The sequence below is a fragment of the Heterodontus francisci genome, chromosome 2 (assembly GCF_036365525.1).
Source record: "Heterodontus francisci isolate sHetFra1 chromosome 2, sHetFra1.hap1, whole genome shotgun sequence".
NCBI lineage: Eukaryota > Metazoa > Chordata > Chondrichthyes > Heterodontiformes > Heterodontidae > Heterodontus > Heterodontus francisci.
This window is the reverse complement of record NC_090372.1, coordinates 60,939,322-61,083,500: the sequence shown is the minus strand read 5'-3', so window position 1 is coordinate 61,083,500 and position 144,179 is coordinate 60,939,322. Positions and strand designations below refer to the sequence as shown.

The window sequence follows — 144,179 nt, the reverse complement described above, 5'->3', positions numbered from 1 at the left end:
TGTCCTCATAAATTATCTCTTTACGCTTGATATTATATTGTTGCCCAAAACTGGATGCAATACTTGAAATGGGATATGATCAAGGACCTATACATTTGAGACATCACTAACTCACTTTTGAATTCCAACCATCTTGAGATAATAAGTGACATTGCAATAGCCTCTCTGATTACTTTTTGTACCTGTGCACTAGCATTTAGTGAATTGTGTATGTTGAATCCTAGAATAGTACAACACAGAAGGAAGCCATCAGGCCCAAGTCTGTGCCAGCTCTTTAGAAGAGCAGTCCAGTTAGTCCCCTCTCTTTCCCTATGTCCTGGCAACTTTTTTTCTCCTTAAAGGATTTATCCAATTCTTTTTTGAAAGCCACTATTGAATCTGAATCCAAGTCTCCATCAAACAGTGCATTCTAAACCCTCACCATTCATTGCATAAAAAAAACCTTTTCCTCAGATGGTGATGGCAAACACGAGGGGACATAGCTTTAAGTTGAGGGGTGATAGATATAGGACAGATGTCAGAGGTAGTTTCTTTACTCAGAGAGTAGTAGGGGCGTGGAACGCCCTGCCTGCAACAGTAGTAGACTCGCCAACTTTAAGGGCATTTAAGTGGTCATTGGATAGACATATGGATGAAAATGGAATAGTTTAGGTCAGATGGTTTCACAGGTCGGCGCAACATCGAGGACCGAAGGGCCTGTACTGTGCTGTAGTGTTCTATGTATCTATCTATGTTGTCTCTGCTTTTTTAGTTTTAGTTTTAGTTTTAGAGATACAGCACTGAAACAGGCCCTTCGGCCCACCGAGTCTGTGCCGACCATCAACCACCCATTTATACTAATCCTACACTAATCCCATATTCCTACCACATCCCCACCTGTCCCTATATTTCCCTACCACCTACCTATACTAGGGGCAATTGCTAATGGCCAATTTACCTATCAACCTGCAAGTCTTTGGCATGTGGGAGGAAACCGGAGCACCCGGAGGAAACCCACGCAGACACAGGGAGAACTTGCAAACTCCACACAGGCAGTACCCAGAATTGAACCTGGGTCGCTGGAGCTGTGAGGCTGCGATGCTAACCACTGCGCCACTGTGCAACCATGTGCTTCTTCTGCCAATGACCTTAAATCTGTGTCTTCTCACTATCGATCCTTCAGACGTTGGAAACAGTTTTTCCTTATTTACTCTACCTAAGCCCTTCATGATTTTAAACAACTCTATCAAATCTCCTCTTATCCTTCTCTGCTCTAAGGAAAACAACCCCAGCTTCTCCCATCTATCCACGTAACTGATGTCCCTCATTGGTGGAAACATTTTAGTAAATCTTTTTTGAACCCTCTCCAAAACCTTCACATCCTTTCTAAAGTGTGGTGCCCAGAATTGAGCACAATTCTCCGTCTAGGATGGAACTAACATTTTATACAGATTTAGCATAACTTCCTGGCATTTGTACACTATGCCTCTCCGTATAAAACGAAGGTTCCCATATGCTTTGTTACCTGCTTTGTTAACCTGTCCTGTCATCTTCAAAGATTTATGCACAAACACACCAAGGTCTCTCTCTTCTTGCAGCACCTTTAGTATTGTCCCATTTAGCATGTATTGTCTCTCCTTATTCTTCCGACCAAAATGTATCACCACACACTTTTCTGTGTCAAATTTCATCTGGCATGTGTTCATCCATTTCAACAGCCTATGTCCTCTTGAAGTCTATTATCTTCCTCACTGTTTACTGCACTTCCAAGTTTCGTGGCATCTGCAAATTTCAAAATTGTTCCCTGTACCCCCAAGCCCAAGTCATTAAAGTATATCAAAAACAGCAGTATTCCTAGTACTGAACCTTTGGGAAACACAATTGTTATCCTCCTTCCAGTCCAAAATACAGCCATTCATCAGAACTCTGTTTTCTGTCCTTTTGCCAATGTTGTATCTATACTGCTATTTCCCCTTTTATCCTAACTGGCCTAATATATGCTACTTTAGCATTGCTGAAAAAACAGATATGCTGTCAAAGCTTTTCGTCTTGTACTCATCAGGCCAGACGCGAGAATGCCAAATTTCAAAAGGAGCAACAATTTATACTACATGAAAAAACATGTGTCCAAGCAGGCAGCAAGGCAGACAAACCTGTGACCCTAACCACAGTAATGGATCTCAAAAAGAATACTGCCCTAATTGTGGCAGAAATAGAAAAGATCCCTCAAGGTGTTATATATGTATATATTGTTATACTGTCTGTAAAGTGTTCGGAACTAATTAGCTAGGAACTAGTTGCAATGTGTAAGTGTTCCAGTAGGGGGCCACATTCACGGCTGCACTGGGGAGTCTTGTTATATGTAACACAAGAATCGGGTTCTACAGTACAAAGTATGGTGCTGTAATAAACCAGACTGACTCCAGCTTTTTCCAAGGTTAAAGTATGATTCTTTCCAACATCTGGGAAGCAGAAACAACATAAAGATGAAACAGAAGGTTATCAGGATTTTGTTTCAAAGGGAAATGTGTCCCTATACCCCTCTAATGAGACAGGCAAATCCATTGTCCTACTCTGAGATACAGGGGCCACTCAATCCTTAATGCTGGGTAAAGGCATAGCTTTTTCACCAGAGAGCTCGTTCAAGGCAAAGGTTCAGGTAAGAGGCATTGAAGGAGGATACATGTCAGTGTCCTTGTATCGGGTCCACCTGCAGTGTGACCTTGTATCTGGACCAGTTACAGTAGGGATTGTTCACCAAATTATAGTTTCCCCGCAATATCATAGGAAAATTTTAAGAATTGCCCATGAAGTCCCTAGGCGGGGCACATGGGTATCAGAAAGTTCCAGGCCCAGATAAGTTGACACTTTTATTGGGCACAAATCCACAAAGATGTGGTTAACTTTTGCAAGCCCTGCCATACCTGCCAAGTTGTTGGGAAGGCACATCCTACAATCAAACCTGATCCACTGATCCTCATGCCTGCATTCGAGGAACCTTTCAGTAGAGTTCTAATTGATTGCGTGGGACCCCTACCTGAAGCCAGGACAGGTTATCAATACTTTTTAACCATTATGAATATAGCCACCCAATTCCCAGAGGCATACCTTTAGGAAAATTACTGCCAAAGCTGTAGTTGAGGGGTTGACCCAATTTTGGACATGGTACGGCTTGCCCAAAGAAATTCAGTCCAATCAAGGAACTAATTTCATGTCCTGAACATTCCAAGAATTAGTACACAGCCTTAGTATTGACCAGCTAAAATCTTCAGCATACAACTCACAGTCTCAAGGGACTCTGGAACGATATCATCAAACCCTGAAAACCATAATCAGGGCATATTGCTGTGACTACCCCATGACTGGGATAAAGAATAGCTTCCTTGCTGTTTGCTACTGAAAATTCACCAAGCAAATCCACAGGTTTCACCCCATTTGAACTAATTTTTGGATATAAGGTGAGAGGCCGCCTGAAACTGATCAAAGAACAATTCCAGGATCAAAGGGAGGAAACCTCATTACTAAATTACACGTCCGCCCTTCATGGGAGACTTTTTAGTCTGTATTGTAACAAAAGAACACCTAAAAACAGCTCAACAAAACATGAAAATGCAAGCAGACAAAAAGATTGCAGCCTGAGAATTCAAACCAGAGGACCAGGTTCCAGTACTGTCACCATTGCAAGGTGAACCTCTAACAGCAGAATCAGCGGCCCATATAGTATAGGGAAAAAGGTGAATGACATGAATTACTTGATTAATACCCCAAACTGGAGAATAAAGCAAAGTCTGTGGGCTGGATTTTACAGATCCCTCCGAAGTTGAGGTTCGTGGCCGGGGGGGACCAGAAAATGCATCCGGGAGAGGACCACCACACAGTCCGACGCCGGGAGAGAAGGACCCGACATTGCTGGTGGTGGCAAGACCTCGTGGCGGCCCCCTCGCTGCTTGGCAATGGGACTCCCATTTGCATATTTAAATAAATTATAATGAGTGCATTAATCATACTCACGCTGGCGCTTTCCGTCTCACTGCGATCTTCCTGCCGCTGGCTGGCATTCCCACGTCTTCGGATCCCCGTCTGGGGAAATGAGGTGGAATACTTGTGGGGATGGGGGAGCAGGTAAGTTTCTCAGTGCGGGGGGTGGGGGGGTGCGAAGGGGGTCAAAGTAACATCTTTGGTGTAGGAGATGGTGGGAAGGGTTTGAGGTTAAGGTTTATGCACTTGGCGGCAGGGGGAGTAGGTCAGGTGGTCAAGATAAGTGTTTTGGGGGGCAGGACAAATAATTAATTCTATGGTTATTGGGGGGTGGGAGAGGGGCAAAATATTAGTATTTAAATTTTTTTATTCACTGTATCTTTACATTTTTAATTTAATGGTAGGGCTCAAAGCCCTTTAAAAATGGCATCAGCGCCTGCGCACAGGCAGCTGACGCCATTGCTGGGGATGGACAGCCCGCCCCCTGCATATGACAGGGGAGGACGCCCGCCCCAGCAATTTAAATGTGCCACCGCATTTAGGATTGTGGTGGCTCCACAACGGCAGCGGGATTATAAAATTCAGCCCAATGTGTCTGCGACAATCGCGCTTTAAGTGTCTTTTAACTGTCTGACAGTTGGAAATTTGGAGAAATAATTGGTGACCGAGATAAAGTCGTCTCCATTCATGGTAAATAGATCTGTGGCGATTTTGGACCAAGAGACTGATGGAATCTCGTGAGGGTGTAGAAGTTCTTTACATTGTTGTGGCTGATGGCTCTGGCATGCCTCACACATCCTCACTAACCTTTCAATGTCACTGTTGATCCCTGGCCAATAAACTGTGTCTTGTGCCAGTCGTGTCATTCACTCTATACCCATTTGGCCTTGGTGAAGTTGTGTCAAGGTGTCCTGTCAGAGAGCTTTGGGTACAATCACTTGTTTTCCTTTGAAGGTTACGCCTCTCGAGATACCGAGTTCATCTCTGTAAGGCCAAAAGCATCAGAGGGTTTCTGGCACCTCTTTTATCGTTTCAGGTCATCCTTCTATGATGACTCTCCACAGTGCCTTCAGTTGTGGGTCACTGGCTGATTCTGATTGTAGTTGGTCACATTTGTGCTGACCGAAATGCAATAAATCAATTTTGAGCACATCTTCTACCTCGATGTCCATGCTGTCTACTTGTAGACAGTGGGATCTCTTCATTCTTGTCCGGATTTGGCAATCTGCTCAGCATATCTGAGGTGACCATTTTGGTACCCGGTTTTTAGCAGACATCGAAGTCGTACCCCAGTACTTTCACTAAAAGTTGCTGTGGTCGAGGTGGTGCGCTTGTCAATGGTTTGCACCAGATCATCTCCAGTGGTTTGTGGTCGGTTTCCACAGTGATTTGCTTACCGAACAGGTAGGTGTAGAACCTTGTGATCCCAAACACCAGAGCAAGTGTTTCATGCTCTATGTTTAAATAATTGGATTGTGCTGAGGATAATCTTTTGGATCAGAATGCAATTGGTTTGCCATCCTGCAGGATGCACGCTCCTAGCCCTTTCTGTGAGGCATTGACTTCCAGAATTGCCTTCTTCCTTGGTTCATAATACTGCAGTGTACAGGTTTCTGCGGACAATGCTTGTTTGAGAGATTCACAAATATGCTGATGGTCCTCCAGCCATATATATGGTACATCTTTCTTTAAGAGTTCTCTCAGTGATCATGCATTGTCAGAAAAATTTGAAATGTATGGTGCCAAGAAGTTGAAAAATCCAAGACACCTCTGTAGATCTTCTTTGTCTTGTGCAGTAGGCAGATGCTTTACATCTTGGACTTTGCCTGGGTCAGGACAGATTCCGCAACATGAATAGAGGGAGCCAAAGAAATTGATCGGACTTTAATTCATCTGGCACTTCTTGCTGTTAGAAACGAGTCCTTCACAACGAGCTACTGCCATCAGTCAATGAAAAATTTGATCATGCACATCTTTGGTTTTGCCCATTACCGCAATATCATCAGCAATGTATTTACATCCAGGCACGTTTTCTATAATTCTGTCCATATGCTGCTGAAACAGATCTTGACTGACAGATAAGCCGAAGGGTAGTATCTGGAAGCAATATCTTCCAAGTGGTGTTCTGAAGGTGGTGACTTCCTGAGATTCCTTAGCTAGGTGTACCGACCAATATACATGTTTAGCATCCAATTTGGAGAAGAATTTGGTTCCTGTGATCTTGGGATTCAATTCCTCCAGTGTTGGAATCTTGTGGGGGCATCTCTTTAGGGAGATGTTTAGACGCCTTGGATCTAGACATACCCTGATTGCTCCATCCTTCTTTTGCATGCACGTAATTGAGCTGCACCAGTCTATGTGATGATGCACACAATGGATGATGTCATCTATCTCGCACTTTTCTTGTATGTGCACGCTGCAATTTCTGGGAGGGTCGATTGACTGAATTGCATCCTCTCTAAGGTGCAGTATGGCGTTGCATTTGAAATCTCCTATGGCATCAAACCTGTCCGGGTACATTTGATGTAAGTCCTGGACTGACTCAATGTAGGTACCCTTGGTCTCCTCTGCTGTAATGAGTACCTTGGTGATCTAATGGATTGTCATGATGTTGAGGTCCTTACACACTGGTAGTCCTGCCACTGCTGGTCTGCTTGTGTCTACGAGGTAAAATATTTGTGGTTTTCATGCCGCTTGCCCTAGCTGCATTGCATTGTCAGTGTGCCACTGCAAGGGGTTGGTGACCCATTGTATGCAGTTCATTTTGCAGTTTTTGGATGTATCAACAATTTCCAATGACCCTTGTACACATCCTTCAGGATTTGGACTGGTAAGATATTGGCACTCGCTCCCATGTAATTCTTAGTCCTGAGCATGTGCTTGCCAACTTTCTTCGGGCACATGATATTAATAGTAACAAAAGCTTCCAGTTGTTTGACTTCATCAACACAATGTGTCAGGTTCACACTATGAAATGCCTGCTCATCTTCTGGCTAAGAATTGCTCCACTCTGAGTCTTGTCTTAGGTCTATTTCACTGTGCACTTCGTGTAACAGCTTGCGTTTATGGAGGTCTCTGGCACTTTCCTTGCTGGTGTTGCCATGCTGCTACACCTGTCTTAGAGTCATAGAGTCATAGAGTTATACAACACAGAAACAGGCCCTTCGGTCCATTGTGTCCGTGCCGGCCATCAAGCACCTAACTATTCTAATCCCATTTTCCAGCACTTGGCCTGTAGCCTTGTATGCTATGGCGTTTCAAGTGCTCATCTATTTGTTTGTCTTCTGTTTGTTTGTGCCCTACTGGAACTTCTGGATGTGTCTTTGGAGCCAGACTTCCTGCATAGGTAGGCCCGGTGTCCTTTAGCCCTGCATGCCTTGCACAGATCTAAATGCAGGAGAACTTCGCGGTGAGGGGGACAAACCACACCTACCACATGGCTTGCTTGCTTTTTGTGACCTGGTGTTATGACCAGGTGAGAAAGGTGTTTATGGGTCCATTTCAGCCTTCACCTGGTCTTACTGGAACAGGGTTTAATTTTAAACACGTCGTGTTTTGAGCTCCCCCTTGGTGAATCCTTGTTCACCGCTTTCCAATTATAAGGCAAAGAAATGAACACAAACAGGTTTTATTAGGTTTAAAGAAGAAAGGTGAATTTTATTAATACTTAAACTTAAATTCTAATTTGGTTAACACCTACGGATACATGACACGCCCACATCAGCATGCATACGTGATACACACATGCAGATAGGGAAAGAAAAGAGCAGAAGAAAGATAAAGTGGAAAGATTTGAAGCAATATCTGAATAGTTTCTTGTAACTGTGTTTCGATCTTACTGTAGAGTCCTTTTGTAGGTAGTTCTTGCTTTTCGTTGGGGCCCAGTATTCTTCTTATGTCTTGTTCACTGTAGGAGACTTTCCTCTCTTGGGGTTCATGTGGCTTCAATGGATTCCAAAGCTGGTGAGAAAGAGATGAGAGCAGGCAGGAGAGAAATGTTATCAATCCAGGAACCAAAAGCTTTCTGTCTTCAAACACTGTTTTCTCCAATTTAAAACTCTCAGTTGAAAACTCTGCAACAGCCAGTTAAAATGTGACTAACCTGGTCTGACCATGTCCGTTCTGTGTATTGGGAGCAGGGACTGGTTCCTTTGTTCCAACACTGTCTGCTAGCATGCAAAAATGTCTTTACAGCCAGGGGCTTGGCAACCCTTTGTAATAGGCTTTCTTTTCTTCCCAGCAACAATTTGAAGTTTAATGTCCATGGCAAAATTAATGTGCCGCATTCTTGGCAGGTGGGGGCCTGCATGACACATGATTACCATGCCAATACTGTCAGCTGCACCTAGTGCTTGCAGATGCTGTTATCTGGCTACAATGGCTTCCTACTTCCTGTCATCTTCTAGCAGTGAATCAATGCTGTGACCTTTCTTTTTTCCCAAGAGGTCTTTTTGAAATGCTTCAATAAATGTTGAGATAATCACAAGCTCCATTATTTGCTCTGACAGCTCAGTTTCTGGAAAATCACATTTGTTGACCTTACTACAGCATCTACTGATGAATTAATGTATTGATTCCTGTGGCAGTTGCCTGTAGGACATCAGCGGGAAATTGAGGAGCAAATATGTGTGCAATTTGCAGAGGTGTGTAAAAATAATAGGGTAATTATTTTAGGTGATTTCAACTTTCCCAACATTAATTGGAATAGTCATCGTGTTAAGGGCTTAGATGGAGTAGAGTTCTTAAAATGTATACAGTAGAACTTTTTAGCTCAATATGTAGAAGATCCAACAAGGGAGGGTGCAGTGCTGGACCTAATTCTGGGGAATGAAGCCGGACAGGTGGTTGATGTGTTGGTGGGGGAGAATTTTGGTGATAGCGACCATATCATAGTACAGTTTAAGCTTGTTATGGAGAATGAAATAGACAAGTAGCAAAGAAAGGTTTTGGATTGGGGGAGAGCAAATTTTAGTGAAATAAGGCAGGATCTGGCCAAGGTAGACTGGAAAGAGTTACTTGTTGGGAAAGAGCAGTGGGGGGCATTCAAAAAGGAAATGGGGAGGGTACAGGCCCAACATGTTCCCTCTAGGGTAATAGGTAGGAGCAACAAGCCCAGAGAACCATGGATGACCAGAAACATTCAGGGTATGATGAGAAGGAAAAGAGAGGCTTTTAGCAAATACAAGGAGAGCAAATCAACGGAAGCATTAGTGGAGTACAGAAAGTGTAGGATGGAGCTTAAGAAAGCAATTAGGAGAGCAAAGAGGGGATATGAGAAAGCTCTGGCTGGTAAAAGTAGGGAAAATCCCAAGATATTCTATAAGTATATCAATGGGAAGAGGATAACCAGGGAAAGAGTAGGACCCATTAGGGACCAAGGGGGAAATTTGTGGGTGGAGCCAGAGGACATTGGTAGGGTGTTGAATGAATACTTCACATCTGTCTTCACCCAAGATAATGAGGATGTAGATATGGAACTTAGAGAGAGAGACTGTGAGGTTCTTGAGCAAATTGTCATAGGGAGTGACAAGGTATTGGAGGTTTTGGAAGGCTTAAAAGTGGACAAATCTCCAAGTCCGGATGATTTGTGTCCCAGGATGCTGTGGGAGGCAAGGGTGGAGATTGCAGGGGCTCTGACCCTAATTTTTAATTCCTCTCTGGCCACAGGGGAGGTACCAGAGGACTGGAGAACAGCTAATGTGGTCCCACTATTTAAGAAAGGTTGCAGAGATAAGTCAGGGAACTACAGACCAGTGAGTCTCACGTCAGTGGTAGGGAAACTATTGGAGAAAATTCTGAAGGAGAGAATCTATCTCCACTTGGAGAGGCAAAATTTGATTAGGAAAAGTCAGCATAGCTTTGTCAGAGGGAGGTCATGCCTAACAAATTTGATTGAAAAGTTTGAGCATGTGACCAGGTGTGTAGATGAGGGTAGTGCAGTTGATGTAGTTTACATGGATTTCAGCAAAGCCTTTGACAAGGTCTCACATGGGAGACTTATCAAGAAAGCAAATGCACATGGGATACAAGGTGACTTGATAAGGTGGATTCAAAATTGGCTTAGCTGTAGGAGACAGAGAGTGATGACAGATGGCTGTTTTAGTGACTGGAAGCCAGTGTCCAGTGGCGTACCACAGGGAGCTGTGCTGGGTCCCCTATTGTTTGTCATTTATATAAATGACATAGATGACTATGTGGGGGTTAGGATCAGTAAGTTTGCGGATGACACAAAGATTGGCCGAGTGGTTAACAGTGAAGTGGAGTGTCTTAGGTTACAGGAAGATGGTCAAATGGGCAGAAAAGTGGCAGATGGAATTTAACGCTGAAAAGTGTGAGATGATACACTTTGGAAGGAGTAATGTGACATGGAAGTATTCAATGAATGGCCTGACACTGGGAAGTTCCGAGGAACAAAGGGACTTTGGCGTGTTTGTCCATAGATCTCTGAAGGTAGAAGGGCAGGTTAATAGGGTGGTATAAAAGGCATATGGGACACTTGCCTTCATCAATCGAAGCATAGATTATAAAAGCAGGGAGGTCATGTTGGAGTTGTACAGAACTTTGGTAAGGCCACAGCTGGAGTACTGTGTGCAATTCTGGTCGCCACATTATAGGAAGGATGTGATTGCATTGGAGGGGGTGCAGAGGCGATTCACCAGGATGTTGCCAGGGATGGAACATTTAAGCTATGAAGAGAGGTTGGATAGGCTTGAGTTGTTTTCACTGGAGCGGAGAAGACTGAGGGGTGACCTGATCGAGGTGGACAAGATTATGAGGGGCATGGACAGGGTGGATAGGGAGCAGCTGTTACCCTTAGTTGAAGGGTCAGTTACGAGGGGTCACAAGTTTAAAGTGAGGGGCGGGAGGTTTAAGGGGGACTTGAGGAAGAACCTTTTTACCCAGAGGGTGGTGACGGTCTGGAATGCCCTGCCTGGGAGGGTGGTAGGTTGGTAGGTTGCCTCACATCCTTTAAAAAGTACCTGGATGAGCACTTGGCACGTCATAACATTCAAGGCTCTGGGCCAAGTGCTGGCAAATGGGATTAGGTAGACAGGTCAGGTGTTTTAATGCATCGGTGCAGACTCGATGGGCCGAAGGGCCTCTTCTGCACTGTATTATTCTGTGATTCTGTGATTCTATGAATACCAGATGATGAATTCTAAAATTCATTCTTACCAGAAGCTGATCTTCCAGCACTTTCCATATCTTTAAGGGATCTTTATGCTCCTCTTCAGATAAGCCAGTCACTGATTCTACATAACCCCTAATTCACAACTGCTATCAGTATTTTCACAGTCTGCTTCTCTGGTTCTGCAACCGCTTGGTCTATGAAGCATAATTGCATTCTTTGTTTCAAAAGTTTGAACTCGGCTAAGCTATCAATGGCCTTCCAGTTCATGCTGGGAAATTTGATATCCATCCTTCTGCTGTTGTTTTGCTTTCTGCTCTATATTTAACTTTGTTCAGCTCTGTGTGTGCCTTCAGCACTGTGTTTTCTATTTGTGGCTTAAAGCCTGTTTTAAAACTTTTTCTATTAACTCTGCACTGTTTTTACCGGGATTTTTTGATCGTCGGCACAATGACTCGTCCAATCACTTGATTTTCAGCCACGTTTTTGTTCTGTGGAGTTGTTCTCAGCCTTCACAGATATGTAGCTTCCTTTCACTCTTTCCAGAAGCTTGTTTTAATGTTTCGTCACTTATTGCTTCAAATTTTCTCTTCTGTTTTCTGTATTGCTTTTAAATTTTGTTTGCTGTTTTACCCATGGTCTTCAAGCTTATGTCTTGTCTTTTCACCACCGCTGCCACCATGTCATGAGTCTTTTTGTGTGATCTTATGCAACACAATGAGGTACATGGATTCCAGTCCCTAGAAGATCTCTAGAAGGTTTATTAACAGCTAAACTAATACACACAACACAGAGCAAACTACATACAGAACCTTTGTCCAGGGTGTTACAGTGCAGAGAGAGACCATGGCTTCTAGTCACATAACTACATCCTGGTATTTAGCTCATTCGCATACTGGGTTCTTAAAGGGACATCGCTCTTAAAGCGATCATACAACAACCCCCATCCCGGGAGAGCCCTTTCACCCTGACCTACCTGTGGCCTGGATCCAGTGCTGCTCCTGGACCTCGGATAGCTGCTCCACCGGCAGCAGCCACCGCTTCCCCTGTGGCTCTGCTCAGTGGAAGAGCTACCGGCCTCTGATTGGCTGGCTGACCGCCGAGGGTGGGACTTCCAGTGCCAGGGTCCTTGATCCCGTGGAAGGCCCACTGTTGTCCACTTAAGTGCCTGATTGGCACTAGATTCGGCAGGCCTTCTGGAGAAGAGGTGATGCAGGATTCTCGGCGTCGCTTTTTCGGCATGTCATGACCCCTGTTGGCAGCGTAAATTCGCAGCCCATATTCAACTATCTCTCTGACCAACAGAGACAGGACCTAGCAACACTGCTAAGGGCGTTCAAGGAAGTTGCAGGGATAAACCGAGTTGTACATCCTTTTCAACACACGATGTAGATGTAGGAGAGATCCCAACAATAAAACAAACCTATACAATCTGAGCCATGACAGACTGGCTCAAGTCCGCACAGAACTCAAAGATATGCTGGACAATGATTTAATTGAACCCGGCCAAAGCAGCTGGAGCTTCCCTATTGTATTGGTACCCAAACTTGATGGATCAAGCAGACTTTGCATTGATTATCGCAAAATTAATGCAGTAACCGGAGCAGATTCATATCCAATTGAGGATAGAATTGACCGAGTAGGGATCTCCACCTACATTAGTAAAACTGACTTATTGAAAGAATATTGACAAGTCCCCATGACCATCGAAGCAGAAGAATTTTAAGCCTTTGTTACCCCTGATGGCTTATAGCAATGTATAGTAATGCCATTTGATTTAAAGAACGCCCCAGCAACTTTCTAAAGACTCATGAACGAGATAGTAGCTGGTTTAAACAACTTTGCTGTCTACCTGGATGACCTGTTTTTTACAGTGATACCTGGGAAGAACACCTGAACCATCAAAGGGAACTCTTCATGGGTTTACAGAAAGCTCACCCAGAAGCCTATCTAGCAAACAGCGAGTTCACTAAAGCTAAAGTCACCTATTTAGGTCACATCGTAGACCAAGGTTGCGTGTTGTCAAGCTCAGCAAACATGCAGGCCCTGATAGATTTCCTCATTCCCAAAATAAAGAAGGAAAGAATGGGGCAAATTTTACAGACCATCGTGGTTGGTGGTGGGGGGCCAAAAAATGCCTCTGGGAGAGGCTCAACATGGACCTCAATGCCAGGAAGGCCCAGCCCCATATTTCCGGTGGTAGCGAGGCATCGTGGTGCACCACCCCCCCACCCCCCCCACAACTTTCAGCGGCGGCATCAAAATTTAAATATGTAGATGTATTTAAAGTGATGAATGAAATACACATCCACTCCTGCCGTCGGTCCCAGTGCCTTATTGGTGGTGGCAGCTGGCACTTTTGTGCCTTCAGATCGCCGTTCGGAGATCCGAGGTGGAACACTGCTGGGGAGGGGGGAGCAGGTAAGTTTTCAGTGGGTTGGGGGACGGGGAGCAAGGTCAAATGCTTTTGATTGGTCTAGGTGGGAAAGGTTTGGAGTTTATGAACTTTGGAGGGGGAAAGGTTGGGAGCACAAGGTAAGTTTTATGGGGGTGGGGGAGAGGGCATGTAATAAATCTGATGGTTATGGTGGGAGGATGTGGTGGGAGAGGGTTGGGATAACTTTATTTAATTTTTTACACTCATGTCTCTTTAGCAATGTAAATTGTAATGGAGGGCTGGCAGCCCTTTAAAAATGGCACCGATGCCTGCGCAGTGGCACCTGACGCCGTTGCCAGGGATGGAACGCCCGCCCCCTCCATGTCATCGGGGGCGGGGGGGCGGGGGGGCGGTGGTGAGGTTCGCCCTGGCCATGTAAATGAGCTACTGTGTTCAATATCATGGTGGCTCCGTGGAGTAAAGTCCGCGTGTGCAGGCTGCCATTTTTTATGGCCGCCGCCAATTATGGCAGTGGCAACATAAAATTCAGCCCAATGTGTTGCTTGGGAATGTGTGGGTTTTCCCAAATATTTGTTCCAAATTTCAGGATCATATCTGCACCCTTAACTGACTTGTTGCAGAAACGTGTAAAAGTGGTGTGGTCAGAGCAGTGCCATCTAGCTTTTGAAAAGTTGAAGGCAATTTTAACAAATGACACAGTATTGACAGCCCCAAATTTCAACAAGCCCTTTAAAATGACTATTGTTGCCAGTGATGTTGGAGTGGGAGCAGTCATACTCCAAGATGATGATTCAGGCCTAGAAAGGCCAATTGGCTATTCTTCCAAAAAATTAAACAAACATCAAAAAAAAGTTCCACCATCGAAAAAGTGGCATTATGGCTTCTACTCGCCCTTCAACATTTCGAAGTCTATGCCAATAACAGACATCGAGAAATCCCAAATTTACACCGACCACAACCCCCTAACATTCCTGGAAAAATTCAAAGTTAAAAATACTGGACTGTTTTGATGGAGCATGCTTCTCCACCCATTCAACCTGAAAATTGTACATGTAGCTGGAAAGAATGACATTATAGCTGATGCCTTGTCCAGAATGTAAAAACACTGTACAATCAAAAGGCCTGTACAGAAGTCATGACTGGAAGCCTGTGGAATTCATGGGATGAATGTGTACATGTGTCCTATCCTATATCTCACTTTCTTTCTTTCTGAGAGAAAACAAAAAGCAACAAAAAAATGAAATACCAAGGAATTTCATTTTTTCCCTTTTGTGGGGAGGTGTCATGTACAGAAGGAGCCATGATGAATTAAACAATGAAATGGAAGCATTATGAATTTAAAAAGATCAACTGTTAAACAAAACCACAAGAACATGGCCACTTGTACCACAGTCAAAATGGAGTAGTAATCACGTAATCCCTCCTGTACTGGAAATCAACAAACTTGTCTACCAGCATAGAACTCGTCTACATCATCCAAAATAGATCTGGGGAGAATGCCTTTGAAATTGAAAAGAGCGCTATTGCATTCATGACTCTTATCAACATGAATGAACTAACAAAGGATTCTGGAGACCGAAGGACTCACAACATAAACCAAAATTGAATAGGTGTGAAATAGCATCGCGTTAACACAAGGGTCCCCATTCAGACATCAATCGATAGCCATGGTCACCACATCCTGGTCCATTTTATGGTCACATCAGGGGAACGAGCCAAGTGTCTCCTAACGGAAACTCTAAAGTGATGATTGTTCACCTTAAAAAGGTAACCCTCTGGAGAGAGGGGGGAGATCAAGCCAACAACTTCAGAAAGCAGTCCAGCCAGGGGCTTTGAAAGAGATACATTCAAGCAAGGAAGAAGACCTGTGGCTAATTCTATGCTTCAGTTTGCTGTACCACCTCTAGTCTGAAGTTTTAACCACCAAAAAAATCTACAACACCTTAACAAGTTCAAGACTACAAACACCCAGGCCTGCCCATTTAAAAAAAGACTGTCCTCCTGAGAAAATTCAACAGCTTTACCACAAACCACGAACATCTACCTCACTTTGAACTTCACTCTCTATCTATCTATTCTTGTGTATGCATCTGTGAGTGAATGTGTGCATAGGTGAGGTTGCGACTATTTTGGGAATTGTGTAAAAATAGTTTTTTTCTTTTAGCTTACGAGAAAACCGGTCATTTGTATGTTTATTTTGATCATAAAAACATACATGGGCTAACTCGTCATTTTTAATGTGGTCAGTTGGGAGGTGAATGATGGGAACCACCCACACCCCTTTCTACCTGTCCGTAACACTTGGTACACACCAAGCAAAAGTAATAATTTAGTACCACAGCCATGTCTTCTGCCTCACCAATAAAATCACAGAATAGTTGCAGTGCAGAAGGAGGCCACTCAGCCCATTGTGGCTGCACCAGCTCTCTGAATGAGCAATGCACCTAGTGGCATTCCCCCGCCTTCTCCCCATAACCCTGCACATTCTTCCTTCTCATTTAACAATCTAATTCCCTTTTGAATGCTTCAATTGAACCTGTCTCCACCACACTCTCAGGCAGTGCATTCCAAACCTTAACCACTTTGGCCTCACATCGGTCTCACTGCTCCTCTGACAACACTTTTATTGTTAGTATGCCTAAAGAAGACCTTTGGATTTCCCTTTTATATTAGCTGCTATTTCCAACTATTTCTTTATCTCACCACCACCACCCCTACACCTCCCCCCCCACCACCACCCCTGGCTTTCCTTCATCATTTGTCCTCTGTACCTTTTACATCTAGTCTCATTCTTCTTTGCATAATAAAACTGACATTATACACGCCTTTTTCTGCTTTATCCTACTGTTTCTGCTGTCTAATTCTTTCATCAACTAGAGAGCTCTGGCTTTGGTTGTCCTCCTTTTTCCCCTTGTAGAAATGTACCTAGACCATGCCTGAACCATCTACTCTTTAAAGGTCACCCATTGCTTCATTGTATTTCTACACGTCAGTTTTTCATTCTAATTTACCCGGGCCAGCTCCCTACTCAATTTTCTTCCCCAGCAAAGTAGTTCTATTCTAGATTTCGATTTGTCCTTCTCCATAACTATTCCAAACCTTATGATACTATAATCACTATTCCCAGGATGCTCACCAACCATGACATTCTCCACTTGACCTACTTCATTCCCCAGGACTAGATCCCGCAATGACTCCTTCCTCATTGGGCAGGAAACATACTGATCAAGAAAATTCTTCACTTCAGAAATTCCTCCCTTCTCTGCTGTTAACACAATCATGGCCCCAATCAATATTGGGATATTTAAAATCTTCCATTATCTCTCGTTCTTATTAGTTCTTGCACCTGTCAGTAATTTCTTTGCAAATCTGCTTCTCTAGCTCCGTCCCATTATTTAATGGACTAGAAAATACATCAAGTAGTGTAATAGCTCCTTTATTCTTTCTCAAGTTTTTTTGTATTCATTCATGGGATGTGGGCGTCACTGGCTAGGCCAGCATTTATTGCCCATCCCTAATTGCCCTTGAGAAGGTGGTGGTGAGCTGCCTTCTTGAATCGCTGCAGTCCATATGGGGTAGGTATACCAACACTACTGTTACGAAGGGAGTTCTAGGATTTTGACCCAGCGACAGTGAAGGAACGGCGATATAGTTCCAAGTCAGCATGGTGTGTGACTTGGGCAGGAACTTGCACGTGGTGTATGTTCCCATGCATCTGTTGCTCTTGTCCTTCGAGATGGTAGAGGTCGCAGGTTTGGAAGGTGCTGTCTAAGGAGCCTTGGTGTGTTGCTGCAGTGCATCTTGTAGATGGTACACACTGCTGCCACTGTGCGTCGGTGGTGGCGGGAGTGAACGTTTATGGATGGTATGCCAATCAAGCGGGCTGCTTTGTTCTGGATGGTGTCAAGCTTCTTGAGTGTTGTTGGAGCTGCACCCATCCAGGCAAGTGGAGAGTATTCCATCACACACCTGACTTGTGCCTTGTAGATGGTGGACAGGCTTTGGGGAGTCAGGAGGTGAGTTACTCGCTGCAGAATTCCTATCCTCTGACCTGCTTTTGCAGCCACGGTATTTATATAACTACTCCAGTTCAGTTTTGGGTCAATGGTAGCCCCTAGAATGTTGATAGTGGGGGATTCAGCGATGGTACTGCCATTGTTTGTCAAGGGGAGATGGTTAGATTCTCTCTTGTTGGAGATGGCCATTACCTGGCACTTGTGTGGCGCAAATGTTACTTTCCACTTATAAGCCCAAGCCTGGATATTGTCCAGGTCTTGCTGCATTTCTACATGGACTGCTTCAGTATTTGAGGAGTCGCGAATGGTGCTGAACATTGTGCAATCATCAGCGAACATCCCCACTTCTGACCTTATGATTGAAGCAAGGTCACAAGCAGCTGAAGATGGTAGGACCTTGGACACCACCCTGAGGGACTCCTGCAGTGATGTCCTGGAGCTCAGATGATTGACCTCCAACAACAATTCTAATTCTAATTAAATGGAATAGTGTAGGTCAGATGGTTTCACAGGTCGGCGCAACATCGAGGGCCGAAGGGCCTGTACTGCGCTGTAATGTTCTAAAACAAAAAAACCACAGCCTTCTTCCTTTGCACTAGGTAGGACTCCAACCAGCAGAGTTTTCCCCCTGATTCCCATTGACTCCAGTTTTGCTAGGGCTCCTTGATGCCATACTCGGTCAAATGCTGCCTTGATGTCAAGGGCAGTCACTCTCACCTCACCTCTTGAGTTCAGCTCTTTTGTCCATGTTTGAACCAAGGCTGTAATGAGGTCCGAAGCTGAGTGGCCCTGTCGGACCCCAAACTAAGTGTCACTGAGCATGTTATTGCTAAGCAAGTGCTGCTTGATGGCACTGTTGATGACACCTTCCATCACTTTACTGATGATTGAGAGTAGACTGATGGGGCGGTAATTAACCAGGTTGGAATCGTCCTGCTTTTTGTGTACAGGACATACCTGGGCAATTTTCCACATTGCAGGGTAGATGCCAGTGTTGTAGCTATACTGGAAGAGCTTGGCTAGGGTTGTGGCAAGTTCTGGAGCACAGGTCTTCAGTACTATTGCCGGAATATTGTCAGAGCCCGTAGCCTTTGCAGTATCCAGTGCCTTCAATTATTTCTTGATATCATGTGAAGTGAATCGAATTGGCTGAAGTCTGGTATCTGTATTGCTGGGGACTTCAGGAGGAGGGCCGAGATGGATCATCAACTCGGCACTTGTGGCTGAAGATTGTTGCAAACGCTTCTGCCTTATCTTTCGCTGCTTATGCAGTTTGGCATGCAAGTAGTCCTGTGTTGTAGCTTCACCAGGTTGAATCTCATTTTGAGGTATGCCTGGTGCTGCTCCTGGCATGCCATCCTGCACTCTTCATTGAACCAGGGTTGGTCTCCTGGCTTGTTGGTAATGGTAGAGTGGGGGATATGCCGGGCCATGAGGTTACAGATTGTGGTTGAGTATAATTCTGCTGCTACTGATGGCCCAGAGCACCTCATGGATGCCCAGTTTTGCATTGCTAGATCTGTTCAAAATCTATCCCATTTAGCACGGTGATAGTGCCACACAACACGATGGACAGTATCCTCAATGTGAAGGTGGGACTTGTCTCCACAAGGACTGTGCAGTGGTCACTCCTACCAATACAGTCATAGACAGAGCATCTACGACAGGCAGATCGGTGAGGACAAGGTCAAGTATGTTTTTCCCTCGTGTTGGTTCCTCCATCACCTGCCGCAGACCCAGTCTAGCAGCTATGTCCTTTAGTACTCGGCCTGCTCGATCAGTAGTGGTGCTACCGAGCCATTCTTGGTGATGAACATTGAAGTCCCCCACCCAGAGTACATTTTGTGCCCTTGCCACCCTCAGTGCTTCCTCCAAGTGGTGTTCAACATGAAGGAGTACTGACTCATCAGCTGAGGGAGGGCAGTAGGTGGTCATCAGTAGGAGGTTATATTGTCCATGTTTGACCTGATGCCATGAGACTTCATGGGGTCCGGAGTCGATTTTTGAGGACTCCCAGGGCAACTCCCTCCCTACTGTAGACCACTGCCCCGCCATCTCTGCTGGGTCAGTCCTGCCGGTGGGACAGGACATACCCAGGGATAGTGTTTGCAGTGTCTGGGACATTGTCTGTAAGGTATGATTCTGTAAGAATGACTATGTCAGGTTGTTGCTTGACTAGTCTGTGGGACAGCTCTCCCAACTTTGGCACAAACCCCCAGATGTTAGCAAGGAGGACTTTGCAGGCTCAACAGGGCTAGGTTTGCCATTGTCATTTCTGGTGCCTAGGTCGATGCCGGGTGGTCCTTCCGGTTTCATTCCTTTTTATTGACTTCTTAGCAGTTAGGTACAACTGAGTGGCTTGCTCGGCCATTTCAGAGGGCATGTAAGAGTTAACCACATTGCTGTGGGTCTGCAGTCACATGTAGGCCAGACCAGGTAAGGACAGCAGATTTCCTTCCCTAAAGGACATTGTGAACCAGATGGGTTTTTACAACAATCGACAATGGTTTCATGGCCATCATTAGACTAACTTTTAATTGCAGATTTATTAATCCAGCCAACTAATTAGATTCTGTCTTTGATCCCTCAAGGATATTTCCCCTTTCTAGCACTGTGATGTTTTCCTTAATCAAAATTGTTTCCTTTCCTCAACTATTCACCGTATTTATCAACAACTTAGATGATGGGATAGAAAGACACATATCCAAATTTGCCAATGATACAAAGATAGGTGGCGTTGTTAGCAGTGTAGATGGAAGTGTAACATTACAGAGAGTTATGAATTGATTAAGTGAATGGGCAATTATTGGATTTCAGCATAGGCATCTGTGAGGTCATCCACTATGGACCCAAAAAAGGATATATCAAGGTACTTTATAAATGGTGAAAAGCTAGAAACAGTGGAGGTCCAAAGGGACTTGGGTGGCCAGGTACATAGCTCATTGTTACGACTAGGTGAGAAAGGGGTCCAGGGATTCCCTCTCAGCCTTTGCCTGGTTTAACCAGAACAGGGTTTAATTTTTAAAAACACCGTGTTTATGCTCCCACTCAATGAATCCTTGTTCACGAATTTCCAATTGTAAGGAAAAGAAATCAATAAGACAGGCTTTCTTAGATTTAAACAAGAAAGATGGAAGTTTATTAATCTTAAACTCTAATTCGGGTAACGGCTACGAAAATGCGACGCAACAACGCTAGCATACATACGCGATAAACACACGCAGATAAAGACAGAAAAGTTTGAAGGAATAAAGGGGAAAAGCTTGAAGCAATATCTGGATTGTAGTTACAGTCCTTTGAGTTTGATGTCGACTCTTCGGTTGCTGGTAAGTCTTGCTTTTCATTGGGGCTCAGTGCACGCTTTAACTTGTTTCAATGTCGGAGTTTTTTCTCTTTTGAGGTTTACGTGTCTTCAGTGGGTCCAAAGGCTTGTGAGAAAGTGAGAGAGAGCTAGCCAGGAGAGAGGCGCTCTTGTTCCAGGTTCAGTTGCACTCTGCAGTCTGACCAAACTGTCCTATGAGCACAATTCAAAACTTCAAGTTGGCCAGCAGGTTAGCCTTACACTGACAAGATGTGGATCACCATTGCCCAGATCAATCTCTATTAATTGAATCAGTGAGCAATTCTTTTGTCTTTCCAAGCACTGTCTCTTAGTATGCAAATATTCTTCCAGCCAAGTGTCTGGTGATCTCTTGCAAAACACTCTTCACTCCAGCAACAGTTTAAAATTAATGTTTTCAGGAGTCTCACTCTGCATACTGGAAGGGAGGAGGGAGTGGGGATTACAGGGGTCTCACTCTGCATACTGGAAGGGAGGTACTGTGTACCCTCCATCCGTAAATTGTGTACCCTTTGCATTTGTTTGTGTTTGTGCAGGGGAAATGGCACTCTAGTCACCCAGTGTTTGGGGAGGGTCGAGGAGCGTTAAGGTTATATGGGTGGTGGGGGCAATCGATGTAGCTGGGAAGATCTTCATGTGGTCATGCTGTGCCATTCTGAGTGTTAGTCAAGATGGACAATGCCATGCCACACCATGCAGTTGATCCATGTTAGCACCTGATGTACCTGTCAACACCAATCCCTGCCCTGTTAGGAACCTTCAAATAAATGAAGGAAACAACTTCATTTATCACATGGAAATGGGTATGGCTCATCCTACAGGGTGCAATCCGCTTCTCCTGAGGATCCGTATGCACCGGAGGCAAGATCAACAGGCAGGAGCGGTCAACGTAGAGGCCCCCGGTTGTGAGCAGCAGTCCTTAAGGGGAGCTCGCCATTACAGTTGTCATACAGCTACAGGCCCCACATGAGATGCCATCAGATGTCAGAGCGCCAGTGTCAGAAGCGATTGCGCATGTAGAGAGAGTGTGACACGCCTCTGTGCCCTGCTCGACAATGACCTGCAGCCCATGGGCTTCGGTGGGCATCCTATGCTTGCGATCCTCATAGTAGCAGCGGCTCTTAAGCTTGATGCTTCAGCATTTCAGGGGCCCATCGGAGACCTTTGTGGAGTCACACAGTCAGCAGTGCACCACTGCATCAAGGAGGACACTGTTGCCCTGCACCGGAGGGCCAGCGAGTAAGTCCGCTTCAGGATGGAACCTCACAGCCAGGCCCAGAGGGCTATCAGTTTCAGCACTATTGTTGGAGAACCATAGGTTGTAATGTTCATCGACTGCATTCATCAGGCCTCCCGCCAGGCTACCACCTGCAGGCGTTGCAATTAAAGGAATCCACTAAATTTAGGTGAAGCTGGTATTTCATCACTGGAGATGCTTCACGCAACTCTGTGACCACTTCTCAGGCAGCTGCGATGACACCTGGGTCCTGCGCCAGTCATAGCTGCCACCGCTGTTCACTGAACTGGCTCAGATGGAGGGAAGGCTTCATGGAAACAAAGGTTATTCCTTGCAGACATGGCTCCGGACACCGGGTGGCATAGTGGCGCAATAAAAACAAGAAATGCTGGAACCACTCAGCAGGTCTGGCAGGTCAGACAGTGGCGCAGTGGTTCGCATCAGGTTCGGTTCTGGGTACTGCCTGTGTGGAGTTTGCAAGTTCTCCCTGTGGCCGTGTGGGTTTCCTCCGGGTGCTCCGGTTCCTCCCACATGCCAAAGACTTGCAGGTTGATAGGTAAATTGGCCATTGTTAAAAAATTGCCCCTAGTGTAGGTAGGTGGTAGGAGAATTGAGGGAAGGTGGGGATGTGAGAGGAAAAATGGGATTAATGTAGGATTAGTAGAAATGGGTGGTTGATAGTCGGCATGGTCTCGGTGGGGCTGAAGGGCCTGTTTCAGTGCTGTATCTCTCTATGACCAGTGAGAGACCCCACCACTGCTGCAGAGGAGAGATACAATGCCAGCCGCTTATCTACAAGAGCAGGCGAACAGCATGCTGAAAGAGCGCTTGCAACACCTGAATGAATAGGGTAATGCCCCGTACTACAGGATGAAAAGGCCAGCTCCTTTCCTTGTATCTCACTGTGCTCTGCACAACTACACACCCAATATGACCTTCCTTCACTCATAAGGTCAGAAGTGGGGACGTGCACTGATGATTACACAATGTTCAGCACCATTCGCAATTCCTCAGTTACTGAAACAGTCAGTGTAGAAATGCAGCAAGACTTGGACAATATCCAGGCTTGGGCTGATAAGTGGCAAGTAACATTCATGCCACACAATTGACAGGCAATGACCACCTCCAACAAGAAAGAATCTAACCATCTCCCCTTGACATTTAATGGCAATACCATCACTGAATCTCCCACTAACAACATTCCAAGGACTACCATTGACCAGAAACTGAACTGGAGTAGCCATATAAATACCGTGGCGACAACAACAGGTCAAAGGCTAGGAATCCTGCGGTTCATGTGCTCCACCTCACACACTTCAAATGATGCCAACCTCACACCCGCCTCTCACTGCCTCCATAAATTTCTAGCTATTCAACTATGGCAGGCACATCACCCAACAAAGTTCCAGAAAATCATTGGCATTCTGCCCGCTCTATGGCAGGACCAGTATGGCCATAACAGTAGGGAGAAGTAGAGAAGCAGTTGGGAGATGGTGGCGGGGGGTGGTGGCGAGATGATGGGAAGCATTGACTCCATCTACTCATCCCGAGGAAGGAGATGGTGGTCTGAATTATGAGGCTGGTGGCAATAGAGCCCATGAAGTCCAATGTCACTGATACTATCAAGGATGATGGTAAGTTACTGCCATATGCCCCTTCTCAACTCCCTAATCAACCTCATCCTGAGATTTGACCATGAAGTGAAAGCTCCAGATGGTGTGACCATGGACCTCCTGCTTTCTTCTCACCCACTCCCTCATTCCAACTCTCCCCTTCTGCTCTTCTGTTTTCAGATATCCAAGAACTCCTGCCTGGCAAGCCACAGCACACCCAGAAAGAGGAGAGCCTGCAAACCCACACCAGTGATGAAGAAACACTGTCACTTGATCTGCACTCGCAGTCACCAGCTTAGATACTGGCACTTTGCAAACTTTAGAGGCTCGTATAGAGACAGGGCCTGCACATGCTGAGAAACTGGGCACAAGTGGGCTGCAGCCAGGCCAAGGGGAAAGAATAGTTTGTGTGCCAGGTCACCGGAGGGCGAGGCCACAGACGGGTTCTGCTTCTGGGACTCAAATGAAGACTTTGGTGGGGCAGTATAATGTAGAAGGATGATGAGCATGCACTCTGAGATGCTTGGTGTATTGGCAGGCCTGCCACAGAGCCTTCTGTCACTGTTAAGGAACATGGAGGCTGCAGATTCCAACATGGCACTGGGCATCGTCCAGACCTTGGAGCCCATTCTTTCTACTGCGGAAGTGTTGGCCAACTCCATGAGTGCATTAGCAGACCCAACCGTGATGGAGCATCTGATGGCTGCTGTCTTAGCTTCCACTGCAACACAGGCAAAAGCCTCCCATCTCAGTGCTGGAGTGGAGGCTTAGAAAAAGGTCATGCGATCCATGCTTGTTGCCATACAAGCCCAGCTTACTGCCAATCAGATGAGACTAATGGCATCATGGCTTGCATCTCAGTGATCAAAGTACTCCAACAGTACTAGGATTGCTGAGGTGCCGCCCCATGTATGTGGCAGTGGCACTGTGGGGAAAAAACCTGCTCTCCTCTCTTACAACAGTACTAGGACCTGAAGTCCTCATGATTGTGAAGTTTGGGTAGCTGCTAATAAACTTGAGGCTAAACTAATAAGAGAGGCAAAACAAAAGGAGTTTGATAGTTAGAGAGAGTTTGAAGTTTATTCTGAGGTACTAGAACTGGGGCAAACCGATGTGTCACATTGCAGATGGGACTTAGAAGGCTAAAGTAAGGCTAGTTGCTTGAGATTTTGAACGGCGACTGGGTGATACAGATGTTCGAGTGGATTCTCCCACACTGGAAAAGTAATCTTAAAAATCTTTTTAACCCGTGTAGCCACGTATTCATGGGAGTGTAAATCAATCAATATAAAAGCCAGATTTCTGCAGGGCAATAATAACCAAAGAGAAGTGTTTCTGAATCCACCCAAAGAAGCAGCAGATGTGGAAGGAAAACTGTGGGAACTAAACAAATGCAGCTATGGCCTGAACGATGCCTCCATGGTGTGGTATTTTTCAGTGAGATCTGTTTTGCTGTTCAAATAAAAGAACATCCCACAATGTTTTATTGGTATCATTAAGGGAACTTTTCAGACATGTTCATGATTTCTTATGGGGTGGCACTATGAAATTTGAGAAATAAGTCATTGAAAGGATTAGAGTAGAAGTTAAAATTGGGAGTCAGGTTTCTGGGGCTTTTAAATATATTGGTTTAGATATTAAGCAAAGTAGGGCTGGAATGACTTAAAATTAACAATCCTATTTAGAAAGTGGTACTGCCATCCTCATCAATTGTACTAGGTCATCATAGAGTGATGATGCTATATCTAAAGAAGAGACAGAGCAATTGCAAAGTTTGATTGGTCAGTTGAACTGGTTGTGCACTCAGACTCGGCCAAATGCAAGTTTTGAAGTGTTGGAATTAAATACTATGATGAAACATCCTCAAGTAGAAAATATTGTAAGGACAAATAAAAGATTAATTTCCCATCCTTATGTGACCCAAAGAACATGAAACTAATCACTTTTAGCAATGCTTCACATGCTAATCTTCCTGATGGATATTCTAGTGGTTCATAATATTTCTGATGAGTGAGAATGGGAAATGTTGTCCTTTAGCTTGTTTTTTTTTTAGTTTAGAGATACAGCACTGAAACAGGCCCTTCGGCCCACCGAGTCTGTGCCGACCATCAATCACCCATTTATACTAATCCTACACTAATTCCATATTCCTACCACATCCCCACCTGTCCCTATATTTCCCTACCACCTACCTATACTAGGGGCAATTGCTAATGGCCAATTTACCTATCAACCTGCAAGTCTTTGGCATGTGGGAGGAAACCAGAGCACCTGGAGGAAACCCACGCAGACACAGGGAGAACTTGCAAACTCCACACAGGCAGTACCCAGAATTGAACCCGGGTCGCTGGAGCTGTGAGGCTGCAGTGCTAACCACTGCGCCACTGTGCCGGAAGGCACAGAAAGGCAAAGAAAACAAAAAGGGTTGTTAAAAGTACTTTAGCTACTGACTGATTTTTGTGGAGACAGTGAATGTGGGATTCTATTTGTCAAATATTTTAAGTGAGATTCTGTACAATGGACGTACCAAAGATAGTGGGCCTGATTTTCTCGGTGGCGGGAGTCCCAGCAGTGAGCCCAAAGACAGGGATAGAACCCGCCTCAGCCCTCCGTTGAACCCCCATTGCAATGAAACGGCGGGAAGCAAATTAACTGCCTGCTGTCGGGAACATCGTTTCTTTGAGGGACGAGCTCCTGCCTCCAGAGCTGCTGGCCAATCAGAGGGCCAGCAGCTCTGCAGTACCGCCAACACCACTGGGAGCGGTGGCCAGTGCCAGTATCAAAGATGTCGGAGACCCCGGGAAAGGTGAGTGGGGTCGGGGTTGCTGGGGCCAGTCAGGCAGGCTCCAGTGACGGGGTGGGGGGCTGTTGGTGAGGGTTTGTGGGAGGTCTTGTTGGGGGGTCACGGCCATTGCCAATGCGGGGGCCCTCCAGGGGTCATGGATTGCCCCCCCAAGGAGGGGTCTCCTGACCCCACTAGGAAGATGTCATGTCTCAACTGTTGGCATCTCCACACAGTGGTGGGCCCCTCCATCCGCCACAAAATTGGAGTGAAGGTGGGAAGAGCGTCTTAAGTGGTCTTTATTTGGCCACTTATGGTTCTCAATTGGCCTTGAGTGAGAAGGCTTTTCTGCGCCTTCCCCCCCCCAGACAAAATGGCAGTGGGTCCGGACAATGTTGGGAACAGCACCCCTTGCCATTTTATTTGTCCCCTGCCTCCATTCCCGTCTCCTGCCCACTATACCCATTGAATGTTATGTAAATAATCATTTCTTGAGGGCTAATGTACACTCTATGAAAAGTATTAGTGAGAAAACATTACGGATTGGCCTCACAGGCATGAAACATCTGCTGGAGAAAGGAAATCTCTACAATTAAATGGGGGGATTTAAGTCATCAGTTGTCTGATTGTTGACAAAAAGAACTGCATATAAGAAGAAATTGTTAGGTGTCCTAGCAATGTAATGTTTTATATAGAATATGGAAGTCTTTGATTTAATTTGTTTTGAGATTTTGGTTGGACATATAAAATTTATTTTTTATTTAAAGAGAGAGAAGGGAATCTGTTAATTGTACATTAATTGTGTTTAATTGTTAGCAGGTGATGGGGATTAACTGCAGATTCACTCATAGCCCTACAAATGGACACAGACTGAAACTGTGGTTGTTGGGTGAGGAGGTACATATTTGTAATGCGTAGCTCTGTAAATAATTTCCTCTAAAATGTGTAAAGATTGGCTCTAGTTCTATCCTTCACCACCTGGCTTTCTGGAATAAAATACTGGGAAGCCCTTATGCCTGAACAGTCTGCCTCTGGTTCCTCCAAGAGGGCCAAAGATGGCACAGAATGAATGCATTGTAGCTGCTGCTCGGATAGCAGGCATTCACCAAAATGATGGTCTTGGTAGGGCCACACACCAACTGCACATTTATGGAATGGAAGCCTTTGCGATTGCGATATCTTTCTCCATTGACATGGAAGCCCACAGAGCCATGTGCGTGCAGTTGATTGTGCCCTGAACCATCGAGATTCCTGTTATCCTGGCAAAGCCATGTGTCCTTTCAATCTGCTTCTTCATCCTTAGTGAAAAGACAATGAACCGCTCTTATAGAGGGCGTCTGTGACCTCCCAGATGCTGCGATGGATGGCATACCAGAAAATGTCGCCAATGACTCCCGCACCTTCCTGGAAGGACCTGGAGGTGCAAACACTGAGGGCAACAGTGACCTTTACGGTCACGAGCAGGGCCTTCCTCTCCTTGCTCTGAGTCTCCAGGACAGGTTGAAGGAGGTGGCACAATTCAATGAGCACATTAAAGGGGAGGCGGGGAGGCGGTGGCATAGTGGTATTGTCACTGGACTAGTAACGCAGAGACCCAGGGCATTGCTCTGGGGACATGAGTTCAAATCCCACCACAGCAGAAGGTGGAATTTGAATTCAACTAATAAATCTGGAATTAAAAGCTAGTCTAATGATGGCCATGAAACCATCGTCGATTGTTGTAAAAACCCATCTCGTTCACTAATGTCCTTGAGGGAAGGAAATCTGCTGTCCTTACCTGGTCTGGCCTACATGTGACTCCAGACCCACAGCAATGTGGTTGACTCTTACATGCCCTCTGAAATGGCCTAGCAAGCCACTCAGTTGCACAGTGGCGCAGTGGGGCGGCACAGTGGTTAGCACCGCAGCCTCACAACTCCAGCGACCCGGGTTCAATTCTGGGTACTGCCTGTGTGGAGTTTGCAAGTTCTCCTTGTGACCGCGTGGGTTTTCGCTGGGTGCTCCGGTTTCCTCCCACAGCCAAAGACTTGCAGGTTGATGAGTAAATTGGCCATTATAAATTGCCCCGAGTATAGGTAGGTGGTTGGGGAATATAGGGAAGGTGGGGATGTGGTAGGAATATGGGATTAGTGTAGGATTAGTATAAATGGGTGGTTGATGGTCGGCACAAACTTGGTGAGCCGAAGGGCCTGTTTCAGTGCTGTATCTCTAAATGATTAGATTAGATTAGATTAGAGATACAGCACTGAAACAGGCCCTTCGGCCCACCGAGTCTGTGCCGAACATCAACCACCCATTTATACTAATCCTACACTAATCCCATATTCCTACCAAACATCCCCACCTGTCCCTGTATTTCCCTACCACCTACCTATACTAGTGACAATTTATAATGGCCAATTTACCTATCAACCTGCAAGTCTTTTGGCTTGTGGGAGGAAACCGGAGCACCCGGAGAAAACCCACACAGACACAGGGAGAACTTGCAAACTCCACACAGGCAGTACCCGGAATCGAACCCGGGTCCCTGGAGCTGTGAGGCTGCGGTGCTAACCACTGCGCCACTGTGCAATAACTACAAAGTCAATAAAAAGGAATGAATGATAAAGCTGAAGCATTTGTAACCATCTTCATCCAGAAGTGCCAAGTTGATGATCCATCTCGGCCTCCGCCTGAAGTCCCCAGCATCACAGATGCCAGACTTCAGCCAATTCGATTCACACCGCATGATATCAAGAAACGACTGAAGGCACTGGATACTGCAAAAGCTATGGGCCCTGACAATATTCCGGCAATAGTACTGAAGACCTGTGCTCCAGAACTTGCCACAACCCTAGCCAAGCTCTTCCACTACAGTTACAACACTGGCATCTACCCTGCAATGTGGAAAATTGCCCAGGTACGTCCTGTACACAAAAAGCAGGACAAGTCCAACCCGGCCAATTACCGCCCCATCAGCCTACTCTCAATCATCAGTAAAGTGATGGAAGGTGTCATCAACAGTGCCATCAAGCAGCACTTGCTTAGCCATAACCTGCTCAGTGACACTCAGTTTGGGTTCCGCCAAGGCCACTCAGCTCCTGACCTCATTATAGCCTTGGTTCAAACATGGGCAAAAGAACTGAACTCAAGAAGTGAGGTGAGAGTGACTGCCCTTGACATCAAGGCAGCATTTGACCGAGTATAGCATCAAGGAGCCCTGGCAAAACTGCGGTCAATGGGAATCAGGGGGAAAACCCTCCGCTGGCTGGAGTCATATCTAGCGCAAAGGAAGATGGTTGTGGTTATTGGAGGTCAATCATCTGAGCTGCAGGAGTTCCTCAGGGTAGTGTCCTAGGCCCAACTGCTTCATCAATGACCTTCCTTCAATCATAAGGTCAGAAGTGAGGATGTTCGCTGATGATTGCACAACGTTCAGCACCATTCGTGACTCCTCAGATACTGAAGCAGTCCAAGTAGAAATGCAACAAGACCTGGACAATATCCAGGCTTGGGCTGATAAGTGGCAAGTAACATTTGCGCCACACAATTGACAGGCAATGACCATCTCCAACAAGAGAGAATCTAACCATCTTCCCTTGACATTCAATCGCATTACCATCGCTGAATCCCCCACTATCAACATCCTAGGGGCTACCATTGACCAGAAACTGTACTGGAGTACCCATATAAATACCATGGCTGCAAGAGCAGGTCAGAGGCTAGGAATCCTGAGGCGAGTAACTCACCTCCTGACTCCCCAAAGCCTGTCCACCATCTACAAGGCACAAGTCAGAAGTGCAGCTCCAACAACACTCAAGAAGCTTGACGCCATCCAGGAAAAAGCAGCCCGCTTGATTGCCACCCCATCTACAAACATTCACTCCCACCACCACCGACGCACAGTGGCAGCAGTGTGTACCATCTATAAAATGCACTGCAGCAATGCACCAAGGCTCCTTAGACATTACCTTCCAAACCCGCGACCTCTACCAACTAGAAGGACAAGGGCAGCAAATGCATGGGAACACCACCACCTGCAAGTTCCCCTCCAAGTCACACACCATTCTGACTTGGAACTATATTGCCGTTCCTTCACTGTCGCTGGGTCAAAATCCTGGAACTCCCTTCCTAACAGCACTGTGGGTGTACCTACCCCAAATGGACTGCAGCGGTTCAAGAAGGCAGCTCACCACCACCTTCTCAAGGGCAATTAGGGATGGGCAATAAATGCTGGCCTGGCCAGCGACGCCCACATCCCATGAATGAATACAAAAAAACACCCCTGTTGAACCTGAGTCTCCACAGACATTGCTCCTGGGTCAGGTGTAGGTACGAGAAGTGCTCTTGAAAAACCTTTGTTGGGAAGGGCCTTCTGTACAGAGCCCTGCTCCTCCTCCTCCTCACAAATCTTCCCCTCTCTGCAGCCTCAGCTCCATTTCCTGGTCATGTTGCAAACAAGAGGCACTGCCACCACAGCCCCTCTAACTGGATCAGGTATTCCTCTGTCCTCCCTGACTATAGGCACCAGGTCTCAGAAACCAACTCCGAACACACAGCACAGTCCTTTCACAAACTCAGACTAAGCAGAAATAAATCAAAAGCACATCATGGTCTCACCAGCTCAGTTTCATCCTGCACTCACAGGGGAATCATGCAGTCGTGCCCGTCTCAAGATGGAGCACTGCGTGGGCCACACAAAAGAAGTTGTTTGAATTTTGTGTCTCCTATTCCTTCATCCAAGTCATTAGTACATATTGGGCTGAAGTTTACCGGCCCCTCGACACTGCAGGTCGTGGCGCAGGGGCTGGTAAAATTCAGCAGGGAGAGGCCCGCCTCAACCCGTGACGTCGAGAAGGGCCCACTGCATATTACCGGCAGCGGGGGGACCTCGGTGCAGCACCCCCGCTGTCTGGCAGTGGGCCTTTCATCTCCATATGTAGATTGCCATCAAATACATTCAGATTAATTTACCCACCAGGGTAACTTATTAACAGATTAACTTATCCGCACCGAGTTCCGAAGCAAGAACCTGGTGGGGAGGGGGGAGTAGCAAGAATTTCAGGGAAGGAGGGGTGGAGGAGCAGGGAAATCAATTATTTTTGGATGTGGGGGTGGCCGGAAGGAGTTGATGAGCAAAAGATTGAAGTTTGAGGGGGTAATGATCGGGTATTTGAAAAATCAATTGATGGTCTTTTTGGGCAATGAACTGACCATTGAGGGAGTTGGGGAAGGGCGTCCATCACTTAATTTTATATTTAATAAAAATCAGGAATGTTTTCCCTTTAAAAATTAAAATTAATTGTGTGAGTTTAAAGCCCTTTAAAAATAGCATCAGCGCGTTGGCACCGGATGCCGTTGCTGGGGCCGTGGCGGCCACCCCCTCTACATCATTGGGGGCAGCCATTCCGCCCCTTCTATTTAAATGAGCCCCCGTGCATAATATTGCGGGAGCTCGGCAGCCACCGCTGAATGCGGGCACACCACTGTATTTAAAGGGCGCTGCCGGGAAGCGCGGTGCCCGAATAAGATTCAGCCCTTATAGTGAAATACTGAGGCCCCAATACAATTCCCTGGGGAACACCACTTTTCACATTTTACCAATCCTCTATCCTTATTCTCTGACTCCTACCACCCAACAAATTACCAACCTATGTCAGAAGGTTACCTCCAATTGTGAGCATTTTCATTTTTGACAATAGTCTCTTGTGCATAATGTTTCAAGATGCTTCCTGGAAATTCTGGAACAGCCATTGATACACCCCCAGCCACCATGCAAGTCACCTCCTCAAAACAATGTAACTAGATTAGTCAGTCATAATATAACCGATCACAAATCCATGCTGACTCTCTTTCATCAGCTCATATTTGTCCAACTGCTCAGTCCTGTTGGAGGTTAAATTGGACTTGAGTGGGAACACAAAACAGACGGAATTGTATTTGCTGATCTGATATTCAGCTCTATTGAAGCCAATGGAACCAAAAATCGAGCTGGATGAGTAATCGGCAACCAATGCAATGCCAGCTTTTTTGAGCCTCCGCCTGTGTCTAATTTCAACTCCATTGTCTCTTATTATAGATTACCATAACTGCCCACAACTAATGTTAAGCTGACCGGTCACAAAGATCAGAATCATAGCACCCATTTTTCCAGCACTATGGGTGTTGTTTGCCTCCAAAATGGCATCTGCGGCACTTGGGCATACTTCTGGTGTTGACCATATGAGACTCCATATTGGTGAGGATGTTAGTGCATGCACAGGGAGCGTGTGATGGAAGTATGCAGATTGTGATGTCAATCAGTGTGATGCCAGTGTTGCAATTTTGGAATTTAACACTCCGGCAATTTTCCTTTGTGACATCTTCGCTTCACTAATTATGTCCTTACTGAAATCTGCCACCTGCTGCAGTCACAATTTCAAGCTCAGAGCAGGGCAAGGACAGTATTGCCAGTTGCTATGAAGGTGCCTGTATATATGTACTTTTGTGTGTCCAGCTCCTTCCAGGCTGGAGCAGGCGATATTTGCAACATCTCCCAGTTTGCCATCTTCTGATGCATAAGAAAGGTCACTGAAGTTCTGTATTTCAAGAGAGCAGAATACATTTCATTCTTTCTTGCCAGTCAGAAGCAGGCTGAGTGTAGAGGTATGCAAAGGAAACCCAATGCGAGCCCGAATTCCGGACCCGGAAGTCCAACCCGAACCCGACACATGTCGTCGGGAGCCGTCAGGGTTGGGTCGGGTGGCAGGCCTTGACATCAGTACATGGGTAAAGGCCTGCTACCCGACCTGACCCTGACGGGATCCGATGGCATGTGTCGGGCTCGGGTTCGGGTCGGGTCGGATCGGGCTTCCCGGTCCAGCATTCTGACCTGATTGGGTTTCCTTTTCACACCTCTAGCTGAGTGAGCACTCAGCTTGGTGAGGATTACACGCTTTCCCATGGTGCAGGGTGACTGCACACACAGAACTTATTGGGTGTTGTATATCAACTCTGAGATGTACTCCAGCTAAAGGGATTCCGCTCCATCAACGTCCAGCTGGTGTGTGACCATATGCAGCATATCATGCAAATCAGTGCCTGGCATCCTGGCAGAAGTCATGATACTTCATTCTGTGGCAGTCCACTGTACCATCACGACAAACCAGAGGTTGGCTACTGGGCGACAAGGGCTATCCACTCCCGACATACCAACATAGCTCATGATGCACACGTGGGCAGCATACGTACAATGGGAGCCATGCTGCCATATGAAATGTCATTGAGCAGAACATTGAGGTGTTTAGATAATGCTTCTATTGCCTGAACCACTTTGGAGGAGCCCTGCAGTACTTGCAGGGCACATGTCAAAATTCGTCATGGTTTGCTGTATGCTGAACAACCTTACCATCATGAGGGCACAGCTGTTGCTATCTGTTATACAGTGAATAGATGAGGAGCAGGAAGAAAATGAGGAAGAAGAGGAGGAGGAGGATGAGGGAGGAGGCAACCAACACATCCACTTTATTACTGGGTAGTCTGTGATCAGCTCATCCAACTGTGGTACCAGTGGCGCAATTCCAGTTCTCCATTTGCCAACATTTCCACACCTTGCCTTCCTTCTATCATTGATCATCAAAGCGTCCTCTTGGTCACAATGGTAAAATAAAAGTTACTACAAAACAAATATTCCAAACCAAAATTATAAATTAAGCATTGTTACATTGCATACAAATGTCAACTAATCACCATTGTACATTCCCTTAATGCCTGTCTTCTGTCTGCCTTTGCCTCCTATATTGCTCCTATGCAGTGGTACTACCATACCTGCAACATGGCTGGTTGAAGGCTGCTGGTTTTCAGTGGGGGAGACTGCAGGCAACCCTGTAGGATGATCTTGAGCAGGTTTAGGCCTAGAAGGCCCAGCTTTGGGCTGCGTCATCTTGGCATGAGCACAGCAGTCTGGTTGGTTGGCTGGCAGGCAATAGCAAGGGCACTGGTGGTTTGACGGTGGTGGGAGGATGAATACTGACATCCTGAGAGAGGACAACAGGTTCATTCACCACAGTGACACTGCCAATCCCCCAGGACAGTGCCTCAGCAATCCTAGGAACGAGTTGGAGGACATATTGGTGGACTGTTGTAAGACCCTGTAAGCTCCTTTGAACACTATTATCCGCAGTAATGATGGCAGCCTTCTGAGCCTTCTTGTCAGCAAGTTGAACTTGCATGAGAGCAGTCTGAGCATGCGTGGCAGCAAGCTGAGCTGGCATGACTTCAGTCTGAGATTCCACTGCAGCACCCTGACGTTGGATGGCTTCTGCTTGTGCTGCAATAGAAGCTGAGACACTGGCCATCAGAGGCCAATTATGCTTGGGTCCTCAAGTGTTCTAATGGAGTTGGCCACCACTTACATGCTGGAAAGGATGGTTTCTAAGTTCTGCGCAATGCTCTGTGCCAAAGTTGGTGCTGGACTCCTCCATGTTTCTTAACATTGGCCGGAGGCTTTCTGACTGACCTACTAATGCACCAATTGTTTCTGTACACATATCCGTCAGCCTACTTTTGTATGCCACCCCATCAAAGTCCTCATCTAAGTCCTCTGTAGCAGAACTTGTGTGCGACCTCGTGCTCTGGTGAGCTGACGGCTGTAGTATCTTTATCCCCTGCCTTGGCTGCAGGCCATTCGAGTCTGGTGTCTCACCTAGTTCAGTTCCGATCTCAAAGGAGTCCTCTAAAGTATGTGCAGTGCCAGTATCTCAGCTGTTGGCTGCAAATCTGAGATTAAGTGACGGTGTTTCTTTACATCACAGTAATCCTACTCTTCCACCTCTTACTCTTCCACTGCTACCTGGTCAAGTTACAGTTCTTGGGTATCTGAAAGAAGAAAGGCACAAGCATGGGCTTGTGATGAGTGGAGAGGAGGAAAGCAAGAAGTCCATGCCTACACCATCTGCAGCTTGTAAATCAGAAGAGATTGTGGGATGAGGGAGAAGGGAAATGTGAGAAGGAGAATTAGGTATGAGCATACCATCATCTTCCATGATTTCAGCCCTGTCGCTGGCCATGGCCTCATTCATTGCTTCTCCTATGGTGGCGTCTCCTCCATGGTAAGAACATCAGTCTCTCCTGTCCCCCACCACTTATGTTCTGCTGCCTCCAGTTATAGGCCACCTTGTCCTAACAGTATGTGAGTTGGAATATGTTTGGGTGATATGACTGTCATGGTTGAATGGCTGGCAGTGTGTCTAAGCTGTGAGATGTGGATGTGAGGCTTGCAACAGTGCTAAGTGTGTGAGTGTGAGGTGAATCTATGAATTTTATGTATGAGTTATCATTGATAGATATTGTTGGTAGGTGAGTGATGGGAGTGAGTTGCATTGAGCTGTTTGTGAGGCTAGTGGAGCTGTTGGTGGGTTATGGCATTTGAAGATGCATTCACTGATTTTGACCACTCGTGTGAGGTCATTAAACTTCTTGCAGTGCTGCATTCAGATCTTTGGCCATAGCTATCAGGTCCCACTGTCTTCTGTGATTTTTGTCTGGATGACCTCATGGCCTCTGCAGATAGATGACAACTCTGCTCCTCTGCACTTCCTCAACTGTTGTGTTTGACTGATTGATTGATCAGTGATTAATTGCTCCGAGCTGTGTTTGTAAGACTGCTCACTATGCTGTCAGTCAGTCCTGAGGGGGCATGGTTCCAAAAGTGAAACTAAGACAGATCTGGACAACTGTCTGAATAAAGACGACACACACAGAAATCGTGAGACTAGTTTCTTGATGTTTGAGGTAAATAACATAACATCTGGTGACGAAGATGGTGAGTAATTTAAAATTTACCAGCCTCAGCGCCTTTCCTGTCATCACCAGGAGATCCTTCCATTCTGTGGGACAGATGTATTTCTGGGTTTGAAATCTACTTGCTAGCGATGGGTATAGATGGTATGGATATAGCAGCAACCCACAAGAAGGTAATACTCTTGCATTGCTTCGGAGCAGAGGGCCAGCATATCGTCGAGCAGCTAACGGATGATATGTCTACATTCGATAAGGCGGTAAGTGCTCTCGAGAAATACTTTGGCCCGAAGAAAAGTATGATGATTAAACGATACACATTCCGCCCGAGATGCCAGGGAAATGGTGAGCCCATAAAACATGCGATAGCGTTGTGTCAGTTGGCTTCTACGTGAAAATTTGGCACACTCACTCATGAGCTAATTCGTGACCAACTAATTGAAAAAACTTCAGTCTCAAAAATTAGGGAATGCTGACTCATGGATTAAGTTTGGAAAAGGCCATGACCTTGGCCATCCAAATCGAAACTACCATATTAGAATTTGAAGATGTTAGACAAAAATACACCCTCAGGCTCAGGGTCACAGACACAGCTTGCCCAATCAGCTCATGTGCAATGGTTAGGGATAAAGTGACCTCAGCAGGCTCATCAACACTTGTCCTATCATGGTCAGGCGCCCTCAGAAACATGGCCAAATTGTGGGGCTATCCATGAATTCAAAACACCTTATCCGGCAGAGGGAAAAAAGTGCAACTCATGCTCAAAGATGAATTGTTTGGCAAAGGTATGCAGGTCATCAAAAAAGAAGACTTCTTCAGTTTGACATGTGGAGGAAATACAGTATGTAAATGCTATAGCAGACAGTAAGGCACCCGGCCCCATGTATGGGTGTCACTTCAGAAATTGCACTATAGTGATCGCAGGCATTTCAATGTCACTCCGCATTGATGTGGGTGCAAAAGTATCCATACTGACCAAAGACCTCTGCCATCATTATTTTTTAAACTTTCTCGATTATCCCGGTCTTCGGAATGATCAGAGTTCCAGTGAGCTACAAAAATGCCATCCTAGACAAGTTCATGAACTGTGGTCAAAGGCAGAAGCCTTATGAGGGTAGAGCTGTTCGATAAGTTTTGCTTCAAACTTGCTGACCCCAACAGAGTACACATTAATGTGATTGATGATAGAGACTATGCACGACAATATTCACCGGATTTGGGATATTAAGGGGTACTGTCATGCTCCTCACATCGAAACATTAATTCCGCCAGTTTCACAAAATTTGAGACAGTTGCCATTTGCAATCCACTTTGAAGTGTCAGAGGAACTGAAACAACTGGAAGCAGACAATATCATTGAGCGAATCAACTCATCCCCATACATATCGAACCTAGTCATTGCGTGACACAAAAATGGAGAACTTATGCATTGATCTTACGTCAGTCAGCAAAACAATTATTCTGGATAAGTTCTTGTTTCCTACAGTCCAAGACCTATTGGCATAATTTCATGACTCCACAGTCTTCATGAAGCTCAACATGCGACAGAGCTATCTCCAGATACCACTAGCAGAGTGAAGCTCACATCTTACAGTCTTTGTTACAAACGATGGCGTGTTTCAGCACTGCAGAATGACCTATGAACTAAGTTCAGCACCTAGCGCATTCTAGAAGATTGTCTCTTCGGTCTTGTCAGACGTCAAGGGGACGCTCAACCTTCTCAATGACAGCGTCACATGGAACGGACAGTGCTCCCTTTACACACACAACACAATGTGACTCTCAACAAGGACAAATGCATACTTGTGGCATCTGCGATTGACTTTTTTGGGTACAATGTGACAGCAGCTGGAGTAAAGCTTATGTACGACAACATCAAAGTAATTAATGCGCTTCTGACCCCACTCAATGTGAAAGAGATGGCGTCATTCCTCAGCACTACCAACTTTTATCACAAATTTGTACCCCAGTACATAGAGATCACTGAGCCTCTTTGAAAGCTACTACACAAACTCACTTACCTGAAGACAGGAGCGGCGGCGGCTGGAAGACCTGGGCGGAAGCTGATCCGGAGTGGGAGCTGTAAAAGAGAGCATGGGGCTCGAGGCCCTCGTTTATCTGAAGACAGGAGCGACGGCGGCTGGCGGACCTGCTCTCTCTCTTGGTGCGCACTGAGACTTGAAAAAAAAAACCTTACAGTGACATCACGGGAAATCTGCAAGGTGATTGGTTGGATGAGTGGCAGGAAAGTTTCTTTGTTGAAAAAAACCCCTAGTGATAAGGTGAGTACTACTAAAGTGCTTTTTTAAATTCAGTGTAACTTATAAAGGACTTTAGATTGTAGTGGGTAGAACAAGGCCCCGATTGCAATTAGTATTTTTTTGAGGGAGTAACTAATTAATCTAAGGGTAAGTCATGACAGGAGAGCTCGCACCCGTGATATGCTCCTCCTGCGCTATGTGGGAAATCAGGGACGCTTCCAGTGTCCCTGATGACCATGTGTGCAGGAAATGTATCCATTTGCAGCTACTGGCTATCCGCATTATGGAGATGGAGCTGTGGGTGATTCACTGTGGAGCATCCAAGATGCTGAGAACATCATGGACAGCATGTTTAGCGAGGTGCTCACACCACAGGTAATGACTGCACAGGCAGAAAAGGGATGGGTGACCACCAGGTGGAGCAGTAGGCGCAGGCAGGTAGTGCAGGAGTCTCCTGTGGCCATGCCCCTCTCAAACAGATATACCACTTTGGATACTGTTGAGGGGGATGACCTCCCAGGGGAAAGCAGCAACAGCCAAGTTCGTGCCACCACGGAGGGCTCTGCTGCACAGCAGGGTAGGAAAAGGGGTGGAAGAGCTATAGTGATAGGGGATTCCATCGTAAAGGGTGCAGATAGGTGTTTCTGTGGCCGCAAACGAGACTCCAGGATGGTATGTTGCCTCCCTGGTGCTAGGGTCAAGGATGTCACGGAGCGGCTGCTGGACGTTCTGAAGGGGGAGGGGGAGCAGTCCAAGGACGTGATACACATTGGTACCAACGACATAGGTAGAAAGAGGGATGAGGTCCTGCAACAAGAATTTAGGGAGCTGGGTAGCAGATTAAAAAGCACGACCTCAAAGGTTGTAATCTCTGGATTACTCCCTGTGCCATGTGGTAGCGAGTATCGGAATAGGAGGATACAGCATATGAATGTGTGGCTGAGGAGATGGTGCAGGAGGGAGGGCTTTAGGTTCCTGAATCACTGGGTCTGTTTCTGGCAAAGGTGGGACCTGTACAAGTTGGACAGGTTGCACCTGCACCGAAACGGGACCAACATCCTTGCTGGAAGATTTGCTAGTGCTGTTGGGGGTGGGGGGGGGTGGTGGTGGTTTAAACTAATTTGGCAGGGGGATGGGATACAGAGTGGAGGTACAGTAGGGGGTGAGGCACAGCCAAATATAGAAGAGAAACTAAGTCAGTCTGGAAGGCAGAGCAAATATAGACCTGTTAAGGCACAAGTGAAAAATGCAAAGCTGGATTGCATTTACTTTAATGCAAGGAGTCTTACTAATAAGGCAGATGAATTGAGGGCATTGATTAGCACATGGGATTATGATATTATTACTATCACAGAGACAAAGCTGAGGGAGGGGCAGGACTGGCAACTCAATATTCCAGGGTATAGAATCTTCAGGTGTGATGGGGAGGGGATAAAAGAGGAGGTGGCATTGCACTGTTGATCAAGGAGTCAATTACTGCAGTAAGGAGGGAGGATATCTTAGAAGGTTCCTCAAATGAGACCATACGGGTAGAACTTAAGAGCAAAAGGGGGGAAATCACTTGGCTGGGTGTGTACTACAGGTTTCCAAACAGTCAGGGAGAGATAGAGGAGCAGATAAGTAGGCAAATCTCAGACAGGTGTAAAAATAATAGGTTAATAATAGTAGAGGATTTCAACTTACCGAATATCAACTGGGATAGTCTTAGTGAAAAAGGCTTATAGGGGGAGGAATTCTTAGAATGCATATAGGAGAGCTTTTTGAGCCAGTACGTAGAAAGTCCAAGAAGAGGAGGGGCAGTACTGGACCCAATCCAAGGAAAAGAAGCTGGACAAGTGGTAGAAGTATCAGTGCGGGAGCATTTCGGGGATAGTGACCATAACTCAGTAAGATTTAAGGTAGTTATGGAAAAGGACAAAGACGGGTCAGAAATAAAGATACTGAATTGGGGGAAGGCCGATTTCAATTTGATAAAACAGGATAGCTAATGTTGTGCCTTTATTTAAGAAGGGCAGCAGGGATAAACCAGGGAACTACAGGCCAGTGAGCCTTACGTCAGTGGTGGGAAAGTTATTGGAAGGGATTCTGAGAGATAGGGTTTATATGCATCTGGAAAGGCATGGTCTGATTAGGGATAGTCAGCATGGCTTTGTGCATTGGAAATCATGTCTCACAAATTTGATTGAGTTTTTCGAGGAGGTGCCCAAGAGGATTGACGAGGGCAGGGTGAAGGACGTTGTCTACATGAACTGTAGCAAGGCCTTTGACAAGGTCCCGCATGGTAGGCTGGTCCAGAAGGTTCGAACACATGGGATCCTGGGTGAGCTAGAAAATTGGATACAAAATTGGCTTGGTGATAGGAGGCAGAGGGTGGTCGTGGAGGGTTGTTTTTCAGATTGGAGGCCGGTGACCAGTGATGTGCCGCAGGGATCGGTGCTGGCCCCTCTATTGTTTGTCATATATATTAATGACTGGATGTGAATGTAAGGGGCATGATTAGTAAGTTTGCAGATGACACCAAAATTGGTGGTATAGTGGACAGTGAAGAAGGTTGTCTAAGGTTACAACCGGATATAGATCAACTGGGAAAGTGGGCAAGGGAATGGCAAATGGAAGTTAACGCAGACAAGTGCGAAGTGATGCATTTTGGGAAGTTAAACCAGGGCAGGACATATACAGTGAATGGCAGGGCCCTGGGGAGTGTTGTTGAGCAGAGAGACCTTGGGGTGCAAGTACATAATTCCCTGAAAGTGGCAACACAGGTAGACAGGGTGGTAAAGAAGGCGTATGGCATGCTTGCCTTCATCGACCGAGGCATTGAGTACAAGAGTTGGGACGTCATGTTACAGTTGTACATAACATTGGTTAGGCCGCATTTGAAGTAGTGTGCAGTTCTGGTCGCCGCACTACAGAAAAGATGTGATTAAGCTAGAGAGAGTGCAGAAAAGATTCACAAGAATGTTACCTGGTTTGGAGGGCTTGAGTTATAAAGAGAGATTGGATAGGCTGGGTCTGTTTTCCCTGGAGCGAAGGAGGCTGAGAGGGGACATGATAGAGGTATATAAAATTATGAGAGGCATAGATAGGGTAGATAGACAGAGTCTGTTTCCCATGGTAGGGGTGACTAAAACCAAAGGGCATAGATTTGAGGTGAGAGAGAGGAAGTTTAAAGGGGATTAAAGGGGTAAATTTTTCACACAAAGAATAGTGGGTATCTGGAATGAGCTGCCTGAGGAGGTGGTGGAGGCAGGAACAGTCCTGACATTTAAGAGGCATCTGGACAGGTACTTGAGTGAGCAAGGCATAGTGGGATATGGAATTAATGCAGGCAGGTGGGATTAGTACAGATAGGTATTATGGTCGGCATGGACGCGGTGGGCCAAAGGGCCTGTTTCTATGCTGTACGACTCTATGACTCTATGAGGATCTGGCCAAAGTGGACTGGGAGCAGCTACTTGTAGGAAAGTCGACATCAGGCTAGTGGGAGTCATTCAAAGAGGAAATAGTGAGGGTTCAGAGCCCAACATGTACTCATTAAGGTGAAGGGTAGGACCATCAAGTCCAGGAAACCCTGGATGTCAAGGGATATAGAGGATTGTATCAGGAAAAAAAAGGAGGCTTATGACAGATTCGGAGCGCTGAAAACAGCGGAGGCCAAAGAGGAGTATAGAAAGTGTAGGGGGGGTACTTAAAAAAATAATTAGGAGAGTGAAGAGGGGACATGAAAAAACACTGGCGGGCAAGATAAAGGAAAATCCTAAGGCGTTTTTAGAAGTATATTAAGTGCAAGAGGATAACCAGATAATTAGGGACCGAAGTGGAAAACTGTGTGTGCAGCAGGAGGACAAAGATTAGGTTTTAAATTATTACTTTTCATCTGTTTTCACTGTGGAGAACGACGATGTAGGTGTAGCGATCAGGGAGGGGGATTGCGATCTACTTGAATATATTAACATTGAAAGGGAGGAAGTATTAGATGTATTCGTGGGCTTACAAAGTGGATAAATCCCCAGGCCCAGATGAGCTCTATCCCAGGCTGTTATGTGAGGCAAGGAAGATGATAGCTGGGGCTCTGACACAAATTTTCAGATCCTCTCTGGCCACGGGAGAGGTGCCAGAGGACTGGAGGACAGCGAATGTGGTACCATTATTCAAGAAGGGTAGCAGGGAAAGACCAGGTAATTACAGGTCGGTGACTCTAACATCAGTGGTTGGGAAATTATTGGAAATATTTCTGAGGGACAGGATTAATCTCCACTTGGAGAGACAGGGAATAATCAGGGATAGTCAGTATGGCTTTGTCAGGGGGAGATTGTGTCTAACTAACTTGATTGAATTTTTTGAGGAGGTGACTAGATGTGTAGATGAGGGTAAAGCAGTTGATGTAGTCTACATAGATTTCAGTAAGGCTTTTGATAAGGTCCCACATGGGAAATTGGTTAAGAAAGTAAGAGCCCATGGGATCCAGGACAATTTGGCAAATTGGAACCAAAATTGGCTTCATGGCAGGAAACAGAGGGTAATGGTAGAGGGTTGTTTTTGCGAGTGGAAGCCTGTGGCCAGTGGTGTACTACAGGGATCGGTGCTGGGACACTTGCTATTTGTAGTGGACATTAATGATTTAGACGTGAATATAGGAGGTATGATCAGTAAGTTCGCAGATGACATGAAAATTGGTGGTGTCGTAAATAGTGAGGAGGAAAGCCTTAGATTACAGGAGGATATAGATGGGCTGGTATGAAGGGCGGAGCTATCGCAAATGGAATTTAATCCTGAGAAGTGTAAGGTGATGCATTTTGGAAGAACTAACAAGGCAAGGGAATATATAATGGATGGTAGGACCCTAGGAAGTACGAAAGATCAGAGGGACCTTGGTGTACTTGTCCATAGATCACTGAAGGCAGCAGCACAGGTAGATAAGTTGGTTAGGAAGTCATTTGGGATACTTGCCTTTATTAGCTGAGGCATAGAATATAAGAGCATGGAGGTTGTGATGGAGCTGTATAAAACACTAGCTAGGCCACAGCTGGAGTACTGTGTACAGTTCTGGTCACCACACTATAGGAAGGACGTGATTGCATTGGAGAGGGTGCAAAGGAGATTCACCAGGATGTTGCCTGGGCTGGAATGTTTCATCTATGAAGACTGAATTATGTGGCATTTCAAGAGCTCATCTAAATACTTCTTTAATGTTGTGAGGGGACCTGCCTCTACCACCCCTTCAGGCAGTATGTTCCAGATTCCAACCACCCTCTGGGTGAAAATGTTTTTCCTCAAATCCCCTCTAAACCTCCTTCCCCTTACCTTAAATCTATCCCCCCAGTTATTGACACCTCCACTAAGGGAAAATGTCTCTTCCTTACTACCCTATCTATGCCCCTCATAATTTTGTATCCCTCAATCAGGTCCCCCCTCAGCCTTCTCTGCTCTAAGGAAAACAACCCTAGCCTATCCAGTCTCTCTTCATAGCTACAATGCTCCAGCCCAGGCACCAACCTGGTGAATCTCTAGTGCAATCACATCCTTCCTATAGTGTGGCGACCAGAACTGTACACAATACTCCAGCTGTGGCCTAACTAGCGTTTTATACAGCTCCACCATAACCTCCCTGCTCTTATATTCTATGCCTCAGCTAATAAAGGCCTTCCTAACTACCTTATCGATCTGTGCTGCTGCCTTCAGTGACTTATGGACAAGTACACCAAGGTCCATTTGCGAATGTTCTGCCCATCTTACCAGCCCATCTATATCGTCCTGTAATCTAAGGCTTTCCTCCTCATTATTTATGACACCACTAATTTCCATGTCATCTGCAAACTTACTGTTCATACCTCCTATATTCACACCTAAATCATTAATGTAAACTACAAACAGCAAGGGTTCCAGCACTGATCCCTGCGGTACACCACTGGTCACAGGCTTCAAATTGCAAAAAGAACCCTCGACCGTCACCCTCTGCCTCTTGCCACTAAGCCAATTTTGGATCCAGTTTGCCAAATTGCCCTGGACCCCATGGGCTCTTACCTTCTTAACCAATCTCCCATGCGGGACCTTATCAAAAGCCTTACTGAACTCCATGTAGACTACATCAACTGCTTTATCCTCATCTACACACCTAGTCACCTCCTTGAAAAATTCAATTAAATTTGTTAGACACGATCTCCCCCGACAAAGTCATGCTGGCTATCTTTGATTAATCCCTGTCCCTCCAAGTGGAGATTAATCCTGTCCCTCAGAAATTTTTCCAATAGTTTCCCTACCACTGAATGTTAGATTCATTGGCCTGTAATTATTTGGTTTATCCCGACTACCCTTCTTGAATAATGGTACCACATTCGCTGTCCTCCAGTCCTCTGTCACCTCTCCTGTGGCCAGAGAGGATTTGAAAATTTGTGTCAGGGCCCCTGCAATCTCCTCCCTTGCCTCACATAGCAGCCTGGGATACATCTCATCTGGGCCTGGGGATTTATCAATTTTTAAGCCCAATAAAACAGCTAATACCTCCTTCCTTTCAATGCTAATTTTTTCAAGTGTATCACAATCCCCCTCCCTGATAGTTACACCTACATCGCCCTTCTCCATAGTGAAGACAGATGAAAAGTAATCATTCAAAACTTCACCTACATCCTCTGGCTCCACACACAGGGTGCCATTTTGCTCCCTAATGAGCCCTACTCTCTCCCTGGTTATCCTCTTGCCCTTAATATACTTATAAAACGCCTTGGGCTTTTCCTTTATCTTGTCCGCCAGTGTTTTTCATGCCCCCTCTTCGCTCTCCTAATTACTTTTTCCTTGCATGTTTCAACCCACATGCAGGAACATACGTTACAACAGACACATCAGTAAATGTAATAGGAGCTGTATTCTCACAGTACATTGCAGGAAGTGAATGACTGATGCGCACACATCATGCCCATCATTAGAGACTGAGTGCAAATACTGCAGTGGGGCTCCGGAAGCACTAGCCTGCATCTGTGCTTGTGAATATTGGCACATGTATCTCGATGGTAGGAAGTTCACCCTTTGCAATGACTACATTGTTAGCTATATCTGGATTTGGTCATCAACCTCTATGCATCTACCGGCAATCTGATTGTCTTCATCAGCACAACTTCGAGCCACTGCGATATCAAGAGCGGTGGCTCATTTAAATAGCCATGATGGACCGCCCACCCCAATGACGTGGAGGCGGCGGGCTGTCTGTCCCTGGCAATGACGTCAGCTGCCTTTGCATTGGTGCTTACGCCATTTTTAAAGGGCTTCGAGCCCTACATTTCAATTTAAATATTTAAAGAGAGATTGATTTTAAAAATTAAATAAATTGATCTTGACCCTTTCCCACCACCCCCCATAGACATAGAATGAATTACTTGCCCTCTCCACCCCTAACACTTATCTTGTCCACCTGACTTTCTACCCCACCCCCTCAAAGTGCATAAACTTTACACTATAAGCCTTCCCACCATCTCTTACACCAATAATATGAGTTTGAACCCCCCCACCCCCCCGCAACAACCCGCACTGAGAAACCTACCTGCTCACCCTCTCCACCAGTGTTCCACTTCGGTTCCCTGGACGGGGATCCGAAGGCATGGGAGTGCTGGCCACCGGTACGAATGTCACGAACGGAACCAATGGCAGGAGCATGACCATAATTAATTCATTTATTTATATTAATTTAAATATTTAAATTGGGCTCCCATCGTTGAGCAGTGGGGAGGCCGCCATAAGGCCTTGCTGCCACCGGCAATGTCGGGCCAGGCCTTCCCGGCTCAAGGTCCATGGTGGGTCTCTCCCAGAGGCATTTTAAGACCCCCACCCCCCCACCATGATCCCTGACTTTGGGGGCGGTCTGTAAAATTCAACTCAGAGAGTCTACTTCCTGACCTCCATAAATCTTGACATCTGGCTTCTCTGTAACCATTTTTTGCCAGGTCACCAAGGGTTCTGTTGTTTACTGAGTCCAAAGCACATGACCTCCAGAACAGGTGTTTTTCAAACAACATCTCAAATGTCCTTGCGTTGAACTTGGCAAAAAAAAGCACATCCATAGAGTCTTTTCAGTTTTAACGCATGTCTGCAAAAAATCTAAATATTCAAAAAAATGGAAGCACTTTTGTAACACTTTCACTGTAGACAATGGTCTGAAGTTTGTTTCCAGTCAGGTAATGGAGTTCCTAGAAAACTATGGAATTCACCACCATCTAACATCGCGATACAGCCCGTAGTGGAATGGTGGCATTGAATGTTTCAACAGGGCAACTGATCAAGGACAGTTTGAGAGGTGGCATGTCGGAGGGGGAAACATTTGAACAATCCATTCATTATCTACTTCGCACATATTGATCCACCCCACACTCTCTGACCGGAAAGGCTGAACTTATGATTGGTCATGATATTTGCACACCACTGACCATTCTTCAGCCATCGCCGCCACACTACACAAATGCCAGAATGAAAACAGAAGAAATTGCAAAGTGTCAAGACAAAGTAAAAGTGTACTCCGATAAGTGAACACGTGCAAGTAAACCACAACACACAGTCGGAGATTGGGGTTGTATCAAACATCCAAATCGCAATCACAAGCTCGTGACCTCTCTATCGTGACCTAAGCAGATCAAGCGGATGCTCAGTACCAATGCTCTTCAATGTCAATACCAAGTAGAATGTGAGACGATTGATTGGGAGCAGACTTGAAAATTTTGACAATAATTACTGCGAGGATACATTTCCTTTTCTGAGTAGCAATCATGATGTTGATCATTTACCTCATCAAGATGATCACGCTGAACCACAACCATGTCTTCATCAACCTCGGCACCATTATAGGAGATCTCCAGATCTCGAAGATTATTTGTGTACTTAGAGGAACAAATGTACTCTAAAAATGACTCAATATATATCCTGTTTGATGCTTATGAAGGTTTAATTCAAAATAAGCTCTTTAGCCTACAAGGGGGGGAGGGGGGATATATGTTGTGTTTGATTGCTCAACGATTGCTTGCTCTGTTCTATGTTTGCAAAACTGCTCACTATGTGGTGTGGTTCCAAAAGTGAAACTAAGGCAGATCCGGTTAGGCATCTGAATAAAGTGTACACACACACAGAAATCATGAGTCTAATTTCTTCATGCTTGGGGCATGAAATGTAACATCGACCAAGACCTCCAGTGCAGCATCTTGGAGCATGCTCTCTGCCATATTGTGCCATTGTTGTGCCTTTCCAGGGTCAAACTCACTTTTATAATGACTTCCAGCACCTATTGCAGCCAAAATGCACCTCCCTCTTAAGAGATGCAGGTTGGTTTTAAGTAGTTCAGGCTAGTTATAACTCTTGCTAGCCTCTCGATTTCGTGCCTCTGCTCAGGCAGCAGCCAATAAACATTGTGCTTAGTGCTGGCCGCATACTACAATTACTTAAATGAGCAGACAGCACAAAGTTCGCCTGCTGCAGGCATCAAAAATGATAGGTGCGGGTTAATTGTGCACCAGTATCCACACATCTGTTTTTGGTTCTTATTGAATTTCACGGCACCGTTTTCTCCCTCTCTCCATTCTTAAATATTGGAGATATATTTGCAATTATTATGATTAGCACAGAACAAATAAAGCTACAACTCCACTAAACTATCAGGGTAAAATTACCCCCACTAGATTTAAAAATTATCATTTAATTTTTAAAAAATTGCTATGATGCTGTGCAGTAGCCTTTCGTCTGTCACAACTATGGAAAATTAATGGCAGGGTGGAAGGATATGCAAATTGTTTGCCACTGGAGAAAATCAATGGGAGAGCATTCAAAATGGATGTATACTTCAACAATGGTATAACATTATTCTGTTTGCAGTACACATCAGTGGTGGGCCATGAAAATGATTGTATATATATGCAGAGGTTGAGTTCCGCTTTGGCTAAGTACTGTGATTTCCTTTCCATTTAAAGTGAGTTTGAATTCAAGGCATCTGATTTGGACCAACACTGGAACTTCTAGTAGTCCAACCCAAATCCATGATATAATCTCAGAGAGGATGTAGTAGAGACATAAGAATCAGTCTTCAGCAATTTTAATTGATGCAACCTGATATAGGCCTATTCAACTCAGAATCAGTTTCATACTGTTATAACTTCTACCTTACAAGTCAATAGAACAGGATAATCATGCCAAATGAGGTAACTTCTACTTTTAAAAACAAAATGTTTTTGAGATTGACTCAATCTTTGTAAGTTCAAACAAGCAGAGAAATAAAATGAAAGGTTAGAACTTTTATCCTTAATTTGTCTGAGCTGGTTGGTGTTTCATGGTGACTTGTATTTCACATTGATCGTTTGACAAGGAAAATGGGAATGTCAGCTGTAAGCTTCTCCCTATTTTCTATCACTTCTTTTGCTTTGTTCATGATATGGCAGACAATTTATTAGTCTGTAATGAGATCAAGCGAACTGGAAAGACACTCAGGTTAGTCGGTGGAGTTGGAAACGCAGTAAACAAGTGCCCATGTCACAAGTAGTAATTAATTGAAGCCGATGATTTGACCTATTGCCGAGCTGAACAGTTGATTATTCGACCCATGACAAAAGGGGCTTGAGCAAATGGATACAATCTCTTCATGGTTCATTTTTTTCAATAACATTTTCAGTATTTCAATGGAGAAGTACTAGCTACTGAAAGATCTGCTCACATTTTTCATGTGTTTTTCATGTTTTTTTTACTAAATGATTATCTTGGGCACTAATTTGAAAAATTGGGTTATGAATGATTGGCCTTGTAAGATGATGTACCGCCCAAGCACTAATTTGAAAGATTTTTCAATTTGCATGAGGCAGAGGAGGATCTAATGTAATTATTTTTTGAATGCGGATATTTTGATGAGCCATTCACCATGTCACATATTTATTTCCAGGTTATGTTATGACCTCAGAGCTTCCTGAACATCATCCAGGATTTGGATAATTTACACATATCAAAAAATAAACATTTTACTGATGTATCAATGCTTCACTTTGTTATGTATTCATATATTTATACATTTATAATCATATTGAAATAGCTAAAAATGACTGGATAAAAACAACACAGCTATATTTCAAACTAGAACTTAAGGGTAACATTAGTTTAGCTGCTTCATCTTCCATAGTCCTGGACACCTAAACTTTTATGTTTGGCTCTTCGCCAATCTGTATGCAAACACTTGACTTTGGAAAGTTGGTTCCATTTTTCTAGGTGTCCCATTGATTGTGCACAGACTTAGGGCCCAATTTTAAGTAAGTGAATGGAATTTGAGTGAGTTAAAATTGGGCCCTCATTAATGACAGCCTTAGTGATAAGGTTAGAATGTTCTCTTTCTTCAAAAATATCCTTCATTCATAAAATTTATAAAAGTACATTACATATCAGTTCAAATTTGAAACTATATAAAGTGTAATATAGATCAGTTTCTTTCCATACAGTACATTTATTCATTTAGAGATACAGCACTGAAACAGACCCTTCGGCCCACTGAGTCTGTGCTGGCCAACAACCACCCATTTATACTAATCCTGCATTAACCCCATATTCTCTACCACATCCCCACCATTCTCCTACCACCTACCTACACTAGGAGCAATTTACAATGGCCAATTTACCTATCAACCTGCAAGTCTTTGGAGGTGGGAAGAAACCAGAGCACCCGGCGGAAACCCACACAGACACAGGGAGAACTTGCAAACTCTGCACAGGCAGTACCCAGAACTGAACCCGGGTCGCTGGAGCTGTGAGGCTGCGGTGCTAACCACTGCGCCACTGTGCCACCCATACATGAGTAAACTTTCTATGCTTCTATTCTATTTCTGTGAGGTGCCTCACTACACTTGTCATTACAGGCTATATTTACAATGTACATTTACATTTCATGTCAAACATTCTCTGGTGCATACAGGCCGAGGGGTTCCAACCCCTTAGTGTACTGTCATGGGAGGGCTTTAGATAGTGGACTTTTCCCGGTGAGCCTTTGTGGTGGATGCCTCAAGCTTTAGTGCATCCCTCAGCATGTAGTCCTGGACCTCGGAATATGCCAGTCTGCAACACTTTGGTTGTCAACAGCTCTTTGCGCTGGAAGACCAGCAAGTTTTTGGCAGATCAAAGAGTGTCTTTTACTGAGTTGATGGTCCTCCAGCAGCAGTTGATCTTTCTCTTGGTCTCTGGGAACAGCCTGTAGAGCACTGAGTCCTGCATTACGGAGTTTCCCATGATGAACCTCGACAAAAACCAATGCATCTCTTTCCTGAAATAAAAACAGAAAATGCTGGAAATACTCAGCAGGTCTGAAAACAACTGCGGAGAAAGAAACATTGTTAACATTTCATCAAAACTGGTAAAAGTTAGAAATGTAACAGGTTTTAAGTAGGTCAAATGGGTGAGGGATGAAAAAGAACAAAAGGGAAGGTCTGTGATAGCATGGAAGATGGGAGATATTAAATGACAAAAGAGTTGAGCAAGTAAAGAGACAAAAGATGTGTCCAGAGGAGGTGTCAATGGCAGAATGATGAACAGCTGCTGTCCGAAAACAAAAACAAGAGAAAAAAAGAGAAAAACAAGATTAAGGTCAAAACGTTCAAAGAAAAGGAATTAAAATGGGTCAAAGACTATGGTCTGAAATTATGGAACTCAATGTTGAGTACAGAAAGCTGTAAAGCGTCTAGTCAGAAGATGAGAAGCTGTTGCTCAAGCTAGCATTGAGCTTCATTGGAACACTGCAGTAGTCCAAGGGCAGAGATGTCAGAGCAAAGTGAAGAATTGAAATGGCAGACCACTGGAAGCTCAGGGTCATGCTTGCAGACTGAACAGTGATGTTCCGCAAAGCAGTCACCCAATCTGTGTTTGGTCTCCCCAGAGTAGGACAGACCACATTGTGAGTAGTAAATACAATGTAGTAGATTGAAAGAAGTACATGTAAATTGCTGTTTCACCTGGAAGGAACATTTGGGGCCTTGGACAGTGAAGACAGAGGAGGTAAAAGGGCTGGGGTTGCATCTCCTGCACTTAAAAGGAAAGGTGCCGTGGGAAGAGGACAGGGTGTTGGATAATAATAGAGGAGTGGACCAGGATGTCACTGAGGGAACGGTCCATTTGGAATGCTAAAAGGGGAGGAAATGGGAATTCGTGTTTGGTGACGGCATTCCGCTGGAGGTGGCAGAAATGACAGAGCATGATCCGTTGAATACGAAGGCTGGTGGATTGGAAGGTGAGGACAAGAGGAACCCTATCGTAACTTTGGGAGAGTGGGGAAGGGGTGAGAGCAGAAGTGTGCGAAATGGGTCGGACAAAGTCAAGGGCCCTGTCAACCACGGTGGTGGGGGGTGCAATCCTGGTTTGAGGATCAAGGAAACATATCGAAAGTGCTGGTGTGAAAGGTTGCATCATCAGACCAGATGAGATGGAGACAGAGAAACGGTGAGAATGGAATGGAGTCCTTACAGGAAGAAGGATATGAGGAAGTGTAGTTGAAGTAGCTGTGGGAGTCAGTGGATTTGTAATGAACATTTGTTGATAGCCTATCGCCAGAAATGGAGACAGAGAAGTCAAGTCAGGGAAGGTTGAAGATGGATCATGTGAAAGTGAGAGAAGGGTGGAAATTGAAAGTTGATGAGGTTTTCCAATTCAGCGTGAGAGCAGGAAACAAGGCCAATACAGTCATCAATGTATCAGAAAAAGAGTTGAGGGAGGGGTCCAAGTAGGACTGAAACAAGGAATGTTCCACATATCTCATAAGAAGGCAGACATAGCGAGGACCCATGCGGGTACCCATAGCAACACCTTTTATTTGGAAGAAATGAGTGGAGTCAGAGGAGAAGTTGTTCAATGAAAAAACAAGGTCAGCCAGATGGAGGAGGGTGGTGGCAGATTGAAACTGGTTGGGCCTCTGTTCGAGGAAGAAGTGGAAAGCCCTCAGACCATACTGGTGGGAGATGGAGGTGTAAAGAGATTGGACATCCATGGTGAAGAGGAAATGGTTAGAGCTAGGAAATTGGAAAATGTTAAAGTGATGGAGGAGTTATGACAGTGCTTCTATATTTTTGTTAGGTTTCTTTGAGCACTCATGTATTTTAGAATTATGGACATTGTTTTATTTGGGAAAACTGAAAAGGATTCCATGGATGTTTTTTCACTGGGGTCATTGAAAGGGCACTGAGAGGTCTTATTTGAAAACGACATTTAGAAGAAGTCAATATAAACAAGAAATGCTGGAATCACTCAGCAGGTCTGGCAGCATCTGTGGAAAGAGAAGCAGAGTTAACGTTTCGGGTCAGTGACCCTTCATCGGACCCGAAACGTTAACTCTGCTTCTCTTTCCACAGATGCTGTCAGACCTGCTGAGTGGTTCCAGCATTTCTTGTTTTTATTTCAGATTTCCAGCATCCGCAGTATTTTGCTTTTATTTAGAAGAAGTCACCTGTCTTCAGATAAATACCTAGCAGGGGTTTTTTTGACTTGGAGGAGATGCTTACAGAGAAGTAACAGGTCAAGATTTATAGGGGTCAGGAGGCTTGACTCTTGAGATATTGTTTTTGGTTTTGCTTTGGACAGTGTGTTGGGGTGTAAACTGTTTTGAAAGTAGTTGGAGAAAACTAGCCAAGAGAGCAATCACCATCAGCACCCTCATCTATCTCTTTGAGAACTTCCTGAGAATCAAGTGTAAGAAATGGAGAAACTGATGCTGCATTTCTCCTGAAAAGCCTACAAAACTGATTTTCAATGTTACCTGAAAAGAACTGTTCTACAAAGATCTTAGTGATAGCCATCGACACGTATTTGGGATGCCAAACCAAAAATAAATAACTGACATATCTTCTCTTTTTTCTTCAAAATTAGCAAGTATTTGGTCAAATTTTTTTTTGTCTTTTGTTTGTAACAGAACTCAAAAGAGAAAACCTCTATTTTTTCAGTTAACCGGTGTGTTTGTTTGTGTGTGTTTGTGAGCGTGTGTGTGTGATGGGCTAAGGTAAAAGGGAACTTTCATATTTCACTCTGTGTGTTAATGCTTTGCTTCATTATTGGTTATGTCTTTTTTTATAATAAACTGATAATTTTGTTGTTTATTAAAGAAACCTGGTTGGTGTATTTCATTCTGGGATAAAGAGTAGCGACTATGATTGACCGTATTGGTAACTGGGTAAATATTTAAATATATGTTGTGCCCTGTGGAGAAGTGGAACTAGGAAAGACAGTGAACTCCTCCCACCTTGGTCATAACAGAGGGCATCAGAAGAGCCATGGGGGGGATGTAGGTAAGGAGAGACTGGACAAAGGGAGAAAAATAGTGTCAAAATAGGAAGGAATCAGTTGAGTGGAGCAGGAACATGCTGAAATGATAGGTCTACCAGGGCAGTCCTGTTTGTGGATTTTGGGAAGGATGTAAAAGGGGGCTGTACAGGGTTGGGGAACTTTTTTTGTCTTTCATAGCGATGTGATCATTGCTGGCAAGGCCAGCATTTGTTGCCCATCCCCAACTGCTCCTGACAAGCTTGCTGGGCCATTTCACAGGGCAGTTAAGAGTCAACCACATGGCTGTGGGTCTGGAGTCACATGTAGGCAAGACCAGGCAAGGACAGCAGATTTTCTTCCCTAAAGGACATTAGTGAACCAGATGAGTTTTTACGACAATCAATGATAGTTTCATGGCACCATTACAGCTTTCAATTTCAGATTTTTATTAATTAATTGTATTTATTAACTAAATTTAAATTCCACCAGATGCCATGGTGGGATTTGAACCCATGTCCCCAAGGCATTAACCTGGGCCTCTGGATTACTATCCCAGTGACAACACCATTACGCTACCATCTCCCCTATGAGGTTGGAAGCCATGGAGCAAAAGTCTCCAGAGAAGATGAGGTCAGTGACTGTCATGGAAACAATGGCTTTATGTTCGGTGGTGGGGTCATGGTTCAGGGGGAGGTAGGATGAAGTGTTGGAGAGTTGGCGTTCAGCCTCTGCTATGTAGAAATCAGTTCACCAGACAACAACAGCGCTGCCCTTGTCAGCAGGTTTGATGATGATGTTACGATTGGACCTGAGATAATGAAGCAACATCAGAGGGAGACAGGTTAGAGTGAGTGAGGGGAGCAGTTCTCAATGAAAAGATCAAGAGAAAATAAGAGGCCAGAGGGAGGGTTCCACGTGTAGGGAGAATAATGGAGATGGGTAAAAGGGGAAGGTTTCCAAGCCAAAGACGTGGGTGCAGAGGTGAAGGTGACAGAAGAAGAGCTCAACATCGTGCTCAAAATTCATCGGGGGATGGAGGTGTAGAGAGATTGGACAGATCATTCACTGTCACAGAGGGAAATACACAGCAAGAGGCATAATTACAAGAAGGGATGTGGTCAGAGGGAAGTGAAGGGGAAGAAAGATCTGAAGGGGCATTGGTATCCATGAGTTGTTGGTGCTTGCGATCCATCACACCTGAAAGGAAGATAAAAAGTTTTTTGTGAAAGCTCCAGATTAGGTGTAGAATGAAATGAAACAGTGGAGCTGGACAGCTTTGAGATACAGTGAGTTGGTGCTGCGGAAGAGAGAGGTTGAGAGTGTGCATGTTGAAATTTACGAGCCACCCGCGTCGGGGTCGTGGTGGCGGGGGCCTGGAAAATCCTTCTAGGAGAGGCCTGCCACAGGCCTCGATGCCAGGAAAGCCCCAACCCAATTTACCAGCGGCAGCGAGGCCTCGTGGCATCCCCCCTCCACTCGGCACTGGAATCTTCATTTAAATATTCAAATTAAATGACAGAATAATGACTTACCTTTCCACGACGGCCGTCCCATGCCAATATTCCGGCAGGTGGCCAGAACTCCTGTGCCTTTGAATCTCCGTTCAGAGATCTGAGGCATGAGACTGTTGGGGAGGGGGTAGGAGTGAAGTTTTCAGGGCGGGAATTGGGGGAGCGGGGTAAACTGTTATGATTCGCTGACAGGATGGTGTGAACAGGTCAAAGGGCAAAGATAATAAAGTTTGGGGGTGAAAAAAGATCAGGACTGGCAAAAATGTTTTTTCGGGGGGTAGAGGGAAATAAATAACTTGTTTGGTCATTGTAGGGGGCAGTGGGTAGAAGAGGAGCTTCGAGCTGTTATTAAAATTTTAAATGTAGATTTACCATCCATTCTTTAAAAATTAAAATTACATGTCAAGGCTTGAAGCCCTTTAAAAATGGTGTTGGTGCCTGCGCGGTGGCGCCAGATGCCATTGCCGGAAACAAAGCACCCTCCCCCTCTACGCCATTAGGGGCGGGCGATTCGCTGCCTCCATGTTAATGAGCTGCCACGTGAAATATCGCGGCGGCTCTGCGGCGCACATCGCACGCTATTCTCAGCGGTGAGCTAGTAAAATTCAGCCCTGCATGTGGCGGTGCATAACACTGAGAGTGGATCTCAGGATGCAGTAAGAATGGAATGTTGGCCCTGTAATCAATCATGGGTGAATCCCAAACACGAAGGTTGGAATTTCAGTTGGAATCCATGTGGAATAAGTCGGAGCTGGACACAAAAGCTAAGGAAGGGTTGTGAAAGTGAATTTTAGTAGCAACCTGATCAAACATGAGAAGGGAAATTAAAAGTAATGAAGGTTAGGAAGGCAAAAGAGACAAACCTAAACCCCGTCTGAGAGAAGACCAGAACTTCTTCAAGGTGCGGATTCCAGGAAGAGAAGTGGCAGAGCTTTTGCATCTCTTTCCAGACCTGCTTTACAAAGACACATTCCAAAAGGAGATGGGTGATGGTCTCTTCTCTACCACAGCTGCCTCAAGGACAGTGTCTGCTGGTGCTGAGACTCTGGCTATGCATGAAAGATCTGACGGGGAGGTCCTTCTCACCACCAGTCAAGTAACATCTTGGTACTTGTTTGGAAGTTCTGGCGATGAGGCATATAGAACATCAGCACAGTAGGTTAGAATGTTTTTTTCCAAAAATATACTTTATTCATAAAATTTGTAAAAATGCATTACTAAATAATTCAAATTGGGCATTTCATAAAGTGCAATAAAGATCAGTTTCTTTCAATACAGTTCTTGAGGTGTCTCACTACCCTTGCCATTCCAGGTTATACTTACACAGCACATTTGCATTACATACCAAAAACATTTTCCGGTACATACAGCCCGAGGGGTTTTACACGAGTTCCAGCTGTGTACACTATGTATACTATGGTGGGAGGCTTACACAGTGGTCTTTTCCTATTGAGCCTTTGCAGCAGCTTCCCAAGCTTTAGTGCATCCTTCAGCATGTATTCCTGGACCTTGCAATGTGCCATTTTGCAACACTCAGTTGTGGACTACTCTTTACACTGGATGATTAGCAAGTTTCGGGCAGACCGAAGTGCATCTTTCACTGAGTTGATGGTACTCCAGCAGCAGTTGATGTTTATCTTGGTGTGCGTCTCTGGGAACAGCCCATAGAGCACCGAGTACTGCGTCACAGAGCTGCTCGGAATGAACCTTGACAAAAATGCTGCATCACTTTCCAGACCTGCTTTGCAAAGGCACATTCCAGAATGGACAACAGTCTCCTCTCCACCGCAGATGCCTCAAGGGCAGCATGCGGAGGCAGTGACACTGAGTGTGCAGGAAGGATCTGACGGGGAGGGTCCTTCTCACCACCAGCCAAGCAACGTCTTGGTGCTTGTTTAAAAGTTCTGGCGATGAGGCATTCTGTCAAATGAATTTGGCAGTCTGCTCGGGCAACCATTCGACAGGATCCACCATCTCCTTTTCCCGTAGGGCCTTGAGGACATTCAATGCAGACCACTGCCTGATGGATTGGTGGTCAAAGGTGTTTTTCCGCACAAACTTTTCCATGAAGGATTGGTGGTACGGCATGGTCTAACTGGGGATGGAGTGTTCCGTGGCGATGTGACCAGGCCCATCTTTCGCAACACCGGGGACAGATAGAATCTCAGCATGTAGTGACACTTGGTATTTACAAACTGGGGCTCTACACACAGCTTGATGCAGTTGCACGCGAAGGTGATCATCAGGATGAGGGCGACGTTGGGTACGTTTTTTCCACCCTTATCCAGAGGTTTGAACATCATGTCCCTCCGGACCTGGTCCATTTTGCATCTCCAGATAAAGCGGAAAATGGCTCGGGTGACTGCCACGGCACAGGAGTGGGGTATGGGCCAGACCTGTGCCACATGCAGCAACAACGTGAGCACCTCGCACCTGATGACCAGGTTCTTAGCCACAATGGCGAGAGATTGTTGCTACCACATGCTCAGTTTATGGTGTACCCTGACTACTCGCTCCTTCCAGGTTTTGGCGCACACCCAGCACCTTCAGGTAGTTTGACCTGATGGTGAATGGGACAAAGGAATGTTCACTATGGCCAAAATTAGAATGGTGGCTCTAGAGATATCATGTGACTATTCATACGCTGCAGCTAAACCTCACCTTCTCCCCTTTCTGGTGCTTCTGTTACAATTTGTAAATAAATAAATAAATAAATATTTTTAAAGCATTTCCGCAGCCAGCAAGACAATAACCTAAAAATACTTGGTTCATGATCCCAGCACTAATGTCCCCTCTAGTGCTAGCCCCACCAGAGTTTTCAGGGTTATTGGGAGGGTACCTAATTTGAATAAGGTAGCGGGCCTAAGCGCTACTGCAAGTTCCCACCTACAGCCAGGAAATCCATTGCTTTCAGCCTATGTAAGAGGACCAATCAAGGTCAATTATTGGAAAAGTTGCAATATTTTCTGAGGTCCAGCTTGCTTGCCCAGTCTCACCCTTGTCAGTGGGACCCACTTGCACCACTCTGGCACTACGATGCATCAAGTCCCTGGCCATCCCAGCTTCTCGTATTATGTTGTGCCCTGAATGAACTGGGGAAGCAAGAAATCTCAGCGTAAGGTGTCTCTACCTCCAACACTGTCATAAATGATATTTGTTTGTAAGGGTGGGTGGGATTTCTGCCCTTTATAAGGCAGGCCACAAAACCCTGGTCCTTGACATTTTGCTTTGAGTCTCCCACTGATTATGTTTGGAAACTGATAGAATTCCAGCTGATTTTAAGGGCCAACACATTTTTTTCCTTTGGGTTATCTGTTCAAATAGATACATTATGATTTGTTTTCCCACACAAATGCCCTGATTTAACATTAGTAGATTAATGATCCTCCAATTTGAAGAAAAGAGCAGAACATCTTAATATAATAAAATGTGAAGCCAATTCTTTACATGAAACCTTCCTTTAGTTAGCAAGGAAGATATGGAATTTATCATGCAGTGGACTTCAGTTACCAGGCTATCTTGCTTGAATTAATTTTTAATACTGAGTAATAATCAGAATGACACCACTCTGTGCATGGAATTATAATTTCCCTGATATAAAAGAAATATTTGGCGAGTGTTTTATGAGCAAAGTTGACCTCAGGTCTCCAAAGCTGATTGAGAAATTACAGCTAACAGTGAGCTTAACCCTCCATGCATTTCAAACTTCCCTTTGAATCACTGAAAAAACATAAGCTGACAGCACAAGCATGATGTAGAGCTCCAGATTTTTTTTCCTTCTTATATTAAAACTCAGTGGCGTACTGCCTTGAGCTCATCACAGCCATAGCTCCTGAGATTCTTATTAACACCTTGGGGGTAATTTTAACCTAACCCGTCCAGTGGATATCTGATAGATTGAGTCGGCCAAACATTATACACCTAGAGCGATTTTACTTTCTATTGAAGGCAATTCAGATCCTGTATGTTTTGTTCCAGGTGTGTTAGGTTAAGATTATTACCCTTATCCACCAGCTCAGTTCCAGTATCATACAAGTTCCTTCACCCTTTAAGACCCATTAGTTTGCAGATTCCAATTCCAAAATTCTGGAACTCCCTCTCTAACTGTACCTTCTCCAAATGGACAACAGCAGTTCAAGGAGATGGCTCACCACCACCTTCTCAAATGTAATTAGGGATGGGCAATAAATCCTGGCCTTGCCAGTGACACTTACATCCCATGAATAAATAAGCAAAATCTCCCTTGAGATTTCATGACTCCTTAGATTACTAATGATTTCATTTGATACTTGGAGTCAAGAAAAATTACTTATGTATAGGATTTATTATGTATAGGATAATGCACTGGAGGAATTCAGGGGTTGGATTCTAGGTCCTGCCGGGGTCGAGAATGGAGGCAGGCAGGTGATAAAATTACTGACACTAGCCAATGTGCGGTTTCCTGTCACCAGTCTCGGTGCCAGTGAGTTTCACCAGGGTGGAAGGAGGGCAGCCCCGAGAACACGCTTGATCCATTAATAAGCGCAATTAATGTAGTTAAAGAGCTTGTTGAGGGCCATGTTGAGATTGGGGGCACACGGGTTGGGGGAGCACGGGTTGCATGTTGTGTCAGGGGAAGACCAGGCGCATGGAGGTGGATACACAGCAGGGCACCAGTCATGGTCACCCCGAAAAATTAGCTGGGTACATAAAAGGGAGAATGGCTCAGAGAGTAACTCGACTATTGGTACACAGGTGTTATCAGGTCAGGTTGCAGAGACAGTAGACAGAAAGCGCTCGGGCAGTGCAGGGTATCGTCACCCTGCTGGCATCGTGGGGGCATAAGAGGAGGGGCAAGGCTTCCAAAACAATTGTGAGGCCACCTGAGCACAAGATGGCAGCAGGTGGCAATGGGAACATGACTCTCAGTTTTTGGCGATGAGGACCAACATCCTCTGCAGGAAGGTCAGGGCCCCGGACATAAGGAGGGCTGAAGAGAGGGACGAGGTGCAGGAAGGCAACAGAGGCCATACAGTCAGCACAGGCTATACTGCCGAAGATGGAGCTACCTGGACATGTCAGAGAACCAGTGCCGCAGGAGACTGTGCCTTTCCAGGCAGATGTTCACTGAGATTTGTGCCCTCTTCATGAAAGATCTCGGAGGGCAGAGTTCCAGTGCGGTGAGCATATAAAAAAACTTACCTCGGGGATTATCGGACAGACTCGGAGGGCGGAGTTCCAGAGCGGTGAGTATATAAAAAAACTGACCTCGGGGATTCTCGGAGCAGACTCGGAGGGCGGAGTTCCAGAGCGGTGAGTATATAAAAAAACTTACCTCGGGGATTCTCGGAGCAGACTCGGAGGGCGGAGTTCCAGAGCGGTGAGTTTACAGAGTAAATTACCTCGGGTGGGGAAAAAAAACTGAAAAAGAGACGTCACAGGAAAGCTGTGACCTGATTGGCTGGTCGGGAATCTGTACCGAATTTGAAAATAAAACTGATAAAAGTTGATTAAAACACTAATTAACTAATTAATAAGTAGAGTAACTAAACCAGAGGGAGGCGATTACTGTATTTAGACAGCATTTAATATTTATTGTAGAAATCTAGCACGAGGGACCACATAGTGAAGTGTATCATAATTTAGTAAGGATTTGATAAGTATTTATTTATTTTATATCAATTAACTAATTAGTGATAGAAATGTCAGTTAGAGGGGTGAAGTGCTTCACCTGTGAGATGTGGGAAGTCCGTGACGCTTCCAGCGTTCCGGGAGACTATATCTGCAGGAAGTGTACCCAGTTGCAGCTCCTCACAGACCGCATGGAGCGGTTGGAGCGGCAAATGGATGCACTTAGGAGCATGCAGGTGGCGGAAAGCGTCATAGACAGGAGGTTTAGAGAAGTGGTTACACCCAAGGTGCAGGCAGATAGATGGGTGACCGCTAGAAGGGGCAGGCAGTCAATGCAGGAATCCCCTGTGGCTATCCCCCTCTCTAACAAGTATACCATTTTGGATACTGTTGAGGGGGATGGCCTATCAGGGGGAAACAGCAGCAGCCAGAGCAGTGGCACCATGGCTGGCACTGTTGTTCAGTAGGGAGGGACAAAGCGCAGAAGAACAATAGTTATAGGGGACTCTATAGTCAGGGGCACAGATAGGCGCTTCTGTGGATGTGAAAGAGACTCCAGGAAGGTATGTTGCCTCCCTGGTGCCAGGGTCAAGGATGTCTCTGAACGGACAGAGGGCATTCTGAAGGGGGAGGGTGAACAGCCAGAGGTTGAGGTACACATCGGTACCAACGACATAGGCAGGAAGAGTGATGAGGTCCTGCAGGGGGAGTTAGGGAGTTAGGTAGTAAGTTAAAAAACAGGACCTCTAGGGTTGTAATCTCTGGATTACTCCCTGTGCCACGTGCCAGTGAGGCTAGAAATAGGAAGATAGTGCAGCTAAACACGTGGCTGAGCAGCTGGTGTAGAAGGGAGGGTTTCAGATATCTGGACCATTGGGCTCTCTTCAGGGACAGATGGGACCTGTACAAGAAGGACGGGTTGCATCTAAACTGGAAGGGCACTAATATCCTGGCTGCAAGATTTGCTAGCGTCACTCGGGAGGGTTTAAACTAGTGTGGCGGGGGGTGGGAACCAGAGCAGTAGGACAGCTAGTGAAGTAAATGAGGAGGACATAGTAAATAAGGCCAGTAGGACTAAGAGGAAGAGCAGGCAGGGAGATGTTGCTGAGCACAGCGGGAATGGTGGTCTGAAGTGCGTTTGTTTCAATGCGAGAAGTATAACAGGTAAGGCAGATGAACTTAGAGCTTGGATTAGTACTTGGAAATATGATGTTGTTGCTATTACAGAGACTTGGTTGAGGGAAGGGCAGGATTGGCAGCTAAATGTTCCAGGCTTTAGAAGCTTCAGGCGGGATAGAGGGGGATGTAAAAGGGGTGGGGGAGTTGCATTACTGGTTAAGGAGAATATCACAGCTGTACTGCGGGAGGACACCTCAGAGAGGTCATGCAGCGAGGCAATATGGGTGGAGCTCAGGAATAGGAAGGGTGCAGTCATGATGTTGGGGGTTTACCACAGGCCTCCCAACAGCCAGCGGGAGGTAGAGGAGCAGATATGGAGACAGATTTTGGAAAGATGTAAAGGTAACAGGGTTGTAGTGGTGGGTAATTTTAACTTCCCCTATATTAACTGGGACTCACTTAGTGCTAGGGGCTTGGATCGGGCAGAATTTGTGAGGAGAATCCAGGAGGGCTTCTTGAAACAGTATGTAGATAGTCCAACTAGGGATGGGGCCATTCTGGACATGGTATTGGGGAATGAGCCCGGCCAGGTGGTCGAAGTTTCAGTGTGAGAGCATTTTGGGAGCAGTGACCATAATTCCATAAGTTTTAAGGTACTTGTGGATAAGGATAAGAGTAGTCCTCGGGTGAAGGTGCGAAATTGGGGGAAGGCTAATTATAGCAATATTAGGCAGGAACTGAAGAATTTAGATTGGGGGCGGCTGTTTAAGGGTAAATCAACATCTGACATGTGGGATAAAAACAAGAAATGCTGGAACCACTCAGCAGGTCTGGCAGCATCTGTGAAAAGAGAAGCAGAGTTAACGTTTCGGGTCAGTGACCCTTCTTCGAATCTTTGACCTGAAACGTTAACTCTGCTTCTCTTTTCACAGATGCTGCCAGACCTGCTGAGTGGTTCCAGCATTTCTTGTTTTTATTTCAGATTTCCAGCATCCGCAGTATTTTGCTTTTATTATCTGACATGTGGGAGTCTTTCAAACGTCAGCTGATCAGAATCCAGGACCAGCATGTTCCTGTGAGGAAGAAAGACAAGTTTGGCAAGTTTCGCGAAGCTTGGATAACACGGGATATTGTGAGCCTAGTCAAAAAGAAAAAGGAAGCATTTGTAAGGGCTGGAAGACTGGGAACAGATGAAGCACTTGAGGAATATAAAGACAGTAGGGAGGAACTTAAGCAAGGAGTTAGGAGAGCTAAAAGGGGTCATGAAAAGTCATTGGCAAACAGGATTAAGGAAAATCCCAAGGCTTTTTATACAAATATTAAGAGCAAGAGGGTAACTAGGGAAAGGGTTGGCCCACTCAAGGATAGAGATGGGAATCTATGCGTGGAGCCAGAGGAAATGGGTGAGGTGCTAAATGAGTACTTTGCATTCGTATTCACCAAGGAGAAGGACTTGGTGGATGATAAGCCTAGGGAAGGGAGTGCAGATAGTCTCAGTCATCTCATTATCAAAAAGGAGGAGGTGTTGGGTGTCTTGCAAAGCATTAAGGTAGATAAGTCCCCAGGGCCTGATGGGATCTACCCTAGAATACTGAGGGAGGCAAGGGAAGAAATTGCTGGGGCCTTGACAGAAATCTTTGCATCCTCATTGGCTACAGGTGAGGTCCCAGAGGATTGGAGAATAGCCAATGTTGATCCTTTGTTTAAGAAGGGTGGTAAGGATAATCCCGGAAATTGTAGGCCGGTGAGCCTTACGTCAGTGGTAGGGAAACTATTAGAGAGGATTCTTCGGGACAGGATTTCCTCCCATTTGGAAACAAACGAACTTATTAGCGAGAGACAGCATGGTTTTGTGAAGGGGAGGTCGTGTCTTACTAATTTGATTGAGTTTTTTGAGGAAGTGACGAAGATGATTGATGAGAGAAGGGCGGTGGATGTTGTCTATATGGACTTTAGTAAAGCCTTTGACAAGGTCCCGCATGGCAGACTGGTGCAAAAGGTGAAGTCACACGGGATCAGAGGTAAGCTGGCAAGATGGATACAGAACTGGCTCAGTCACAGAAGACAGAGGGTATCAGTGGATGGGTGTTTTTCTGAATGGAGGGATGTGACGAGTGGTGTTCCGCAGGGATCAGTGCTGGGACCTTTGCTGTTTGTCGTATATATAAATGATTTGGAGGAAAATGTAGCTGGTCTGATTAATAAGTTTGCGGACGACACAAAGGTTGGTGGAGTTGTGGATAATGATGAGGATTGTCGGAGGATACAGCAGGATATAGATCGGTTGGAGACTTGGGTGGAGAAATGGCAGATGGAGTTTAATCCGGACAAATGTGAGGTAATGCATTTTGGAAGGTCTAATGCAGGTGGGAGGTATACAGTAAATGGCAGAACCCTCAGGAGTATTGACAGGCAGAGAGATCTGGGCGTACAGGTCCACAGTTCACTGAAAGTGGCAACGCAGGTGGATTAGGTAGTCAAGAAGGCATACGGCATGCTTGCCTTCATCAGTCGGGGCATAGTGTATAAAAATTGGCAACTCATGTTGCAGCTGTACAGAACCTTAGTTAGGCCACACTTAGAATATTGTGTGCAATTCTGGTCGCCACACTACCAGAAGGACGTGGAGGCTTTGGAGAGGGTACAGGAGAGGTTTACCAGTATGTTGCCTGGTCTGGAGGGCATTAGCTATGAGGAGAGATTGGAAAAACTCAGATTGTTTTCACTGGAACGAAGGAGGTGGAGGGGCGACATGATAGAGGTTTACAAAGTTATGAGCGGCATGGACAGAGTGGATAGTCAGAAGCTTTTTCCCAGGGTGGAAGAGTCAGTTACTAGGGGACATAGGTTTAAGGTGCTAGGGGCAAAGTTTAGAGGGGATGTGCGAGGCAAGTTTTTTACACAGAGGGTGGTGAGTGCCTGGAACTTGCTGCCAGGGGAGGTGGTGGAAGCAGATACGATAGCGAGGTTTAAGAGACATCTTGACAAATATATGAATAGGAAGGGAATAGAGGGATATGGGCCCCGGAAGTGCAGAAGGTGTTAGTTTAGGCAGGCATCAAGATCGGCGCAGGCTTGGAGGGCCGAATGGCCTGTTCCTGTGCTGTACTGTTCTTTGTTCTTTGTTCTTTGTTCTGGCAGCACTGATCGCCATGCCCTGTCAGGAGACGTCAGAGTCACAGCAGCCTTGAACTTCTTTGCCTCTGGCTCCTTCCAAGGATCAGCTGCTGACCTTGTTGGCTTCTTGCAAATGGCTGCAAACCAATGCATCTTAGGTCACTGATGGCCTATTTGTGAGAGCTGGACAGTACACTCAATTCCAGTCAGTTGGGGCCTCGTAGGCACTAAGGGCAGTGGGTTTCGCTTCCATTACTGGATTCCCTCAGGTGCAGGGCATCAATAATTGCACCGATGTGTCATCAGGACACTGACTGAGCCGAGTGAGTATTGCTAACATATAGGGCTTCCATTCCCTCAATGTTCAGCTGGTCTGTGATCACAGCAAAGCTTCCTCTGTTTAGTTTAGTTTAGAGATACAGCACTGAAACAGGCCCTTCGGCCCACCGAGTCTGTGCCGACCATCAACCACCCATTTATACTAATCCTACACTAATCCCACATTCCTACCACATCCCCACCTGTCCCTATATTTCCCTGCCACCTACCTATACTCGGGGCAATTTATAATGACCAATTAACCTATCAACCTGCAAGTCTTTGGCATGTGGGAGGAAACCGGAGCACCCGGAGAAAACCCACGCACACACAGGGAGAACTTGCAAACTCCACACAGGCAGTACCCAGAATTGAACCCGGGTCGCTGGAGCTGTGAGGCTGCGGTGCTAACCACTGCGCCACTGTGCCGCCCGCTGTGTGTGCCCTTGCTTTCCTGACAGCTGCCATAATTCTATCACCCTCCACCAGCCCAGGCTTCTGCAGCTCTTCCTTCCACTCCCCAAACTGCATGGATGGATTCTAGGGGACAAGAGATATGGCTATTCACCCCTTGGCGAGATCCTGAGACAGAGGTACAGAGGCGATACAACCAAAGCCATCTGCTCACTAGGGCAACCATTGAGCAGGCCATCGGGTTCCGAAGATGCGGTTCTGGTGTCTGGACCAGTCAGGTGGTGTCCTGCAAGAGTCTCAGTCATTGTGATGGTCTGCTGCACTCTCCATAACATGGCCCTCCAGAGAAGTGTAGAACTTGAAGAAGGTGAAGTGCCGGATGAACACAGCGCTCATTGGAGAAAGAGGAGAAACAGGAGTTTTTTGTTATATTCATTCATGAGATGTGGACATCGCTGGCAAGGACAGTATTTATTGCCCATCCCTAATTGGCCTTGAGAAGGTGGTGGTGAGCAGCCTTCTTGAACTGCTGCAGTCCATGTGAGGTAGGTACACCCACAATGCTGTTAGGAAGGGATTGCCAGGATTTTGACCCAGCAACTGTGAAGGAACGGCAATATAGTTCTAAGTCAGTATAGTGGGTGGCTTGGAGGAGACCTTGCAGGTGGTGATGTTCCCATACAACTGCTGCCCTTGTCCTTCCAGGTGGTAGAGGTCGCGGGTTTGGAAGGTGATGTCTAAGGTGCATTGCTGCAGTGCATCTTGTAGATGGTACACACTGCTGCCACTGTGCGTCGGTGGTGGAGGGTGTTAATGTTCATGGATGGGTTGCCAATCAAGCAGGCTGCTTTATCCTGGATGGTGTTGAGCTTCTTGAGTGTTATTGGAGCTGCACCCATCCAGGCAAGTGGAGAGTATTCCATCACACTCCTGACTTGTGCCTTGTAGATGGTGGACAGGCTTTGGGGAGTCAGGAGGTGAGTTACTCGTTACAGGACTCCTAGCATCTGACCTGCTCTTGTAGCCACGTATTTATATGGCTACTCCAGTTCAGTTTATGGTCAATGGTAACCCCCAGGATATTGATAGTGGGGGATTCAGCAATCATAATGCCATTGAATGTCAAGTGGAGATAGTTAGATTCTCCCTTGTTTGAGATAGTCATTGACTGGCACTTGGGTGGTGGGAATGTTACTTGCCACTTATCAGCCCAAGTCTGGATATTGTCCAGGTCTTGCTGCCTTTCTACACAGTATCTGAGGAGTTGCGAATTGTGCTGAACATTGTGCAATCACCAGCGAATATCTCCACTTCTGATGTTATGATGGAGGGAAGGCCATTGATGAAGCAGCTGAAGATGGTTGAGCCTAGTACACTACCCTGAGGAACTCCTGCAGTGATGCCCTGTAGCTGAGATGATTGACCTCCGACAACTACAACCATCTTCCTTTGCACTAGGTATGACTCCAACCAGCAGAGAGTTTTCCCCTTGATTCCCATTGACTTTAGTTTTGCTAGGGCTCCTTGATGCCATACTCAGTAAAATGCTGTCTTGATGTCAAGGGCAGTCACTCTCACCTCAACTCTTTTGTCCATATTTGAACCAAGGCTGTAATGAGGTCAGGAGCTGAGTGGCCCTGGCAGAACCCCAAACTGAGCATCACTGAGCAGGTTATTGATAAGCAAGTGCCGCTTGATAGCACTGTTGATGACACTTTCCATCACTTTACTGATGATTCAGAGTAGACTGATGGGGCGGTAATTGGCCGGGTTGGATTTGTCCTGCTTTTTGTTTACAGGACATACCTGGGCAATTTTCCACATTGCCGGGTAGATGCCAGTGTTGTAACTTTACTGGAACAGCTTGGCTGGGGGCGCAGCAAGTTCTGGAGCACAGGTCTTCAGTACCATTGCCGGAATGTTGTTAGGGCCCATAGACTTTGCAGTATCCAGTGCCTTCAGTCATTTAATGACATCACGTGGAGTGAATCAAATTGGCTGATGTTTGGTATCTGTGATGCTGGGGACTTCAGGAGGAGGCTGAGATGGATCATCCACTGGGCACTGCTGGCTGAAGATTGTTGCAAATGCTTCAGCCTTATCTTTTGCACTGATTTGCTGGGTTCCCACATCATTGATAATGGGAATATCTGTGGAGCCACCTCGTCCTGTTAGTTGTTTATTTGTCCACCACCATTGGGCGGCACAGTGGCGCAGTGGTTAGTACCGCAGCCTCACAGCTCCAGCGACTCGGGTTCAATTCTGGGTACTGCCTGTGTGGAGTTTGCAAGTTCTCCTTGTGTCTGCGTGGGTTTCCTCCGGGTGCTCCGGTTTCCTCCCACATGCCAAAAGACTTACAGGGTGATAGGTTAATTGGCCATTATAAATTGCCCCTCGTATAGGTAGGTGGTAGGGAAATATAGGGACAGGTGGGGATGTGGTAGGAATATGGAATTAGTGTAGGATTATTATAAATGGGTGGTTGATGGTCGGCACAGACTCGGTGGGCCGAAGGGCCTGTTTCAGTGCTTTATCTCTAAACTGAACTAATAACTAAACCATTCACGACTGGATGGGGCAGGACAACAGAGCTTAGATCTGATCCGTTGGTTGTTGGATCGCTTAGCTCTCTCTATCGCATGCTGTTTACGCTGTTTGTCACGCAAGTAGTCCTGGACTGTAGCTTCACCAGGTTGACACCTCATTTTGAGGTATACCTGGTGCTGCTCCTGGTGCTCTCCTACACTCTTCATTGAACTAGGGTTGATCCCCTGGCATGATGATAATGGTTGAGTGGAGGATATGCTGGGCCGTGAGGTTACAGATTGTGGTTGAATATAATTTTGCAGGCCCACAGCACCTCATGGATACCCATTTTTGAGTTGCTAGATCTGTTCGAAATCTATCCCATTTAGCACCGTGGTAGTACCACACAACACGATGGAGGGTATCCTCAATGTGAAGATGGGACTTTGTCTCTACAAGGACTGTACGGTGGTCACTCCTAACAATACTGTCATGGTCACAAGCATCTGCGACAGGCAGGTTGGTGAGGATGAGGTCAAGTATGTTTTTCCCTCTTGTTGATTGCCTCACCACCTGTCGCAGACCCAGTCTAGCAGCTATGTCCTTTAGGACTTGGCCTGCTCGGTCAGTCGTGGTGTTACCGAGCCTCTCTTGGTGATGGACATTGAAGTCCCCCACAGACTACATTCTGTGCCCTTGCCACCTTCAGTGCTTCCTCCAGGTGGTGTTCAACATGGAGGAGTACTGACTCATCAGCTGAGGGAGGGCAATAGGTGGTAATCAGATAATCAGCAGGACGTTTCCTTGCCCATGTTTGATGTGATGCCATGAGACTTCATGGGGTCCAGAGTTGATGTGGAGGACTCCCAGGGCAATTCCCTCCCAACTGTATACCACTGTGCCACCACCTCTGCTGGGACTGTCCTACCGGCAGGACAGGACATACTCTGGGATAGTGATGGCAGTGTCTGGGACATTGTCTGTAAGGTATGATTCCGTGAGTATGACTATGTCAGGCTGCTGCTTGACTAGTCTGTGGGACAGCTCTCCCAACTTTGGCACAAACCACCAGATGTTAGTAAGGAGGACTTTACGGGGTTGACAGGGCTGGGTTTGCCATTGTCATTTCCGGTGTCTAAGTCAATGCTGGGTGGTCCTTCTGGTTTCATTCCTTATTGACTTTGTAGCAGTTTAATCCAACTGAGTGGCTTGCTAGGCCATTTCAGAGGACATTTAAGAGTCAACCACATTTCTGTGGGTCTGTGTCACATGTAGACCAGACCAGGTAAGGACAGCAGACTTCTTTCCCTAAAGGACATTAGTGAACCAGTTGGGTTTTTTCAACAATTGGCAATGGTTTCATAGCCATCATTGGACTAGCTTTTTTTAAATGTCGGAATTATTAATTGAATTAAAATTCTACCTTCCGCTGTGGTGGAATTCGAACCCACGCCCCCAGAGCAATACCCTGGTCTATGGGTTTCTAGTCTAGCGACAATACCACAAAGCCACTGCCTCCCCAAGGTGGAGGAAGATGCAGAACAGAGAAGTGCCACAGCTGCACAGTGAGGTGGCCAGGCCTGGCAGGGTCTCATCAGGATGTCATCAATGTCAGGGATCATCTGACTCAGGTTCTTTTCAGCCAAGCCCCTCTGACACAGGAGAAACGACTTTGTCTGAACTCACTTTAATTGAAGACACAGCCTGAAACAGATCAAATCTTATTGGCAATAAAGGATGCAGGTCTGTCCAGAGGCTTCACTGTCATCATTAATAGCCGCTTGCTCCCCTTCATGCCTTCATTTCTTTTTTCTTGTCCCACCTTTAATAAAAGGAAGCTCATATATCTGGCTTCATGTGTCAATATACATGGTACTCAAAAAGCCAACAAGTGCTCAGTGACAGATCAAAGAAACCCCAGTGATCCATTCAGTGCTCTGCCAATGCAATAGCCTCCACTCTCGGCCACTTCTACACAGTGCTTCCTTTGCGGCCTCGGATCAGATGGAGGCAGCCTGTTTACTTGTCTCTGCCTGCAGCTGAGATACACGTGATGGTTGTCCTTATCATGGAGGTGCCAGTGGAGGCACCCTCAGAAGCTGCTGCACCAGTGTCGATGCAGGGACAGCCTCCGTCACTGGGCCCTGCTGCACAGATGCTCCCTCAGTCAAAGGGGCCAAAGAGGCCGTTGATGATGATGGCACCCTGTGAGGGGTGGTACCCTCATTCTCCTCGGTGTCTGCCTCAGACCTTGGCTGGCATTCTGGATGGCTGGAGGTGAGCATCAGTTGGGAGCAACTTGCTTCCCCTCCAAACATCTTTGCACCATAAGCACCACTAACTGATCAAGGCCATGCATCCTGTGACCGTCAGTGTGATGTTCCTGCATGCACTCCAAGTGCTGCCACATATGGCTCTCCATGAGTTTGGCCATTCCCTCAATGGAGACAGCCATGTGCTCAAAGCCCTGAGCCATGGTGGCTGAGCTGGGTGGCTGTGTCTGTTCAACCAGCAAGGGGACTGCCCAAAGCTGCCTCTGCATCTGGCACCTCCTCCTGGATATGTGATGATCACCCAGTGTCACCCTATCTATGCACTCACAAGGACCCACTGTGGCAAAACTGTATCTGAACAACGAGAAGTTTTTAAAGAGGAGATAGCGCGGGTACATTCAAGGTACATGAGATGGCAAGGCAGGGCAAATAGATCCAGAGCCCCCTGGATGACAAAAGAGAGAGGAAGATGAAGCAGAAAAAGGGTGCATATGACAGATGTCAGTTGAATAATATAATTGAGAAGCAGGCTGAACATAGAATCTTCAGAGGGGAAGTGAAAAAACAAATGAGAAGCAAAGAGCGAGTTTGAGAAGAGACTGGTGGCTAACATAAAATGGAATCTAAAAGTCTTATACAAGCATATAAATAGTAAAAGGGTGGTAAAAGGAGAACTAGGGTCAATTAGGGATGTAAAAGGAGATTTATGCATAGAGGCAGAGGGCATGGCTGAGGTTCTAAATGAATACTTTGTGTATGTCTTTACCATGGAAGAAGATGCTGAAAGAGAAGGTAGCTGAGACACTGGATGGGATAAAAATTGATAAAGAGGAGATATTAAATATGCTGGCTGTAAGTTGATAAGTCACCAGGACCGGATGAGATGCATCCAAGGATACTGAGGGAAGTAAGGGTGGAAATTGCAAAGGCATTGGCCATAACCTTCCAATCGTCTTGAGAAACATTTGTGGTGCCAGAGGTCTGGAGAATTGCAAATGTTACATCTTTGCTCAAAAAAGGGTATAAGGATGAGCCCAGCAACCACAGGCCAGTCAGTTTAACCTCGGTGTTGGAAAAGATTTTCGATATGATAATTCAAGACAAAATTAATAGTCACTCAGTATTGTGTCCAGTTCTGGGTACCATATTTGCTGAAAGATGTTAAGGCATTAGAGAGGATGCAGAAAGGATTCACGAGAATGGTTCCAGTGATAAGGAACTTCATCCTTGGGGAGGCGGTGGTGTAGTGGACTAGTAACCCAGAGGTCCAGGCTAATGCTCTGGGGACATGGGTTTGAATTCCACCATGGCAGGTGGTGAAATTTGAATTCAATTAATAAATCTGGAATTAAAAAGCTAGTCTAATAATGTCAATAAAACCATTGTTGATTGTTGTAAAAACCTATCTTGTTCACTTATGTCTTTTTGGGAAGGAAATCTGATGTCCTTACCTGGTCTGGCCTACATGTGACTCCAGAGCAACAGCAAGTGGTTGACTCTTAAATGGCAAGCCAATCAGTTCCTCAAGGGTAATTAGGGATGGGCAATAAATGCTGACCTAGCCAGTGAATGCCCACATCCCATGAACGAATATATATATAAAGAAAAGTTTTGTGGATAGGTTGGAGAAGCTGGGTCTGTTCACCTTGGAGAAGAAAAGATTAAGAGGAGATTTGATAGAGGTGTTCAAAATCATCAGATGTCTAGACAGAGTTCTTCTTTTTCTTTTTCTTTTGGGCCTCCTTATCTCGAGAGACAATGGATACGCGCCTGGAGGTGGTCAGTGGTTTGTGAAGCAGCGCCTGGAGTAGACAGAGTAGAGAGGGAGAAACTGTATCCATCCATAAGGATCCAGAACCAGAGGGCATTGATTTAATGTGATTGACAAAAGAAGCAACAGTGACATGAGGCAAATCCTTTTTAGGCAGTGGGTGGTTAGGTTCTGGAATGCACTGCCTGAGAGTGTGGTGGAGGCAGCTTCAATCAAGGCCTTTAAAAGAGAACTGGATAATTACCTGAAGAGAAAACTAATTGCAGTACTATGGGGAAAAGGCAGGGGAGTGAGACCAGGTGAGTTGCTCTTGCAGAGAGCTGGCACGAACATAACGGGCCGAATTGCCTCCTTCTGTGCTGTAACCATTCTATGATTCTCTGATTCTATGACTGTTTCTGTACTGGTGGAGAGTGTTCTTGTAAGATGTGACAGTGCTTGCTCTGAGTTTTGCTCTGGCAGCGCTTGACCCAGTGTTCGTACAGGAATCGGACTTTACGTCTTGATATCAGCACCTGCAGGAGACACAAGAAGTGATCATGTGCCTTTGTGAGCTGAAGCCTCTGCAATTAAACTGAAGGGCCTGAAGCGGTGGTGCCGGATGCCTTTGCCGGGGATGGTGTGCCCATCCCCTCTACATCATCGGGGCGGGCGGTCTGCACCACCTCCATGCTAATGAGTCGCCGCGCAAAATATCATGGCGGTTCTGCGGCACAGTGCACTTTTTGAAGCTCGCCGCCGAGGACGGTGGTGAGCTATGAAAATTCAGCCCTGTGTTGGATTAAAACAATGCATATTTTAGGCAATTTTATATCTATCAAAATAAACATTTCCCAGGGGTTGAATTTTATTAGGCAGTCCGCCTATGCGGGCCACACGCCAAAGAGTCCCGGCGACTCATTTAGTAGCTGGGGCGGGCCATCCCCCACCAATCACGTGGAGGGAGCGGGCTGTCCGTCCCAGCAATGGCGTCAGCTGCCTGTGAGCAGGCGCTGACACCATTTTTAAAGGGCTGTTAGCTATACCGGCTAATTTAAATATCTAAAGATAGATAGAATTAAATTAAATAAATACATTTCTTTTGCCCCTCTCCCACCTGCCCAATAACAATTAAATTAATTATTTGTCCTTTCTCCCCCCAAAACACTTACCTTTACCATCTGACGTTTCCACTCCCCCCACCACCCCCCCAAACTGCACAACCTTTAAACTCCAACCCTTCCCACCATCCCCTACATGCATGACGTTAATTTGACCTCCTCCCCCACCCCCATCAGTGTTGCGCCTCGTTTCTCCAGATGGGGATCCAAAGGCGCGGGAGTGCTGGCCACCAGGCCGAAGATCACGCCGGGTCATCAAGAGGAGGCGTGAGTGTATTTAAATTAATTATTTTAATTGATTTGATTATTCAAATTGTGGTCCAGTCTCTCAGCAGCAGGGAAGTGGCCACCGGGAGGATCGGCCGGGCCCTGCCGACATTGAGGTCCGTGGCAGGCTTCATTTGGGGCCATCTTCAAGCCCCTCCACCGCCCACCCTCCCGGCCACGGCTCCTTAAAATCCAGCCAATCCTGTGTGTTAGGCATTATGACTTGCTTTAGACTGGCATTTGTGCCACTCCTAAATTCATTCATAGCCTACATTTCAATGCTTTGCTTGAGTATCGAGCTGAATTGCTCATTCATCAAGTCTTCATAATTCAGACATGCAGTTTGATATACAGATATCCACAGACCTTCTGAATTATTTGAATATACTGTACATCATAAGCAGGGCATTGCAGTTCTCTTTACAAGCAACATAACAATACTGAATATTTATCTTTACAAATATGTATTAGAAATGACTGTCAGTCACAGACTGACCTTTAGGCATTTAGAGAGTGTACAAATTACTTTTGAGCCATTGTGTATCCCTGACAATGATTAAATCATAAGTTGCATCCAAACCTTTAAAGTAGCTTAATGCAAAACAAGAGCTATTTTAAAGGTAGAATAGATTGTATTAGAAATCATTTTCGAAGTTATTTTGAAAGAAAAATGTCTGCTAAATACTGACCCATATTCTATTAATGACCGACAAAATGTGCTATTTAACTTTTGGGGACAGGTTTATTTTTTACTCTGTTGTGATATAAAAGACAGAAAACTAAATATTATATGTTTTTTTTCTGACATAAGCTGTAATATTTCTATATTTGTAGCCTGCAGTAGTCAGTAGCATTGTCAAATGCAGTATTCAGTAAATAGCAAATGAGACACTGTGTCTCCCTTTAAGAAATACCTGGGAAATTTGTGAAATATGAATTATGAAATACATTAGCCAGAGACTTCACTAATCCATAAGCATGTGCTTGTTTTGTATTAAATGCAGAATTTGTTTCTATCCCTAGTTCTAGGGTTCTAGTCACCAAAGAACAACCTCTCTTGTTCTCCTGTGGTATTCTGCCAGTTTTAGGTGGCTTACAACAGTGTAAAGACATCAGTGGCATGTGTTAAAATGTATTAGTCATTGTACTTTTGAAGAACACACGAAAGAAAGAACATTGTTGAACCAAAGACCGATTCATCAGGTTTTTCCCAGAGACTCTTTGGTCGAGCTTTTATAGGCCTGTTTGATTTTCAAATTCTCTTTCTCCCTCAGTGGAGCTATAGTGTCTAAACTTGTCTACATTTACTTCCCATGTTTTGTGCATGGTAGATGTCCTTTAAAAAAAGTATCTCAAATAAGTCTTTATTCCTGTTTTGTTGGCGCTTATTCTGTGTTTTCATGAACTCTGGCCCTGGCCATGGCAACTGCAAGAAAAATGTTAACATTGATTGACAGGATTAAAAAAAGCCTAGTCCCTATCCGCATTTCAAATACTTTGGAACAATGCTGTTGGGTATGATTGAATTAATGAGGTATCGCGAACTGTCAAAAGAGCACACATACTTTACATAAACCTGATTATCTTTGCATGGCAGAAGCAAAAAAAGGAGGGAACAGAGGTTTGGCTTTCACTTACACCTCCAAAGGAGCAATCAAAGTGCAGGCCCAGGCTCAGAGAGTGATATGCTGGCTGAGCCTCCCTGCCCTCTCCCTCCCGCTTGGCCCTGCTTAGCATACATCAGCCACGGGCTTTAACAAGTCTATTCAAGTAACTGGGCCCAACACAACACTCTTTTCACAGCTCAGCACCTCCATGCTAGATATTATGCAGGCTAGCATTGTTTAACTTGAACTGAGCATATATTTCAACAACTCAACTTAAAATTGGCCTCTTGTGCTCTCTTTTAACTCTCAGTGTGACATCAGCCAGAAACTGCAACAAAGCTTCTAAACCAGAATTAAAAGCAAACAATGGTTCCAAATTTAAGCATAGCCCTGCTTCAGATATTGTGATTCTGCAAAAAAAAACATTTTAGTTTAAAGTGACTTTACAAAACACAAGAAAAAACTAACTCAAATTTTCTATCTGTCTTAAAGGTACTTATGCTCTATATATGTGGATGAAAGAATAGTTTTCCTAATTGTTTCCCTCAAATTAAGGGGCCTGCATTGTGGGCAATATATTCAACTTTAATTATATGATAAAAATACAAACGCAAAAATTGTTTATCCGATTGCAGCTCTATTTTTGTTTTTGCAGCAGTAGCACACCATGTTACATTTGTATCTCTGTAGGAAAGATATATTTCTATTGGTTTCTCTATTTGAGAAGTTCACAAGAAATTGTTCTGAGAACATAATTTACGATATGTTTATAAAGGCACCTACCTAAACGATGAAACTGGCTAAGTTTGAAATAAAGAAACTTTATCATAATTAAATGGGTTTGATTTTTTGACACTTACTCTTCGGCACTTGCTCTACTGCCCCTTTTTCTCTTTAAAAAAAATCAACAATTGTACTAAGCTTGCGTACTTCCCTTGCTGAAGGTGTATTATTATATTCTTGACATGTATACAGTCCTGCAAGATAGACAGATACCTGTTGCATCAAGAAGGTCCACTAGTTACAAATCCTTTCTCCACAGATCACAACTTAGGCAGTGTTGTAATGGGCAGATGGAAACAAAGTCAGTGTCAAGTGGGTATATTCCCAACGATAGCTTGTTTTGGACTTGGTCACATAGACTGCTTGGCCCTGAAGTATTTTCTGATGGTTGCCTCATCCTTTGACTACAATGTTTGGAAGTCAGTAATTGATATCATAGCACTGGACATAATTGATCATTTGTTCTCACAATCACACATTTCTATCATTGCTTGTCTGGCTTACAAGCAAAGCTAGAGATGTCAGCATAAGGCCCTCACAGCATCTTTAACTTCAAACTGTAGACAGCTTTCCTCCAAAGATGTACTTTTTAAAAATTTGTTCATGGAATGTGGGCATTGCTGTCTAGGCCAGCATTTATTGCCGCCTTCTTGAACCGCTGCAGTCCATCTGGAGTAGGTACACCCACAGTGCTGTTAGGAAGGGAGTTCCAGAATTTTGACCCAGCGGCTTTAGAGAATTGGAGCCAATTCAGGAATTACCTCGCAGGCAAAATCAACCTCAGTTGGAGGAGAAGCCAGTTTTATGGCTCTGGTTTGCTCAACTCAGGACAATCTCAGCATTACAGTTCCACAAACCCACTGTGTTGTTACCATAGAAATGAGGTGCTGCTGAATTGTTCATGTTCTGAGCTCAATGACATGGTTCAGACTCGGTGGGCCGAAGGGCCTGTTTTAGTGCTGTATCTCTCTATAACTCTATAACAAATAATTTACAAGTTACTGAGTTTTCACTAAGGTGTTTGAGATAAGGATAACTCAATGAGCTGGAATTTACCAAACACTCGACAACGGGTTCCGTGGTTGGGGGTGGAGGTCCTGAAGATGGCTCCAGATGAGGTCCACCATGGACCTTGACGCCAGGAGTGCCCGGCCCGATCCCTCCGGTGGCTGCGAGGCTCCGTGGTGGCTCCCCCCACCCGCCCCGCCCCCACCCCACTACTAGGTAATGGGATGACAATTTAAATATGCAAATGAATAAAAATTAATGAACTTACATGCACTTACCTCCAATCTTGAGGACCCACTGCGATCTTCGGCACAGCAATCAGCACTCCTGTGCCTTCAGATCCCCGTCCAGGGAAACATGGTGCCACACCGGTGAAGAGGGAGGAGGAGGCAAGTTTGTCAGTGCCGGGGCGGGGTGGGGGAGTGTTGTGGGTGGGGTCAAATAAGCGTAATGGGTGTAGGGGATAGTGGGAAGGGCTGAACCTTAAATTTTGTGCAGTTTGGGTGAGGAACGTCAGTTGTTAAAGGTAAGTGTTTTGAGGGGAAAGGGAAAAAAGGCTGGAATTTTACGCTACCCCCGAGAGCCAGATGGTGGCAGGGGCGGGGTTGTGGCGTAAAATTGAGCGGGAGGTCTTCCCGGCCCGCTCCCCCCTCCGCCCCACTTTACGTGGGCCGCGAGGGGAAGTCCCCACTTCCCCAACCACCCCCAGGACCCGAGACAGCCCCCCCAACCCCCCAAATGACCACCCTCGCCTCGTCAACTTGCGACCGATCTGCCCGGCAAGGCAACACAACTTACCTTCAGTCCTGGCTCCGTGTCCTCGTCTGGAATGCAGTCCCAGCAGTGGCCACCGCTCCGGGTGATTGGCCAGCAGCTCAATGAGGTGGCCCGTCTTCCCTCAAGTGAGTGGAAGTCCTGCCTCTGCACAGTTAAAGCCCGGGGCCCCGTAAAATGCGGGTCAGATCCCCTGGCTGGGTGAATGCAGGTTCGCCATCGACTTTTTTGTCGGTGGCCAGCTCCCGTCCGCCTGGCGTAAAATCCAGACCATAGTTACTGTTATTGGGTGGGTGGAAAAGGGGTGTTAGAAATTTATTTATTTAATTTGGGGGTTAGGACTTTAATCATTTAAATTGGGCAGCAGGGCTGGCTGTCCTTTAAAAATGGCGCCGGTGTCTGCTAACAGGCAGCTGATGCCATTGCCGGAGATGGACAGCCCGCCCTCTCCATGAGATTGGTGGGGAGGGGGTCGGGCCACCCCAACTATTTAAATGAGCTGCCACATTTGAGATTGCGCCGGCTCTTTGGCATGCGGCCACGCATGCCAGCCTCCATTTTGTGAGCTGGTAATTTAAGTAAGTTAATTAAGATTTTTTCACTGAGCGGCCGGGGGTCTGCCCTGAGGCCTTGCTACCACCGGTAAAATGGGTCGGGGCCTTCCCAGCATAGAGACCTGTGTCGGGCCTCTCCCGGAAGGATTTTCCAGGCCCCCTCCTGCCATGACCCCCGACGACAGGGGTCTAGTAAAATTCTGTTCACAGTGTTTGTTTATAGCCAGATTTACTAAAACAAGACAGATCTCACATTTTGAAAACATGGTGTAATGTTTGAATTCTGATTCAAAATGTAAAATTCTGTACAATCCCACTGTTCATATGATTGGTGTGCTCAGTAAGTGCAGGGCTATCATGTAGTTAATTTGTTATTCCATTATTAGTTATTCAATAAATATTTTTACAGTTGTCCCTCATACTTTTTCATCACATTGTGCTGTTTTCTGCCATCTTGGGTGCTACACATTGAACCGTCAGAGTTGCATTGTAACTAGTATTTGTCGAGTAAAAGACAAACAGAGTAAACTCATTTATTAACATATCAGCTTCCTGACCAAAATGATCAAGATATTCAGAAACTAATGCTGTAGTATTCCATTCGACTTTAGCCCATCAAAATTAAACAATCTTTAGTAATGCAAAACATTTTGATAATATCTGTCTTTTATTTCATGATTTCGCCCCCAAGAGTCTAAGAATAATCTTGGTTGTGTAGTGCTATGTTGTCTCAGTCTCCACGAGATTGTTCAAAACCTGATTAACATGGTGTATGTTCACTTACAGCACCTGGTTGTCATTAAATAAAAATGTGAATGGAGTTTACAGGCTGCCCAATCTCCTACCAGCTAATTAAATTAGCAATGCATTTGTTTCCTACATTTTTCTATCTTGGGGTCATGCTCAGTAGAAATGTACTTTTGTTCACCATGACTCCAAATGATTTACTTTTGTTTTACAGCTCCCAGCTCAGCTGCTAAATTGTAACTAGTAATAGGCAACCATTAGGTTTAGTGAAGCGTGTCGAAGATGTCAACGGAAATCGGTTCTTGAATGCACGCCACTGCTCTCATAAAAGGTAAGGTCAGGAAGGAGACCCTTTTACATTGTGTTGAGATTCACACATATTGGATAGGAAAACATTCAATATCACTGCATGAAACCAGAGAGCAGCCAGTGAATATTTAATACTTTTCTTTATCATCTGCTGTACTTAACCCGAAGCAATGACGCAATGTGCACTTTGACCCTTGTATGACAGATGAAGGTTAACTTTTTCACTGCCACAGAGGCCATTCAGTGGCGTGTCGCAAACCGATATGGTGTTTGATTTTTTTCTTGACAGAGGCATGATTCTTAAGCCGAGAAGTGCCTGAGGATGTCCTTGTTTGCATGGTAGTTTTTCCCTGAAGAATGGAATCAGATGGAATCACTTTGAAAGCATAGTGCACATACAGTGATTGATGATTACACAGTGAAATAAGCCTTTACACAAGAGGCCTAGAGGAAGCATATATACTATTAACATGCTACGCAGAGGAAACTTTAGGATGTCTAGCTTTTACTGAGTAGAAATGCAACAGATACAATCACTAATTTAATTCTTCAAACTTTAGAAAACAATTTAGGTGTGTTTAGAATATTAATATTGCATCTTTTAACCAAGGTGAAATTGCCTCCTAATTATTATGCTGCTGTGATGCATTTCACTCCCATCATTATCTTAATTTTCTAGCTGTGATGCTGCACTTTCAATGACTTTCTTTGTTAAAGTCTCTGATCTGCAATAGGGCAATAGTACGAGCAAGAAGAAATACTGCAAGTACATTCTGTCAGATTAGGTCAAAAGCCTTAAGCTGAAAATTGTTTACTGAAGGGAATGAGACAAAAAAGAAAGTCTTCTAGGAAAGTACATGTGTGTGGACATTGGGTGAAGATAGAATCAGGTTTGATTGTCACACTCTCATAGTCGAATAGCCTGATAACAGTCACTGTTTCAACCTAAATGTGAAGAATAATCAGTTGAGTGACTGGCTCCCCTGGAAATGTAGCATAGCATTAGACAGCACATTAATGAAAAGGAGAACATTGAGGGAAAAAGGGAAAAAACAGAAGATTTGCATTTATATCGGGTCTTTCATGACCTCAGGACATCTAATGGCACTTTACAGCCAATTAAGTACCTTTAAAGTGTAATGTACTTTTCAAACGTGGGAAACATGGTAGCCAATTTGTGCGCAGTAAGCTCCCACAATTAGCAATGCAACTAATTACCAGATAATGGTTTTAGTGATATTGGTTTAGGGATAAATGTTGGCCAGTACACTGGCAGAACACCCTTGGTCTTCTTCAAAATAATAGCATTGGGATCTCTAGCATCCTCCTGAAAGAACTTACAGGTACTCAGTTGAACATCACATTGAAAGATGGCACCTCCAACAATGCAGCACTCCCTCAGTATTGCACAAAAGTGCCAGCCTAGATTATGTGCTCAAACCCTGGAGCGGGCATTGAGCCCACAACATTCTGACTCAGAGGTGATAGTGCTGACAAACTGAGCAAGGGCTGACAAAGATTTTTTTTTAAATTGCAGTGCTCACTCAGTTTAAGTCCCAGAACAGAGCCTGTAGCAGTCACAAAATGTGCTAATTGAGCTGGTCATCTGCCCAGTGGTGACATATTTCATAACTGGTCTTATCCGTGACTTAAGTGTTAGTAATATAAAGGCAAGCTTTAGATCTTCTTCACACCTGAAATTGTAATGCTTTTCCTTTCAGGCTTCACCACATAATATCTTTTCCCAGAAAAGATCTGTTATGATTTCAGGTGACAGCCAAGTGAAGTCTAAATCATTTAGTTCCACCAAAATTTTAATTGACTGCACAGATCAGAGACCCCCGCAAGCTTAGTGTTATTAATGTTTAAGATATATATTCTGTGCAGATTTGAGGAGATTACAAAGTACCATTAGTAACAAGAGATGACGATAATAAATATGAGGGAAGGCAGGCTTCCAAACTGCATTTAGAATTCTTTACAAACACAGACTTACTGGAATCAATAGCTGAAATAGCAAAAAGTGTCTTTAAAGATGCAATCTTCATTTAAAAAAAATCTTTTTGTGTACTTTTGTTTTGTTTCTTTGCTGAGTATGTTGTACCGATGAGGCTATCTACATCAGTGCATATTATTGGAGTGGGATATGTGGCTGTTGAGCTCTTCTCCCTGAATAGGGATGATGACAGTCCCTCTTTATAAATACATGGGTTGCGGCCAGAAAATACACCTGTCTTCACATTTTGGATATGGCTTCTGTAAATGAGAAGTAATAGATTATTGGTTGGACAACAGTTAAAGCATCTCATTATTATACAGCACATATTGGATAAATTATGTATATTATCTAATGCATTCAATTAAATCACCAAAATCATCATATATTTAGAATTGGGAACTTAGGAGCAGGAGTAGGCCATTTAGCCCCTCGAGCCTGTTCCGTTATTCAGTGAAACCATGGCTGATCTGTGACCTTACGCCATATATCCGCCTGTTATGGCCAGTTGAGAAAGGGGTCCAGGGTTCCCTCTCAGCCTTCACCTGGTCTTACCATAACAGGGTTTAATTTTAAACACATCATTTTTTTAGCATCCTCTTAGTGAATCCTTGTTCGCTAACTTCCAATTATTAGGCAAAGAAATTAGCCAAACAGGTTTTCTTAGGTTTAAGGAAAAAAGATTGAACTTTATTAAACTTAAACTCTAATTCAGTTAACGCCTATGGATAACGTGAAGTGCCCATGCTAGCATGCATACACAATACACACATGCAGATAGAGACAGGAAAGAGCAGAAGAAATAAAGTGGAAAAGTTTGAGGCAATATCTGAAGATGGTTTTTGTTACTGTTCTTCGAGCTCACTGTAAAGTCCTTGATTGTAGGTAGGCCTTGCTTTTCATTGGGGCCCAGTATTCTTCTTAAACCTTGTTCACTGTAGGAGACTTTTCTCTTTTGCGGTTCATGTGTCCTCAGTGGGTCCAGAGGCTTGTGAGAAAGAGATGGGAGCAGACAGGAGAGGTTTTTTCTGTCCAGGAGCAAACAGTCTTTTTAGTTCAAACTCTTTGTACAATTCAGAAAAACCCAAGTTGCCAAGCAGGTTAGTTATGTGACTAGCTGGTCTGACCACATTTGTTTGTGGATTCTCTTGTCTTAGCCGACCCTGGAATGTCTCTTCTTACACACAATATCTGGTGCTCAAAGTCCATTGTGAGTTAAATTGGAGCAGGGAATAGCCTCTTTGTCCCTCCAAGCACTGTCTGTTAGTATGCACATGTTCTTTCCAGCCATGGCTGATCAGTTTAAGAAGTCATTTCCTCGCTCCAGCAACAGTTTAAAATCAATGTTCATATGACAAAATTAATATGCCTCATTCTTGGCAGGTGGGGGCGGGGCCTGCATGACACCACCTTTTCCCCCTTGATACCTTTGGCTAACAAATATTTTTCAACCTCAGTTTTAAATTTCACAATGGATCTAGCATCAATTGCAATTTGTGGAAGAGAATTCCAACTTCGACCACCCTTTGTGTGATGAGGTGTTTCCAAATTTCATTCCTGTAAAGGTCTGGCTCTAATGTTTTGACTATACCACCTAGTCCTCGATGCTCAACTGGTGGAAATAATTTCACCCAATTTACCTTATCTGTTCCCCTTAATAGCTTGAAACTTTGATCAAATCACCCTGCCACCTTCTAAATTCCAGGGAATACAACCCTAGTTTATGTGATCTCACCTCATAATTTAATCCTTGAAGTCCAGGTATCATTCTAGTAAATCGATGCTGATCTCCCTCCAAGACCAATAGATCCTTCCCAAGGTGTGGTGCTCAGAACTGCTTGCAGCTCTTCAGGTGTGGTCTGTGATGTGACTATGGCTTTGTATAGCTGAAGCATTATTCTACCCGCTTGTATTCTATTCCTCTGGATATAAAGGACATCATTCTCTTTGCCTATTTGATTATTTTCTGTACCTGTTCATGACAGTTTAATGATCTGTGTACCTGGTCCACCAACCCCCCACCTCCCCCCCCCCTCCACTTCACGCCCCCTCAACAAGTCTCTTTGGATCTCTACTGTTTCTAGCTTTTCACCATTTAGAAAGTACCCTGTTCTATCCTTTTTAGGCTCAAAGTGGATGATCTCACATTTGCCTACATTGAAATCCATTTGCCACAGTTTTTCCCATTCACTTAATCTATTATCCCCACCCTTGTCTCCTTCTGCACAATTTCCTAACCACGTCAAGCAACTCTTCAACTCCTTGAGCTTCAACTTTATCAAATGCCTTCTAATATTACATATAAATAACATCCATAGACTTCCCCTGTCCACTAATTTTGTCACCTCTTCAAAAAATTCAATCAGATTCTTCAGGCATAGAAATCCATGCTGCCTCTCTCTGATGAACTGAATATTTTCAAGGCGTTCAGTCAGGTTATCCTTAATTAAAAGACAACAGGTGTTTGGCTAGCAGGTCTATAATTCCTTGGTTTCACTCTGTCATCTTTCTTAAGTAGCTGAGTAACATGTGCAATTTCCCCTTATGAAGGAACTGTTCCTGAATCGAGAGAACTTTAGTAAATTGTAGTTAGAGCATCTGCAATGTTCGCACCTACTTCCTTTAAAACCCTGAGATGGAACCTATCTGGCGCTGGGGATTTGTTACTCTTTATTGTCATTAATATCTCCATTATTGTTATTTAGCTTATGTCAATTTTGTTGAGTCCCTGTCCCTGATTCAATAAAAGTTTTCCTGGGATGTCTGGCATGCTGATCTCTTCCTCTACAATAAATACTGAAAAGCAAAGTAATTATTCAGTATGTCTGCCATTTCCTTATTTTAATTGACAACTTCACCATTATCAGTTTTCAAGGGACCCACATTGCTTCTGACCATCCTATTTTTCCTAACTAATTGTAAGAGATTTTTGTGTTTATTTTGATACCCCTTGCAAGTTTCCTTTGTGCTCCATTTTTGTAGCTCTTACTGTCTGCTTTGCCACCCTCTGCTGCTTTTTGTATATTTCACACTCTCCAGGATCTGTGCAATATACATTTTTGTATGCTTTTTCTTTAAGTTTTATGTTGTCTTTTACCTCTTAAGTTGTCCGTGGCTGTTTTTTTTTTGGCAAGTAGAACTTCAGGGGCATAAACAGTTTCAGTATCACATTAAATTGTTTTTTGAACACCTCCTACTGATCTTCTGCCATTTCCCCCCATTAACAGATTTACCCAGTTTATTGTGTTCAGTCTCCATCTCATTCCATTGACGTCAGCCTTACCTAAATCTATAATCATAGCAGTTGCTTCATGTTTCTCCCTTTCAAACATTATGTTGAACTCAATTATATTATGATCGCTATTAGATAAATGTTCATGTACCATTAGGATGTTAACTAAATCTGTCTCATTGCTCATTACTAAATCTAATGATGGAATGCTCCCTGCAGGTTCTAGAACACATTGCTGCAGAAAACTATCCCGGACAAACTCAAGAAATTCATTACCTTTCTGACATGTGCTTGTCTGCTTATCCCAATCTATAAGCAAGTTAAAATCCCCCATTAAAACCACTCTGCATTTGTTACGTGCTTATCTAATCATAGCATTTATAAAAGCTACCACTTCAAGGCTACTACCAGGGGGCCTATATACAACTCCCATTACAGTCTTGAATACTTTTCTATTTCTTAATTCCACCCATAAACTATCCATTTCCTGCTTGCCTCTCATTATATCCTCTCTCATCATTGAAGTGATTTCATCCTTAACCATAAAGTGTAAGGGATTTTGTTTCCCCTACGATAGTTCTTGGACTCTAGGAATTATGAGAATAAAATGCATGCAATACAGGGTTTGGCTCAACCTCAGATTTGTTTGTTTATTGAACTCACAAAATTACACCACCCACCCCACGCCATCACCAAACCCCCCCCAACCCCCACCCCCCACCCTCCAGCACAAACCCCTCTGTGATTTGACTGGAATTAAAAACAATACCTCACAGTACAAACCCGCATACAAGGTTGACTGAAATTTGCAATATACCTCACAATACAATCCCCTCTACGATTTGGCTGAAACTTACAATCACCCACACAGCTGGTCATTACCAGTGTTGATTGTAGGCCTGGATCTGGAGATGACCATCCCCGTCCTCCTCTTGACTGCAGTGCCCGCGCTCCGATCGCATCCTCTTTTATGATGATTCATATCACAGGCACTGATCCTGTTACCATTTCGCTGAGTCGTCTGGTACTTAGCACCTCTTTATCTTGGTTTATTCTATGCCCTGGTCTCGACAGGACTGTATGGACATAGTCAATTCTTCTGCTGTTTACACAACAGAAAACAATGTGATCCCCTCCCCATGGTGAGGGATACCTGGCTCCAAGGTTGACTGGGTTGTGAATGCTCCTTTCATTCCTGGCAGGAATTAATTGTGCTATGTACTGGCAATTGCCCTGTACAATTGTCCATGATAATGGCTGTCTCAGTCTCCTGATGAGCCAGAGTTTTAGTTAGCTCATCCTTCTGTGTGTTACAGTTAACTCCTTAGTGTCTGTACAGCTCACCTCTGTGTCTGGTTTTGAGCTATTTTATATTCTTACTGCTCGGGTATCATGTCCTTCAGAAGGCTACTCCTCCTCCTTCACCATTTTCCCTTTCTTTCCAGTAGACATTATAACTTGGTATATTTAGTTCCCTTTCCTGACTGTCTTGCAGCCACGTCTCAGTAATGGCTGACTTATCATATCCTCCAAGTTGAATTTGCGCCTACAGTTCATTCAATTTGTTCCTTACACCATTTATTTATATAAAGAACGTTTATTTGGGCCACACAACTGAACCTGTCCTTCTGCTCTAATGTTTCACCCACAAATTTCCTATTTCTCTCTCCAGGTTTAATATCTTTACATCTTTTAGTTTTCCCTTTTACCTGCAGCGCCTAAATGACAATTTCTGACTGTTACTCTAATTTCGTCCAGTCTGTTTGTTTTTGAACTATAATCTATAGAACGTTTCCACCTGAGCCCACACCCCTCCCCCCCACTCCTGTACCTCCCACAGCAACCACCACCCCCCCCCACCCCCGCAACCCCCACTACCCCACAACTTACTAGTTTAAAGTTCTTGTGGCGGCCTTATTTATCCTTTCCATTATGATGTCGGTCCAATCCCGGTTCAGATGGAGCCCGTCCCAAGTTGCTTCCTTTCCCAGTACTGGTGCCAGTGTCCCATGAAATGGAACCCCTCTTTCCCACACCACACCATCAGCCACGTGTTCACCTCTCTAATCTGCTTATTCCTATACAAATTTGCACATGGCTCAGGTAATAATCTACAGATTATTACCCTTGAGGTTGTGTCCTTTAATATCTCCTAGTTCCTGGTACTCACCAAACAGGACATCTCACCTATTCTTTCCTATGTTGTTGCTTCCAACATGGATCACAACAACCAGATCTTTCCCCTCCCTCTCCAATATCCTTTTATGATGGTTTGAGAGTTCACCCTGGAACCAGGTAGGCAACAAACCATGTGGGACTCTCAATCCTGCTTACAAAGGATGCTGTTTTCTGCTCTAATTATTGAATCCCGACAACTACCAAATTATGCTCCCCTGCTCCTCCCCGTCTGGACCGCCCCCTGCTCTAAAGTGCAATGGTATGCATTCTAGCTGTCCTTCCAACAGCCTTTATCCTTACTTTTACAGGTAGCAAATACATTGTACCTATTGGACAGGATCAGCTTCTGTGGTCCCTCATTCTATATCTCACCTGGGTTCCCCTTACTCTGTATGTTATTGGCCACACCAACCTCATTCTCTCTCTATGAGGGTGACGGAAGTCTAGAGCAAACTGTCCAGGTACTGTTCCCCCTCCCGTATGTGTCAGCATGCCTCCAACTCACACTGCAGCTCAATGATTCAGAGTCAGAGATTTGAGACAGAGACATCTACTGCAGATGTATTTGCTCAAGACAGTCTCACTGTCCACAAACTCCCACATACTGCAGTTCAGACACACAACCTGCTCTGCCATATCTTGATCTAAAATATTTATATCTAGTTTTTAGTCTGTTTTTTTTTTTCTTTTTCTACATACTAATTTGCACTAAGCAATAAATACTTACTGCCTCCACTTCCACTACAGGTAATTGGAGGTAGATAAAGAATAAAAAGCTTCACCTCCTTCCACCTCTGCACCAAGTTCCCACTTGCACCAAATTCATGACTGTAGCACTCTGTTAATGATGCACTCAGTTCTGTGATCACTCTGCACCCCCCATACTATCGGTCAGATTTTGTGGAGGTGGTGGGGTTCCCGGCGCCGGGCTGAAAAAGCCATGGGAATCCCACCTCGGCCTTTTGCGCCCCCTCCCCCGGCGCGATCCTCTACTGTTCTGGAGGCACTGGGATGTCTGTCACTTTAAAGACGGGAATCCCGCCTCCGAGAGCTGCTGACCACTTACAGGGCCAGCAGCTCAGCAGTATCAGCAGCGCCACTGGGAGTAGTGGCCACTGCTGGTACTGCAGAGGCCTTGGATCCAGGCTCAGCTCCGGAATCCTGGACCTCAGCTAAGTGAGGCGGGGTTGCTGGGACCAGTCCAGAAGGCTGACCCCAGTGAGGAGGGTGGGAAGGGGCATGAAGTCCAGGGGGAGGGGGATCCAGGGAGGTGGAGGTTCTGCTGGCGGGTGTCCCCCGTGGGCCACAGATTGCCCTCGGAAGAGGGGCCCCCCCAAAACCACAGGGAGGGCACCCCATTTTACAAGGTGACCTCCCCGCATGCAGAGGCACCCCCAGTACTGGTTAGATCCCAGCACCAGTGGGAAGAAGCCCTTAAGTGGCTGTTAGTAAGCCACATGAGGGCCTCAATTGGCCACTGGGTGGGAAGGCCGTTATCGGCCTATCCCACCCCTGGATAAATCACTTGCGATGGGGCAGTGACAGGCCCTCTGTCGTACACCACCCGTCGCGGTTCTATGGGCGCCCCCACCTCTGACCCCGCCTCAAGGGGATCAATAAAATTCAGCCCTATGCTTTTACTATATAGGCTCATGTCAAAGTTAGAACTGCTAACTCAACTTCCTGCTCACAGTAATTATCACCTATTCAGGAAACCACTTTCAGCTGATTTACAATCTGTCAACTGCCACTAACTTGCAGTTTCTGCTAACTATATAACATTAATAGCTTACAGTTTCTTATATACTATAGAAACTTTTACAATCTTTTTTCACATTTCTTCCTTGTCTACTCCCATAGTTTATTTTTCTTTATCATTTTTATCCTTTGCTGAATTCTAAATTATTCCCAATTGTCAGGCATACCACTGTTTTAGCAACATTATAAGCCTCTTTCTTGTATCTAAAACTAACTTTAACTTCTCTTATTAACCACAATTGGACCACTATTCCTGTGGCTTTTTATTCCTTGTGTGAATACAGAGTCATTGTGAATTATGAATTCATTCTTTAAGTGTTTGCCATTGATTATCTACCATCATATCTTTTAATCCAGTTTTCAAATCTACCTTAGCCAACTTGTCCATCATACCTTTGAGGCTTACTTTGTTATGATTTAAAACCCTAATTTCAGACTAAATCACTCCCAAACGTAATATAAAATTCTATCATATTATGATCACTCTTTCCCAGTGGTTCCTTTCCTACAATATTTTAATTAACCCTGTCTCATTACAACGTACAAGATTTAAAATAGCCTGTTCCCTAGTTTGTTCCTCGACATACCGATCCAGAAAAGTAGCTTGCATGCCTGACATGAACTTGTCTTCCACATTAATACTGCAAATTTGGTTTGCCCAGTCTGCATGAAGATTAAAGTTCCTCATGATTACTGTATTACCCGTGTTACATGCACCTCTAATTTGTTCCTTTATACTCTGCCTGAAGAGACAACTACTGTTAGGGGGCCAATACGTTAATACCACCAATGTTTTCTGCCTCTTGTGGGTTTGCACCACCTGAACTGATCTTGATTTTCCGAGTTAAGATCCTTGGGGAGTAAAGTTGATCAGGGTCCGAAAACGCGTTTGGGGATCATAATGTGGGATTACCCCATGCCTTTTGTTTCTGATGCAGGAAGCATACAAACTGTGCATGTGCTGCCTACTCATTACCATGATTTCAGCATACAAACAGTACTAAGCATGTTATTGAATAGCTGCACATCTAAGGAACAGAGGGATCTTGGGGTCCATGTCCATAGATCGCTCCAAGTTGCCACCCAAGTTGATAGGGTTGTTAAGAAGGCGTATGGTGTGTTGGCTTTCATTAACAGGGGGATTGAGTTTAAGAGCCGCGAGGTTATGCTGCAGCTCTATAAAGCCTTGGTTAGACCACACTTGGAATATTGTGTTCAGTTCTGGTCACCTCATTATAGGAAGGATGTGGAAGCTTTAGAGATGGTGCAGAGGAGATTTACCAGGATGCTGTCTGGACTGGAGGGCATGTCTTATGAAGAAAGGTTGAGGGAGCTAGGGCTTTTCTCATTGGAGCGAAGAAGGATGAGAGGTGACTTGATAGAGGGGTACAAGATGATGAGAGGCATAGAAAGAGTGGATAGCCAGAGACTTTTTCCCAGGGTGGAAAGGGCTATCACCAGGGGGCATAATTTTAAGGTGATTGGAGGAAGGTTTCGGGGAGATGTCAGAGGTAGGTTCTTTACACAGAGTGGTGGGTGCGTGGAATGCACTGCCAGCGGTGGTAGTAGAAGCAGATACATTAGGGACATTTAAGCGACTCTTGGATAGGTACATGGATGATAGTAGAATGAAGGGTATGTAGGTAGTTTGATCTTAGAGTAGGTTAAAGGTTCGGCACAACATCGTGGGCCGAAGGGCCTGTACTGTGCTGTACTGTTCTATGTTCTATGTTCTAAGGAAAAAAAAATCATGAGGGGAAAGTACAAGTTAAAGGTAGCCTTCACAGCTTAAAACCTGCCTGAAACCCTGTCACAAAAAATACATTGCAACACACTCACTGGCACATTTACCTCTTTCTTGCAGGACAAGGTGTAACATAACTGGAGCCAGCAGCACCTAACCGGCAGGGTACAGGCACAGCTGAATGTCCTAACCCCGATAAAGGAGACGGTGAACACCATTGTTGGAGCAGCCATAGCTGTTTAATTGTATGCAAGTGGTGGGTATTAACTGGGGATTCACTTGAGTCCTATAAATAGGAACAGACTAAAATTATGGTTGTTATGTTAGGTGATGATGCTTCTAATGTGTAATTCTGTAAATAAATATAAAAGTGTGTAAAGATTGGCTCCAGTTCTATCCTTCACCAACTGGCTTTCTGAAATAGAACACTCTTATCTCATAAGCTCTTCCAATTTACAAGCATTAATGTAATCCTGTGTTGTAGCTTCATCGGGTTGGTACCTCATTTTTAGGCATGCCTGATACTGCTCCTGGCATATTCTTCTGCACTCTTCATTGAACCAGGGCTGGTCTCCTGGCTTGATGGTAATGGTAGAGTAAGGGATATGCCGCAACATGAGGTTGCAGATTGTGGTAGAATCCTGCTGCTGCTGATGGCCCACAGTGCCTCATGGTTGCCCAGTTTTGAGATGCTAGACCTGTTCTGAATCTGTCCAATTTAACACAGTTGCAGTGCCATACAACATGATTCAAGGTGTCCTCAGTCTGAAGAGGGACTTTGTCTTCACAGGAACAATGCGGTGGTCACTCCTACCAATACTGTCATGGACAGATGCATCTGTGACATGTAGATTGGTGAGGACAAGGTCAAGTCTGCTTTTCTCTTGTATTGATTCTTTCATCATCTGCTGCAGGCCCGGTCTGCCATATATGTTCTTCTGGATTCGGCCAGCTCAGTCAATAGTGGCGCGACCGAGACACTCTTGGTGATGGACATTGAAGTCCCTCACCCAGAATACATTCTGCGCCCTTGTCACCCTCAGTGCTTCTTCCAAGTGGTGTTCAACATGGAGGAGTACTGAGTCATCAGCTGAGGGAGGGCAGTAGTTGGTAATCAGCAGGAGGTTTCTTTGCCTGTGTTTGACCTGATCCAAGAGAATTCATGTGGTCCTGAGTCAATGCTGAGGACTCCCAGGATCATTCCTTTATGACTGTACACCATTGTGCCGCCACCTCTAGTGGGTCTGTCCTGCTGGTCGGACAGTGCAAACCCAAGAATGGTGATGGAGGAATCCGGGACATTTTCTGTAAAGTACAATTTGGTATATATTACTATGTCAGTCTGTTGCTTGAATAGTCTGTGGGACAGCTCTCCTAATTTTGGCATACGTCCCCGGATGTTAGTGAAAAAGACTTTGCACTTTGACTTGGAGTGGAGTGCCTTTGTCATTTCCGATGCCTAGGTTGATGCAACATGGTCCATCTGGATTTATTCTTACTTGATACAAATGAATGGCTTGCTAGGGCATTGCAGAGGGCATTCAACAGTCAACCACATTCCATGTAAAATAGCTAGAGTAAGCCATTTTGTAATTACTGTTGTAGTTTCTAGTGAGATACACCTATGATGTTAAATAAACCTTCTTTGAAAAGGCACAAATAAAACTTGGCATGGAGCATGATAAAGCAATTATTTTTGGAAAGTCAGTGGATCTGCAGTTTAGCCAGCCAGGACGTTATTGTATCCCCTTAGCAAAAACTGATATTTCTCATCAGAGTGTTGGACAAGTATTAATGGGATCAGGTGATAAGAATCAGAGAGAAAAAATCAAATTGTCTTAAAGTTACAAAGACTATTTGATCACCCAACTTATCAAAGATTAAAAATCCTGCAACAAAATGCAGGTGTGATTGTTGAAGAGTATACGAGGCCAATAGAAGAGATTAATGAGAAATGTGAAATCTGTAAAAAGTATCAAAGGACGCCACCACATCTTATTTTAAGTCTTCCATTGGCACATGACTTTAACAGGGTGGTTGACAACCACCCTGACATCAGCGGTTCATGCAAAGAATTCACTCCAAATGGTTGGAGGATATAGTCCCAATCAATTGGTCTATGAGTGAAATCCCAAATTGCCTTCTGTACTGTGTGATACTCATCCTGCTCGAGAAATTATTACAATTAGTTACATTTTTTTCTGAACATTTGAATGCTTTCCGTGCAGGGAGATGGGCTTCCATCATGGCTGAGGTCTTGGAGAAAAATCAGAGGGCTCTGAGGCATCATCTAAGACCATCCACAACAAAATTTAATTTAGAAGATTTGGTGTATTATAGAAAAGAGGGTGATAGGGAATGGAAAGATCGTGGTAAGATAATAGGTCATGTGGGTTAGCCAGTACTTACCAAACATGGCAACCAAACTGTTAAGATTCATTCCTCATGATTAATCAGAATTAATTACAAATTCTCAGACTCTGCGCGGCTGATGGAGTAAAAGTAAACAAGGCACCTTGTATCTCACATGCTCACGTGTTTTGTGATGAAGATCCTGAAGAATAAAGTACAGTGGATCAAGAGCTGGATAGTGGTAATGTGAGTGCTCATGATGCACCAAGGCAGAGCTATCACATCCAAAGGCCAATGGCCCAGAGTGGGTACTCGGGTAACATATGCTCCAGAGGGGTCTAGTGAATGGAGGGATGTGACAATTGTGAGTTATGCAGAAAAGGCTACTGGCAAGTTTAAATATCAGTTGAATGTTCAGGATGATGGCCAAGAAGTGGAGTCCATGGACTGGCAAAATGGGGTGAAAGAGTGGAGAGTAAGAAAGTCCAGTGTAAGTACTGATAGTGAGTCCAGAATAGGGATAAGCACCAACGCATTGCACCATGGACATTTGACAAAATTATTGACTCAGACACGGACATGGGGGCAATTAATCTGAATATAAAGTATATAGCCAATCTAATGCCATCAAAACACAGTCCGATTAAAACACATTTCTCCCTACAAATAAAGTAGCTAAGCATACAAACATCAATGGAGAGCAGCACAACTGTATTATCTAGCTAGCAAGCAAAATAGTATGCAATTTCAATGCAAATTACTATTGTTGACAGAATAGAGCTAGCTGCACCATGTCACGGGGTGGTAGATGGACCTTGTTGGATGAACTCTGTGGATTCACACTGTGTCAGGAGTGCAAATTTATCCAATAAACCATTATACTCAAGGAGATGATTGTTATTGTGGTTATTGAGGTGCAGTAATAGAAAATTCAGCTATAGGAACACGGACCATTTCTCACAGTGCTGTTGCCACAAGACAATTTAACCCGTGGTCAATGTTTGTGCAACTTTTCCACCTGCCTGTAATATGTGTCTGAAGACAGGGCATCCAACAAAAAGGGCAGTGATCTCCAAATCAGGAGAATTTTATAGGATGGAGCAGATAGTATTTCAGAAGAGTCATGTAAAACAGAAAAGCAGAGTGGGACAGGAAGGGGCAGAGAGATTAATGGTAGGTAGCCAAGACTAGTTTATTCATCTTGACAGGCTGTTAAACTAGGTCTTGGATTCTAAAATACAGAAACAACAGAATCTCTCATGGACAAAATGTAATTTTCTCACCAAAGCTAGTGACAAAATTAGATAAACACAATTACAAATAAAGAGTGCCCTTCAGTTCCTCCAATAAAGCGATTATTTTAAAATCACTTATGTCTATATCTCAGTCTAGCACTGTTGATTCCGCTTCAGTTCTAACAAGATAATTATAAACAAAAACCTTTCTGCAAAACATTGAGCGGTTGTTACTGCATGCATTATTCAATTAGAAAATGTTAAGTCACTATCTGTAAGATTGAACATCAGACTAATCAATTAATGCCCATGCCAAATCTCTTACCTGTTAGCAAAGGTGCATTTATAATGCAATGTAATTATATGATACAGACAACTTTCATATGGCATTGGCCACTCATGTTATATTCCCTTAAACTGGACAGTAGATGATGCACATTGTAGTTACTGATCTTTGACATATCTGTAAAACTTGTCCTTTAATCCAATTTTCAGCAAATAAAAATCAGTTAATGACTGTTTCTAACATGGTCATTGAAACATAATAAATGTTTACTGTATCTTCCCTGTCAGGTTTTAAAACTGCAAAGGCAGCATTGATTTTATTCAGGAATCGTAGACAGTTCATCATAGATAAAGGTTTATTAAATCTATCCATTACATTGTATTTACCAACTATTGTATATGGGTCAGCAGCATCCTGTTTTCACCAATATCACTCAGTTCAAATACACTGTATTCTTTTATTCATGAAGGCCTACAGTGCTGACTTCTGGAGATTCCTTGGATTTTCTTACCTATTCTCTGCTTTATACAAGTTTTGAAAGAATGTGATTCCAAATGGATAGCAGCGCTATTGTAACATTTATATAGAAATAAAAGTCCAGTATCTTTGAACGTGTCACTGAGCTTGTGTCCCAAGTGAAAGTAATGTCTGTCAGAGTGTACAAATCGAGACAGAGAGAGAGAGCTGAGAGTAATAGACAGAGGGGAGAGAGAGAGAGAGAAGGAGGAGATTGGGTCAAAGAGGGGGGAGGGAGAAAGGGACAAGAGATGGCACAGAAAGTTGAGCGGGATGGACATAGCTGGAGGAAAGAGAGAGGGGAGTTAAATGAACCAAGAGAGGTGAAAGGAATTACACAGTGAGAGGAGAGAGAGAGAGATGGACACAGAGAGGGGAGAGGGATAGACACAAAGAGGGAGAGAGAGGGGAGAGAAAGAGATCAAGATCACTCCTGACAGATGGACATCTATCTGAATTCTCCACATTGCTCCATCAAGTGCATGGGCAGACATTGACTATTTGTGCAAGCAAAAACAATGCCAGGTATAGTAACATAGGAACAGGAGTAGGACATTCAGCCTATTGAGCCTGCTCTACCGTTCAATTAGATCATGGCTGATCATCTACCACAACACCACTTTTCCACACTATCCCAATATTCCTTGATGTCATTAGTATCCAGATATCTACTGATTTCTGTCTTGAATATGCTCAATGTTTGGGATTCCACAGCCCTCTGGGGGAGAGAATTTCAAAGATTCACCAGTGAATGAAGAAATTCCTCCTCATCTCAGTCTTAAATGGCCTATCCCTTATTCTGAGACTTAGTCCCCTGGTTCTAGACTCACCAGTCAGGAGAAATATCCTAGCTACATCCATCCTGTCACACTCTGCAAGAATGTTGTAAGTTTCAATGAGATCACCTCTCATTCTTTGAAACTCTAGAGAATACAGGCCCAGTTACCTCCATCTCTCCTCATTAGTCAATCCCGCCATCCCAGGGATTAGTCTGGTAAACCTTTGTTGCACGCCCTCAATGACAAGTATATCCTTCCTTAGATGAGGGGGCGAATTTTACAGACCCCCTCAATGTCAGAGATCATGGTGGGGGTGGGCCGGAAAATACCTCCAGGAGAGGCCCGCCACGGGCTTTGTCGTCGGGAAAGCCCAGCCTGATATTGCCGGCGGTGGCGAGACCTCGTGACAGCGCCCGGCCCCCCCCCCACCCCACCCCACTCCCCCACCCCGGTCACTCGGCAAAGGGAGCCCAATTTAAATATTTTAATTAATTTAAATAAACAAATTAATGACCTTCACGCTCCTGCCGTCCGTCCTGGTGTGATAATGGTGCTCGTGGCCAGCACTCCCATGCCTTTGGATCCCAGTCTGGGGAACCAAGGCTGAACACTGGTGGGGAGGGGGGAGCAGATAAGTTTCTCTCTGCAGGGGGTTGAGGGGGGGGGGTGGAAACGGGGTCAAAGCCATAGTAAACTGAAAAATGGCCATTGTTATATTTAAGTTAAAGGATGCAAATATGTTGATACGGCTGGTACCAGCATCTAGAGGAAATACTGAAGCATTGATCGCTCATTCATTGAATCAGTGTCGCTGGGAATTAAATTACAGTTATCACTGTGAGAGTGTATTCAGTGCTAATACATACAGTTGGGGCTGAATCTGAATTTTTTAATGTTATTACTTAATCTTTGTTAAAGTAAAAGAGAGTAGAGATATTTCATCCCTGTTTGTTTTGTTATAAACATGGTTTTCAATATGGTGAGGAAGGAATATGAAACGCAACTGAGGGATATTTGGGAGCAGTTGAGAATATAAGCATACGCCCAAGGCATCAAGAAATTTGTAGCTTTAGAAGGGAAAACGAATTTAATGCAGTTGAAGGGGAACCCAACAGGAAGCTATGCCAATAGGCAAACCAAATTTGATACAGAGCACCAGATGCTCTTTGCTGATACCAACCCTTTATAGAAACCCACAGTTAGAAATAACAATTGCCACAGAGGTGATCATTGCTCTGTCAAAAAAAAAGTATAAGAAAGTATAAGAATTGCAATGAAGCACAATCTCTCATTGGTTAAATCAGATGTCAACATGGTAAGTAAAGAGTAGGAAATAGTGGCACTTCAATAATTGCCCAAATTGTGTTACCATCTGGAAGGGATACTTTGTTCACAATTTGCTAACTTTAACTCAGTCCATGAGAGGAAGTCTCCAAAGCACTTAAACAAGCATTCTTACCATTGCAGGGATGGCTTTATCCAACAGCACATCCTGAATAGATGTCAATGTCTAATGTGTCACGGTTCAGAAGCCTGTCCTCACTCCTGCAGATTCCTGATCAATCTCAGTAATTACATACAAATTACACTAGAAAATGTAGTTTTGACAATCATATCTGAGTCTGTATTTGCAAGCACACAAAGTAGATTTAGGGCACTGGACAAGGGAAGATTCCAAGGAATGTCAGTATCTATGGCAACTAGCCAGCAGCTGAAATATTTTGACTGTGACGTGCTTAATATTGCAATCTATACCCGCCTGTATGGCAATGCAGTTTTCAGAAACATTGTTTCCCCTAGAGGAGGGGCTAATTATAAACAAGGAAACTGCGGAGGAGAGGCCAATGACGACCATTCGGGCTTAACTGGGGAGAGGGGATCAACATGAACTGCACCAACTAAACAGGCAGATGAACAGAATTCAATTTTATTTGACACCTTCAAAAAAGAATGATGATTTGACAAACAGGATCCAATCTAACCTTCTACACTAGCAAAGGACAATTCAAGACCATACTGGGCACATGTGCCACGTTCTTTGTGATAAGAGCAGACTTATCAATTATATCCTGGACTGATCCTAAGACCTTGTAGAGGTCCAGCTCCTTAATAACAAATCCTGTGCTGCCAGTGGAATAGTTAACATCACATTTGAGAGCCCATGGAAAAAGATCAGTCAGGATTGTCTATTAATTGAGAATTTGGCAGTGCATTTCTTGCTAGTCTGCATTTTAATTTGTCATGAATTCATGATTGATCCATGTGACTGGGTGCAATTCAATAATGGATGTTGGGTATCCCACAGTGAAATGAAAAGTTAACAGTTACAGGTTTTAGTCATATAGAAACCTGTAGATAGAGTCACTTAATAGTAACATTGCTGAAGCCCTTGGCTGTGTTTGCCCTCCTATAGGCAGGGAGATACAATGTGTGGTAGCCAGGCAATTATTTGGGGACATGACTTTACCCAAATATGTTGAAAAACACTGAGAATTAATTGCCAAACAAGCCTCTGTAAATGTGTCAAATAATAATGATTTGCTGAATTCTCTGCTGTGCTTTCTGACAAAAAAGGATGGAAAAATATGGCTACACATAATATTGATATAAATTGGGCTGCCCCCATCACTAAACCATGATTATAGTTCATCAGTGGAAAGAACATTGGTGGTGCAGCATGGCCAGAAGATACTGCCAGCTGATGTCATTGAGTCAGCTTCATGCCCATGAGCATTTCCTGTCATGTTAGGCCTAAGGATTCTCTGCTGACTACAGAAGATTGAATAAAATGATGGTTAAGGACAAATATCCAAAGAGTTCAGTTGATGAAAGCAGGACTGATTGTAAAATTGAAAATGTCAGTGTTTGAGAAAGGTAGTAGCTTTCTTAGGACATGTTGGTCAGATTTTCCTTTGCCTGACACCCTTTGTTAAAGAGAGGAAAAAGGAGCAGAAACCCATATCACTGGGTTTCTAACCCATGTGAGACTCATTTCCTTGGGTAGAACAGACGGGGGCAAAAAGCTCCCACCTGCACCAGGTGGCAACATTGAAATGCCATGCAGATGATGTGGGAGCATAGTAATAATGCCTCCTGTATCATTTTACAGGGAGTCTGCCATGGGGTGCCTGGACTGAATACCTTCCATGGAAACTCAGCATGAGAAATTGTGGGTTGGTTGCTTCCGATCAGAGGTTCAGTAAACTGGCAGCAACTTTCTTAGGTCTCAGGTAGGTAGATTTTCCCTCTTGTTCGTTAGCAGGGCTGCAGTAAAGCATGTAAATTCCATTTGACTGCTGTTACTGACAACAACCAGCAGGCCAAAATAATGCGTAAAACTTATGCTGCTGCAGACCTTTAAAGAAAGGAAATTTACATTTATATAATGCTTTACAGCTAATGAAATACTTTTGAAGCGTAGTCACTGTTGTAATGTAGTAAATGCGGTAGTCAATTTGTGCACAGCAAGGGCGCACAAAAAGCAATGTGATAATGACCAGGTAATTTGAGCAATAGCTATTGGCCAGGAAATTGGGGAAAACTCCCCAGCTCTTCTTTGAAATAGTACCACAGGATCTTAGATGTCCACCTGAGTGGGCAGATGCGTCTTCAGTTTTGCATCTTATCCGAAAGATGGCACCTATGACAGTGGAGCACTCCCTCAGTAATGCACTGGAGTGTCTGCCTAGGACTGTAGGAGCATGCAACTTCCTGCCCCCTGTTCTGAGGATGTACAATTTCTGAAACAGTATCCTACACCCATTTGGTGCTTTCCCAGATCATTTAAATGCATTGTTCCTAGAAAAACAGACTGTTCAACATAGCTAAGTTCAAGTGATTGTGAATACCACTGCCTGATTCACTCTCCAGGATGAGGAGAGCAAGAATATTGGCTGCAATATGGAGACTATGGGGCATGAAAGGCATTGGCCAAATTCCTGGTGTAAACTCCAGGATGCACTTGCCTAATACGTCCGCCACTATTCGTATCAAAGTATGGGCGGTCAGGGGAAAGTGAGTGTACCTAAAGTCAAATTTTGCTGTAATCCAAATTATGGGACATCTGAAAAAATTGCAAGATAAACTTTTGCAATTGGATCTGTTAGAAGAGCACTTTTGGCATAGTAGTTAAAGGGAATGGGTATTCTGGTGCATTAGGATATTGATGGGGTTTAATTCACTTGCTTCACCTGTCATTAAAGAAGAAATAATGACCTGAAAATGGGGTATGTAGCTTTACTATACGACTGATCTTGAGGGTGTGTGATGGAATCTGTGGTCTAGATGCCCTGTGGGGAAACGTGTGCGAACTGTTATCAGGACAGATGGCTTGTCGAACGCTCTGGTAGGTGCATTGACCTTGGTTGCAAAAGATTGTTTCTTTTTTGAAACAGAATGGCCTAATAGAAATTGAAAACAAATACTTCAGGTTGCTGAGGTAACTGAAACTGGTTGGAACCTGAAAAAATTGTGAGACACTGCCATTCAAGCTCAGACGGCTGGAAAGTTTTTCAGGCAGGTTGAACAAAGTGAAGACTGGATCTAGATGCAGTTTCTGTTATTTAGATGAACGGATTATTCAAACCTGGCTATCCAGTGAAAAGGATGGTGAAGGGCCGGATAACAGTGGCACTGGGAATCCATGCCGTCAAGCCTGTCGTGAGGAGAGTTGAGAAGGTTCTGGAGAAGTACTCTGTTTTCTTTTGGTGATGACTGTAACTGTGGAGTTTGGGATTAAAGTGAAACCGCTGTCAGTCGGGAATTGTGGCTGCATCTTGGAAGACAGGATCTGGAGACCTACCTGAGGAATTTCAGGGTTGTGAAGAACAGTGTGAGTGTAATTGGGGGCCGTACATGCTGAAAGGACTACTCAGAGAACTTGAGACCCATCTGATAATTTATGTATAATCTTTAAGCTATATATATCAACTGTGATTTAACTACTAATGCATGTTGAATTTAGTTCGAGTGTTAAAGTAAAATTTATAAAAGTGAAATCTTGTCCGTTGGTTTTCATTTCCTAAATTGGGGTCAGTCGGTGGATTCAATTCTTTTGGTTTGTTGGTGATTCTCCACGGGAATATAACAGATGCGACTGTCCCCATTTTGAAAGGGCCATTCCATCGGTTGTCCAAAGCAGTGCCTGTTTCAGATGGTAGATCCCTTTCACTAGGCAAATTGGAGTCCGACAATATAAATAGAAACCTGATTGCCAGTTTCGGTTGGAAATGGTGAAAGCATGCACCAATGCAGGCACATCAATTCCATGGGGGGGGGGGGGGGGGGTGAAGCCAAGAAGGCCCAGCAAAGGTAAGTTTTGACAGTCCCAATCTAGGTGCCATGGCTCTTTCCTCAGTTACTCTATAAAAAAAGACTTGTATTTACATAGCGCCTTTCATGGCGTCAGGACAAAATAAACAGCAATCCTGCTAAGCTGCATGGGTCTGCATCCATGCAACATCCTAAAAAGTACAATGCAGGCCTTGTTCTGTGATAAATAAAATGTGTGCATGGCTGCACAAAAAAATGTTAAAGGGCCCACTGTCTGGAAAAAAACAAGTCTGGCATAACAACTCAATTTTACAAGGAGCGTAGGTCCCACACTGCTTTCCAGCCAACTAAGTACTTTTCAAAGTGTAGTCATTGTTGTAATGTAGGAAACATGGCAGCCAATTTTCACACAATGGGCTGAGTTTTGTGATCTTGCCACTGGTCCCAGCAATGGGCCCAGAAATGGGCGTCGTTCCTGAATGCAACATGGACAACCAAGCCAATGGCAGGTGGCCATTTTACATACTGGAGGGGATGCCCCACCTCCAATCATGCGGCGGGGGCAGGAGACGAGTCGGTGATTACAGCATCAGATAACTCTGGACCAGTTGCCATAGTTAAAGGCCTGCCAGCCCTGCATTCACTCCTGTCTTAGAGTCACTGACAGCTTTCAGTGCACTGCTGAAAACATTGCTGAGCTCAGTAATGGAGCCCCCAACCACCCGAGGCCAGACACCGAGTGGCCCCATGGTTCAATAATGCCTCCCTACAGATTCTCCTACAGGCTGCAAAGGAAAGGCAGGAGCTTCTCTTCTCCAGAAATGGCAAGAAGAGGTCCTCCCGCCTGACCAAGCAAGCCTAGGTGGAGATTGCAGAGGAGGTCAGCAGCCGTGTCCAGTGCTGAAAGAGGATCAGTGATCTTTTTTTCGGCCAAGGTGACTGCTCCATAACTCTCTCCTTTTTGGGGACTGCATGTGACTATGCGGGAGGGAGTGTGACGTGGGGAGGGTAGCACTACAACAGTGATGGTAGAGGGGCTAGGTTATTACCACCCCCTAACAGATGTATGGATGGATCTCAGCCACAGGCCACCATCCTTCATAGCTCACCTCCCTTAACTGCCCTGATAGCGTGTGGCAGCATAGGAAATATCAGATCCCCCAGTAGGGGACGAGGCACTAACATTAGCAGAAGTGTCATGTTGATCTCTCTGCCATTCTCTACTCTCTCCATCCTTCCTCTTGCAGGACATGAGGGCCCACAATAGAAGGGAGACAGCCTGGAGTGGCGGAGAGGTTCTGGATCTGCGTCCTCTCACCACCACTGAGGAAAAGGCCTTGAAGCTGGTGGACACCCAGGGTGCCGTGCAATCTTGGACAGGGAGACTGGAATCCCTGTGCAAAAGAGTGAGGACTGGCTTCTATCGACATACTCATTAATGCTGGAGACCCACAGCATGCATGGTTGGCATTAGAAGATCTGCACAGCCTAACCCACACATATTGTGTTCTCTCATGCTGGCCGGCATGTGCAGGAGATTACAGCCACTGGTGGACAGTTGTCCACCTCTGAGGAGGTGGAGCACTCAGAGGATACACCGTCCCATGACTCTCCTGCACCTTCCACCAGCACAGATCCTTTCACTTCAGTGGGTACCCGCTCAGCATTAGAATCAGGGTCACAAGCTGGTGAGAGCACCACACACGCGCCTGAGCAGCTGGCTGAGGCTGAGACAGCCGAAGCCACTGACAGTCAGAGGACTGTGGGTGGCCAGGTCCATGCTGAGACCCAGGCTGATGATGAACTTCTGGTGTCAACAGCACAGGGCATGCTGGAGTTACAAAGAGAGGTGAGGCAACACATGGCAGAGACGCCAGAGACCATGCACAGCCATGAGCGGATGATGGAGGAGTCCATCCAAGCCATGACTGCTGCCATGTCACAGGCATGTGTGAGTGGATGGCTTCCTCATGGACAGCCAGGTCCCACAGATGTGTGCAGACCTGTACACCATTGCCTTGGCCATGAGCTCAACACAGCAGTGGCAAAGTGAGGGAAGGAACAGGAACTTGAAGACTACTCCTGCTCCTGGTCCTTGTCTGGTGAACAGGGAGGTCCAAGTGAACCTTCAAAAGGAGGAAGAGAGGCTGTCATTCACATCTGGGGGCTCCATTCAGAGCGGTCTGAGTGTGGCCACCGGCTCTTCAGCCCCTTCGCCAGTGAGTCCAGCTCCAGTAGCTGCAACATCTGAGGAGAGTCCAGCATCAGTGCAGGACATCCTCAGGGTCGCCGGGGTCCTCCAGGCCTCAGGCAGCCAGAGGACACCTGCCGAAGTCATCACAAGCCAAGGGGCAGCCTGATCAGCAGTCTGTCTCCAGCCCAGCTACTGTCGTAGGAATCACACTGCATTGGAGCAAACATTACAAACACCACCTAGCCACACTTTGGGTCTCATGGGTGTTTCTAATATGTTCTGTAGGAATTAATTAAAATTTATTTTGTCCGAATTATTAGATATCATTGTCTGAAAGCCATGTGCAATTATGTCTTAACTGCAAGCTGCTGACTTCCCCTTAGTACAATGCCAATGTGACCACAGCCCTCATTAATAAATGGTCTCCCTTGGGCACTAGCACGCATTGTAGCCAGTTGCAAGACAAGGAAAACAAATGGAACGGAGGCGACAGAGTTCATGCATTAAGGTGAGACTTTATTTGACTGTCTGTGAATGGACATCAGGATGGCTGGAAATGGATCATTAGGAGGTTTTCTCTCGCCTCCTTTGCACATCGCTCAACTCGTCTGGCCTGCTGCGCAGGGTCTTCATCCATTGCTGCTTTCCCCTTTCCCTCCTCTGCGTCCTCCTCATCAGTGGATGAGTGTCACTCAGGCATCTCACCATCCAACATGGCCTCTACCCTCTGCAGCGCCAGTGTGTGCAGAGCACAGCAGACCACCACAATATGCGAGGCCCTCACGGGGCCATACTGCAGGGCTCCACCAGATCAATCGAGGCAGCGGAATCTCATCTTCAGCAGCTCAATGGTCTGCTCGATGGTCACTTGAGTGGAGCCATGGCAATTGTTGTGCCTTTCCTCCGCTGCATTTTGAGGGTTCCTTATAGGCGTCTGTAGCCATGTCTTCAATGGGTAGCCCTCCCTGATAATCCATCCCTGAAAGTGAGCAGTGCCTGAAAAGATGTGGCATCTGGGACTGTTGAAGTATGTCGGCATCATGGCTGCTTCCCGGGAAATTGGCACACACCTGCAGGAAACGCTTTCGGTGTTCGCAGACCAGTTGAATGCTGATGAAATGGAAGCCCTTCCTGTTGATGAAGGCAGCTGGCTAGTCCATGGGAACCTTGATAGCCACATGCGTACAATCAATTACACTTTGCACCTGGGGAATTCAGTGATGGCCCCGATTCTGATGGCCCTCTCAGTCTGACTGTCAGGGTCAGTCTGGTAGCGCACACAGTCGCCGGCCCTCCTGAACAGTGCATTGGTCACGTCCTTGGTGCAGCAGTGGCCTGCTGCCTGGGAGACCCCACAAATGTCCCCAGTGAATCCCTGGAAAGATCAAGATGCATAGAAGTCTAGTGCAAAACAATGATCTTCAGCGCCACTGGGATATGTTTTTTAGTTTTAGTTTTTAGAGATACAGCACCGAAATAGGCCCTTCGGCCCACCGGGTCTGTGCCGACCATCAACCACCCATTTATACTAATCCTACACTAATCCCATATTCCTACCACATCCCCACCTGTCCCTATATTTCCCTACCACCTACCTATACTAGGGGCAATTTATAAAGACCAATTAACCTATCAACCTGCAAGTCTTTGGCATGTGGGAGGAAACCGGAGCACCCGGAGGAAACCCACGCAGACACAGGGAGAACTTGCAAACTCCACACAGGCAGTACCCAGAATTGAACCCGGGTCGCTAGAGCTGTGAGGCTGCGGTGCTAACCACTGCGCCACTGTGCCGCCCCTAATATGGTGCCCACAAATCCCAGAAGTTTCAACTCGTCCTGGAGCAGGGCACATAGGTCAGTGATGGCCTCCCTGGAGAGCTGCAGTCTTCACTGACAGTGATACTTGGACATTTGGAGGTAGCCAAACTGGTTCCAGCTCACTGTGTGCGCAGGTGGGCCCTTCTCTCATCGTGGAGCTTCACAAACAGGCACTGCTGCCTCTTGGCTGTCCGCCCGGCAGAGGTGCTGCATCATGCCACGGGGAGTCCAGAAGTACAGGGTGTATGAGACTCATGACAGTTGACCTGTGGACCTGCAGATCACTGTCGATGCAGTTTGGCAACTGAGATTCTGACAATTTTCTCGGTGGTGTCTTTGATGGACCTCAGAGCCCCCCTCTGTTCCAGCAGTGTGAGCAACCAAACCCATTACACAGCAGTTTGTCAACCCTATTCTGACGCCCACATCCCCACCAAAACCTGCACTAACTGCCTTGCAGAGTCCCGAAAGCCCTGGACCCCATTGCAGAGTCCCTGGGACCCCAGACCGCCTTGCAGAACACACAGCAACACAGTCCCATAATGAACTCCAAATCCCCACCCCTTACCCTATGCAGCAATGCTCAAGGTTGCCTCCCCATCGCAGCAATGTGGCCTCTTGCCTTAGTGCCGCCAGGTTTTAACGGTTGTGAGTGCCATCTACCATTCACAAAATCGAGGACCGATCATTATATTTATATTAATTACATTTACATGCATTTAAATCAGCATTTCAGCAATTTGAAACAGCTTCCCATTGCGTTGGGGTGTCATTGCTACATGGTACTTTCCCACCACTAACAAAATCTGAATTGATGTCACAATGCCAGATTTCTGGGCAAATGGTTCTGATGCGATTGTCCGACCCCCCCATGCCACCATACCCACCTTTGACGGCTGCTTTAAATTCAGCCCAACAAGTTCCCACAAACAGCAATGTGATAATAACCAGATAATCTGTTTTTTTGTGATGTTGATTGAGGTATAAATATTGGCCAGGACACAAGGGATAACTCCCCTGCTCTTCTTCAAAATAGTGTCATGGGATCCTTTATATCATGGTTGTCCAACATATGGCCCGCGGACCAGAATCCAGCCCTCCAAAGAATTCCATCCAGCCCGTGGATATAAACTGCAATGTCAGGCACCTCGGCAGGCAGCTGTAGCCTTGTTAGGACCCTGCTCCCAGACAACATGGGAGCGACCAGCATTTATGGTGAGTGCGCAGACAAGGAGCGGGGAGCAAGGGAGACACAGAGAGTGGAGAGAGAGACAGAGAGGGAGAGAGGGTGAGACAGAAAGAGGGGGAGAGGAAGAGACAGTGAGACAGAGGCAGAGCGGGAGAGATAGGGAGAGGGAACGACAGTGAGAGGGGGGAGAGAGAGAGACAGACAGAGAGGGGGGACGGGGGAGAGAGAGAGAGAGAGGGAGAGATGGGGAGAAGGGGAGATAGAGAGAGAGAGAGAGAGAGGGGGCAGAGGGAGAGAGAGAGGGGGAGAGACGGAGAGAGAAGGGAGAGAGACAAACAGTGAGAGAGAGAGAGATGGAGGTAGAGAGGGAGAGACAGAGAGAGAGGGGAGAGGGAGACAGAGGAGAGGGAGACAGACAGAGAGGGGGGAGAGAGACAAAGGGAGAGGGGGTGAGAGATAGATGCAGAGAGTGGAGGGAGAGAAAGAGATCAAGATCACTCCTGACAGATGGACATCTACCTGGATACTCCTCATCGCTACATCAGGTACGCAGGTAGAGATTGAGTACTTATGCAAGCAAAAGCAATGCCAGTATGTCACTAAATCAGTGTTCAACATAGAGATGAGAAAGTAAGTCAATAAATTAGTCCTCTTATTTAAAGCTTCTTCACAAAAATGCAGTCTCTCCCTCTCCCCTCTCTCTGCCTCTCCCTCTCCCCCTCTCTCTTTCTCTGTCTCTCCCCCCCCTCCCCTCCACACAACCGTCTCTCCCTCTCCACTCTCTTTGTGTCTCTCTTGCTCTCTGCTCACTCACCATAAATGCGAATCATAGAGGCAGGCAATGAATGCTGCCTCTCTGCTGGGCACACCCATGTTGGCTGGGAGCAGGGTCCTAATAAGCCTGCCAAGATGCCTGCCATTCTGAAGAAGAGCAGGGGAGTTACCCCTTGTGTCCTGGCCAATATTTATACCTCAATCAACGTCACAAAAAACAGATTATCTGGTTATTATTATATTGCTGTTGTGGGAACTTATTGGGCTGAATTTAACATTTTGATTAATAGTCGGGTACATTTTTAATGTCTTTATCTTTCCAAAATTTTCTCACCGGCACCCTACGTAGGTCAAAAATTATAATGGGCCCCTCCACTCGTAAAAGTTAGACACCCCTGCTTTATATCCACCTGAGAGGGCAGACAGGCCCATGGTTTAACGTTTCATCCAAAAGATGGCACCTCAAACAATGCAGCATTCCCTTAGTATCACACTGGAGTGTCAGTCTAGATTTTTGTGCTCAAGTCCAGGAGTGAGGCTTGAATCTAGAAATTTCTGACTCGGAGTTAAGAGTGCTACTAACACTCTCACTCTTCACAGAAGAAATACACTTACCTTCAGGGTGAGCAGCAGACAGGAGCAGACCTGCGGGAGGAACACTGAGTGGGGAGTAGTTAAATAAAGCCTGACGATCACAGCTTACAGCACTTAACTTCTGGGACAGCAGTAGACAGGAATTCAGGACTGCCCAGAGTTTGAGAAACAAAATGAAACCGTGACATCACGGGAAAGTTCTGAGTTGATTGGCTGGTGAGTATTGCAGCTTGGGGATTGCATCTAAACAACTGGGAGTTTAAAAATGTCAAAAATGTGAAGTACCAATAACAAGTAACAAGTGAGTAGCTAATGAGTCTTATCTTTGATTTTTAAGTAAGGTGTATTACTATCTCCGCTTTAAAGACATCTGCAAACGCGACATGAAATCCTGTGACATTGTTCACAAGTCGTGGGAGTCAGTTGCCAGCGTTCGCCAGAGCTGGCGGGCAGCCATAAAGACGGGGCTAAAATGTGGCGAGTCGAAGAGACTTAGCAGTTGGCAGGAAAAAAGACAGAGGCGCAAGGGGAGAGCCAACTGTGCAACAGCCCCGACAAACAAATTTCTCTGCAGCACCTGTGGAAGAGCCTGTCACTCTAGAATTGGCCTTTATAGCCACTCCAGGCGCTGCTTCACAAACCACTGACCACCTCCAGGCACATATCCATTGTCTCTCGAGATAAGGAGGCCAAAGAAGAAGAATTATTATTGGTAAGGGTTATTACTATTGGTCGGGTTTATTAGCATTTGTACTGGCAGTGTTTATTTGTAGTACCAAGGTTTATTTTCTAGTAGATGGAGGAATGGTATGGCTGCTCCGACTTCTGGAGTGCACATCCATTGCTATGTTGGACACTCCCCGTGTCCTGGATAACCATATGAGCATGTTGCAGCAGCTTGAGCTCCAGGTTTTGGAACCTGAGCAACAGCTGGCACAGCTGTGGCACATCCATGAGGTTGAGAACTTCGTGGATGGCACGTTTATAGTTGTGGTCACCCTGCAGTTTTAGAGTATGCAGGGAGAGAGGGAATGGTTGACTGCCAGACAGTCAAGAAGAAATAGTGCAGGAGACTCCTGAATGCGTCTCACTCTGCAACCGGTATTCAGTTCTGAATAATGAGGAAAGTGATGGTTCCTCTGGGGAGTGCAGCCAGAGCCAAGGTCATAGCACCACAGCTGGCACAGCTGCACAGGGGGGCCACAAGGAATACTGTAAGAGCAATAGCGATAGGAGATTCGATAGTCGGGGAACAGATAGTCATTTCTATGGCCGCAGACATGAATCCAGGATGGTGTGTTGCCTCCCTGGTGCCAGGGTCAAGGATGTTACTGAACGGCTGCAGAGCATCCTGAGGGAGGAGGGTAAACATAGGTCGTAAAAGGGATGTGATCCCGCAGAAAGAGTTTAATGAATTAGTTAAGAAATTAGCAAGCAGGGCCTCAAAAGTAGTAATCTCTGGATTATTCCCAATGCAAGTGAGTATAGAATTGGAGGATAGTGCAGATGAATGCGTGGCTGGAAAGATGGTGAAGGAGGGAGGGGTTTAGGTTCCGGGGAGACAGGGACCAATTCTGGAGAAGTTGAGACCTGTACTGGCTGGACAGTTTGCACCTGAACAGAGCTGAAACAAATTCCCTTGAGGGACGATTTGCTAGTGCTATTGGGGAGGATTTAAACTAACTTGGCAGGGGTGTGGGAACCTGAAGATAATACAAGTGAGGAATGTCAAGGTGCACAGAGAATTGGAAGAGACTGATAGCATTACAGTAAGAAATAGCAAAATATTAGCTGGGATCAGAGTGAGAGTCTTAAACAGTACTAAAGTGACCGGCTGAGACTTAGGTTACTTTGCAACAGAAGAATCTAACAGGAAAAGCCCATGAGGTTTATTCCCTGTTGCCAGATGTGAGTTCATCTAATTATGAACTGACAAAAAAATGCTATCCTCAGGGCATATGAACTAGTACTGGAAGCCTACTGCCAGAAGTTTCGAACTCTCAGGAAGCAAGCTGATCAAACTTACTTGGTGTTAAAGATAAGTCAGCAGCTAGCTTTTGACCAGTGGTTGAGGGCTCACAAAGTGCAGCCCAGCTATGAAAACCTCAGAGAGGTAATTTTGCCAGAGGAATTTAAAAACTCTCTCCCACTCTCCATAAAGACTCATGTGGAGGAACAAAAAGTGCCTAGAGCGATACAAGCTGCAGTTCTGGCTGATGAGTTTGCTTTAATATACAGGTCAGTTCCCTGGGGGAAAACCTTTCCTAGTCACCCCCACAAATCCGAAAATGATAAAGGGTGGGAAGGTGATAGGAGGCCAAGCAGTCCTGGGAGAGAAGGAAAAGCAGGACACACAGGGGGCCATTCTCCAGCCAAAAAGGAAGGTGCTATACGTAGGAATGAGACCCGGAGACCAGTGTGCTTCCATTGTAATAAGGCAGGTCATCTAAGAGCTGACTGCTGGAAACCAAGGGGAAAGCCTACAAGATTAATCAGGACCAGAGGAGGAGAAAGAACCCTGATGGAAAGCACAGCTGAACAGGTTGTGGCTTTAACTGCAGCAGTAGTAAGAAAACGTACTGCTGCAGATGCAGGAAAATTTAATAGGATTCCTGAAGATTATCAGGATTTTGTGTCTGAAGGGAGAGTAACCCCATACCCCTCAAGTGGGGCAAGCAAGCCCATAGTAATCCTCAGGGATTCAGGGGCCACTGGAACCCTTTTATTGAGAAAAGGCCTGACCTTTCCCTGAGAGAGTGCAGTAAATACCAGAATGGTGGTGAATGGTATTGGAGAGCAGTGTACACCTGTACCTTTACACCAGGTGCATTTGGAGTGCGATCTAGTTTCGGGACTGGTGACTGTAGGGATTGTCCCTAGTTTGCCTGTTATCGGGGTTGACCTTTTCCTAGGAAATGATTTGGCAGGGGCAAAGATGGTAGCTTTCCCAGTAGTGATAGAGAGACCGCAGGAGGTCAGAGACACAGGGCAGTGGCAGGAGACGGACCCCTACAGTTCCCCTGAATGTGTAGTGAATTGGGTCATGACCAATCCAACTCACCCAGTGGAGACTGAATTGGCACTGCAGGCAGATGACCATAAGGTCTGTCTGTCTGAAACTTTCTTTGGAAACATAGAGGGCCCAGGGAATGAATTAAATGGATTTTCCCTGGCTGAGGCTCAGCGAGCTGACCCAGTATTGCGAGAGTTAGCACAGGCTGCCCAGTCTGAAATTGAAGCAGAAGGAGTCCCTGATTGCTACTATTTAAAGAATGAGGTATTGATGAGGAAATGGAGTTCTCCTCACAGACCTGAGAGCAAGGAGTGGACAGTTAGTGGTGCCACAAAGGTACCAGAGAGAAATGTTAAGAATGGCCCATGAGATTACCATGGCTGTACATGTTGGTATACACAAAACCAAAGCCCGCATAAGACAGCAGTTTGACTGGCCAAAACTCCACAAAGATGTGGTGGAGGACTGCAGGAGTTGCTACATGTGCCAGGTTTATTTATTTTATTTGGAGATACAGCACATAAACAGGCCCTTCGGCCCACCGAGTCTGTGCCGACCATCAACCTCCCATTTATACTAATCCTACACTAATCCCATATTCCTACCACATCCCCACCTGTCCCTATATACCCCTACCACCTACCTATACTAGGGGCAATTTATAATTGCCAATTTACCTATCAACCTGCAAGTCTTTTGGTGGTGGGAGGAAACCGGAGCACCCGGCGAAAACCCACACAGACACAGGGAGAACTTGCAAACTCCACACAGGCAGTACCCAGAATTGAACCCGGGTCGCTGGAGCTGTGAGGCTGCGGTGCTAACCACTGCGCCACTGTGCCGCCCAATGGTAGTGGACAAATAAACAACTAACAGGGCGAGGTGGCTCCACAGATATCCCCATTATCAGTGATCTGGGAGCCCAGCAAATCAGTGCAAAAGATAAGGCTGAAGCATTTGCAACAATCTTCAGCCAGCAGTGCCCAGTGGATGAGACTGCGGTGCTAACCACTGCGCCACTGTGCCGCCCAGTTGAGGGGAAACCCCAACCAACAGTGAAATCCATACCCCTTAGTCCTGTGTCGGTGTTTGGAGGACCCTCCAGCAGAGGGCTGGAAAACTGTAAGGGACCCTTGCCGAGCATAAAACTGGACAGGCAGGCACAAGGCTGGCAAAAGATTAGAAAAGAAATGAGAAAAAGGGACCAAGTGGGCAGATTAAAGGAAGCCCAGGAGGAATCCCAAATGGAAACCCCTACTCTCCCGTCAGCCAACCATGAAATATTTGAACCCCACATCCTCCTATGTAAATGCAGATACTAGAAACACCCCACCAGAGTTGCTAACAGCATTTACAGGAACCTGCAGATCCAAAGAAAGTCCTCAAGAGGGCAGAAAACTGTGAGGGTGATGCCTCACCTAGTTGAAGTGCCGCAGGGGAGTGCAGCAGAATCTGAGCAAGTACCTGCAAGCAGGAATGTCACAAAGGACAAAGGGAAGATTAGCAAAGAATCCTTTCCCACAGTCAGGAAAAAAGGAAACAAGCTATCCCCTAAGGGGAAAAGCTCTTGCATTGCTTATCAAAGCACTGAAAGAGAGTTCAGAGTGGAACCGCCTACTGCTGCCACCCCTGAGCAGAACTTCAACCTAAGGCTAATTAATTCTAACCTTCCCCTCAGACCTCAACAAGAACGAAGACATCATAGGCAGTCATGAAAATGTGCAAAATGAAAAACTTCCCCAAAAACCACATGTTTATTGGAATGCCAAAAAAAGCAGTTTAAAGCATCCCTGCTACCAAGAGAAGACAGGCTGTAACACCTGTTAGGATTTCTGAATGAATGAGAGAGATGCATGTGTGTTTTCCTGTACATATCTTCTCTCTAATCCCTTTTAATTAAATGCTCTTGAAAAAAATTGCATTTCATTCTGTTGGGTATGGAGGTGACATGAAGACCCCCACCTGCCAAGAATGAGGCATATTAATTTTGTCATATGAACATTAATTTTAAAGTATTGCTGGAGTGAAGAAATGATTTGCTTTACAAGAGATCACCAGGCACTTGGCTGGAGGACATTTGCATACTAAGAGACAGTGCTTGGAGTGACTGAAGAATTGCTCACTAATTCAATTAACAGAGATTGGGCTGGGCAATGGCGATCCACATCTTGTCGGGGTGGGAGACAGCACTAAACCCCACACCCCCACTGAGCGCTTTGAAATCCACAAATGCAAAAGTGATTAAGCCAGCTGGTCACATGACTAACCGGCTGGTCCAGGCTTTTTGAACTAGACACAGAACTGATTGGGGTCAGACAGTGGATTATAACTGAACCTGGAACGAGACAGCCTCTCTCCTGGCTGGCTCTCTCTTGCTTTCTCACAAGCCTCCAGACCTACTGAAGACCCTTAAACCTCAAGAGAGAAAAGAATCCTACATCGAAACAAATTGAAATGTGCACTGGGCCACAATGAACAGCAAGACTTATCGGCAACCAAAGATTCCACATTGAACTTAAATAACTACCAGATATTGCCTCAAGCTTTTCCCCTTTATTCTTTCTACTTTTTCTGTCTCTATCTGCATGTGCATTTATCGCGTATGCATGCGAGCGTGGTCGCGTCGTGTATTCGTAGTCATTAACCAAATTAGAGTTTAAGATTAATAACCTTCCACCTTTCTTGCTTAAATCTAAAAAACCTGTCTGATTTGATTTCTTTGCCTTGCAATTGGAAAGCAGTGAACAAGGATTCACTGAGGGAGAGCTAAAACACGGTGTTTTTAAAATTAAACTCTGTTATGGTTAAACCAGGCAAAGGCTGAGAGGGAACTCCTGGACCCCTTTCTGATCTGGTCATAACAATATGTTGTGATCTATGGAGAAGTGGAACAAGAGAAACACAGTGCACTCCTCCCGCCTTGGTCGTATCATATCATTGGGGGTTCTGTGCAGGATAACCCAAAGCCGATGACGTGCAATTGTAAGGGGGTATTAATATTTGAAAAGAGGAAAAGTAAAAAATCAGGTTTCTTGTGCATTAAAGTTTACATTACTGGAATGGATTTGTCAGTTGCTATGACCGTTCTGGCAAAGGAGGACTTATCCCTGAGTGATTTGAAAATCTTAATCAAGGTTAGCCTAATAGCATTGGTAGCAAAATGGGGTTAGAGTTAAAACCTGGAGCTAAAAAAGCAGACATAATTGAAATAATAGCATAGCATTTGCAACTAGAAGAAGAAAAAGGCAATCCAGATGGTAGTTCAGTTGAATTAGCTAGGATTCAGTTACAGATGAAGCAGCTTGAATTTGAAAAGGAAAAAGAAAAAGAAATGGAAATGAAAAATCTTGAGCTTGAACAGGAAAGAGAATTGACAATAAAGAAACTTGAACTTGAAAGAGAGGAAAAGGAAAAAGATAGAACATTTCAAAGAGAAAGAGAAGGAAGGGAATGCAAATTTAAAAAGCTAGAACTAAGACAGAAGGGTGGCCTTGACTTCAAGAAAAATTTTGGTGAGGAAAGGTCTGACTCCAACCCAGGATCCAGTGGAGAGCTGTTTAAATTTGTGCAAGCCCTCCCGATGTTTGAGGAAAGGGACGTAGAAGCATTTTTCATTTCTTTTGAAAAGATAGCCAGATAGATGAAGTGGCCGAAGGAAAGCTTGATACTGCTTATGCAAAGCAGGGTGATGGGCAGAGCTCATGAAGTTTATGCCAAGCTTTCTGAGGAAGCTTCTGCAGATTATGAGATGGCAAGAAAGGCTATTCTTGCTGCTTATGAGTTAGTCCGTGAAGCTTACCGACAGAAATTTCAAAACCACCGGAGACAGCCTGAACAGTCTTATTTAGAATTTGAGACGGTAATACAAATTAATTTTGATCGTTGGATGAAGACACTAAAGGTAGAGGTCACGTATGAGAACCTTAGGCAAATAATTATCCTTGAAGAATTTAAAAATTCACTTCCTCTGTTAGTAAGAACCCGTGTAGAGAACCAGAAGGTTTCAACAGCCAGACAGCTGAGATCGCTGATGATTACGAGCTTGGTTACAAGCCCAAACCCTTTGTCCATCTCCCCCATAAACCTGAAAAGGATAGAAGGTGGGAGGGTGAATGGAAGGCGAGTAGTCAGGTACAAGAAGGGACAGCTGGGAATGCCCCGGGATCTCCTCCTCAGGTCAGAAATGAAGATGCTGAGGGTAGAAGTGAAGTCCGCAAGCCTAAGTGGTACATTGCCACAAAGTGGGACACGTTCGTGCAGAATGCTGGCAGTTGCAGGGTAACCCCATGGGACTTATTGGGGTACAGAAGGCTAATGCAGAGAAAGGGGTGCTGACTGAGAATAAAGCAGATCAGGCTGTAGCTCTGACTGCAGCTGTAAGGCCAAGGAATAAAACTGCTATGAGTGTGGGGGATCGAACAAGATACCTGAGAGTTATAGGGAATTCTTGTCAAGAATAAAAGTAACTCCTTATTCCTCAAGTGAGGCAGGTAAATCTATAGCTATACTCAGGGATACAGAAGCCACCCAAACTCTTTTGCTGGGGAACGGCATAACCTTTCCACCAGAGAGTGCATTGAATGCCAAGGTTTTAGGAAATGGTATCGGCGGGGAGTACATACCCGTACCTTTGTATCGGGTGCATCTGGAGTGTGACCTAATGTCTGGAATGGTAACTGTAGGAGATGTCCATAGTTGCCTGTAGACGGAGTTGACCTACACTTGGGGAATGATTTGGCAGGAGTGAAGGTAGTAGCTTCTCCAGTAGTCACGGAAAGACCATGTGAAGTCGATGAGACAGAGCAGTTGCAGAAAAAGGTCCCAGGAATTTTTCCTTCATGTGTAGTGACCCGAGCAATGGCTAAACAAGTTCCTTTGTCGTAGGTTAAATTGGCACCACAGATAGATAGTTGAATATATGAAACTTTCCTTTGGGGATTTGGATAATCCGAAGGAAATGGTCAGTAAGCCTCCTCTGATCAAGGCTCAGCAAGCCAATCTAGAGTTAAGTAAAGTAACACAATCGGCTCTAACTGAAGCTGAAGCAAAGGCAGTTCCGGAAGATTACTATTTTAAGAATGGGATTCTGATGAGGAAGTGGAGACCTCCTCACAGATCTGTGGATTAAGAATGGATGGTAGTTCACCAGATAGTGGTACTGCCCAAGTATCACCGGGTAATATTGAGGATAACCCATAAAATTCCTATGGCCCGACATGTGGGGATCTGGAAGACCCAATCACATATAGGTCAACATTTTTACTGGCCAGGTCTTTCCAAGGATGTGCTGCGGTTTTGTAAAACGTGCCATACATGCCAGATTGTGGGAAAACCACAACCTGCCATAAAACCGGCACCTCGAATGACCATACTAGTTTTTAGGAACCATTTAGTAGGATGTTTGTGGACTGTGTAGGACCTTTACTGAAAACAAAAGTGGGACACCAATATATACTCACTCTCATGGATATAGCTACTCGGTTCCCAGAGAACAATTTCTGCTAAGTATTAGTAGAGAAATTAACCCAGTTCTTCACGAGATGTGGAGTGCCGATTGAGATTCAGTCGGATCAAGGTTCCAATTTTAAGTCTAAAATGTTTCAGAAATTTGTGGATTATTAGGGTATAACACAGTTAAAGTCCTCAGCATACCATCCACAGATACAAGGGGCTTTAGAACGGTACCATCAGACCCTCAAAACGATGATAACGGCATACTGTCATGAATATTGGAATAAAGGGCTTGAATTTCTTTTGTTTACCACTAGGGATTCACCTAATGAGTCTATGGGTTTAAGCCCTTTTGAATTAGTTTATGAACATGAGGTAAGAGGTTCTCGACAACTAATCAAAGAAAGGTTTTTGGAACAGAGGGACGAATCTTCTGTGTTCAGTTATGTATCCATGTTCTGGGAGTGGCTCACGAGAGACTGAAAAGTGGCTCAGGAGCAAAGAACAAACAAAGAACAGTACAGCATAGGAGCAGGCCATTCGGCCCTCCAAGCCTGCGCCGATCTTGATGCCTGCCTAAACTAAAACCTTCTGCACTTCCGGGGACCGTATCCCTCTATTCCCATCCTATTCATGTATTTGTCAAGATGCCTCTTAAACGTCGCTATCGTACCTGCTTACACCTGAAAGCTTTCCAAACAATCATGAAGAAATGGGCAGACAAGCATCCCAAGACCCGAACATTTCAACCAAGGCATGAGGCATTAGTATTACTGCCTTTACTGGGTGAACCACTGAAAGCACGGTCATATAAAGTTCATATAAAGTGGTCAAGAGAATTGACAAAGTAAATTATTTGGTTGACACCCCAGATTGCCGGAAAAAGAATCGGCTGTGAAATATCAATATGTTGAAACAATGTCATCACAGCGAGGAGGATAGGCAAGTACGGGTATGTCAGGTTGTAAGGACAGGGAAGGATGAAAAGGATAGTGAAGATGAGGCAGAAGGAGGCCGAGACAATTCTCAAATTGAACCTCCTGCTATCCGGTTAGCTAATACTGAATTGTTAGTGGGATTAGGCACTATGCTTTCATATTTAAATGCAGAACAATGAGAAGACCTAACAAGGCTACTCACAGCATTTAAAGGAGTCTATAGGGACAAACCAGGACGTACAACCTTACCCATACATGATGTGGATGTAGGGGATTCTTTTCTTATAAATCAGCATCCTTATTGCTTAAGTCCAGAGAAACAGGCCCAGGTGAAAGCAGAAATCCAATACATGTTGAAAAATCTCCTAATTGAACACAGTCAAAGCAGCTGGAGTTCTCCAATAGTGTTAGTGTCTAAACCTGAAGATTCAACTAGATTTTGCATAGACTACAGAAAAGTTAATGCAGTAACAAAGGCAGACTCCTACCCATTTCCTCACTTGGAAGACTGTATTCACAGAATGGGCAGCGCCACTTTTCTTACAAAAATAGATTTTTTAAAGAGATACTGGCACGTTCCTTTTACACCCTGAGCTAAAGAAATATCAGCCTTTGTCACACACTTTTCCAATGCGGAGTGATGCCATTCGGGCTAAAAATGCCCCAGCCACTTTTCAGAGACTAATGAACCAAGCCAGTGTTCCTAACTGTGTGGTTTATCTTGATGATGTGTTGGTATGCAGTGACACTTGGAAGGACACTTGGAACAGCTAGAGGCTCTGTTTAGAAAATTACAGTAGGCTGATTTAGTGAAAAACCTTGCCAAAAGTGAATTTGCAAAAGTGAGAGTGACCTACCTAGGGCATATAGTTTTTTTAAAATTCATTCATGGGATGTGGGTGTTGCTGGCTAGGCCAGCATTTATTGCTCATCCCTAATTGCCCTTGAACTGAGTGGCTTGCTAGGCCATTTCAGAGGCATTTAAGAGTTAACCATGTTTGCTGCAAGTCTGGAGTCACATGTAGGTCAGACCAGGTAAGAACAGAAGCTTTCCTTTACTAAAGGACATTCGTGAACCAGATGGGTTTTTATGACAATCAACAATGATTTCATGGTCACCGCTAGATTAGATTTTTAATTCCAGATTATTAGTTGAATTCAAATTCCACCATCTGCCATGGTGGGATTCAAACCAATGTCTCCAGAGCATAAGCCTGGGGCTCTGGGTTACTAGACTAGTAACATTACCACTACGTCACCGCCTCCCCTATAGTACAGCAAAGACAAGTGTTGCCAAGAAAAGCAAAAGTACAAGCATTGATTGAATTCCCTACCCCAAAGACTAAGCGAGAAATCTTGAGGTTTTTGGGGAGTGTGATTTCTACCACAAGTTTGTACCAAATCTTAGTACTATAGCTGCTCCATTGACAGATATGCTTCCAAAACAGAAAACCAAGGTAGTATGGTCAAGGGAGTGCCAAACATCTTTTGAGAGGCTGAAAGCCATTTTGATTAATGAACCAGTGTTGGCTGCTTCAAATTTTACTAAGCCCTTCAAGGGAGCATTTGATGCTAGTGACCTGCTGCAGTCGTGTTATAAGACAATGAATCGGGCATAGAAAGGCCAGTGGGATACTTTTCCAAAAAACTAAATGAACACATAGGGCTGAATTTTACCAGCTGCTCGACGCCATGCGGCGCAGCGGGAAAGCCTGTAAAATTCAGTCAAGAAAGGCCCACTGTCTATTACAGGCAGCGGGGGGCCTGTGGTGCGGCACCCTCGCCGGGTCGGTGGGACCTTTATCTAAATATTCAAATTAACATAAATTAGATTTAAATGAACCTATCTGCAGGCGGCGGCTGTCTCACACCAATTTTACGGCTGCCGATCACACCTCGCGCGCCTTTGGAACTCCATATGGAGTTCCGAGGCGAGAACCTGGTGGGGAGTGGGGAGCAATAGAATTTTCAGAATGGGAAGGTTGGAGGAGCGGGGAAATCAATTTTTATTGGCTGTGGGGATGGTGGGAAAGGGTTGAGGGTCAAAGAGAACAAATTTCGGGGGTGGGTGGGGAAGTTCAGGAGATCAAAGCAGGTTTATTATAGAGGGAGAGGGCAATTTATATATAAATTACTCATTGGGGGATGGGAGATGGAATTTAGAATGGAATTAAATTTAATTGTTATTTCCCGGAGACTGGGACCTTTAAATATTGAAATATACTGAAGGGCTTGAAGTCCTTTAAAAATGGCACCAGCGCCTGCGCGGTGGCACCGGACGCCATTGCTAGGGATGCGGCAGCCACCCCCTCTAAGTCATTGGGGATGGCCTCTCTGCCCCCTCTATTTAAATCAGCCCTCGCACGTAATATCGCGGGGGCTGTGTGGCGGCACTTCCATGTCGGCAGGCTGCCGAGTTCAAAGCGTGCTGCCGCACAGCGCTAATAAAATCCAGTCCCAAAAGTGATACTCAACAGTGGAAAAAGAAACCCTCGGCTTATTATTAGCTCTTAAGCATTTTGAGGTCTACGTCTGCCATGACTACAGGGAGACACTGGTATTTACTGATCATAACCCCCGAGCCGTTGCGGAAAAATTCATAAACCAGAATGCCAGGCTATTCCAATGGAGTTTACTATTGAAAAGTTATCGACATTCTGGGACAACATAATGTAGTTGTGGATGCTTTGTTTAGGATTTAAATTTGCTTTCAGTTATCTGAGTGCAAAGATGGTACAATGCAAAACTGTATTAGCTGTAGGTGCAGAGTGAATGAGAATGAGTGTGTAAATGTGTTTTAATGTTTTTCATCTCTTTTTCATACTTTGTAATGAAATGTATTTAAACATGGCATTTAATTTCTCCAAGTTTGGAGGTACTATGAAAGTGCTTCTTTTAAATTGGGTTGCACAGTGCCGCAGTGGTTAGCACCGCAGCCTCACAGCTCCAGCGACCTGGGTTCAATTCTGGGTACTGCTTGTGTGGAGTTTGCAGGTTCTCCCTGTGTCTGCGTGGGTTTTTGCTGGGTGCTCCGGTTTCCTCCCACTGCCAAAGACTTGCAGGTTGATAGGTAAATTGGCCATTATAAATTGCCCCTAGTATAGATAGGTGGTAGGGGAATATAGGGACAGGTGGGGATGTGGTAGGAATGTAGGATTAGTATAAATGGGTGGTTGATGGTCGGCACAGACTCGGTGGGCTGAAGGGCCTGTTTCAGTGCCGTATCTCAAAAAAAAAAATTCTTTTTATATTTTAGAATCATGGGCATTGGTTTATTTGGGAAAACTGAAAAGACTCCATGGATGTTTTTTACAAGGGTCACTGAGAGGTCTTGTTTGAAAACAAATCTTTACTGGATATCATATGCCTTAAGCTCAATAAATAACAGAAGCCTTGGTGACTTGGAGGAGATGTTTACAGAGAAGTGACATGTCACGATTTATGAGGATCAGGAGTTGGTTTCATTTCTCAGATGCTGTTTTGGGACAGTTGGAGTGTGGACTGTTGTTGAAAGCAGTTGGAGATCAACCTGCCAAGAAAGAAACATCCAGGTCATCTCTTTCCTCCTGTCTCTGTGAAACCTTGCAAAGATCTACCGTGTGGGAGCTAAAACCTCATGCTCATTTCTCCTGAGAAGCTGGAAAAACCTGCCAGATTAATTCTCGATGCCGCCTGAAGAAAACTGCCCCAGAAAAGATCCCAGTGACCCACCTACGTGTTCTTGGACGCTAGACTGTATGCCAATTTTGGAACACAACATATTTCATCCTTTTTCTTCAAGAATTAGCAAGTATTTGGCTAAAGTTTTTTTTTGTCTTTTTCTTTTGTAAAAGACCTCTGCAGAGAGAATTTTTTTTGTCCTTAACCAGTGTATCTGTGAGTGTGTGGTGGGGGGGGGGGGGGGGGGTGGTGGGGGCGGTATTTAAAAAAATGAACTTTTGTATTTCAGTCTCTGTGTTAATGCTTTGCTTCTTTACTGGATAAGTCTTGTTTTATAATAAAGTGATAATTTTGTTGTTTATTAAAGAAACCTGGTTGGTGTATTTTATTCTGGGATGAAGAGTAGAATATATGGTTGACTGCATTAGTAACTGGATAAACATTTAAATATATGTTGTGACCTGTGGAGAAGTTGAACTAGAAAATAGTGCACCCCTCCCATCTCGGTCTTAACAATTGCAAGGCCTGTGAGGAAGGAAATGAAATGTCTGCTCATTCCCCAGCAAGAACCAAGACCCGGGAAGTTTAAGGGAACTGCTTGGTTCTTTTTCTTTTAGCAAGAAGAAATACTGCTAACTATTAGGCTTAAATGACTGAGTGACTGTCATGTGACAAGCCCCTCCCCATCTGTGGTTTAAGCTTGTATTTCTCTGCAGCAGCAGAGAAGCATCTGGACTCTGATACGTGCAGACCCAAGTAGAGTCTCTCTCTTTCTCTCAATTTTAGCTTACAAGCTTCAAATCCTGCTTGTTGACTGACCATCTATTTATTTATAGATACAGCACTGAAATAGGCCCCTAGGCCCACCAAAACTGTGCCGACCATCAACCACCCATTTATACTAATCCTACATTAATCCCATATTCCTACCCCATCCCCACCTTTCCTCAATTCCCCTATCACCTATCTTTACTAGGGGCAATTTTATAATGGCCAATTTACCTATCAACCTGCAAGTCTTTGGCTGTGGGAGTAAACCGGAGCACCTGGCAAAAGCCCACATGGTCACATGGAGAACTTGCAAACTCCATTCAGGCAGTGCCCAGAATTGAACCCGAGTTGCTGGAGCTGTGAGGCTGCGATGCTAACCACTGTGGCACTGTGCCACCCCCAGCTACATACTCCGGCTACACTCAGAAACCCCATTGGATGAAATCATCCGCATTGCTGTATCCAAGAGACCCACTGAACCAGTCATCTACCTCTTCAAACTAAAAACCTCAGGACCACTGAATTCAGCTAGAAGTCAGCCAAATCACCAAACTCCATATACTGTATACCCATTTTTGGACTCTAACTCAACCAATCTACCTTTCCCCACTCTGTAATCTATTTGTGTGTGTGTAAACCTCTAGTGTGTGTGTGTGTGAGTGAAAATTGGTGAGTTGGTAATTATTTCTCTTAGTTCAGTTTAGGTGCAATAAAGTTAACCTCTGTCTTTGTTAACTCAAGAAAACCAGTCCGATTGGTTCTTGTAATGATCATAGCAAGTGAATAATCAAATATTTACTGAATTGGCCAGTACATCCACTTTAAGAAAGAATTAAACCTGCTGTGGTCAAACAAGGAGATGGAAAAGAGGAAAGCCCTTTGACCCTTCCTCACTTGACCTTAACAGGGGGGTGAGGTACTAAAAGGCTGGATATGCTTAGGGTAGATAAGTCACCTGTTCCAGCTGGCTTGCATCCCAGTTTGCAAAAGCAAGTGGGGATGGAGATAGCTGAAGGGCTTTTCATAAACTTCCAATCTTCCATGGATACTGGGCAGGAGGATTGGAGAGTGGCAAATATGACATCTTTATTCAAGAAAGGGTGTAAGGACAGTCCTAGCAATGACAGGCCAGTTAGTTTAACATCAGTGGTGGGTAAGGTTTCAGAAACAATAATCAGGGAAAATATCAGCAGACATGTGGAGAGGTTTGAGTTAATTAAGGATAGCCAGCATGGATTTGTAAAAGGCAGATCTTGCTTGACTAATCTAACTGAACTTTTTGATGAAGTAACAGAGAAGGTTGATGTTGTCTATATGGAGTTTAAGACAGCATTTGATAAGGTACCACATAAAAGGCTGGTTAACAAAATTGAGGCTCATGGAATAGGAGGGTCAGTGTCCAATTGGATTAAAAAGCATTGTCTTAAGGACAGAAAATAGCGAGTCATAGTAAATGGTTGCTTTTCAGACAGGAGGATAGTAAAGTGGTGTTCCCAAGGGTCAGTGCTGGGACGACTTATTTTTTTGCTATATATAAATGACTTGGATCTTGGAATACAGAGTAAAATCTCAAAATTTGCTGATGACACCAAACTTCGAGGTGCGGTAAACAGTGAGGTTGGTATGAATCGCCTGCTCGCCTGTACATAGGCGAGCAGAATTGGCAGAGAAGTGGCAGATTGAATTTAATACTGACAAGTGTGAGGTGATGCATTTTGGCAGAAGGAATAGGGAGAGGCAACATATACTTAATGGTGCAGTTCTAAAGAGTGTGCAGGAGCAGAGGGACCTGGGGGTGCGAATGCATTGATCTTTGAAGGTGGCAGGACATATTGAGAGAGTGTTTAGGGAAGCAAATGGGATCTTGGGCTTCATAAACAGAGGCATTGTGTACAAAAATAGGGAAGTTATTCTGAACCTTTATAAAACTCTGATTAGGCTACAACTAGTATATTGCATCCAGTTCTGGTCACCACACTTCAGAAAGGATGTGAGGGTCCTTGAGAGGGTGTAGAGATTTACCAGAATGATTCCAGGGATGGAGGATTTTAGGTACAATGTTAGATTGAAAAAGCTGTGATTGTTCTCCTTCGCACAAACGAGATTGAAGGGAGATTTAATAGAAAGGTACAAGATTACGACAGGCTTAGATAAGTTAGACATGGAAAAAATGTTCCCATTAACAAATGGTACAAGGATGAGGCGACATAGACTGAAGGTTTTGGGCAAAAGATGCAGGGGGAATATGAGGAAGCACTTTTTTACGCAGTGGGCGGTAATGACCTGGAACTCACTACTCCAAGTATGATGGAAGCAGAGATAATCACTGACATCATGAGGAAGTTGGATGACCACCTGAAAGAAATAGACTTGCAGGGCTACGGGGATCAAGCTGGGGAGTGGGACTGACTGCATCATTCCGTGGAGAGCCAGCATGGATTCGGTGGGTCGAATGTCTCCTTCTGTGCCATAAATGACTCTAAGGGCTGGATTTTAAGCAGCCCTCGATGTCGTGATCCATGGTGGGAGGTGCCTGAAGATGGCTCTGGATGAGGGCTGCCACGGACCTTGATGCTGGCAGGGCCCAGCCCGATCCTACCAGCGGTGGTGAGGCTCCATGGCAGCCCCCCGCCACTGGGCGAAGGGACCACAATTTGAATATTTAAATCAATATAATTAATTAATTTAAATATAGTCACCTGCGATCTTGAGGATCTGGCGCGATCTTCGGCATGGCGGCTGGCACTCCTGTACCTTCACATCCCCGTCTGGGGAAACAAGCCATGACACTGTGGGGGAGGAGGGAGGAGGTAAGTTTATCAGTGCCAGGTGGGGGAATGGGGTCAAATAAACATCATGGGTGTAGGAGATGGTGGGAAGGGTTGTACTTTAAACTTTGTGCAGTATGGGGGAGAAAGGCCAGGGGTGGGGAAGGGCAAATAGTTAATGTAATTGTTATTGTGGGAGGGGGGGGGGGTTGTGGGAAAGGGGCATTGGAACTTTATTTCTGTAATTCTGTAGGGATACCTCTTTAAAAATTAAATATCCAAGCAGGGCTGACTGCCCTTTAAAAAGGGCATCAGTGCCTGCACACAGGCAGCTGACGCCATTGCTGGGGACGGACAGCCCGCCCATTCCACATGACTGTGGGAGGGAGCGGGATGTGGGCCACCCCGGCTATTTAAATGAGCCGCCACACTTATGATCGCGGTGGCTCTTTGGCGGGCAGGCCGCCATTTATTGAGCTCACCGCCGAGATCGGTGGCAAGCTCATAGAATCCAGCCCGATGACTCTTTATGACTCTAAAATACTGGAATTTAATTTCCACATGAGTTCTTCTGATTGTCTGCCATTTTTCTACAGTTTACATGACTCTTCCTTAAAGTTGTAGAAGAAACCCCAAATGTTCACCCCCTTATCTGGCAAAAAGAGGTTGCAATTAGTCCCAAAGAAAATCACCCAGAAAGACACACACCAGAAAGTTCCTTTGAGCAAATTTTAAAATGGTACCCTTTAGTTTCTTAGTTGTTACATATACCTTCTTTGGAGACAAACAATAAACAAAAACACTTGTAATTATGATTCTCAGAAACCTACCAACTTATCTTCAAAAAATCTTGCTCAAGTTTGTGTGCAACCGATAATGGGAGAAAAAGTGGTTCTAACAGTTTATGGTTCAGTCTTCCAACTGATCCAATTGGACCTAACAGCCTCCAGTTGACCCTTCTGTGTGATCTGATTGGTTTATATTGACAACTTCCCATCCCAGTGGAAAAGGTTGATTCTTGTTGTGAAATGCTGACATGCTCGTACATGGGTTAAAAATTAACTGTTGTATTTGTAAGGTAACTGTTGGATTAAAAAACTGACAGTTGGAATGATGTTGACCAATCTGAAGGCCACCCTGAATCTCTATGTGCCAGAAGTGTTACAAACCATTTAACGAAGAGAATTCCGTGATCATTCCATGAGTGAACAATCAGTTATCATAAAACCGATGTACATTTCTGTCAGCAATTTTAGAGACCAAGAAAACAGATCTGATTTTCCTGCCCCTTCCTTACCCCAGTGCTGTACAAAAGCATCACATCTGAAATGTCCAGGGGCATCAGGACCTCCCGTTCTAAGCTTTTCACACAGCCCAAGATTGATGACAAAAATAAAATGTTGAATTTTATCACCAAATCATCAGGAAAAGTCCTAGAACACCATGTAATAAAAGCACATTTTAACTTATTCAGTTACCATAACTAACCAATGAATATATTGTGGATGTTGCTAAAAAAAAATGCTCTGACTCTCCATGAACCATAGCACTGAACTTATTTCTTCCTCTCTAGACTCTACCTTTTCTCCGCTGGTCCCACCTACATCCATGACTTTTCTGACGCCCTACGTCATTTTGACAATTTCAAGTTTCCTGGTCCCAACCGCCTCCTCTTCACTATGGACGTCCAGTCGCTCTACACCTCCATCCCCCACCAGGATGGTTTGAGGGCTCTCCGCTTCTTCCTGGAACAGAGGTCCAACCAGTCCACATCCACCACCACCCTCCTCTGCCTGACTGAACTTGTTCTCACATTGAACAACTTCTCCTTCAACTCCATGCACTTCCTTCAAGTAAAAGGTGTCGCTTTGGGTACCCGCTTGGGTCCTAGTTATGCCTGTCTTTTTGTGGGATATGTCGACCATTCTTTGTTCCAGTCCTACTCAGGCCCCCTCCCCCAACTCTTTTTCCGGTACATTGATGACTGGATTGGTGCCGTTTCCTGCTCCCGCCCCAAACTGGAAAACGTTATCAACTTTGCTTCCAATTTCCACCCTTCTCTCACCTTTACATGGTCCATCTCTGACAATTCCCTTCCCTTCCTCGACTCCTCTGTCTCCATCTCTGGGGATAGGTTGTCTATTAATATCCATTATAAGCCCACCGACTCCCACAGCTTCCTCAACTACACTTCTTCACACCCTACCTCCTGTAAGGACTCCATTCCATTCTCCCAGTTTCTCCGTCTCCGACGCATCTGCTCTGATGATGCTACCTTCCATGACGGTGCTTCTGATATGACCTCCTTTTTCCTCAACCGAGGATTTCCCCCCACTGTGGTTGACAGGGCCCTCAACCGTGTCCGGCCCATTCCCCGTACCTCTACCCTCATCCCTTCCCCTCCCTCCCAGAACCGTGACAGGGTTCCCCTTGTCTTCACTTTCCACCCCATCAGCCTCCATATCCAAAGGATCATCCTCCGCCATTTCCGCCACCTCCAGCGTGATGCCACTACCAGTCGCATCTTCCCCTCCCTTCCCCTGTCAGCATTCCGAAGGAATCATTCCCTCCACGACACCCTGGTCCACTCCTCCATTACCCCCACCACCTCGTCCCCGTCCCATGGCACCTTCCCCTGCAATCGCAGGAGGTGTAATACCTGTCCATTTACCTCCTCTCTCCTCACTATCCCAGGCCCCAAACACTCCTTTCAGGTGAAGCAGCGATTTACTTGTACTTCTTTCAATGTAGTATACTGTATTCGCTGCTCACAATGTGGTCTCCTCTACATTGGGGAGACCAAGCGCAGACTGGGTGACCGCTTTGCGGAACATCTCCGCTCAGTCCGCAAGCAGGACCCTGAGCTTCCGGTTGCTTGTCATTTCAACACTCCCCCCTGCTCTCATGCTCACATCTCTGTCCTGGGATTGCTGCAGTGTTCCAGTGAACATCAACCCAAGCTCGAGGAACAGCATCTCATCTACCGATTAGGCACACTACAGCCTGCCGGACTGAACATTGAGTTCAATAATTTCAGAGCATGACAGCCCCCCATTTTACTTTCATTTTTAGTTATGTTTTTTAATTTTTTTTTCTTCCTTTTTTTTTACATTCTTTTTTACAAATCTTTTTTTTTGCATTTATTTCACTTCATCTTAGTTTGTTCAGTTTGCTTCCCCACTGTTATTTTTTTCAGATTTGCACTTGCTGCTGTTCAATATTCAGTGCATTAACACCTAATCTGTAGTAATGCTTTGTCTTTCAATACACCATTAACATATTGTTTGCCTTTGCTCCGTGACCTTTTGGTCAGCTATGTGGCCTGGTCCAATCTAGACCTCCTTTGTTATCTCTTGCCCCACCCCCACCTCACTTGCTTATAACCTGTGACTTTTCTAATATTTGTCAGTTCCGAAGAAGGGTCACTGACCCGAAACGTTAACTCTGCTTCTCTTTTCACAGATGCTGCCAGACCTGCTGAGTGGTTCCAGCATTTCTTGTTTTTATTATAGCACTGGTATCCCCTGATACACATTTTACATATACACACACATTATGAGGTTGAGGGAACCCTGGGACTCTCATCTGACTTTCATAGTTGTGCTTATGTGCAATATTTCTGGTTCTCTATTCAAGGGAAATTGGATCAATCTCCTGAAGATACTGACTCTTGCTGAGGCACAATGCTACATGTACTGGCCACTCATGGCTTCTCAATCAAACAGCCATCCTCCATGAGAGTAGCTAGACAGTTAGCAGATACTGAGAGATTATTGAACAGGATAACCCAACCTAATCTGACCTAAATTCCAAACCCACATACTTTCCAACTTGGGTCACTGGATGGTGATCAGGTGAAAAAGCCCTGGCTGATTCTTCTTCTCCATAACTCTGGAAAGTTGAAACTAATTTCAGCACCCCTACTGGTGAGATCACGTAATTTAGCACAGACCAGAGATTGGGCCCAAATCCTGACTAATTTATACGGAACAGTATCACACTTGGGAATACATTTCAATGCTAAAACTTGACTAGAAAAATGGACAAGAAAAAGAACTCTATAGCAACATTATCTGTGTCCTGAACATCTCCAGAAAAACATGCACTATTATGGTGCAAGGATGAAATTATTGCAAAGATACTGCAGGAAAGGGACAAGTCTCTGAAACCCTGTCCTGCCAATCTTGCCGCTAATGAGCTGCTGTCAGGGCTCCCATCCCTTTAAGGCCAATCAGAGGGCTGGCAGCTTTTCAGTCCCAGGAGCACCACCGGGAGTAGCAGCCACTGCTGGGACTGCACCCAGCTGTAAGACTCATCAATGGATGGCGACGTTGGAGCAAGGTAAGTGGTTCCGGGGTCGCAGGAATCAGTCAGACTGGCCCCTGCGAGGTGTGGCGGGATGGGGGTGGTGGTTGGTGAGTGCAGGGGGAGATGTTGCCATGGGGGTGACCATTTGCCACTGGGGTGGGAGTGGCCCTTCTGTGGGCCACAGAATGCCTGCTTAGGAGGGCCCATAGGGAGGCCGCCAGAGCTCAGCAGGCAGTCTCCCCACATGGCAGAAGACCCACCCACTGCTGGTAAAATGCCAGCAGCGGTGGGAGGAGGCTCTTAATTTGCCCCTTATGTAGGATAATTGGCTTCTGGGCAGGAAGGCCGACCTTCACCTTCGCCGCCGCAGGCAAAAGGTCATGATGGCGGGAAGGCGATGGGCATGCAAGCCCCTGCCCTCCCTTGCCATTTTCTGGCCTCCTTCACCTCCCAACCCACTCTTGCAGGCCCCAAATAATTCAGCTCAGCTCAGAATATTTGAAAAACCTAGCAAGAGTCAACCGTGTGACTCCCGGTTGCTGCTTTGGGTAGGCTATCAATGAAAGAGGCAGGTTATTGAATTCTCCATGGACAACCCCTCCCCGGAAGGGTGATGTAAATGTCTCAATTCTTTCTGACTCTGTTGAAGCAGTTAAGATGCTCCTGCTTGTCACCCAGTTTTTTGGAGAGACCCACCCAGTGGGGTGGGAGGCAGTGGGCAGCAAGAGTGGGGTGCAATGCTAGTGCTGGCAATTGACCTAAGACATGCAAATGGCTGAGGGCTGAAAGAATGTGACATCCACCTTGATGACAGGTATAGCATAACTGAGGGGCACTACACCAATCGGGTGCCAATTAGGTCATCGGGTGATGAATATCTATCCTAAGATGCCTCAGAAATGCATCTGAAATTCATTGTGGAGGGCAGGTAATACATAAACAAGTTCAACAAAACGCTTGTATCACCCAACCTCATTATAATATTCATAGCTCAGGGAATGCAAGTTTCCAATTTTTTTGCTAATAAAGTATTACTAAAGAAAACCTATTAAGAAAGAGGCTGAGGACAGCAGTGACAGGGAAAAGAAGCTCTGTATATTTGCTTCATAAAGGGCATGCTGGACCAAACAAACCATTTACTAGCAAATGGGTAGGCAATAGCACTAGAAACATCACAACAAAACTGTATACAACACAAAGCAAAGTTCCAGAAAACAGAGATCAGTACAGAAACATTCCAGTCACAGATAGCAAGGAAGAGAAATCTTTACAAACTGCTAACAGAGGGGTTGTGCAACAAACAAGTGCACAGAGATACAGATTAACACCATGGCAAATTGAAACCTTACAGAGAGAACAGTGATAGAAGTGTTTTCACAACAAAGAACCAACTCCCAAGAATAACTATGGCATTGAAAAGATTGCAACTAAGGAGTAAAGCTGAATCGCATTCCCTCTGTACAGACAGGTCAACACCCCTACCTGTCAATCAAGGGATTCAATCACATGTGTTGGGAATGCAATTACACAGCAGGAAATGTAACATTTCCCCCAAAACGCGGCATTTTAAATGCTAATGCTAATGTAAGCATATCATCTTATTTGTGATTTTATGAAACTGTTTAAAACTGTAAAGCTCATCATGAAATAGTTGACCTCTCAACTGGATTGTCATCTTTACCATATTTTTGAAACTATGCAGGAAACATAATGTTACTTCATCTCGTTCAGACCCTCAGCAACCTCTCCACCACTCTCCACCCCATCCCCACCCTCCTCATGCACTGAAAGAAAAGTTACTACAGTGTGAAGTCAATTTCTGAGTTGACGCCCACCTACTAATTCTGGGTTAAATTCAGCTTATGTTCTGCTGCAAGGCAAAACATTAGGTTGCATTGAGAAACTCAATATGGGTAAAACAATAAACCTCTACAGTTTCTATTTAATGTGAGAACTGCTTTAATATATAAGAAGGCAGGTGATAGAAGACAGTGTGCAACATTGTTTATTTTAATGTCAGTGAAAAACTTACTTTTCATCAGCGCTAAAAGTATATGTTCATCGGCAAGTGTTTGAAGTACTGAGTTAAGTTAATCAATTAGATAGGGGATAATACATCATTGGGAGTGAAAATCCTGCTTTCATATTGTTAGTGGAACACCATATGACTCACGGATTATCGCAAACATTCATGAATTATCCAGGAATTTGTACTCAGAATAAAAATTGGGATTTTATTTTTTCAAATTTCATATCAGTTTGCTAATGTATATTTCTTTTGTTCTTTTTATTTCAATGGATATGCAAGATTGGCAAAAAAACACAATTGTTTTCTCACATTAAATAGAAACTGTAGAGGTTTATTGTGACAGTGCACTGATATTTTAATTGGAGTGCCAATCTCGTTGATCTAGTATAATAGGAATATTACTCTGAATGGCAACGAATAATTATTACCGAGAGTATTTCAGAATCTGTGAGTTATACTTTACAATAGCAATCAATTTGAAGCCATGGTACACAGGATATAACGTAACTTAGCCTACTAATAACCTCGTGGATAATCAAAAATCAAGTTGCATTATTTGGGCAATAGCATGTTCAAAATCAATGCGTAGGCTGGAGTCTGCTTCATGATCCATGCTCCATACTCCTGTAAATAAATGAGTTGAACAACAATATACGACACAAACACTGAAAATGCATGCATAGACTTCTGTCTTATGTATTTAGTTTGATGAATGTCTGAACTTATTTTTCTATTATTGTTTACAGAAAAAAATGAAAATGAAAACAAACTACTAGGAAACTAAAGAAAGTCCTCTTTGATTCTGGTGACCCCAAATTGAGATCCCCTCAATGCTGAATTCGAATCTATCAGTTGCCATGTGAGATTAAAGTACTGTTGGACCATCAGAAATTTCAATGTATATCAGTAGTAGACTGTCAGAGAGCCAGACGCATACCACCCACTGCACAGCCAGTGACTTCAGCATATTCCTCTACACATTCTGCTAGTAAAATAAATAGACACAAATGCCAAAAATTGATGTGAACCATAATCCATTATAATAAAAAAAGAAAGAAAAACTTGCTACATTCACTCCCAGTTATTATAATAGATAAGAACATTCTTTGGAGGATTGAAAAATAGATTTTGCATGATTTGTTCCCTTTTGTAGGATAAGCAGATTATCTTAAACACATTCAAATCTAAACTGAACCAAAGTCATAATTCTTTGAAGAGAACCAGATCAATCCAATACACATTCATTTGAATTCAACCCTCATCTTGACCTGATTAGTAAATAGAATGCTGAACTATATAGCCATGACCATGAAGTACAAGTCAGAGGAAATTGTGCTTAAACTATACAGTGGTCAGACCACTGTAAGAAAAGGTTAATCTGCTTGAAAGCTTGGTGATAATATTTACAACTGAATAACATCTGCAGGAACTACCATTGAGAACAGCTATTCTATAGAGAACAGTGAGTCAACAAATTGTATTCTGTTATTGAAGCCAGAACTAACCTCAGTTACAATGCTAGGAAGACATGACATGCTCAGGAATCTGATTGGTGCAAGCATGTATGAACAGTGTTATGATCAAAAATGAGGAAAGTAAGTATGGTATGTGCTGATTGGAAAGACCGATTGCGTAACATCAAGAGGCACATTTCTATTCTGGACGAAGCGGATGATGTAATTTCTACTTCTGGTTCTGTAAACTAACACTTATGTAATGTAATATACTTTGTAATATACAAATATAATGTGTTAAATTTTGCACGTCTTATATGAAGTGTCATTGTATCCAATTGGAGTTGAGTTGAGTGCCCTACACCACCATGTGACTAATATATGACATTCTATTCATAGCAATAGGTCATAGAAGAGTTAGGAGTCTTCTCCTGTATGCTAAAGTTATGAGGGAACAGGGAATAAACTCTGGCCTATTGGTCTGAGTGGGTGGCAAATAAAAATTGACCACCTGGTGGTTGATAAGATAGGAAACAGTATAGAAAGAGTGTATCAGTCGAATCATCACATCATGTTAAACCTTTTGGAAGTTAGGCAAATAAGGAAACACAGGTTCAAAACATCAAAAGACCAATATAGAACTAATGTTAGAAGTTGTTCTTCCCGTAAAGACATGGATTGGATATCCGGTTTGGGTAGTGGAGCTAAAACCATGAAGCATTTGAAAAAGAATTGGATGTGCTGATGAGAGGATTGTAGACTCTTTCTAGGTGAACTGATTGTAACTATCCAATAATTGATAGTTATATTTTTAATCATCTACCTGTTTGTCTGAAGTCACCTGGATTGGAAACAATGGTATATCATTTCTAAGGATCCATTTTTAATATATTAAATGTTGGACACCTGTAATTCATTACTATTCATAAATTTGGATTTATTTCCTCAACCTTAGGAAAGATGTGGCACCAGTACTTTAAAAAGACTTAACTCTTGTTTTTAATCTTGTCTGACATCATATACACTCAGACAACCTGAAGTTTCCATGTTACTTTGTTAAATGTTCAATATGTCATAGAATGAGCTTGCACCATGATTTGATGCAAAGTTTAAAAAAGTTGAATAGGAACAGGTAAAAAAAAAATTTCTAAAGATGTATTAATACAGCATTTTGGTGTACCGAATATTCAGTGCCATGAAATGTCATGGGTGGGGTTTTCCTTGTAATTCTCTACCCAATAAGTTCTGATTTCAGCCAAACCACTGGGCTGGATCTTGTTCTCCCCCAGGCATCGGGTTCTGGGGCAAGGGGGGCAGGGTGCCTGAAGATAGCTCCGGATGAAGCTCGCCACAGACCTCAACGCCGTGAAGGCCCGGCCCGATCTTCCCGGCAGTGGCAAAGCTCCTTGGTGCCCCCCCCCCGCCCCCACTGCTGGGTGATGGAACCTGCAATCTTGAGGGCCTGCCGCGATCTTCAGCACAGCAGCCGGCACTCCCGCGCCTTCAGATCCCTGTCCGGGGAAACGCGGCACCACACTTTGGGGGAGGGGGAGGAGGTATGTTTGTCAGTGTGGAGATATGGGGACGGGGGTCAAATAAACATAATGAGTGTAGGGGATGGTGGGAAGGGTTGAACCATAAACTTTGTGCAGCTTGTCGGGGGAAGGTCAAATGTAAAAGGTAAGTGTTTTGAGGGGGCAGTGGGGAAGGTCAAATAGTTAATGTAATTGTTATTGAGGGTGGGGAAAGGAGCGTTATAAATTTATTTAATTAATTTTGGTGTGTTACTTCTTTAAAAATGTAAACGTGCCGGCAGGGCTGACTGCCATTTAAAAATGGAGCCAGCATCTGTGCACAGGCAGCTGATACCATTGCTGGGGATGGACAGCCCGCCCTCTCCATGTGATTGGGTGGGTGGACCGCCCCGGCTATTTAAATGAGCAGGTGCGCGGAAAATTGCGGCGGTTCTTTGGCGTGCAGCCCGCTCATTTATTGAGCTTGGCGCTGAGATCGCCAATGGGCTTTTGAAGTCCAGCCCACTGTTTTACCTGCCAATCTTTGATTCCAATCCTCCTGGGCCAAATCCCCTTTCAACTCACTGAAATCTCCTCGAGTTGATTAGATTATTTTTAGATTAGAGATACAGCACTGAAACAGGCCCTTCGGCCCACCGAGTCTGTGCCGACCATCAACCACCCATTTATACTAATCCTACACTAATCCCATATTCCTACCAAACATCCCCACCTGTCCCTGTATTTCCCTACCACCTACCTATACTAGTGACAATTTATAATGGCCAATTTACCTATCAACCTGCAAGTCTTTTGGCTTGTGGGAGGAAACCGGAGCACCCGGAGAAAACCCACACAGACACAGGGAGAACTTGCAAACTCCACACAGGCAGTACCCGGAATCGAACCCGGGTCCCTGGAGCTGTGAGGCTGCGGTGCTAACCACTGCGCCACTGTGCCGCCCTGATTTTACCTGTCCTTTTCCATAACTACTCCAAAACTACGGATATTATGACCAATGTTTGCCATTTAAATATCAGACACACTTGCCCCAATTCATTTTCTTGAACTAGATTTGGGACAGCTTCCTTGTTGGACAGGAAACAGTCTGATTAAAGAAAGTTCTCTTGTACTCATTTCAGGAATTTCTTCTCTTTGCCCTTCACACGATTAATTTTCCAGACTTTTTTAGATTAATTGAAGTCCCCCATTATCACTAAAATACTTGTGTGTTTCTGTAATTTGCTTACAAATTTGCTCCTCTATCTTCTTCCCACTATTTAATGGCCCATAGTATAGACCAAGCAGTGTAATAGCACCTCTGATGTTCCTTAATTCTAGCCAAATAGGTTCTGCCTTTGAACCCTCAAGTACATCATCCATTTTTAATGCTGTAACAATATCTATGATCAATACTGCCACCCTCCTCCTTTTTTCTTTCCAAAATACATTGTAGCCAGGAATATTAAGTGCCCATTCCTTCCCTTGTTTCAGACAGGTGTCCATTATCACCACTGTATCATAATCTCATGTGGCTACTTGTGTCACGAAACATATTTACCACACTCCGGGCAATTAGGCACATGCACTCTACACCCATTTTAGTCTGCCTTGCATTTCACCCCTGTCTGATCCCTCCTATTTCTGAGCTCTCTTCATTGTAATGCTGTTTGTCTTTCCAAGTCCTCTGTGCAGCTTGTATCTCTGCTCTAGTACTTCATCCTGGCACATCTCCCCTGCCAAATGAGTATAAACCCTCGCCCACAGCAGTAATCTCCCTGCAAGGCCATTGGTCCCAGGCCTGTTGAGGTGTAACCTGTCCATCTTGTGCAGGTCCTTCTTGATGCAGAACTGGTTCCAATGCACTGGAATCTGAAATTTTCCCTCCTGCATCATTTCTTCAGTCACTCGTTAATATGTCTTATCTTACTGCTCCTATACTCATTAGCAAGTGGCAATGTCAGAATTGTGATCTATAACTCTAGCAAGTAATGCATCAGTTGTTTGTTTGGCATAATTGAGGACTGAAGGTTGAGAGATGTGTCAAAGATTTCCTGCACTTAACCTGAAAAAGTTTAAAGCAGCTGAAACCTTGACAACCATTGTGGAAAATGGTCTCAAAATTTGGCGACAGGGGTGTTTAGAGTTCAATCATGCTTTGCTCTGGGAATTAAAGTCTCTGCTGGAAGATTTCTTCAGACATATTAAGCTAAGAGACATGAATGGCAGAATATTTTCATGGAACATTAATGTACAATCCTTTCCATCTTTCATATCTCCCTGATCGTGCTTCTTCCTGATCTTGAGTTTGAAAATACACAGGTATACCCATAGGAATACCCATATCTCAAAGGGTAGAACTCTAGCAAATATAAGGAAGGCTCCAAAAAACTCCAGAACTTTTCATTTGTTACAAGACGAAAATAGTGCATTAAAAAACTGCAGCCATTCAGCAATCACAGCAACATCCTTTTATAAACAAGGTCCCCACTGAAGGTTCCCTAGCAACACCCAAATTAATGAGGTGCTTAACCTATCAGGCTCCTGTCTTCTAATATTATTGGGGTGGGAACTTCCAGTTAAATAAAATTATAGGCTACAGTGAGACTTGCACACCTCCAATTGCAAATTATGCATTCCCTTCACATTATGAAGTGCTGGGCACATCAGGCGCTAGGGAGACTTCAGGACTGCAACAGTGCGTCAGGAACTGAGCATTGAATTATCAGCACCATAACTTTGCTAGAAACACCAATCAAAGAAAATCTTCCTGTATTTGTTTGCGATGATTACAATTCGTTATTGACTGGAGGAAAGCATCCCCAGTGGTTTCATAACACGTTATTTTGGGAGTCAGGGTAGAAAGCTGCTTCAAATTATCCATTGATCCAAGAGCTTTTCAGATTCCTGTGACAAGTAAGATACTGGCTCTCATAAGTCTATCTACCTTGACATTAGAATTCCCAAACCCACAACTCCACTGATGTGTCAGCATTTTAGTAAGCAATCCCAGTGCAACTCCTGTATAGTCAGATGGCCTGTCAGTCAACTATCACTTCTTTCATCAGATTGGTACCCAGTGGAAAAACTCAACCGATTCATCATACTGTACCTATAACTGCATATTGAACACAGCTCCACTGAGATCTGGTTGTATAAGATGGATATTTGAGCATTGTGTCACTAAATGTAAATGTAATGATTGTTAAGTAAGTACTCAGACACAGTAATCTAATAATGAAATTGAAGGTATGAACTATTGATAAATAATTTAATTGTTATTTGACCAAGCTAATGTCTAACCTAATCTGAACTTTGCATTATTCACTTACTGCACACATTCTTTTGCTCACAAATGGATATATCTTCAGGAGCTTAATCAATTATCTTTCATTTCCACAGGCCTGTCATAGGTTAATCTTCATCCATTTGAGCCTTCTGTCAAAGCCAAATTTGAATAGGAGATCTGCAAGAGTACCCTGTGGTGACTCATCCCTCGGTCAACTTTAAACGAATGTGACCACTGACAAAGGGGATGATCTCATACTAGAGAGTGAGAGAATGGCAGAGTGCTTAATAGTTACTTTATGTCAGTCTTTAAAGAGGAATATGAAAATCAGACAGTAGGAATACCTGAAGAAGAATTGGAATAACCAGTACAGGAGGCAAATATTAAAAAGGGCATTAGGCCAGATTTTGACATCAAAATAACAGTAAGGCTAATAGTACTTGCCGCTATTTATACATACCATATTTATGCCAAAGCTCCTTCAACAATACCTTCCAAAACCTTGCCTCTACCATCTAGAATAACAAGGGCAGCAGACGCATGGGAACACCACTGTCTGAAAGTTTCTCTTCAAGCCACACATCACCCTGACTTGGAAATACATGGCTGTACCTTCACTGTTGCTGGGTCAAAATCCTGGAACTCCCTCCTTAACAGCACTGTGGGTATACCTATACCACACGAACTGCAGCTGATCAAGAAGGCGGCTCAGCACCACTTTCTGAAGGGCAATTAAGGATGGGCATTAAATGCTGGCCTAGCCAGCGATGCTCACACCCCATGAACAAATTTTAAAAGCCCAGTACAGCAACTTCAGGGAAAGAAGAGATGCGGGTTAAATGTCAACATCAAAATGCTGCTTCAGTTGTGCCACTCCGCCATTAGCTTCACAAAAATGGCATATTGCTGTCTGCCTGACCATTTCCTGTGCTTTTGCTTCTCTCCAAGTCTTCCACAGTCTGCAGCAGCTTCTGTTCAATGAGTGTAGCTTCCTTTAAAAAGGGCTAGCTGCCTTTCAGATGTGCAGGCTGGCTGAAACATGTGCTTGTCAAGCACGTTGCTGGGCCGCCTTATGCAGTGTGCTCCATGCTGGGATAAACACTGAAATAATTTAGATGTACGAAATTTGCATGCTGCCTGCCTCAACGCGACTAGGCATGGGCTGATCAAGCATCCTGACCCCCACACCTGAAAATGGGTCTTGATGAGCTTTTCCTCTTTTTATTACTTTTCCATTTTATCTCTTTTTATTTCTATCATTTAATCCAATCTTTCTTTCCATCTCTATTTCTCTTTCTATACTTGATTTAACATTTAATTCATCCACTCTAATTTAGACTTCCTTCTCAATCCTTACGCTATTTATTTCTCAGTCTTTCATTCTGATTGGTGAAGGAGATACCCTATTGGTTGCCTTCCTCACTCAGGTCCCAGATGGCCTCTTTTCCTTGCTGCAACATTATCAGCTCACACATTCAGCAACTTAGTAGGCAAAAATATTTTGAGGCTCACAATATTAGTTGACCTGCCATAGTAAAATTTGGCCCAGTATATCATAAAAGTTAGTGGTAAAGATAGAAAATCTCGAGACCCAAATGATACATAACCCAGAAGGATAGGGGGAGAGTGTGTAATTTTCCAAACTCTTTAGAAATGAGAATTATGCCAATTGACTGGAGGGTGTCAAATGTCTAAAAAGATATAAAGGGCTAAGGGAGGAAATTATAAGCTAATTTGTCTTCCGTCAATTGTTGATAAACTTCCAAAGGCTGATTTTTATAAATCATGGACCCATCAGAGAGCCTCACCCAGGAGAATCACATAGCTAATGCCCTCTGCAAAATTAATCGATGGAAAATTGTGGAGAGTAAACTTACAATTGTGGGATAGAGGCACACCACAAGGATTGTGCAATCACAAAATGGCCCCTCCATCATAAGGAATGATATCTATCAGCTATTGGAGAGGCGGAGGTTAATTGTCAGCATGGATCTGTAAAAGGCAAGTTGTGCTTGACTGATGTGATGGAATTTTTGAGGAAATTAGATAGTGTGTGCATAAAGGAAATGTGGTCAATGTTGTATGTATGATTTTTTGGGAAGTTGCTTGATAAGTTGCCACATTAGAAAAAATTAATTCAAATGGTATTAAAGGGAATGCAGACAGAATCACAGAATCGTTACAGTGCAGAAGGAGGCCATTCGGCTCATCGTGTCTGCACCAGCTCTCCTAAAGAGCAATTCCCTCAGTTCCATTCCCCTGCCTTCTCCCCATAACCCTGCACAACCTTCCTTTTCATGTAACTGTCTAATTCCCGTTTGAATGCTTCAGTTGAACCTGCCTCCACCACGTTCTCAGGCAGCACATTCCAGACCTTCACCACTCGCTGCATGAAAAAGTTTTCCCTCATGCCACTTTTGCTTCTCTTACCAAATAATTTAAATTTGTGCCTTCTCATTCTCGATCCTTTCACGAGTGGAGACAGTTTCTATCGAATCTGTCCAGACCCCTCACGATTTTGAATACCTCTGTCAAATCACCTCTCAGTCTTCTCTTCTCCAAGGAAAACAGTCCTAACTTCTCCAATCTATCTTCATAACTGAAGTTCCTCATCCCTGGAACCATTCTCATGAATCTTTCCTGTACTTTCTCCAATGTCCTCAGATCTTTCCTAAAGTGTGGCACCCAGAATTGAACGCAATACTCCAGCTGAGGCTGAACTAGTGTCTTAGTTGAGTTCAACATAACTTCCTTGCTCTTGTACTTTATGCTCCTACTAATAAAGCCCAGGACACTGTATGCTTTATTAACTGCGCTCTCAACCTGTCCTGCCACCTTCAATGACTTATGCACATATATACTGTTATGATCCTGTAGTTTTTTCTGGAAATATGTGGTGTGTCTTTAAGCCAGCAAAGGATCAGTACTGCTTTAAGAACAAGCAGGCCTCAGGAGTTACCGAGAAGGTGCATTCTCATTGCCTGAGACACAGCCATTCGGAGACTGTGATTCAAAGGGTGCATTCTCATTGCCTTGGATACAGCCACTTGGACTGAACATCAAGAGATACATTTGTTACAATCCAATTTTGAACTGGCTTATAGTGCAAACAGCCTGTTCTAACAGGAGACACAGACAGACAGCTGTGTGTTAGCACCTGGAAGAAGAAGTCTTAGACCATTTCAACTGAAGGCAGAGAATTTAGTCTGTTGATTTATTATTATCTCTCAAAATTCTAAAAACTTCAAGCCAAAACAGAGATCTCTGATAATTTAAACTGAAGGAAGGGAAGTTAGACTGCGACAATCTTTTATCCCTCAAAAATTCTAAAGCCAAATTGATTCATTTAAAAAGTGTTTGCCAGTCGTTAATTGTTCAAATTTATCGCTGGAGAAGGAAAGCATCACTTACTGCTGAAATTAGACTACGGTTAATTCTACTGTTGAAGAACCTTTTTCTCCCCTATCAGAAGGCTGTGAGGACTTCAAGCAACCTTGGACTTTTTTCACCTCCGCAGGAACGTAAATTTGCAAGGACTCTCATTTTTTCTATTTTATATCTGTTTATATCTTCATAGTGTTAAGAATTTAGTTTTTCTAATTAAATGGTTAATTTGTTGAGTTAAAGACACCTGGTTTGGTTAGCCTCATTCAGGGGTTAATAGATGGTACAATGTGGCTGGGTCTTTCTTTAATTCGGCAGTTTAAAATGATATGTTAGACGATCCGTGGATAGATGGGATTGAATTAACAGTGCGTTTCTCCCACCACAATCAGAATTGTATATTTTGATTGGGGCTTTGATGGTCATAACAACACCTAGGTTCCTCTGCTCCTGCAGCCCCTTTAGAATTGTACCCATTATTCTCTCCATATTATTCCTACCAAAATGAATCACTTCACATTTCCCTGCATTGAGCTTCATCTGTCACCTGTCTGCCCATTCCACCAAATTGTCTATGTCCTTTTGAAGTTCTACACTATCCTCCTCACAGTTCACACTGCTTCCAAGTTTCATATCATCCACAAACTTTGAAATTGTACCCTGTAAACCAAGGTCTAGGTCATCAATATATATCAGGAAAAGCAAGTGTCCCAACACTGATCCCTGGGGAACTCCACTACAAACCTTCCTCCAGCCTGAAAAACATCCATTAACCACTACACTTTGCTTCCTGTCACTCAGCCAATTTTGTATCCATGTTGATACTGTCCCTTTTATTCCATGAGCTATAAGTTTGCTCACAAGTCTGTTGTGTGGCATTGTATCAAATGCCTTTTGAAAGTCCACGTACGCCACATCAACAGCATTGCCCTCATCAACCCTCTCTGTTACCTCCTCAAAAAGCTCTAGCAAGTTAGTTAAACATGATTTTCCCTTAAGAAATCCATGCTGGCTTTCCTTAATTAACTCGCATTTTTCCACATGACGATTGATTTTGTTCCTAATTATTTTTTCTATAAGTTTCCCCACCACCAAAGTTAAACTGACTAGCCTGTCGTTGCTGGGCTTATCTTTATACCCTTTTTTGAACAAGGGCGTAATGTTTGCAATTCCCCAGTCCTCTGGCACCACCCCTGAGTCTAAGGAAGACTGAAAAATTATGGCCAGTGCCTCTGTGATTTCCACCCTCACTTCCCTCAGTATCGTTGGATGCATCTCATCTGGTCATGGTGCTTTATTCACTTTAAGTACAGACAGCCTAACTAATACTTCCCCTTTATCAATTTTAAACCCCTCTAGTGTCTGACTTACCTCCTCTTTCAACATTGCCTGGGTTGCATCTTCTTCCTTGGTAAAGACAGATGCAAAGTATTCATTTAATACCTCAGCTATGCCCTCTGCCTCCATGTGTAAATCCCCTTTCTGGTCCCTAATCGGCCCCACTTCTCCTTTTATCACCCTTGTACTCTTTATATGTCTATAGAAAACTTTGGGATTTCCTTTAATGCTAGCTGCCATTCTCTTTACATGCTCTCTCTTTGCTTCTCTTATTTGCTTTTTCACTTCCTCCCCGGGGATATTCAGCCTGGTTCCCAATAGTATTTTCCATCTGTCATAAACACACTTTTTCTTCTTTATCTTAATCTCTACTTCTTTTGTCATGCAGGGAGCTCTGGATTTGTTTGCCCTACGTTTACCCTTCGAGGGAACATACCTTATCTGTGCCCGAACTATCTCTTCTTTGAAGGTAGCCCATTGTTCATCTACTGGTTTTCCTGCCAGCTGTTGACTCCAACTTATTCACCCTATCTCCATTCTTACCCCATTGAAGTTGGCCTTCCCCCCAGTTAATTATTCTTACCCTGGATTGCACTTTGTCATTTTCTATAGTCAACCTAAACCTTATGATACAATGTTCACTATCCCCTAAATGCTCTCCTACTGATACTTGATCCACTTGGCCCACCTCATTCCCAAGAACCAGGTCTAGTAGTGCCTCCTTTCTCATTGGACCAGTAACATATTGCTGTTGAAAATTTTCCTGAACACACTCTAGGAAATCTTGCCCCTCACTGCCCTTTCCACTACTAATTTCCCAGTCTATGTTTGGATAATTAAAGTCCCCCATTATAACTCCCCTCTAACCTTTGCACCTTTCTGTAATTTCCTTGCAAATTTGTTCCTCCATGTCCTTCCCAATAGCTGGTGGCCTAGAGACAACACTGAGCAATGTAACCGCACTTCTTTTGTTACTTAGCTCTAACTTGATTCTGTCCTCGACCCCTCTGGGACATCCTTTTTCTCCAGCACTGAAATGCTCTCCTTAATCAATACTGCCACCCATCCCCCTGTTTTCCCTTTCCTATCTTTCCTGAGCACCTTATATCCAGGAATATTTAACACCCAGTCCTGCCCTTCTTTGAGCCAGGTCTCTGTTATAGCCACACCATCATATTTCCACATAGCAATCTGCGCCTGTACCTCATCAGTCTTATTAACCACATTCCGTACATTCAGATACATGCACATTAACCCTGATTCAGACTTTATTACTTTCTCCCTTACTCTGATCCCGCTTAATAACTTACTATTCCCTACTCTCATGCTATCTATTTCCCCCAGTATTCTGTGCTCCTTGGAATTCCTCTCTGATACTTGCCCCTGGTTCCCACACCCCTGACAAGTTACCCGATTTGCTTCCCTCGCATCTGAGCTCCCTCTCAGGTTCCTATCCCCCTGACAATTTAGTTTAAACCCTTCCCAACAGCACTAGCAAATCTCCCTGCGAGGATATTCGTCCCGGTCTTGCTAAGATGCAACCTGTCCATCTTGTATAGATCCCACCTTTCCCTAGAACAGGTCCTAATGTCTCAGAATTCTGATGCCCTCCCTCCCACACCAGTTCTCCAGCCATGGGTTCAATTCTTCTAATCCTGTGCTCACTCACACGTGGGACTGGGAGTAATCCTGAGATTACTGCTTTTGAGGTCCTGCTTTTTAATCTACTTCCTAGCTCCCTAAAATCTGCTTTCAGGACCTCACCCCCCCTTCTTACCTATGTCATTGATACCAATGTGGACCACGACCTCTGACTGTTCGCCCGCCCCCAGAAGAATGTCCTGCAGCTGCTCCATGACATCCTTGACCTTGGCACCAGGGAAGCAACACACCAACTTGGATTCATGTTTAACGCTGCAGAAATGTCTGTCTGTTCCCATAACTAATGAATCCCCTATCACTACTGCTCACACACATGGCTCTGACTGCACTCCTTTGAGGAACCATCACCCTCACCAGTATCTAAAATGGAAAACTGATTAGTGAGTGAGATCATATCAGGGGACTCCTGCACTACCTGCCTGGTTCTCTTAGACTGCCTGGTGGTCACCCATTCCCTATCTGCCTGCATGCTCCTAACCTGTTGTGTGACCACCTCCCTAAACATGCTATCTACGTAGTCCTCCACCTCATGGATGCACAACAGTGACTCCAGAAACCGCTCGAGTTCTGAAACTCAAGCTTCTGCAGCTGGTGACACTTCCTGCAGATGTGTTTGTCTAGGGCACAGGGTGCGTCCATGACTTCCCACATGCCACAGGCTGTACATTCCACTTAGCAGAGCTGTTTTGCCATACCTTAACTTTACAAACTATTTATTATAAATAGAATACCTTACCAGGTACTCACCAAACAGCTCCTTCCACTGCACCGAAGCAAGAACCAAATACTGGAGGTTAAAAAAGTAGAAAAAAAGTAGAAAAATGGAGCACCTCTTCCCCCTTCACCGAACTCACCACTCATCAAACTCGAATCTCCACACTTAGCTTGCAACCTGTACAGATGGACAGAGGGGTGGCTAGAGGACAGAAAGCAAAGAATAGGGATAAGTGGATGTTTATCCATTTGACCAGGGTAGTGGTGTGCCCTGGTGATCTGTGCTGTGATTTATTTTGTCATTTTAGGAACAGGAATAGGTCATTTGGCCCCTCAAGCCTGTTCTGCCATCTAATGAGATCATGCTGATCTGCGACCTAACTCCACATACCCGCTTTTGCCCCATATCCCTTGATGCCTCTGGTTAA

At 44.7% G+C, this 144,179-nt stretch overlaps 1 long non-coding RNA gene across 1 annotated transcript; it reads left to right on the top strand.

The window, feature by feature from the left end:
• Window positions 1-79,514: 79,514 nt before the first annotated feature.
• On the top strand, window positions 79,515-132,026 carry LOC137379543 (uncharacterized). The gene is made up of 4 exons (XR_010976852.1): window positions 79,515-79,562; window positions 90,569-90,704; window positions 98,726-98,846; window positions 131,143-132,026. It is a non-coding gene; the product is annotated as an uncharacterized lncRNA (long non-coding RNA).
• The last annotated feature ends 12,153 nt before the right edge of the window (window positions 132,027-144,179 follow it).